This window comes from Lichenostomus cassidix, chromosome 1 (genome assembly GCF_008360975.1).
Source record: "Lichenostomus cassidix isolate B80296 chromosome 1, HeHo_3.0, whole genome shotgun sequence".
Lineage (NCBI taxonomy): Eukaryota > Metazoa > Chordata > Aves > Passeriformes > Meliphagidae > Lichenostomus > Lichenostomus cassidix.
In genome coordinates this window covers 108595993-108740171 of record NC_139479.1, presented here as the reverse complement: position 1 = coordinate 108740171, position 144179 = coordinate 108595993, and the positions used below count along the sequence as shown (strand labels likewise).

The 144179-nt window shown below is 36.7% G+C and overlaps 1 long non-coding RNA gene across 1 annotated transcript; it reads left to right on the top strand.

The window, feature by feature from the left end:
* Positions 1 to 74624: 74624 nt before the first annotated feature.
* On the top strand, positions 74625 to 131153 carry LOC146445516 (uncharacterized). Its single transcript, XR_014852537.1, has 4 exons — positions 74625 to 74921; positions 109367 to 109468; positions 118500 to 118606; positions 131065 to 131153. It is a non-coding gene; the product is annotated as an uncharacterized LOC146445516 (long non-coding RNA).
* Positions 131154 to 144179: the final 13026 nt, after the last annotated feature.

Below are 144179 nucleotides of genomic sequence, written 5' to 3'. Positions count from 1 at the left end.
CCTTGGCAGTGCTGGGGGAACAGCTGGACATGATGACCTCAGAGGGCTTTTCCAACAGAGAGGGTTGTGTGATTCCATGAATGTGTGAAGTCTGGGGCAGTGTTTGCAGTAGGCAAGGATGGGGACTTGGTGCTCCTGTGAGGACACAGGTGATGGAGATGCACAGCAGAGAAACCAGGTCTGTGCTCTCTGAGAGTTACGGGCTCTGGAAAATTCTGGATTTGCTTTTCCTTGTCCCAGTATATCAAAGTAACTAAATCCCTTTTAGTTGAGAAAAACTGATACATTTCAGTTTTGTTGTTTAATTTTGTCATAGATGTAAATATCCTGCAAGTCCAAAGCTGTTGGCAACTCCTCAGAGAGTGTCAGAACTGCGATGTGGATTTAAAAAACATTTAAGTTCTGATATTGATGAGGATGTCCATGGGAAATTCAGCCTGAAAAGGAAAATGCTACAGGTGTGGACTTGCTGTGGATTGTTTTAATTATTGATGTGTAAAACTTTTTTCCAGCTAGAAATCCAGTATGTAGCCTGTGTTAATCTGAAAGGAGGCTCTCAATAACCACTGGGACCGGTTGTGCAGAGAATCTGGCATAAATATTTACTGTGTCTCTCAGTCAACCAAAACTTCTAATTCAGAAAAATAAATTAGTCTGACAGGGAGACCACACTTCTAACTCCTTCAAACAAGGTTGTCACAAAGGGGAGTAGAGAGAAAAATTAGATAAAATAATAAATTCTCATTAATTTTTTTCCTACTTTCCCAACTACATATATGGAACACCCAAGAGAAATAGGGAAAAATACTTACCTTTTCCATATCAAATCACAAAAGTCAGATGACTTCGTCATTCAAGCACTTTGTGTGCTTTTTGGGATAGAAATTGATATGGAAAGATCAGATGCTTCAACTTTTTGCAGATTAAATTTTGCTCGAGTGGTACAGCTGCTGTTTAAATTCATACTGCCTAATACTTTCTTAGGGCTTGTCTCAAACAGAATTTTAATTCTGTAGAAAAAAAATGAAAGCAGCTGATGAGAAGTAGCTATATGAGTTTACCAAAAAGAAGCAATTTGAATTAATTTTGTCTTCTGTGGAAATAAAGATGGTTTGTAGTGCTGAGCTCCAAAGCAGAGGAATTTATGACCAAATTTTCCATTTGCATTGCATAACCAGAGGTCACTTAAAAAGGGAAAGCAAATAAATCCAGTTTGCATGTCCAGAGAGGAAGAAAACAAAGCCAGTCTAGGATTTTTTTGGGTTTTTCAAGATCTCATAGTCTATACAACACTACATAACATCCAGAGACAATCTGAAAATTTGGCTAATTACTAGACATAGTTACTGACTCATTCCATTTTAGAACAGATCAATGACTTCTATACATTGTACTGCTTTCTACTGATTTTGTCAGACAAGGCCCTAATGAGAGCTGTAAGTTATTTTGCTTTTTCCTTTTCCTGCCTGATTTTCCTAACACATCTGGTTTTAACCTGGTCATATCAGAACTGGAAACTTCATAGCAGAGTTCAGATGGCTCTGAGGTTCCTTAATAACATCTAACAGAATCATCCTGAGCAGCTTTAAGAATCACCCTCAGGAGAGTGACACTAAAAAAGTCTGGAAGTAGCTTGGGAATCAGGTAGGCAATAGGTTTGCTGTAACTGTTAGGGTCTATTTTAGCTTTGCCTCTTCTGATTATTTTGAAACAAAAAGGGTTTTGTAATGTCATTCCCCCATCTCATCCTCCATGAGCAAATCATAATCAGGTTTTCCTTCCAATTAGTCCTGGAGTATCCCATTTTCCAAGTCATTTTTTGTGCTACAACATTGTTTTTCAGGGAATTTTTTTCTGCCCTCTACTGTCATTTGTCTGATTTTTCATGGTATATTTGTGTGTATTCCTTACTGTAAACAATATTTTATTCATTTCAAAAAGTCCCCCAAACCAACACTTTTCCCAGGCCATATGTTCAATGTTCTGCTTAATATTGTGATAGCCCTTCTGAGATATTACAGTTTATGTCAGTTAAATGGCATATTCTTTGATCTCATGACACTTTCCTCACTTTTATTTTACTCCAGGCTCCGCAGGGAAGCCATCACAGCACTAAGCTGTCAGAGTTCAAGGACCATCTGGATGACACTCTTAGTTTATGATTTAATTTTAGGCAGTCCTGCAAGGAAAAGGGAGTTGCACTTCATGATACTTCCAGGTCCCTTCCAACTTGAGATATTCTATGATTCTATGTTTTATTTGACTGAAGTTTCATCTGCAAGGCAGTGAGAAGGTTTGGTTTGGTCTTCAGCAATGCTATTGAGAAACTCAACATTTAAATTAATTACCAGTATTTTGAAGGGGAACCTGTCCAATCAAGGGTCAATATTTTAAAAATGGGGAACTCCTACATACTGAGGCTTAATAAACTACTGAGATTCTCCACGTTTCTTTGCTTAGAAATGCTCTGTCATGTTTCAGTAACAAAGAAAAAAAGACTGTGATTTTTGCTTTGCTTCTATAATAGTAGTTTTAAGTACATAATATGCATTATATAATCTTCTATAATTACTTAGGGAGAAACAAAGAAAATATACTCTGTCTTGTGCAAGTATAAGAAGATATAACCTTAAAGAATGCTTTTATTTACATTAAGATATTGGAAATCGCCTTATTGTGTCGAGAATAAATTGTTGCTAGAACCTCTTTCCACTTTTGCTTATTTTTCTCTCCAGCTGTTTTGCATATTTATTAGCTTCTTATCAGAGATACTTTGAATATAATTTTAAAATGGGAAAATAAATATTTTCCTACTTTTTCTATCAGGATAGTTGTAAAGAAGTACATTTTCTGCATGGTGTGCAGGGAGTTAGGCATGCAATTTCCATTAATAATGAACCATGCAGAAAATTTGCCCTTGAGAGGTACATGTATAGGCATCACAAGCATTAATCATTAAAGTTGTCCAGCATTCCTGAACTACTTTCTCATCCAAAAATTATAGGGTACATAAGAATTTAATTTCATGTTGAAACAATTGCTATTCATCTGATTCATCTTTCATAAAGAAATATCTTTAGGAAAGCTGTGTCCTCTTCTGTATCTTCCATGGAATTCAGTGGACAGAGAGACAGACCCTACCAATCCCTCTGCTTAACCAATTTGTTCAATTCTAGTGCTTACTTTCAGATTCCACGCATGTCCTTTTCAAGCAAACATTAAACCTAATATTTGTGTTGTCAGAAAACAGTTCTGGTGGTTTTTAAGGGATTCTTTAAAACTTGGATGTGTCACTTTATATATAAACCGTATTTCTCAGGAATTTACTGGAATATGTCACCACAAGGGTGCTTGTTTCCTTCTCTCCTTATCTAACAAGTTATCCTCTGCAGAGTTAGTCAACAATCCTGTAAATATTCATGTATATACTTCCCACTTTAAAAACTGTTACTCACTTCAATGGGAGGCAAAACAGTAAAACTGAGACTGCATGTCAAAATTTGAGGGATTAGGGCCTTTGGTTTGTAGCAACTGGCAAGGTCTGCGAGGAAATCCTGTGACCTTGATGGAAAATGCTCTTTTCTTTTGGCAACTCACATTTGTGGGTCTCCCTTTACCACAGGGCTCAAATAGAAAGTAGATATAACCTGGTTTTTTGTTTTGTTTTTAGGGGAAGTGTGTTCAAACAGTTTGAAGAACTAATTTTAAAAAGCTATCTGCAGATTACATTTGAAGCTAAGCTGGTGTCTGCAGTGTCTGAAGAGGTAGCTGGAGCCACCTGAAATTAGCTAGAGAAGCCATGCTTTTATTTCATATTATTCTTGTTTTCTTCCCATAGTTAGAAGGAAGTTGAATGCAAGCAAACTTTTTTTTTAATGTGAATTAAAAACTGGGCTCTCGACACATTTTCTGCAGACTTGCATTAACCTTCAGTTCTGCATGACGTGAATCATGAGTTTTTGAAAAAAAAAAAGCTTGCTAGTAGTGTTGAAAGAGCTTACTTTAATAGTAACAGAAAATTTGGGGTTTGATACTTTACAGCCTGTCCTGGTGATGTAACATTTGATATCTTACCTACAAACCATGGATTCTGTGTTAGACCTCATAGTTTGGTCGGCTGCTATCTTGAAAGAGAAGGAGGTTTCAGATTTTTCAGTCTGTTTCAGGTACCTGGTAAAGGAATTCAGACAGAAACACAGGTATTTTAGAGTGATGACTTCTTGCACGTGTAATTTATTTGGGGAACGAATAAAACCCTCTCAAGTTTCTCAGGTGAAAAGGGTGCAACAATTTCCATAAGTGTCCTTGGTTTTTAGGGTTATCACTCAGTTTACTCTTAAAGCTGCCACTTTTCTCCGCAACTTTTATTCTCTTATTTTCAGGCATTTCCTTTAAGATATAAAGCACACTCATAAGCAGTATGCTGGTTTAGAACTGCCCTCTCTTCCTCTTGAAATTCTGCTTTCCTTCCAACTTGGTTTGGTTTTGTTGAGCTACCTTGATTAATTAGCAGAGGATCACCCAGCTCCTTGAAGAAGATGACATCAGCCTTTCTAGAGAGTTCCCTTTTGAATAAAATGTTGATGAGATGAGTGGAATTGATATCAAACATTTCAGACTTGTCCTTAAGCAGTACTTCTTTACTGATTAAACCCTCTCTTCACACCTCAGGAGCAAGCATGCATTTGGAATGAGAAATGCCAGGTAAATTCTTAAATCCTGAGCTGGCCATTGCTGGAGACTCAAGCATCATTCCAGGTAGCGTCATCCCAAAATTTTCTGAGACTTGTGGAAATTTTTCAGGAGAAATGACACAGTGATAGTGTTTCCCTGTTAGCAGAGTGCTCTGAATGCAGTACCTCCTATTTCAGGGAGTTACAGAACCTGCACATGCTCCAGCGAGTCTCGGTGAACAGAAGGGGACTAAAAAAGACGGACGAATAACATTTAGCACTTTAACTGCCTATAATCTTACCACAGTTTTAACAGATGGCTTTCATAGTGTTCCTGTGCATTGCTGAAAAGCTGGCATATAACCTCAGTTAAATTCCAGGATTGCATTAAATGCATGGTGTGCTCACTGTGTGGGAGTGTGTGTGCAAACACATCACCTGCCTGGAAGATACATCATACCAAAAGCCAATATTGACAATTCTCGTGGTAGAACCATCATTATCTTTGGTGTTCAATACCAGAGTACCTTGTTAAGATGCTGTAGAAGCCCAGAAGATAAGGGAATTTTGTGTGTGTCTCAAGCACCAATAGCTGGGTGGCTGTGAAGCCAAACAAGCATTGCTGGCAGTAACAGCCAAGGATTGTTGGTAACAACACACTGTGGGAGGGAGCAGGATGTGGCTGGAGAAGAGGGACATGTGGAGCTAGGGCAGCACCTTCGTGGGACAAACATCCTTGTTCTGGTTCCTAGAGATAAGCACAACACACGACAGCACAGGAAAGAGATTAAGAGGCAGGCATGAACTGTAGGGGGGGAACAAGACCACCAAAAACCCCTGAAGCCCTTTCTTTCTTACTTACTTACTTTCTTACTTTCTTACTTTCTTTTCTTACTTTCTTACTTTCTTCCCTTTTACTCTACCCCTTTATCCAAAGCCCTTATATAGCAAATCAGGGATTAACATACCAATTTCCATGCCAAGTGTGTAATTTGCTAATAAAACTCTGTGAGCTATTGAGAACCCTGTGACCTTTGTCATTCCCTTCAAACCTGAGCATCTATGAATCTTAGGGTGCCATTCTCCTTAAAGGTAGGACATCACAGATGCTAACAAGGTTGCCTTCTGGTTTCTTAACCACACACCAGCCTTCAGGCCTCTTGGCCATTATATCCCAAGACAGACTTGTTTCACTGAAAGAATAAGAAGAAATTTCTTGGGACCCATCTTTGTACAGGCTATAATGCTGTTTGAATTTGTGCCTCCTGCAAGAAGTGTAATTTAATACATAAATGCTTAAATAAGGGCTTCTTGTCAGCAGGATGTGTTTTGGGGTCACTTTCTGGAGGAGAGATGATAGTCTTGGACAAGATTTAGGGAATAACAGGGGCAGCCATGTTTGTCTTAGTGCAGTTATAGCAGTTACAGATCTTTAAATTTTCCCAAAGGTGGAAGCTTTAACTTCGGCTGTGGTTTCAAAAAGGGAACTAGAAGCAGTGGGTAAAAGTAGATCAAAAGGCAATAGCTACCTACCTATCCTGCAAGCAGAAAGGAAGAGTAACTCATACTGCAATACTGTGCCTAGGATGGAGAAAAAGGAGACTCAGAAAATTATGGTGGACGCAGGTAATTGGAAAACTGCTGGGATGGATATGGAGATTAGAAAGACACAATGAATTCTTGCTACACTTTTTTTTTTTAGTTAGCAATAAATATGCATTTTCTACTTTTTAAATATATGCATATGTTTGAGACAGACTGTAATTGGCTACATGGAGTTATTAGTGTATTTGCATATAGGACAGCTTAGGAAATGTAAGGGGGACTTCCAGCCCTTCTGTGCTCGTTTTAGGAGAGGGGTTCAGAGTTTCTAAAACTGAAGCAGAAGAAGCAAGGAAAAGCCTAAAGGATTCCCTTTTAAGAAATTGCAGTGGAAATGTCCCCTACACTTTTGACATCTGTGTGCTTCTTTCCACCAGCCCTACTGCAAGCCACCCCTGGCAACCTTTCCTACAAAGCTGGCAGGCACGTCGAGAGGCACAGTCACAGAGTGTTACCTCTTCTGTGAGCAGCTTTCAGGGGAGCCAAAGCCACCCTGACACTGTGCAGACAAATCCCAACTCTGCTTTCTTTTAAACAGGGGACTGAGGTTGTCTTAGGCAGGCAGCAATAATTTTCCATTGTTTCCTTTAAGACTGAAACTATGTCTCCAGTATCATATTGTTTCAAAAATCAGAGACTGAACCGACAAGATTAAAAATGTCATGGTCAGGGAGGGCTGGCACAAGAGGTGAAGTCAAAGAGGGATTATGTGGGAGTTTGGACATGCTGTGGAAACACCAAGAGAAAAACTGAAGGAGGAGGTTATGAATACTGCTGCTGCTCACACTGCATTCTATTCATTTGTTTTCCCTTCTCATTTTCTTCCCAGAATTTCTCCCTTGGTTTCTGAAGCACAGAAAACCATGCCTACTTCCCTAAATGCCATCTTGATTTCAATCCAGTGAATTTAATTGGAAGTAGTACACAATGATTTGAAGAACAAGTGCAGCCCCAAAGCCAGGGCTAATACCACTGGGACTTGGTATATGCAGAGAATTCATTGCGTGAAGCTCAGCAAAAGATCAAGACCAAAATCATTAGTTAGACTGACTTGAAGAATTTGGAAACTGATTCTGCACTGACCTAATTTGCATGAAGCCTGCCCTGTGGAATCACACATAGGAAGAAGTAAAATTATTTGTAAGACCAGACAATTTTCAAATTACTGGGTCACTTGAATAAAAAATATCGTCCTTGTGAGAGAGTTTGTAATCCAGTGAAATCACCAGAAAAGATAGACCAAAAGGACCAAACATCACCCTTCTCTTTTATGTTAAAATTTTTAATACATAAACCTCCCAGTAGATGAAAACCTAGATCTAAAATAGCCATTTTATTTCTGTAGCTAGAAATGTCCCTAAATAAAAATGACTGTAACTCGTTCTATTGTATTTTGCTCATGCAAAGAAGGTGCTGTCACTGTGGGAGAAAGGCTGGCAAGGATTCACAGGAGGAAAGAACGTAGGAATAAAGAAGAATAATGCATTCATCTATAGTTAAAAATCATGTTTGATTTTTTTTTGATAATTCAATTGTTCCAAACATGAATTCTCACCTTTTGTTGAGAGAGAAAATTAGAAGCATAACTTCAAATAGACAATAATGAAAAGAAAGCATTCATCATTCCACACTGACTAGAAAACAGCAAGAATAAATCAGACAAATCAAGCATTGTGGTAACTGTTATACAGTCTTATGCTTCTTTAGATCTATTATTAATTGAATGACAATTCCTATTTATGGTGGGATATCCAGGTCATTTGTATTCCAAATGAAAGATGCTCGAGGTGAGGCACTTCAGTATATACTGCTGAGATGTGTCTGCTGATTGAAGGAATAACTTATTGCTGGATGCACAAAGCCAGTTGCTCTTCCTTTCTGTCTGGCTGTCTTTTCTTCCTTCCTTTCTGTCCGTCTTTCTGAGTTATTAAAAACTGATAAATGAATGTTAACCTCCACCCAGGATTTTAGCTGCCGTGGTGGCTGAAATCCCAAACCACACCGACATCCTGATGGCAGCAGAAGTGTCACTGCAGGGGACCTTTGCTCAAAGGTTTGGAATTGCTAACACACATTCTGGTGAACAAATACCCCTGTGGTGACATTTATGAGTAGAATCTATTCAACATGAAAAATACCCAACTAAGTTAATAGTATGGCTGACAGAATGTGAATAGGAGTTTTAAGCCTATGTATCTTTGATTTCATTAGGCTTAAAGCTTGAAGGATTTGCCATTCTGTAACACATTGTTTGAAGTTATCATAATTTTAGGTATTACATGAAATGTTTCTTTTTATGTGCCCCTTCTTCTCCAAGCTAATTGCAACAGCGTTTGAGAATTTGGAAAATTTGAATATGCTTGGGCTGTTGAAAACAGCATGGCCCTATTGCTAGGAATCAGCAGGTTTTTGAATGTGGTTCAGATGTTGTTTAGGGTTTGGCAACTATTTGTGGCTACTGCAACCCCTGTGACAAGCACTGAAGCTGCTCCAACTCCAATACTGGTTGTACTTGCTATATATTCTACTGGTAAGAATCTTACACATTCACAGAACAATAAATTCAACTTTCAACATAATATACAGATAATTTAATCCTTCATTCAACTGCTTGATCATCATATTCCAGAGTACCTTCTATATGGGGAAGAATAAAACATTAAGTATGATTTGTAGCAAACCTACTATTAATCTATTTCTTTTCTTTCACAGTCTTGAAAAATAGCCTTGGCTCTGCAAACACTTTTGTTTCTTTTAACATTTTGTTTCTTTTGGATTTAGACTGTGTGTTGACTCTGCTGTTCACTCTGGGTAACAGCTGTTCTTGCTGAATTGGTTGTTTTGGTGTCATCCTCCTCTGCACAAGGATTTGTTTGCTCTCTGTTTTCTTCTGGAGGCAAGATCTTACTTATAGTTCTCCAAAAAAGTTTTTATTTTGTGGATATATCCTCCTCTCCAGGATTTTAATGTGAGATTGCTCTGTCTCTACTAGTTTTACATACAAAAAGAAAATAAAGAAGACAAAATTGCCCCAGTGAGTTTCTTTTCTGTGCCAGTTCTCTGCAAAGTCCAGTGGCATGTCGACAACAAAGAGCAGCAGTGGCAAGGCTTCATGACCAGGTATGCCTTTGTATCATTCAAATAAATTCATTAAAATAAATTCACATTCTGAACGAATGACTGGAATGCTGAAATTGAGAAGCACTCAAAGATGAATAGATATAATCTGTACACAGACTATGACACAGTTTAACAAAAGTGCAGCAGTAGATTAAGATTTGACTGACAATTAAATGAGTTTTACTCTCTTTCCCAGCAAACAAGTGATAACTTAAACTGTCAAAAATTAAAACCAGGAATTAAGGTGTGTGTTACTGATTTATGGAAAATATACTTAGGATGTAATAAATAATGCCTTTGGAAGTAAAAGGTCATAAGAAGTGGATCAATTTACAAACTTTGTTCTGAAATACAAGGCCTATTCGGAAAGAAATGTCACAAACCTAGAAGTAGCTTTAGTTATCAGTGATTTGACTGCAAAAAAACCTGAAAAGACACAAAATATGTATTTTTAATATAATCCCCATTTCAATATATAGCTGAAAAGGGGGGAAATTAATCAGAAGCAGAGAAAAATGCCCAAATATATAAAAAAAGAAATGCCTTATTTAGAGATTAATTATTAAATGAAAAGAAAATGTATCAAACCCTGAATTTCTTATGGGAATTGCAGTAACATAATATTCAAAATTGCTTCAAGAGATTATCTTAGTCTATTAAATGTTAAAAAATCATCTCACCTATCTCTGTGGGTTTTTTTTTCCAAGCTATGGACTTGCATTTGTATTTCAACGTATCTTGTTAGAAAATATTTCTTCTGATGTCCAATATATGTCTTTGCTTTAAATGAAAATTATTCCTCATTGATCTTCCCCATCTTCCTGGAAAATGTTGACTGTGAACCCATGCCTTTTCTTTAGTAAAATGCAAATTTTCCTCAAAATCTTCTTCCTTTTTTTTTAATGGATGGAACAACCACTATTTTTCTAGTTTTTATTCAAAACCATGTGTTTTTAAGCCTACCCTCAAAGATGGATTTGCTCAGTAGTGAAAAATTATGCTAATCTCCACAGCCTCCGAAATGATTTTATTAAATCTATTGCATAGCAACTAATATTTCTTTTTCTAGTTACTAATACTGTGATATACATTGGAAAAGATTGTTTAATTTAATGGGATTTTACAAGCTCGAAAATCTTCTTTAGGGCTGACATATTAATCTATTTTCTTTAATCTAGGAAGCACAGGGGTTAAGTTTAAAATACAGTAGAGCTGGAGACTGAAAAGTAATTATGCAGCATCAGAATTCCAATTCTGTAAATTTCCGGAATTCTGAAATGTTTTAAGCTTCTATACATTTGGAAAACAGAATTATAATAGTCTTTTCTGCAGGAGGAGCCTAACAAACCTATATTTTGCCCCAAAATATACCATGTGTTTTGAAGTCTCTGACATAGCAGTGCGCAGGTGAAAGTGTAATTTCTGCTTTCAGCACTTACTTTTTATACAATGCATAGAATAGCAGCGACAAAAAGTAAGGAGTTCATGCCTGCAGAGAGAATGATGTTCACCAAACCACAGTATGCACAAACTGCTTAAATTCTAGGCATTTTCATTAATTGAATATCGATGCTGTGGAAAATGTCAGATTTTACAGTACAGATCCATGTCACTGGGTGTTTTTTGCTCTCTCTCAAAATATTTGAAAAATTATAGATGTATTGGGAAATCTGCTGATTATTGTTCCTTTCATCTTGCTTCGTCTCTGATCTCTCTTTCCTAGAACATTTCTGAAGTGCGTGATTCCCTCTTGCTTTTTTATGAGTGCAGATTCAGTTGTATACAGCAAACACTGTATTTTTAGGCTTACTATGAATTTTTTTCGTTGTATTGCTGACTTGTGAATTCATACTTGGCAATTTGGTCAGTTATGACTTTTACCCTGCGCTATCCTTTAAGTGCCTCATGCGCTTTCTTCTGGGAAAGTAAGAAAAAAAAATCCTCTTCTTCTGCAGATGAGATGCAAAGGGCATATAGAAGAATCAGCAGCTGCCAGATGATGTGCTGCAGGTTAGCAGGTTGCATCTCTAATCCAGTTTCAATTGCCAGTGCATCACCTGTTCACCTTAAACAGTGAACAGCAACTTGAATGTCACATCACACAGACCTTAGCCGTGGCTTTAGCATTCCTGCAGCAGTTTATTATTAAGGCACTTGGACATACAAAAATAAGGTTTCTTTTCTGTATTTCTTAGCTATGGGTATCACTGAGATGATTGATTTTGTCCCACTCAGGTTTCTTCTCCTGCTACCTACTTTGCATAGGAAATATTTTTTGTTTGGTGCTTTTGGTCAGAAGGAGAGGGTGCAATGCAAGCTGGCTGCTGTTTCTCTGGCAGTGACTGCTGGTGTCCTCTGAGCCTTCATCACAGCTGCAAATTTCCCTGGTGTACCCCCTAGGGATTGTGTGCTTTCCCCAGAGCAATTGCAATTTTGGTCAGCTGCTGTCCCTTTCCGGCACTCAGTGTTTCCCCTGCCTGCTGGGAATATCCTTTCAGATCTTTGGCATGATGCACGTGTCCCCTGCATCCTGTGGCTGCTGTGTGCTCACAGCTGGCCTCGCCTGACCCCTGGCCTACCATGTCAGAGTTTTTGCCAAGCACCATCTGTATCACCTCAAAGGAAAGCTGTTGAATTGTGCACCTGCACCTATTCTGAATATCTGAAGCCACTTTGCTGCTTCAGCAAATATTATGGCATAATCTGAATACTTTTTATTTTTACTTTTTTTTTTAATAGAAATAATTCTGGAAATTGATCACTTTGTGCATTTTTTGAGAAATTAATCATATTCACTACTGTGCTGAACCTCTGAGCACACTGTTGGCATCCATTTGGGTGATGAAATTTGAGTTTTGCATTTAAGTGCACTTAGCTTTGGTTGATGTAAAGGTCTCCACTCTGCTGCTCTTACCTACCCCTCGATATAATTCCGTGCAATCTCAGCCCTGCCTGCTGTTCTGGCAGCTCTCTGCCATGCCCTCTCCATTCTGCAGCCCTCTGGAAGAATGTCAGCCTTCTCAGTTGCTTATGGATTGGGACTGAATTATATTTCTTGCCAAACACATCTTTGTACATTCAGTTGTTTCTGGAATGTTTGCTTATCTACATTCTTGTTTTCAGGCAGGAACTTGTTTTCTTTCAGTTCTATAGAGATCCATTGATTAATCACTTGTTAATTATCATTGATTAATCTATGATAATTAAGCAGGTAATAACATGTTTTTAAATATTAATCATTTGCATACATGAATATTTAGTCTTTTATTAATACCCAGAGTAAATTAATTATCTGTGGTCCTTCCTGTTAACTCATATAACTTGTACAGTGTTTCGCTAAAACATATTCATAATTTCTAATAATTTATCTGTCTCTTTTTAATTCATTTAGTGTAAATTCCTTTTTGGAACATTGAAACTTTTGAAGTGAAACTGCTTTCTTTTTTATTTTTTTTTTTTTCCTCCCCTGTGCTGTTTAACCCCTTGTGTGTGGGTTGGCTGCCCACAGCTCAGCCCTAGCTGTCCATCTTCCTGAGGCATTCCTTTTCCCCTTTCCAACTTCTAGGAAGGCCATGCTGAGCAGTAGATGTTTGGCTGTTGCTTTTGACACAATACAGTGTTAACATTTAGGCTGTAAATTTTTTTTTCCCAACAAACACACCTTCCTTCTATTTGCTGCCTTGGAGAGAACTTTTGCCACAGAGAATTTCTCAAGATAAATTTGCTGTTTGTTGGCTGGTGTTTTCACACTGAAAATTAATAGCAATCAATCCAGTGCTATTCCTTTCTCTCTGCAATCCTTGTGTTTCCTTTTCAGACCTCTTACCTGCAGTAATGTATGTTCTTTTTTTTTTTTTTAAATCTTTTGACCTTCATATTATAATATTGGGCCTCAGTGATTGAAAATCCCTTCTTATATTTAAAATGATAGACTGTATACTGTCATGCAATTTCTTGGAACTGCTGAAGCTCTTGGCACACAGCTAGGTCTAGGGAGGATACACTGACATTTCTGCTTTAGGGAAAAACATTTATTCTTCCAACACTTTGTTAAACTCTCTAGCTATCATGCTATACATAGAACAGTTTAATTTCTTCTTATAGCTTTTTTGTTTCTTGCTGCTTCTTGAAGCTTTTTCCTCCACTGATGGAACTTCTGGAGCGCCTTGTTTCTTGCCTTGTAACTTTTGCCCTTTCTGTTAATATCAGAACCAGTTCCAAGATCCTGGCTTTCATCCTTTCCATACTGGGACCACAGGAGAAGTCAGAGCACAGGATTTGCAGCAAATCCCTCTATAATTTGTTTTTTTTTCCTGCTAGTCTTGTGTGGTTTATGCACAATGCTGTTCTGTCCCTGCTCCTGCTGTCATCATCTGCCTTGATATCTTGGTTATGTCAATGGATGCTAATATTGGCCTCATGATGCTTGCAGAGTATGGAACCATTCTCTTCTCCCTGGATGAAAGGGAACTGAATGAATCAAACATATGGTTTTGGAGGAACAGCTCTAGGAGACACAGTGCTTTATTCTTCTGTCTTTAACCTCCTAGCCCCTTCCCTCCCTGCAGTGTAAACCATCTTACAAAATTTCTGTCCTGCTTTGCCTATTGAGTTCCATGATATGAAATTATTTTTTTAATAGTTCAAACTGCCTCTTCCAAGATTCTTTTTGTTAAAAATCAAACTCTAAATCTTAATCCATGTAAGTTACTGTTATCTAAAGATAACAGCTCCAAATAGTGTATCAATTCTGATGTGACTGGCTTATTGAGTGGCTTTTTATGTTGACTGATAAATTCCTTCAGAGTGAAGCTCCTCAGATGGATGACACAGTTTAATTCTAAAACTACATAAATATAAAATATATGTTATCTAAACATATATTGTATATAAAAATATACTGGGGGAGGAAAGTGCTCTTCCTAGGACTTAAAAACAGGAATATGTAATTTTATTAATAGTACCATAATTGCCATCATATAAGTGGTTTTTAACTTGTGCCCATTTAATGCTGCTTTTGTAAGATCCTATAGCAAAATAATGTAAGTGACAATATCCATTAAGGAATATATTATCAGTAGTTCTTTTACAGCTCCTGGACTTTCTCAGGTCCAGTGCTAAAGAAAATTTCCCTCAACTGTCAGTGTTAAACAAGATACCTAAAAATTCAATGAATCAAAACCCAAAAACCCCAAATATTTTGGAAGGCATTTGAAAAAAGACAACACATCTGGGAGATTGTATAGAGAATCAGAGTTTTGCAGAGATATTTCACACATGGCTTCCTTGTTCTGCACTTTTCTTTCTATGTGCTTTCTCACCTGTTTGTTATCAATTTTTGGGGGCCTTTTTGGTGTTCTGAGTGAAAATGCATGAGTTTCTTTTTCCACGAAATGACAAATGACTGATTTGCTGGGTGGGAAGCACCATTAGTGAAGTCAAGAACTTTCACCAGCAAAGCACAGCTGTCTAGCTGCCTACGTTTTGCTAGCTTATTTTTAAACCTCCTGAATTTGCTAACAGGGAGCTCCATGGTGTTACAGATTTGTCTTTTTCCTCTCAACACTTTCATTCTGCAGTGGAAGCAAAACCCTATTCTTCCCAAGGAACAACATGCACTCCTCCATCCCACTTGTCCATGCATATTTTCTGGCACCAGAAATCTGAAGCCTAGAACTTACTTTGATAATAATAAAACAATGTAACAGAACTAGAAAGTAAACATCGTTTTAAGTCCAACATCACTGCCTTTTCCCGAAATCGTCTTTGCCAATGTAACTAATGACTTGGCAAAATAAGGGAATTCCATGAGCCTGCACTTCATTATTGTGTATTGAACAGATGTAAAAAGTTCATGCTGACTTAGTTTGCTGTGGTTTATTTCAGAATAGGTAGGGTTTGGTTGGTTTTCTTTTGAATTTTTTTAAAAAGACTGTGTGTGTAGCTGAACCTGAGAAACAACAGATTGTTCCTGGCCCTGCAGAATACCCACAGGAATGAAGAAGGCAAAAAGGGATGTGTTGCCACCTGTGTGTGTGACACCACTGCAGGCTGTTCTTTGTTCTTGCCTCCCTTTGATGTTATGGTTGGTTTGACATACAGGGAAGAGCTGACTGAAACACCAGGGTGTGATGGGATAAGCACACCATCTAGTAAGAATGGGGAACTTCTGTGGAAATCAGGAAGGCTCAGAGTGTTTTCCCACAAACAAATAACATTCCCTACCCCCTCCAGTGCAGGCTAATATCACAACCTGCCCTTCTACTTCTAATTCTGAAGAAATTATTTTCTGTCCCTCCTGAGACTGATGCCTTGCATATGTGTATTCTGTGCACTGCTGGACTCAGATTTAGGCTCTGTGGGTGATCTTACGCCACCACAGGCCATTGTACACTCTGTAAAACACAATGAAACTGATAAAAGGGAAAAAGGGCATCCAGGTGAATTGCCAGAAGCAGCCCTCAGGTTTCCTGAGCCTCCTGAAAATAAGGTAGGGAAAGAATATTCTTTCAACCCTCGATGCTAGTGTATCATAATGTTCCTGTGCCTGAAACTCCTGAGGTTCCATATTTTCAATATTAGTATATTTTGTCTCACGCTAGCTCTTATTTAGGTGAGTATTGTGGGAATTCTATTAAATAAGAAACACCATTCTTGCCTAAATCCACAATTATATTCCTCCTTACCTAACTGAGCACAAACGGTTTTCATGTAGCATTAGAGACTCTTCAGCAGGTGAACATCTAAATGCTCAGATAAACTTGAAAATGTATATAAATGTTTATTCCAACCATGCTCCTAAATAGATTTTTCAAGGCAAGAAAACTAGATAGAATTGTATCCTAGACAGAATTCACCGTAGAGAAAAGTTTGTTTCAAACTCAGCTCTTTAATTAAATTGTCCAAACAAACAAACTACAACTCAGAAAACAGATATTACAATAACTACAGCAAGGCGAAAGTGTTCAGTTGCCTGGAGATTATTTCAAATGTTGATTCCTCAGGAGGATTGCTCTGTGATACATTTAATATACTGTCAAATATAAAATTTGGTTAAAATTTTGCTTATCTCATTGAAAGATTATTCATCTGTTTTCCCTTTGCTCAGAAGTAATACTTTACTGGGATGACTTCGATTCCATTTTTGCAAGTTGTTATGTGGGTGGGAAATACTTGCTCAGGTAAGCAATGCTTTTTGATTTAAATGGAAATAGCTTGCCTGGGTAAATGACTGCATGGTTAGACCAATTGTTTCTCCATTTCCTTAGTCTTTTATTCTGTCTGCAAATCATCAAACATGCATCTGTTCACCCTGAGATGATTATAGAAAGAAAAAAAGTTTCATTCTTCAAACTTGCTGACACAGATTTTATCTGATAGGCCATTCCCTGGTTCAGTGGGATTTCCAAATTTATGAAAATTCACTCTCAAGTGCTGAAGGTTGAAGTCTTTACTAAAAGGAAAAGAAAAACTTGTAACTCTGTAATAAGGGCTTAATCAATGTGTGAAGCACTTTCTTTTACCTAATCTATGCACCTTGAATTTAAAACATTTTCAGTTTTCTCCCATCCCCTTAGTCCTTCTGGATTGTCTTAGGTGATCAGATGTCTCTAGGGCTGCATAAGTCGTGATGACAGCAGAAAATGCTTCAAAGATAACCCTTAAGCCCTTAAGAACATGTCAATGTGAGCAGCAATAACGTGGCCTGGTTAAATGGGGAAAAATTACTGGGGAAAAGAAACTCCTGAAAAATAGTGCCAGAGGGAGGCCTCTCAGCTTGGAATAGCTCTGTGAATCACAAACTTCCTTGAAAAGTACATCTGGCAACTTGGAATGACAACTGTGGGAATCTAGATGCCAGCAGCATCCTGAGATGCCACCAAGAGGTACATAAACAAGGAACTGCAACAACAATTTATCATCTGAGGCAGTGCTAAATAGACTGGAAAAATCAAATTGCTCTGGAATAACAGGAAACATCATCTTCTGTTGTCTGTTACAGGTGAAAAATCAAAATTAGCAGCATCCACTGACTGCTCAAGGTGGTACATCCTATACATCCTCTTACATTATAAAAAAAACTTACTTTTTACCCCAAAGGGAGCCTCTTTCTCTGAGAACATCCCATGCTGCACATAACTGTTCCTAAACAGGGTGAATGCTCCTCAGGGGCTTTCTAGGAGAGTCTGGACTCTGTGCAAGGATGCCCAGATGACTCCAGGCTTTGTGATGTGGATCACCTCACAAGGGAGGTGGTGATCTCCATACACCCACAGATTGGGTAACATTTTAAATCCTGACAGCTGTGCATGATTCAAATTCATGATTGCTTTTTTTCCAAAAAACACCCCCAAAAATAACAAAACAATTATTTTAATAAATAAGAATTTGGGGGTGTGTGTGTAAAAAAATGCTTTAAATTTAATGAATTTATTTTCTCCCTTAACAAGTTGTTTCCTTTTGGTGCTTTTTGAAGTATATAAAAGGAGTTATAGTGAGTTTATAGGAGTGGTATAGTGAGTTTATTAGAAGCATTGTGTGTTAAACATGCAAAGGACATTTCTAAATATAATTTTGTAGTACTGGGAATGAAAACTAGTGGTGAAACATTTAGGCAGCACTACTTTTTAGAACTTGTATTCCAAAGTTCTTGGGAGATTACATTTTCTTTTCCATTTACACTTGAACTCTGTGCCTTTCACCATGGTATTTTCACATCTAATGATTTCTTTGACCTATGAGAGGAAACCAGCAGCAACTGTAAACCTTCTTTTGTGACTGTATCATCCCTTTATTTGATTTGTTCTAATCTCCACTGTTATGTGAAGAAAAAATGAAATTGCCTGTAAGTCTCTATCAATACCCATGTTAATATTAACACTTATTTTTCAGCCTAGAACTGTAAGACTCACTGTGACTGCGACCTGCTTACTCTACTTAATTTTGATTTGCTTCACTTTCTGCTTTTTCTTTTTTTTCTGGCTTCTGTGGGCACATCTTTAGCTATGACTTTCCTGTAATCATTTTCATACTTTTATTTAAGTTGTATTAATACAACTGGGGAACTACAAGTAATGTCAACTATGATGGTTCGATCTGATGTGGAGAGGCTATATTGCTAGAAACTTATGAATGATGTTTTCAAATAAGGATGAAATTCAGAACAAAGATGCCTCTTTCCCTGTATGTGATGAGGTAAGTGAAAATCTCCTGCAAAGCAGGTTTTCTGCAAAAGTAATGCAAGACTCCTGCAGGGTCAAACAAATAACTCAGTTTTTAGTCCACAATTCTCTTTTGTGTCCCAGAAAATATTCTTTTTGTAAAAGCCTTTGTAAAGAAACAAACAAAAAAAAAGAGTAGAAATTAAACCAGAAATGCTCTCAAGATGTATGCTCCTTTAAAAAATATTCCTGCTGGGTTGAAGAAAAATAGTTAATATTCTAAGATCTCTTATCCTGCTGTCATTCAGTGTGTTGAGAGTGTTATTATGCTGCCACATATTCTTTATCCCTGCATCTTCTCTGACTTGGATTTACAACATTCACATGGAAAGCATTTACAAACATGATCTCATGTCAGCTGAAAAGTTTGAAGAGAAGATGTGATCATATCACAGTCTAGCAAATAAGAAGGACAATGACTAAGCAAAAAACCCCATTTTCCAGTGACAATCATTCTTTTATTTTGAAACACTTTATACCTACTAACATTAATGAGCTAGGTGAAAGGCAAAATTTTAAATGCTACCTCATAGCTAAGAAATCAGATCTCAAATTAAAGGATGGGAAAATTGGAAATTTTATCTCATTACTGTTAAAAAAAAATCAAAGCTAGAGTCAAGCTTCTGCAGATAATCTTGGTTTATTGTCATTGAAGGGATGTGGTAATAATCATACTATTGGATATTTAATTTTTTTCCATGTATTTGAATCACTTTTTTTCTAAAATTAAGCACTACATTTTGTGAAGGTAGGCATTTCTCTCTACAAGACCTGAGCTGAAGGTTCTATTGAAAGCACTGGACTAACAGCTGTGGAAAGCATAATTCTCTATTTAATTAGTACACTGAACTGAAGTAATGACATTTTGGGGGTTTTTTGTACACTGTTCCACCAGTGAGTCTCAGGTCTGCTCTGGAGTAATTACCTATACCTCAAGAATTAAGGGGGCTTTTGTATAAATTTTAATCAACCTGTACTTTGCTTTTGAAGGCAAAGTACTGTGTGACTAAAGAAAAACTGCCTGACAGTCTTTTGCTTCATCACTGAAAATGCAAGTTGGGCACAGTTTTTGTCTTTCATACATTTTTTTTAGAGCAACAAAGATTTAACATGGGCCACAAAAGAGGCATTAGAAGACTGTCCTGGTTAATGTTGTTGTGGTTTAATTTTGAGTTAGTTTATCTGAAACACCATTACAGTGAGAATCAACAGGATCTAATGCTAAAATATATCTTCCCACAAAGCAGGGTGGGTTGACCAGTAAAGACTATTCTGTATGATTCAGATGCTTTGGATGCATGTGGTATACTGAGTAGTTATCAATGTGCATTTATGTCTTACATGCATAAGCTTTGATTGTTTTTTTTTCACCATTTAAATAAACAAATTCTCTCTCATAATATGCATAGTCGTCTTTCCACTTCCATGAATATGGATTCTATCTTTGTTTTACAAATAAATCATAACTTCTAAATTAAGAAAGGAGTAGTATAACATTGCTTGTTTATATGCAGGCAGAAATACTTTATCTGTGATTTTTTTTTCTAAATTATAATGTTGTTTGTAAGCTCTGGAGACTCTAATGCTAATTTTATTGTTGTTGTACTCCTGGATAATCTGTTCTGTGACTTTGTGCATTGCTGACATGCAATATTCAGAGGGTATTTTTTTTTGGTGAAGGCTGTTGTTTAGTCTTGCTCTCACTAAAGCTTGTTATCATTTATCCTGCTCATCCAGCTGCAAGCTTCGATCCCTGTCTGCTTGTTTTCCTTATTGCCCCATGTCTTTACTTGCCTGAAACTTCTATAATACAACTTTCTATTCTTATTTAGTAGCATCACCTGTTTTTAGCTTTGAGAGACACCAGATGATCATGTGTGTGTGAACATTTGTAGCTTATTTGTACTATGGTGTGGTGTTTAGTATTTAGGAAACTGAAAAGTAACAGCAGTACAAGGGTAAAGCAAAAGGGGAAAACTGTGGAAAATAATAGACAAAAATATGATACTTCTAGCCAAGGTTTCTAACAAATTTCCTTTTCCAGGAAGGTCAATAAAATGGATTTGTCTTGATCATCTGCACAAAGGGATATAGGAGAATACGAAACTTCTTCACCTGACTGTGCAGGGACTAGCTTATCACCAGCCCTGCCAGGCAGGTGTGAATACATCATGGCATCATTCTTTATTCCACCTCTAAGGGGATGGACAAGACAACTCCCTACCCCTTGAATCACATCAATCAGAACAGCTGAGCTGACCAGGAAGAGAGAGGCCAAGCAGCACTGGGATTGGTTATGGTGTGAACTGGAAATGGTCTGATTCTGGGATAAACCTATAGCTTGTGGGTAGTGTTTGCAGAGTCCTTCAAGTCCTCTGGCCTCTGGGTTGCTGACAGCTGCTTCCAGAAATCCATTCCACACTTTCTCAGAACAAGGCATTAGCTCATATTCGCAGGGATTCAAGTGGGAAAACTAGACATTAACCATGAAATTATCTCTATTCCTAAGAAAGAAATATACCTGAAATATACCTCAGCAAAGAGGCAGTTCTGTCACCACTGCACCTGTTCGACCAACAGTGGTCTAGAAAAACCACTTCTGAAATGAAGAACTGCATGGAAGAAATGGGAAAGTTTCAATCAGGTGCTTGACTTCCAATGCTGATTTTTTGAAAACAGAAGACTGATCTGAGCTTGCAGACATGCACACGGCTGCATCTGTGCACACAAATCTGGTATTTATATAAGAAATCATTCCATATGTGCATAACTTTAGGAGGCAGAAGTCAGTCTGCAAGAATATATTCCTTAAAACCATTTTCCAATATACAACTTCTTGGAAAGAATGGAGACTTCTAATATTTTTTCAAGCTAAACATTTGCTTAAGATCCTTTGCTAAAATGGACTTGAAAATTTTTTGGGTAAGAATGTCACTGTGTCTAGATTCTGGTTTAACTCCAAAACCAGACTGCAAAGTAGTAGTTTGAGAAGATGAACTTTGTAACCCGACAATGTGGAAAAGGAAAACTAATTTATACTGGCATTTCTAAAATGGAAAATTGTATTTTTTTCACTGTGTTTAGCACAAATATATATTTAATGGCATGCCTTGATTTATAACAATTTTTAGATAGCTTTGCTGTCAGGATGTTTTGCAATGGTCAGAATATTTCCTGCTATATTTCACCTTTAATTTGAATGGCAGTCAGTGCTGACTGTGCTTCCTTTCCTTTGCAGAAAATTTTGTCTGTAAAGTACTGAGAGTTTTATACTTGATTAAAAGGCAGGGGTTTTCTGTACTATCATCATGATTAGCCAGGTGGCCAGAAATGGCTGCCACAAGGGGTTGAAGAGTTGTCCCAGTTTAGTCCTCAGAGCTCTTAGGCTGAATTTAATGTAAGATAAAAAATAGTTTTTAGGTAGGAACTCTTCTTACTGGTGTGTCTTAACCGCTCTTCAGGAGGTTAGGCTGTGGCTTTTGAGCTCATGGTTAGCCTGTGTAGAGACATTTGTGTCCTTTTTGGGCCTCAGTCATGCATCCTACCTTGAAAAGCCAGTACTCAAAACCAAAAGATAATATTTCTATTTGAATCTCTTGTCTTAGGATAAAGCTTTTCTGTCTGTTATCAGTTCATGCTATCTTTATGTAATACTCTATTTATGAGAAATATGGTCTTTCTGAAAAATAGATTTACATATTCTGATTACTATACATTCTACCCATTCAAATTTCTCTTCCCATCATACCTAAGCTGATCTAGTTAAATAAAAAATCAGGAAGGTCCAATAGTCTGAACTTCTTTGTTGTCTACACATGCTAACAGCAGAAATTACTTCATTTTGTGTCGTAATGGCTCTTGTTGCTCCCTTTGTAAAGGACATGTATGACAATGGCCATGTAAATTAACTTATTATTTAACTCTTGAACTAAAATGTTATCAACAACTATAGAGGTTGAACACTAACCAGGTGAAACAGCAAAGCAGAGCACCAGGCAGGACATGATCCATGGGATTTTTCTTACATGACAACAGGGATTTACATTCAGGAGGCTTTTTGATAAAGCAAATTGCTGGTAGAATATCCTGCCTTGTGCTGTTGCCAAACCTCTCTTTCCCCGATAGTAATAAGTGCTTGGGGTATTTTCCAGGCAGAGCTGTGCTGGCTGAGCTCCTGTTAATGCTGCTCAGGGTGCTGCAGGCCTTTTTGGCTGCCAGGGCATGCTGCTGGCTCATGTTGAGCTTGCTGCCTACCAATGCCCTAAAGTGCCTTTTCCTATCCTTTTTTAGCTTTTTAGGTGCCATGATTTGGAGTAAATTCTGCCCAAAACAGTTAAAGGAGCATAAAGCTGCGCTGTGAAAAGGAATCCCTAAAAAAAAGTAACATTGAGATCAGCATTCCTGACCACCCCATGAGATTCCTTCCTGACACTGATTTTTTTGGAGTAATTTCATTATCTGGCACAGAAGACAAAAGACAGCTTTGTATTACCCTGGAAAATGATGATTTTCCTACCTGTTGGACTGAATGAATTGTTGGGCCACACTCACATAATTTGTGTGAGTTTTCCATTTATTAGGAAACCCCTTTTGTGCTGTCTTCTGGCTTAAGACAGGGAGAGGTCATTTAAGAGCAAAATGCCTGAAAGAACATGTACTGGCAGAAAGAAGGGGAGTTAAAAACAAGGGGAAGTTTCCATAACCCTTATGGATATGGCTGCTGATAGTTCAAAAATTTAAAGCATCTAATAAAAGGACAGTGCTCTGAGAAAAAGTCCTTAAAAAGCCCAAATCAAACAACCCCCTTCACATACAAATAATCAAAACACTACCTGCCCCAAATAACTATTAAATAAAACAAGTAAACAATTTGTGGTGCTAACACCAACTAACCTGATGGAAAACACAAAATTCTTGTGATGAGTGTGTTAAATTTTCAGCATTTTTGAAGGGCAGTAATACCTTCTAATTTCCCATTTTTTTTTCTCTATGGCTTTCATGTTGATGGGTAATAAATGCACAAGTCTGGCTTAGAAATCCATTGCTTCCTTTCCTCAAATCTCTCAGAAGCATGACAGCACATATCTATTTCACATCACAGGACTGAGAAAAAAAATGACACTCAACATCCTTCCCACAAGAGACAAATTGGAAATAGAATTGGAGCTTTCTCTGAACTGCTTGGAAGAGCAAAACTGGCGGTGAAGTGAGTATGAATTTGCACTACTTTGACCTTGAGGCATCACTCCTGAGAGGCATAAACAGTGAAATGTAGATGGCCAGAAAAAAAGTCTGGTGAGGTATTGAAGGAAGTTTAACATATTTTTTTATTAGATGTTTTAAACACTTTCTTTAAAAAGACCAAACAGTCTAGAAATGTCATTGTAGTCTTTCAATGGAATAATGCCCACTTGAAGTAGTTCTCTTATTTTATATTTAATTTCTAATTTATTTTTCTATTTCTCTATTATGAGTATTATGATATAAATTATATGTTGCCCTCAGTAAGTATTAATTGGGTCTCTTAAAACCACTTCATGGGTTCTACATAAAGAATCAAAATATGTAATAAGTGGTTTTCCCCATCCAGACAGGTAATTCAACATGAAAGGAACAAGGTTACATATCCCTTCTTGTGTTTCAGTTTTGGAACATTAAGATGCACAGAGCAACACAAGATATTTCTCATGCAAAATTACTTATCTAAAGCTGACCACCATCCTCAGTGAATAAAAATTTATAATTCTACTCTGTGGCTGCTCATTTGTTTACTCTCCCTGAAAACAAAAGCCAGCAGCTGATGAAGTGTGTACTGGATAGAAAGACTGAAGGCTGAAATCCCATTTGGTCTGAAAGTATGTACTTGATGTAGAAGGATACACATGAAGGACCAAAAGGAAGGATGTGTATCTGTTCATCCATCCATTTTTATGCTACTCCCTTTTCTGCACTTTTTTTGATATGCTCTAGGAGTTCAATCTTGGGTTTAAAGTTCAGCATTTCTGTCTGAAGGACATAATGAGATCTTTTAAAAACATGCTGCCAATGGGATGGCAGTTTCTCAGTTGTAACCCATGAAAACTATTATTGCAGATTGATTGTTAACTTTTTCCTGGCAAACAGTTTTATCTCACAGTGTGATCTTCTCCCCCCTTCACAGACTTGAAGTTAAAAATAAACTGAAGTTTGCACAGTTGTTATTATATTTTCTCTTAACACATGACTGACATTTGGACAAAATCCACTTTTCACTCCCGTTAACTTTTTTTCCCCAAATTGTATTTTTACTGCTGAATGTTTCTGAAGAATATACATTATTTGTTTGTTTCTTCTTCTACAAAATTCCTTTTCATCAATGCTTTTTTATTGGGTCTTTTGGAGATATCAAGAAAAAATGTTGCATACATGCCCACTGATATTTATTTTGCAATACTCAATTATTTAGAAATAAAAGTCAGCCTACTTGTGCTGACAGGTTTTGCTGGTCATTTGTTTAACGGAGCCTTGGGCTATTCAACCATTTACTATTCTAGCTGAAGGCAGCTTGTGGCATTTTCATCTGCCAGGCAATAATCAGTGTTACCTTATTTTGTGCTTCTTGTTATCCAGGCCAAATGGTGTTGAATTTGTTAATATGGAAACCCTCAAATGTTATTTAGCCTTTGAAACTGCAAGAAGAGTAAATACAAATAGTACAGTAGTCTAACTATCACACTGAAGATTTTTTAAAATTATTTTCAAAGGCTTTCACATTTTGGTGCAATAGATATGAACTGGAACAATAAAATCTGTGGACCCATCATGCCTAGAGAGGATTCTGCCAGCTAAAGGCACAAAACCTGCAATGATGAGGCCTTAGTCCCAAACCAGTAATGAAGGCAACTGATTTTCAGAACTTGGCAAGAGTACATTCAATACAGCAAAAACAGAAATACATATTCAATCTTTGGTACCTATAAACAAGTGTTCATTCCTTCCTTTATGTTATATTGATCTTTGTGTGAGGAGATGGGTTGTTTTGAAGCAAATGTCTCCGAGACACTTTGATTTTCTATGAGATTTCAGAGGAAATGTCTGGGAACAAAAAGGATAACTTCAGTTACAGTGATCTCAACGCTGCAGCTGGGCTGCCAACGATATTGGAATGGCCCATTTTTATTTTTGGGTACATTTTCACTCTGTTACAAGCTGTTGTGTATACATATGTCATTTTCAGATGTTTAGGACCATAAGTTCCTGGTTTTGGGAGAATATGGGCAGTTGAGTGTGATACAGAAGACTGTCACACTCCTTGTGCAACCACAGCACATCCAACGTGTGTTATTTACATGCATCAGGCCTGTGGCAGAGCATGGAACATGCCATGTCTCCAGCTATCCTGGAAGTACCAGCTCTTAGGAATTAATTAGAAACCTGGCAATTCCCTTCTGGATAGTTAATTTTTATGCCATTAATGGCTAAACTACATTTTGCCATTATTTTCATAGGTCAGGCTGTCTACAAATACAATACCAAGGAGAGATACATTCAATAAAATCTTGATCCAGCAACCAGACATTTTTTAGAAGCAGTGAATGTGGCTAAGAAACAAACCCTCCTGTTAATATATTTCTATAATTGTGCCTGCTGCTTCAGACCTTTGCTGGTGTTAAGAACAGTATGTACCCCTGAAAATGGACTGTTAGTGCTGAAAATGAAACAAAGAAACTTATTAACAAAACAGGGAGGGCCATCTTGTACCCACGTTGGGATCTGGTTGGGTATGTAAGATATATTTATGTAACTGAGTAGATAATGTTTTTTATCCTGCAGTGAGAGCATGGAAGAAGTGATTTCCCTGGCCATCCTGCAAGGCTGCATTTGTTTTAAATCCTGTAGATACATAATATCAGCACAGTAGCAAGCTTTCACATGGCTTAATCCTGAGAAACAAAAGCTATTGTAATGTACTTACTCCATATAATGTCATTTGTTTAGTGACAGAGCTGGAACAACACATTTTGGAGTTTCTCCACAGCCTTTTGTTTGTTTCCCTTTGGACACTGTTTTCATCCCATATTTAGAGCAGTTCTGGTCAATAAGGCACAGAAGAGTGGAAGTTGCTCTAGTGAGGAGACTGACATATTGCAGTTGTACAAAAGGTAGTGAACTGTGACGAGTCAAGACAGCCTAATTGCCATTATCATTGATTTACCAACAGTGCTTCTGGTGCTATTATGTCCCTAAATTAATCTCTCTGAAAATAGCTTTCCCTGATAGAGCTCTATGAAATTAGTTTGAGGTATTGGCTCCTGTATTTGAATTAATGCAGTTTAAGGAAAGAACTTCAAGTTTCCTGATTCCCTTCTGGACTCAATCTCTTTGGAAGATGCCAACCCCAAGGCTTCCAAATCATGACTTAATTTGGAGCTACTTAGATACCTCTTTCCAAAGATTTCCTGGAAATCTTTGTCCAATGCATTGCTTCCACATAGCTGCCTGTTCATTGTTCCCTTCAGGATCTAAATTAAAACCACCAAAATATTATTTTTTTTCCCCACAAGAAGCAAAATTGCACACTTTAAAATCCGATGATATTTTTATTTCATTTTAATGTATCAAGATGGAAACAATTTTGAACAGTTGTTTTGGAACACAGGAGAAAAGAAGAGGTTTAAAATTGCTTTCTCCCATGGAAAGTTTGAGTTTTGATAAAAATAAAATATAGGTTTTTCTGTGAGAATTCAGCTTTGAAAAAAATTACAACAGTTTCCCTAATATCATAAGCTTCGCAATTAATTAACAGAAATTAATAATCTCATCATTGTCTGGAGCATCTCTCTTATGAGGGATGAGATTATTAATTTCTCTTAATTAATTAAAAATTTCTTATTTCCTTTTTTTTTTTTTTTAATTCTAAGCACATGCCATACAGAGAAAAAAATAAAACTCCACATTGTGAAAATGCTCACATTTGTGTGGAGGAAAAATGTAAGTCATCCATCAGGCAAAAAAAAAGTTGCATTTTTCATCCTATTAACAGAAACCTTTTTCTTATTTAGTGTCTGGAAACCACAGAAGTGGTCAGGGTTGCTGGAGACAAACACTGGTTTGGTAAAACTTAATGCTGCCTGTTCTGGTAGTCAAATCTTTAAACTAATTATGGTAGTAATATCATTTACATGTAATCTCATCTTTCATTATCATCAAAGTAAACATCCAATTATTATTAATTCTAAGATCTACCTATCTATCTATCTAATTTTCTTTCTTACCAGGAGTCTGTTTTCTTCTACATGGATCTAGATGATTTGGATTTTTTTCAACACCATCAGACTTTCAGAATGACCAGAAACAGTGCCACAAAACACGTTTTTTATCTGCAAATATTTGCAAAGCATCCCAGCTCCTTTGCCATGAATAGCCGGAGTAGTAACAAAATAGAGTGGCTTGCTGTACTTTCAGGTTTGTTTCTAATCACATGTGCTGCCTGCAGATCCTTATCTGTGTCCTTAGACTCACTGATGATGAGAAAACTTTGATCTTAGATATCCTTTCTGCCAGAAACATCCTCTCTGGATCTTTCAAAGTGTGCTTCTTCTTGAAGAATTATGTTTTGAGATATAATTGAAGATCTGCAGGAATCAGCTTCTTCCTGTTGGGAAGATGCTCTTTCCTTATTTGCCAGATCTTTCTTACATTCTCTTGCAGCATCTTCTGTCAGTTTTATTTTAAGGAGGATTTCTCTTTGTGATCCTCTGTAACTTGGACATGGGGCATAAGATGTCAGTTTTCTTAATTACTGTGGTCAGCTTGCTTTACATCAAAAATAGTCTGTCTTCACATTTAATTTTTCTAATTAAAATTAATATAGTGAATTCAGACCTGCTGTGAGTAAATATTGTATATTAATTTCACCGGATGTGTTAGGCCTGATGGTGATGAACCAGAGCTGTTTTGACTTGACAGAGTGGTAACACAAAGAAAATTCAGAACTCTTTGCATTGCTGTTGCTGTTGTAAAACTGTTCAGTGCCAAATAAAGAAATGCTCTCATCTATTTGTGTGAAATTAAGGGTTAAAGAAGCCTGAATTATTATAATATGTATTATTTTTTACCACAGATCATATGTATCTCCAATTCTAACAGTTAGCTTCTTTGTTGTATACTCTTCATAAAAGCAGCTGAAAATAATTCTTACTGTAACTGATAAATCTGTTTCTGATCAGGCAAATTAAGCATTGCATTTTTCTTCTCTAGTGGCCAAAATCCACCCCAAGTAGTAATCCTTCCTTTATAAGAGGAGATATCAAATCCTCTCCAACTGTTTGCTATTGAGAAAGAGCTGCTGGCAACCTCCTGCGTCCCATAGATAATACAAGATCTCAAATTCTAACTTCTGAGAACCTTTGGAGGAAATGCTTTGTCTGTATTACTCTGTACCTGCTTTGAGTTGTTCTCTCCTCCCTCATTCCTTTTCCCACACAAATTACCTATATGTATTTTCTATAATCTAATTGGGAAAATTTTCTAAAACATTTTCTTCCTCCTTCTGGGAAATGTCATTAGCACCTATGGAAAGTGGGTTCAGCACAGGAGTTCTAGATTCTCAAATGGCAATATTTCTGCTGCTGAAAGGCTTTCTCACATAGCATGTTCTGGAAATACTTTAGAAGCGATTTAGAACAACAAAGCTTTTTACGTCCTTCGGATCTCATTAATTTTTAACAAAAGTGGAAGAAAACATAACTGCTGTTTAATGTCAGGCAGGCAAGCAGCCCTGACACTCTGCAGCCTGGGAAAGATCAACACTGCTTTTCAAAAGACCTGCATTTTGACTAGTCACTCCAGTGCTCAGAAATCAGAGCAGGGATTCTTGGCACAAATATTTAATATTAAGGTTAAGTTTATGGTCAGGTCCTTTATTCACCTGTGACAAGGAGGAGAAAGATGACACATCAAAAAGATGCATAGATGTGATGCATACAAAGCAGGTGTCAGTGAGACTGTGGAGAAAAACATCTTCTCTGCTTGCTACGAAAATAGAAAATGTAAGCCAACTAACCATGATTCCCAAAAATTAAGGTGTAATTATTTTTTGTGGGTGTTAAAATATAGCTCTTTTTGAATCACCGCATCAGTTCCTAAGATTATGTGGAAGTTAAGATTTTCTAGCATCAAAAGAAAGCACGTGTTTAGATAAAAGTAAAATCAATAAACCCACAAGTCAGAATAAAGAAAAAGTTTTTATCTGTCTTTCCCCTTGCCTATTTCTGCTCATATAAGACTTAGAAATTCAATAATATTTAAAAAAATAAATTCAAGTAGAATTATTGTTTTTAAGTAGCTGCCAAATACAAAAATCCTATCTTTTTTTTTCCTAAGAATCATTACAGCTGCAGCAAATCAAATGTCTCAGGGAATTTAAGTTTTCTTTACTTCTGCCATGCATAGAAGAAATTTTATTCTTATGCTGACTTTATTATAATTGCTCTGATAATGTAAGAGCTCACTGAGTTACATTCATTAATTTCAAGGCTCTTCATTTTTCAGAGACAGGTGAAGAAAGCTTGTAGCAGATACCTGCTAGGTGCTGAATGCTTTTTAGAAAATTAGAGAAATTAACAGAGAAGTTGCATTTGAACTAGACAAGAACCTACAGCTGTGGGGGTGTCAGTCCCAATTTAGGAAAAAGGCAAAAAAATAAAAACAATATTTTTAATGAGATTAAGCATTACACTAGGGTACCTTCAAGAACAGAATATTCCTAATAAACTGAGTTTTTCTGGGCATCAGTGATCTCTGGGAAGGGACTTCAATCCTCAGTTCCTTTTCTGCTGCTGATGGGTAAAGAACACCCTTTTGTAGCTGATTTCATCTGTCAGTTCAATCTCCTTCTACTCCTTTGAAGTCAGAATTATCTAATTCCTCAGTTAAATCAAATGTCAGTTTCTGTTTTTATATTAAAAGAATTGTATAAGACACACTGAACATTCAGTACTTCTGTGGAGTGTTTATCTTTTTGTCTCATTGATTTTGAGACACTTTTCCCTTCAATGTCCCTTTTCTCTCTGAGATGCCTACTGTGCTGCAGCGTTGGGTTTTTTTCACTATGCCAAATAGTATCTCAGCAAGCTTTAAGATGTGCACTTTATTATGAGAGGGAAATGTCTCTCTGTCATGTACGTGATTTTGAAGTGTTTTGTTTTGAGGAGGATAATGCTGCTTGGGGAATGGAGGTCAGATTAAATATATCACATCCAAACCTGCAGGTTCCAGAGACAATGCCTTGGCTTTGTGTGGCTTTCAGGGTAAAACAGCCTGTTAATTGAATGCAAAACTGAAATGCCAAAGAAGAAATGCTTCTTCGAGGAGCTATAGATTATGGAGCTGGATTTCGGCACTGAAGATGCAGTATCAACAGAAATATCACTACACAAACCCCCAAACTGCACTTTACTCTGCTTTTTATTGCACAATGAATACTCCCTCATCCTCTGGAACTGTCGTTTCTTAGGTGCTTATCTGCGGCATTCTGTGATTTAGAAATCACTGGGTGAATCATTAACTTCACAAAGGCCTTTTTCATGTCACCCTAGAACAAGAGTACTTAATCCATAAACAAAGCTATAATCCTTGGTTTCACAGTTTCCTGAACTAGCAGCAGAACCTACCCCTCTGAGTCAGGGTGCTAATGAGAAAATTGAATTGGAGCTTCAGCATTAGTGAATCAGGGTGAAAACATTATTTCAGTCACTTTAAAGAAAACCTTATTTCCCTTTCTTTTTGGATAAAAAGTGATACAGTAATCCAAGTATAACTTTGCTCAGACTTGTGGTTCACAGTATGGAGGACTCAGGGGTGGGTTTGGGACCTAGATGGGTTTGGACAAACTGTCCCTAATAACTTAATTTTAAAAGAATGGGGTGCGTTGACCTTGCCTGGACACCAGGTGCCTGCCAGAGTAATTTTACCACCCTCCCTCTTCATCTGGGGAGATATACTGGAGTGTTTTAGTTTTCAAATCATAACAAACAAAAACAGCTCACCCACCATTGGACATAAATTACCCCCTGAGGCTTAAGCATCAGGGACTGGGATTATGTTTTGTTTAAATCCAACTACAAATTTTGTCATATGAACATCATGAAAGATCTGTCAGTCTCTTGATATTTATCTCACATCTTCATTTTAAGTTAGCGACTTTACCAAAGACTGTTATTCAAGCCCACCAAGTCAGTGATAGTGAGCACATGATGTGGGTCTGTGACTGGATGTCAGTATGGTCTGAAGGTAGGTGGAAGAACTCGACAGGCTGAAAGACTTGGGGCTGTTTAGCCTGAAGAAGAGAAGGCTCTGGGGAGGCCTCATAGGAGCCTCCCAGTACCTAAAGGGCAGAGGAAAGAAAGTACAAGAAGAGTATAAGAAAAGAATGCAGGAGAGGAACTTTTTACAAAGGCATGGAGTGGTAGGATGGGAGGGGATGGTTTTAAGATGAAGGAGTAGGTTTAGATTAGATGGTGAGTCTGGAGCAAGTTTCCCAGAGAAGTTGTGGATGCTCCATCTCTGGAAGTGCTGGATGGAGCTCTGAACAACCTGGTCTGGTGGAAGGTGTCCCTGCCCATGGCATTGGGGTTTGGAACTGGATGATTTTTAAGGTCCCTTCCAACTCAAACATTCCATGACTCTGTCATAAATGCTGCCATTTAAATCCATGTAGTAGACACTATGCTAAGAGATTACTGCTATATAGAGATAAATTCCCTTTCTCTTTCTTAAAGTCTAAAAAGATTCTTTATGAAAGATGCAAATGATGAAAGTGAAGTGATATTTTTAACAGATCTAACAAGCCCCCAATTTATAACTTCAACTAAGAGTCCTTCAGAGAAGATGTCTTGATCTGGACTAATTTTAAAATTAATAATGGAATGTACTGAAGTGTCTTTCTCAGTGAGAAGCAAAATGGTACTTTGCCATTAAAACCTTACGACATGTCCACTGAACTTCTAGGACTGTGACTCCTGCTGCTAATTTCTTTTTGAATTTTCAAGCCAAGGCAATGTAAGAAAATGGCATTGCAAAGAACAGAGGATATATCTCAAGAGGATGCAACTGCTTTGGGTGCAAGTCCTTAGAACTGTGACCTGCAACATAAGAATTGCATTGTTACTTTAATGGATGTCTTTTTATATGGAAAGTCTCTTTGTTTTCAACAGGCTTGTGGAAGGTACTTTTCCCAGGAAACTTATCTAACACCCATTGAGCTAAATTGAAAAATTACTATTGATCTGGATGAGAATGAGATCAGCCCCACACTGGGAAAAATGACACACACATATATAGAATAGTTAATGTAGGAAAGTAATTAGTTCCTTGCTTGATATTTTGGAATAAATTGAGCAGTTAGTCACCAAAAATTAATGATAGTTTCTAGAATTCTATCTTACATTTCAAAGTGATTTCTTAGTTTGTCTATATGTATCACACACTATAATTTATTTTTTTCAAGAAAATGAAATTATTCTATAAAATGGCCTTTCTCCTTTAGGTCCTTTATAGATTTCAGGCATCACATTAAGAGTTAAAAAGAATTGCAAGCTTAATTAAAAAAAAACAAACAAAAACCATACTTGGAGCAAAGGGATAATGTACTATACACATAAGGATATGGTTTAACCAAATATTAGATGTTGCAAAGCTCACCAAAGGAAGCAACTGGCATGACTTGGAATGTCCAAGGAGTAATGGTTAGTCCAAAGCCAGCTGTATCTCTGAATCTGCCTGGCAAACAGTGAGCTTCAAGTGCAATAAACATTACTGTACTTGTTGAATAAGCATGCAATTTTTGTGGAGGTAATCACTTCTAAAGAACATAATCTTCCTGTGTCTGGCTTTCCAAAATGGAATAAAATTAATTACTGGGAGCAAAACTAAACCATAAAAAATACATTGAGGTAGAAATCGTCATTGAATGCATACAATCCTTTTTTTTTTTGCAAGGTGCCTCCTAAATTTGAGTGCAATTTATGCAGCGTGTTAGTCCTGGGAGAGAAAAGAGAAAGTCTGTATAACAGGAGGTGGATGTCTCCAAATCTGAGGGGCTTCTCATTCTGGTAGACTTCAGTGGGCATATGGGGAATGGTGCTTTGTGCCTTCTGTGTGTGCTGAGCAGACAAGGAGCAGATTGTGCTGACGGCAGTGTTATCTGCTTCATCATCTCCCATCTGAGCTGTGACCCATCCCCACCAGCACCAAGCTCCAGCAGCCAGCCAAGACAAAGGGGCTTGGGAAGGGCTGCATTGTGCCTGCTCATCACTCACAGGAGTGACTTTTGAATCTCTGCTGGGATTCAGCTGACTGCCACACAGGTCCTTGGTCTGCTCAAAACCAGCCACAGCAGTTGTACCAGGAAAAACATAAAGCGTGGGACATTTCAAGGAATTGCGTGCTCAAAACCATTCCAAGTTTTGTCTAAACTTTCCTTCATGATGCCAGTAATGAGGAAACTGGCAAATTTTATGTGATTATTTATGCACATTATTGACTTTTATCCAGGGGATGAAGAAAACTGATTTGATGTCAATGATGACACACTGCAATTCCAGCTGGAAGAGAAGCAGAGCACTGTGCAGGAATGAAGTCTTCCTCGTCTGGACTCTATTAGCAGCAAGCTGACTTACAGGAAGCTTTGACACACAGAGTCTAATCAGATTAACCCAGAGGAGAGATGAGTCCTGAAATGCTAACACTGACAAATTGCAGATATGAGCTGATGAAAGCCATGCACACTTGCTCTTTGCTGATCTTCTTGCTCAGTATGGTACATGACAATGAAGATCAGAACCAGAGACAAAACCAGACAGATCACAGACTGTGGAGGTATGAAAAGCTATTGTACCTTTCAGCATCTCCTCTTTGTCAACACATCCATCTCTTGAGGTGTGTGAGATATCTTGAGGTATCTATTTTCACCTCAGGTAAGCTGCCAAGTGTATGTGAAATGAACAGTGCAGTCGTGTCCATCTGGATGGCAAGGCACACGGTTTGGAAGGCATTTTTGAAAAAAAAGCCCTCAAGCAACAAAGTGCAAGAACTCCATCGAGTGATTACCTCATCTTTTTTTGCAGGTTTTTCTCTCCTGATTGTGTGCTGGAATTAATTCTGCTCAATAGATTAGGTCGGGGTTCTGTATACAGAAATTGTAGCAAATACCTAGACAATTCTGGTTTTAGCTGGCAAGCTGCATATTTTGTGATGCAGACTAAGCATGAGCTCTGTTGTACAAGACTTTCAGCAAACAATTACCAGAGGCTCTGTCTGTGCCAGTAAATAACATGAGACCAATTCCTGGACCAGAGGGGAAATGCCATGACCCAGCTTCCATCCCCACAGCCTTTTTCCCTCCCAAAATAGGGTTGTCTTGTCCACACTGCCTGTGAAGATCCTAAATACACCCCACAGGCTCTGCTGCCCCAGTCAAGGTCAAGCCTGCTCTCCTACAGCCTGCTCAAGGGCAGTTCTGGCACTCAGAAATTACAGCCCTTATTTACATATTCAAAACCTGTGGTTTTCTTAGTTTTGCTTTGCAATTTGCACACAAAAAGACCCCCCAAAAAACCAACCACCTAACTGGAATTTATTTTCCATATCTCATAAAAATAATGCCAGCAGGTTATTGTCTTAGCAACACACTATTAAAATAAATATCAGATTTCAGGATGGATTTTATGTTTTTCCTCTTTGCAAGTAATCTGAAAAATATCCTCAATTTATTCTGCATATGGAAATTAGGTTGAATACAAGATTGAACTTTCTCCTTTACTAACTATGTAAAATATAACCCACAATTTTCTTGTGAGCTTTCTAGCTGATATCAATACTATTGCTTCAAGATATAGAAATTGAAGATAGGGAGGCTTTACATATAATTTTTATACATATAACTGTTTTTACATATATTTTAATACATATAATTTTTCCATCTTGAACAAATAGTTTCTGTCACAAAGAAATAAACAGTTGTATCCAAGGACATGTGGTATCCAGAAAAGTTAAGTTATATCCCTGGGTTTTTAATATTTTTTTAAATTTTCCAGGCATATTTCTACTGAAGATCCAAAAGGGTGTGCTCATTGCTTTACACAATTTAAAATTTGAACAACTAATTAGAAGAAAATATCATTCTTGATAACATCTCTGGATTGGGCAAGGATCAGAGAAATCACATGCAGTAAGAACAAGTGTTTTCACTGTTAATAAAATGGTTGCAAAGAAATAATATTTTCTTAGCATGTTGAAGTACAAAACCATATTTTTCAAGAAAAAAAATTTCAACCATATTTGAAAGATGGAAACTCTGCAAAAGATTTGTGTAAATAAGCAGTGGAACTCAAGCTCTGAGTGCAATGCCATTATTAAGATTCATTCTGAAAAGAGAGACCAAGTTGCATGAAAGCTATCCTGACTGTCTCTGTTTGTTTGTGTTTGTTTGTTTGGAAATTTTTGTTTATTTGTCTTTGACACTAGAATTCCTCAGGAAAAATTTTTGATTTCTCATTGATTACAGCTAAAAAAAAATCAGAAGCCTGAGGAATTTAAAAGGAAAAAAAAGCTAAGACAGTGACTACAAAAGTGGAAAATGTATCTTGCAATGAAAGAACAAAGGAATATAATTTACATATTTTATGAAAGAGAAGTTAAATGGCAATTTTATTAAACAATTTATTCAGACATGGTCATATAAAATGTACCTTTGTTCTCTTCAAGGCTTTAAGTAAAGCTGTTGGCATAAGATTGTATTATTATATGAGCAATTTAAAAATTGCCAGGGAACCTTCTTGGCCATGGGAATCTCAGCTGTCAATGCAATTTGTAACCTCTTTCTACCATGGTTTTTGTCCAGTCCCTGGAGCAGCCTCCTGAGCAATCCCCAGGCACAGCTCAGGCATCAGCCTGGACCAGGGAATGTTCCCTAATGACACTTTGGATGCATCCAGACTGCTGTGGAGGGTGAGAATCTTTCAAATGTGCTGCAGTCTCCACTCCATCCCAGTTGGCCTTGATGCCAAAGAACAGTTTCAGACATTCATAAATTTGTAATGCACAAGTTTGCATTCTCGAGGGCTTAGAGCTGAAACATCTCCAGATAAGCTCTCTATGTTTGGCACTTTCCTGGTTTTGCCATATCATTGTACTGGTTGACATATCTAGTGACCAACTAAAAACTAAGTACCAGAGTTGGAAACCAGAATTTGTCTTCATTTTACACCATAAATATTGTACATACTATCTGTAAAACTGAAGGTGAAACATTTCATGCTCAAGGCATTTTAGTGACACAGACAATTTGGAATCTCAGAATATGTTTGATTTATATTTAATTTCATCTTTTATTTTAAGAGTACCTCTTATGGTGGTCCGAAGTTCCATCACATTTATCTCTGGATCAGAGTGAAGAGCCAACAGTCATAAAACAGAGATGTGGACTGGTCTCTGAAAAGATACAAAAATAAGCATATTTTAAAAATTTTTCAGACATTGAATACAATGTGGAAAAATGAGACTGACCCAAGCCTGCTCTGATTTTTGATTGAGCAAAGGAAATTCTGCTGTTCCCCTACCATGAATCTGATAATGTTAGAATACCACTGTTAAGGTGGGTAAATGTGGTTATTCTGGGATTTTGCCTAAATAGTCAAATAAGATTAAAACTTCATTCCTAGCATGTCTATGAGGCACACTGCTCAGCATTGCAAACTGCAGCCTTGTACCTCATGTCTTGATTTAATTAAACACTCACCTAGCCTTAGGAACACTGACTCCATTTAACTCCAGCATATTTTGCATGCTACAATGACAGAATTGCAGCCACCTGGAAAATGCTATTTTAAAAAAAAAAAAAAGTTAACTTTCAGTACGGACCACTAAAAGTACTAAATTTTTTTAATAAAAGATAGCTTTTGATTTATGAAAACGTTTTAAAATTATTGAACTGAGACCAACAGTTTTTAGATAGGAACTCTTCTCTTCCCAAACAACGTGCTGGAATATTTGTTTCTTGATTTGTGACTGCTTAAAAGAAGAGTGGTAAGATAACAGTATTTAATTATATGAAACCAAATTTTTCAGCTGCAATGCTTAAACACACCATGTTTAATTTGCAATATTGAAATGGTTGTGTAAAATCTGTGGAATGTGGCAAAAACACAGAAATTCACTGATGAGAGCTTCTCCTGAGCTCCTCTCTGCATGCCAGGCAGATTGTGGTGACACCATAGTGCATTGCAAGGGGAAAAAAAAAGAGTTTCAAAGAATGATTATGACAGGCAGTTTCAGAAGAAACAACATTTCTCTAGCGTTAGACTGACGTGGTATCATTATTTATTCTGTTTGAACAGGAAAAGTGATGGGATCCGTTCATTACTTTGCCAGACTTGATTTATCTGGGCTTTTATCTCTAAAGGGATTATAATGATGGCTAATATTAATATATGATAAATTATGTATGGTTACACCACACAAGTGGATTTGATAATCAAAATACATGTTGATATTTCACCAACACTTACAAGTACCATGCTTTTGAAAGTTGTGAGATTTGAAAGAAAAAAAAAAGTTTCACTGTGTGGAAGTTTCAAAATTCACTGTTTTCCTACAAGTTTGTGGTTGGCTTTAATAAACATTTAATAGCAACTTGTATTTGTAATAGAAAGCCTTTCATGGAATAAAATCCTTAATTACTGAGTTAGAATACTTGCATTTTTCCATTTAAAGCTGGATAGTCACTCAGCCATCCTTTGATATTGTTCTAGTGCACTTTTGACCAGAGACATTGTCTGGCTTTGAAATGTTTAAATGAGAAGCAAACACAAAAGGGGAATTTTGGCAAAATACATATTGTAACACACATATTCCCAGTGTCACTCTTAGTAGTGTGAAGAAATCAATTTCTCTCAATGAAAGCAATAATAGAATAGGTTATGAGAAAGGTAACAATGATCTCCCTGTTACACTGGGAAGCTACAACACAGTCCTGATATAAATAAAAAAGTCAGGAAATAACTTAGACCCATAAGAATCAAAAATCTTGCTTTTTATTTTAAAGTTAGCACCATCTTCTAACAACTGAAGTATTAATGGCAACCAAATGCACTTCACGTCACTCTGGTAATATAAAGAGGCATTACAATGGGAGTAATTTATATTTACATTATTTTTATGGCTCTGTTGCTATTAGAAGGGCGTAAAGTGGCATTAAGGGAAACCACTATCAGGCTACTTAGGGTCTTTACTTCCAGGGATTACAATGCAGAGCCTAAATACCTAGGGGCCTGTAAGTGAGCACATCTAAAAAAGGCATCTGTGTGATAAGATACATATTGGAAAGGCCAGGAAAAAGTACTAGTTTAAATCTACTAAACTCACTCATAAACCCCTGGGATGCAAGATCTGCTGGAGTAATGCCATAGAGTTATCTGGAAGCTGTTAACCTTTTTCACAGGACCATATTGAATAAAATGTTGCTATCATCAGAAAGCTGTTTGCCAGTCTCCATGTTGTACATAAATTTGAGATAAATATATTGCCTACTGGAAGTGTATTCATTCTATCACCACACCACAGAAAACTCAGAAAAGTTGTCAAGGATATATAATAGGCAAAAAATTGATGAACTTGGCTGCTGAACACTCTTCCTGCTGACCTGGGATGTACAGATGGAATAATGTTGGAAATGCCTAACCTCCTTGTATGTGTAATTTCTGAATATTTTTACAAATCCAGTATATTTCTGAAAGCTATTTATATCTAAAAAAAATAACACATTGATAAAAGTGGCCTAACTGTGCACTTTGGTTTTCTACAAATAATATTACAGGATTAAGAATAAATTTCTAGATCTCAACCAGCACTAAAATCTGTGAACTCTTCAGTTATTTCTGTATTTTTGGCAATTTCTCGCAGAAAGTAAAGAACAAAATTTTATGAACACCAACCATTTTTACCTGAGATTTATTGTGCTTGGTGACATGAAAAAGCATTACTAAAACAGAATCAAGGAAGGAAGGTAAAAGAAAATCCACATGTTCCTCCAGGTTATTCCTATCCTTTCATTCAGTGTCTCTGCTATTTATTTTCTCTCAGTGTGTTTTACACTTACTAAGGCCAAATTTTTCTTTGCTTGCAGATGGTCTTTCCCCACTCTGTTTTGGTCACTTTGCAATTTACTGTGTCTTTATCCTTGCCTTATGTTGTCCTTCCAGGTTCAACACCACCCATATGATTAAGAAAGAAAGAAATAGGAGGAAAACAACCAAAAGAAAAATGGTCAAAGTAGCAAGATGCACATAGGAGCTCAGTGTTCATAGTTTGGTTGAATAAAAATCCCCAAGCAAACGCACACAAAACCCTCTTCTGAAATCCTAAAAATAACTGGACTTTGATATAGCTCCATGAGCAGTCATCAAGTACTAATTAATCTCCTCTTTCATCAAAAGGCACGGCCATCTTTTGATGATATTGGTCCATGATTCATACCTATAATTTGTGAACAATAATTAAACCATGCAAAAAACCAAACAAAAAAAAGTCCCCCCACAAGCCTGTGCAATAGTTAATGCAGTCCAAGACTGACAGACTTTCTATAGGGGAAAATGTTAAAACCAAATAATTTATTTGTCAGGTGCTCACTCACATCTGATAGACACCAGCAACTCACCCACACACCTGCAAAACAGCAACTGGAGAAAGTATTGATGTTTTCAAAAAATTTCTAATGGTGTACATAGAGTTTGCAATCATATGGAAGTTAACATTTTTCTGCGTTCAAATTCCTTTCATGAACCATTGGAATTACTAATGAAGACTGCTGGGAGACTGTAAAGGGGATAAGCCAGGCTCTGCTGGTGCTAGAACTGTGAAAACTTGGCTCCTCACAGCTCCCTTCCAGGAGGGAGAGGCTGCATGGTTTCTGTGCATTTTGCAGCATGGCTGATGTGCAGCAGCTGGTGAATGCTGTGTGTAGGAATGCTGTTGGTGCCTCACCCGGGGGAGCCTTGGAGAGCTGTTCTCTCCTCAGAAAAAAGATAACGATGCTTTGGTCCTAAATGCAATTAGGATTTGGAATTTTTCAGATTCTCTAATGCTGCTGAGAGGAGCAAACTCCCTCAAGGCTTGGACAGGTGTTGCGGCGCATGCCTGCAAGTTCCAGTGCTCAAGAGACCAGCCGCAGGGGCCTGTGACAGCCTGGACTGTTTAGGCCATGGAGACCTCTGGAAACCAACCACGAGCCCCTGCGGTTGAAGAAATCATTTCTAGAGACTTCTCCTTTGTTCCCTCTTGAGTTGTGTACCATTGGTTCATTTGCATTTTGTATCCTCCCCCATCGCGAGACTATTGGCTTGTAGCCTTTCCCTCTTCCCTCGGCCTCCCCGGGCTGGCTCTCCGGAGCTAACCCTCCCCTCCTCCCTTCCCTCACAATCCCGGGAAACGGTTTGCTCGGGGCTCCCAGCCTCCGGGCTTCCAGCCCTCTGCCCGTCCCTGTCTGTTCGTCCCTGGACCCTCACCCGAACACCCTCCAATAAATCCCTGGAAGCCTGCAGACTGCGTGTCGTACATTCTTCTGTTCTTCACCTCATTTCCCGCCCGCCTCCGTTCCCCAGGGACTCCGCAGACCGGTCAGTGAGCCTCTCTACCAGGGCCCACCCGGCAGGTGCGCGGTGTGGCGGCTCGCCCTTTCTGTGTGGCTTCGGGGTGTGCCGCCTGAACTCGAAAGCGAGAAGCCTCAAGCCGGGGACTAATCCTCTGAGCCTTAGACCTCTAGCTGCCACGATTATGAGCCGTAAGAAAACACACAGAGGATGCTGCTGTACTTCAACTTCATGACGAATTCTTTGATTTTAAACTACTGCAGGAGGTGTTGTCCATCTCCTGTAAACATCTGTCACTTTTCTACTCATTGGAAACTCTTCATGTAAGAAAACAGTTACAACAAAAACTACACCAGCTCGGCTGAACAATTAATAAACTTGCTGCACTTTTTTTTTTTCTTTCAATCATTATCCTCCAGGGCATTCTTGGACTATACCACTATCTAAGATTAAAAATTTAGGACAATAAAGAACCGCAAGTAAAGTTTATTTGCCTCTTGGGAGCAAGTAGCCAGAGATTGTTGTGTCCATCAAATCGCTGCTCACATCAGTAGACAGCTGAATGGTCCTAAAGTAGCAGAAATTGCATTAGCTTTGCTCATATCAGTGTTTCTTGCAGCTTCCCAGTCCAAGGCCAACAGCCAACTCTCACTTGAGCATTCATCATCCCTCGTGGCTCTTATTGAGTATAATCTTGACTTCAGCGCAGAGAGCTTTCATTTGAGGCTGCAGAGGCTGGTAAGTTCCCAGCACAATGCCTGCTACTTTTGGTTCAGGCTGACAAACTTAGGATTGTTTGGATCCATTGGCAGATATTGACATCAAATTCAAATCCTTCAGACTCATCACTGCAAATAAAGCTCCTGAAGTTAAGACCTACTGAAGTAAAAAGCCTTGTCCCACTTCAGTTTGTGGAAATTTAGCTACAGGAATGTGAGAAATATAAAAAAGTTTTTAGGAGCTATAATTTAGCATAATCTGTAACTTGTGTGTTTTAAATAGATGTGAAAGCATTTTCTGGCAAAGTGTGAAAATAACTACTTGCTTCATGTTCTTCTGGGAAATATTTTTCTTGCGAAACATAACTCTGTTTTTACCTGGAATTTCATATTTTATTGTACGAATTTACTTATCTGTAAATGAATGTATGTAATTTAGCCAGTTCAGAAAAAAATGCAAAAACCTGAATTTACATGCTCAGCAGTTCTGATGGTTTATTTTATATACTAAATGAGTAGAAACCCACCTTTTTTCACCACCCATAATGCGTTTTTTTTAATACCACAGGGAGGTGAATGGAGTAGTGGAGCAACCTGGCAAATCCCAAAGCTGGAGTAAGGTAAACAACAGGAATGTGAGAGTTTAGGAGCAGGGAAAGGATTTCAACTTTATAGAAGTTTTGGGACATGGTATTTTACAGTGCCTGGTGAAATTATGTACCCAGGCATTAGTATGGTGTCAGGAAAGTAAATTGTGAGCTTCCTTGCTAACTGAATTACTAAGGAAAAAAGAGTTGAGGTGGAATTTAAGTTTTTTTCCCTTTTAAAAATTAATTTTTTTTTTAAATTTTGTCTGAACTGATTTTAAATAACATTAAGAATGAAATTTTTTTTTGTATTATTCAATATTCTTTAACCTATTTGTGAAATTTGATGTTAAACATAAACCATATTTTAAACATTCCAAAAATAAAAATGGAAAGCAATCATTAGAATGGAAAAGGATATACTAAAAAAATTTCTGAAGTTTAATTTTTGCCCTACCCTATTCTTTGTTTGGAGGATGTGAACACAAAATTGCAGTTAGTTTTTCTCCTTAATAGTTCCAATTTTCAGTGACTCATTACTGATGTAATAATGAGTGCCCACCTTGTGTCATTATAGTTTACAATTATACTATGCCCACTAGCTTAAACCAAATAGACCCTTTTGCCACTATCAGATTTTTGTAAAATCATTTCTTTGAAGCGTGGTCCTTTGGCTTTGCAGTAGGTACCCAAAATTTGGCAGGAGAATAGTCAGTGGGTCAAAGGGACTTTTGCTATCTCTGAGAAAATTCCTCTCTGTTTGGCTGGGGTATAAACCTCTGAAAATCAGAATTTACATGTTCTCAGTAGAGCATGGTCAGGGGCTGATCAGATCTTTTTGAGCATTGTAGCATCGCTGAAGCTGCTCCAGTACCAAAGGCTTTGGCACATGCCAGGTTCAGAGAAAATGCTGCCAAACTCTGCTAGGTTTCCTATGTAGTCTGTGCACAGCTAAACATTCAGAAAGGGCATGCTGTCCCTCTAGCTGTTATCCAGACATCCTCTTGGCTAAGAAAATGGACTTGTGCTAGTCTTAAAATTCCATTTAAGGAATTGGGAAGGTCCAGCCTACTGCTGCCCTTTTTCACTGATAATTAAAGTTAAAATGTGATGAAATTATCCATGACAAAGGCAGGAAAAGGAGCAGGATTCTGGCGTGGCAGGACTTCTCCAAGTAAATCCACTGCCTTTCAGCACAAAAATGCTGGATGTTGGTCCTTGCCTGTGTTGACTCTAACTGTGATGTGACTCACAATGTGACTTGGTAAACAGTGTTTTGTCTTTGCAAAGCAGGGCAAGGGAAGGCTGCATCACTGTATTTAATTCTAGTATTTGTTAGGCCATTTATATTAGACTCTTATGCATCTTTATTTAAATAATTTGTAAAAGAGGATTTCTTTATCTGCAAATTTTGTGAAGGTGGTGAGGTAGCAATATATCCGCTTATAACAATAATGCAAATTTCAGCCTGGCAGTGATAATCAGCCACAATATGTTCAATTCAGAGAGGAATATCAATTTTATGTCCTTCTCTGTTAGGAACAATGGAGTTGGGTGACTTATTATTTCATTAGCTATTCCTTGAAAACAGAATAATGCATTAAAACAAACAAATGAAAACAGACCATTAGAGGTAGCCTTTCTAGCATTTCCATCTCCTATAAACAGCATTTCCCCTCCCCAAATAAATAGGTCTGTTTTAAATGACACCTAGCTCTGTAGGTACATTTCTCTGGATACATTTCAGCTGAAGAAATTCTGCAGAGTTCCTCAGTCACAGACTTTCCAAGTTTATGAACGCTGACATTTAAGACAAGCTCCTTGTTCTGGATAATTAGGCTTCCTTTGCAGGAATTCAAACACCTGGCTCTCTTCTCTCTCCGGACCGTGATTTGCCCTTCTGTCCTTTGCAAATTTATTCTCCTAAAAGTTGTAACATTTAAAGTACCTTAATGTTGTATTCCTGGGGTTGGATTCTCATGTGGAGGAAAAAAGTCCCATTTGATAGATTGCTGGGAGCCACTTCAGTTTCCAGCAGAATTAATCTGCTTGAAAATGTTTTTTTTTTCTATTCTCCTGCTTAGCTCATCTTTGTAGAGAAATTGAGAGTATGTTTTGTATGCTGGCTGCTCACCTGAAGCCAAATCCATGTTTTGGAATTCTGACTAATTCACTTAAGAGTGTGTTCTTCATTTAAAGCCTGCTAGTGTATGAGAGCATTGATGGTGGCAGTAGTGCTGCAGAGAGATACTGTGAGTCTCAGCAAGTTATCTTGTCACTGTCTAGGACCAGGTTTAAAAGTACCAAATACCTGTTTGTGAGGAGGAGAAATTCAGTCAGAAGGTGAAAAGACAGGGATGCTTTGGAAGGCAGGAGGAGGCTCTGCTGGCAGTGCTTAAGATGAATAGTATAATGTGCTCTAATGAATGTCAAAAAGCAAAATTACACTTGATTCATGCTCAGTTTAAAATATTCCTGTAAAATAATTATTTTAACCAAAGACATGTCAAGAACCATGTTATTTCTCTGACAGTGACAGCAAAAGAAAGTCTCAGGGAAAAATGCCAAAAATAGGTGAATCCTTGTTCTTTATAGTAGGTTATTTGGCCATTTACTCCAGAGATTTGTGAGTTGGGTACTGTATCTGGAATGCAGCAATATTGCCTACATTTCCTATTCTGGTAAACTTTATAGTACAGCATTATTTCTAAGTTGTACCTTTTCAACACTTATTTGTTTATTTTAAAATCTGTTTTGCAAGGAAGTACTCCTGAACTGCTCCTGGGATTTCTCCTTTTTAAAATGTTTCTGTTAGAATCAGAAACTACATTTGGCTTAGGGTATAGTCTTGCTTTTATTTTTATTCCTCGATATGACCCCCATAAATAACAGTCAAGATATCAGTAGATTTTTTTCTGTTTCTTCAAATAAGTAGCTGAAACATAGCTTTTATATGCCTATGAACTAGTTTTAAGTTAGTATGGAAACCTGTCCTTCTCAAAAATATTTAAAACTGTTTAAGAAAATACCTTGAAAAAATGAAAAAGCTTCCTGCTCTCTGTGCAGGTGTCCTTGCACCTTCTGGAAGTATAAAGAAAAATGTCTACCGGGTTTAAAATGAGCATATAGTAAATGACTAGTTCTTTTTTCTCTTTTCTTTATTTGAAGCTGTTGTTTGAATCAAAATCCACTTAAGGCAGCAAATACCATTATCACACTGTGCGACAATACACCTTAGTACCATAATTGAGATTAACTTTCAATCACTACAATTTGTGAATCAGCGATTTTGAGAGGCTTCACTAGTTTTTCCATGTGGAAGCAATCTACCCCCTGCTCACAAAGTGATGCTTTTCTTAGGGAACATGGAAGACAGTGGAGTGGTTCTTTAAAAAACTGTTGAGACAGAATGCATGATGCCAAATATAAATGAATTTGTAGCTCAGATAAATGTGATTCTCATCCTTGAGGCTTCATAACTAAGGCCTTTTTTGGATTTCAGAATACAAGGTAAAATATGTATCTAAATAATCTTTATGCTTAGATAAAAGAACTCTTTTAGTAAAGTATGAATTCTTGATAATGTAGGATCAGAAAATCAGGTGTAAATTGCTGTGTCTTCTATTGGCATAGTTGAATTTTAGCAAGTTAATAGTACAGCCTATGGATTTTAGTACTGACTTCAAAGCAAGTAAAGCCACGGCCTAATAATGTGAAGGCACAGATTAAAAATGGGGAGGTAAGATGGACAGATAAATAATCTACTTGTTTTACATAAAATGGGATTTAGGCAGAGTTTAATTTCAGACTGAAAACTCATCCAGTCTTATTAATGATGAGCTAGATGGTGGTTAAATCTGCTCTTTTAAAGAGAGCCTCTCTGTTTGCCTCTCTGCATCCTGCAAGAGATCTCACCTAATAGATATACTCAGAAGAAACATTAACAGTGTCTAAAAGTTTAGTCTCTCAAAAGTTGTGGTGTTCAAACTCACATTTTTTCCTTCCAGGCAGTGATTTCAGTACCAGCTTACATTTTGTTTTGTGTGTGCACGTGAGAGAGGAAGAGGATGCTTTCTATTCTCACCTGCCAGGTCAGTTTTGTTAGCAGAAAAAACAGGAAAGATTTTTAGATCAAAAGACATGCAATAAAAAGTTATAAAGTTCTTTTGTGGTGGTGAAGGATGAAGATCTGGACTGAAATATATTTTATTATTTTGTAGTGTCTTCCATATCTTGAATGTTTTCTAAATATTGCCAGTATGGAATAGGCTGGGAATGCTACCACTTCCTCCTCCCATGTAATGCTGGAAAAAGCAGTAAATTCACAATTTTTATACAAATTTCTTGTAAATTCATATTGCACCAATTGAATTATGGACCTAAATCAGAGACCAGCTTCTCCTTCCAGCTTGAAATTAGATGCTTGTATGATGTGATTGATGAGGACTGGAGGTAGGAGTGTAAAACTTCATTTTTATTTTCCCTTTTGTTTTTTTCTAGAGTAAATTACAAAGTCCTTCTAATAACTGTTTAAATTTCATCAAAATCCAAATAAATTGGCTTACATAAATTTCATTTAAAGAATCATCTGTGAAATAATATGAATAATTTTTAAAACTACTTTTGAAAAATTAGTTAAATTATTCATTAATGTACGATTATTTAAAGAGTATATAGAGAGCCAAGAAAGATTATCCTGACACATAAAATAATGAGAACATAATTTATGAGGTCTGTAAACAAAAAAAAAAAGTGGCTAGATTATAGTAAATGTAAACAAAATAAAGAGTGGCCAAATTACAATTAATGTTAGGCAGAATGGTTTGATATTTTCCATGTTCTGAACCCTTCTACCTTTAAGTGGGGAATGTGAGGTAGTTTTAATATTAAGTTTGATTATAATTAGCTTTTGAGAGTGTGTAAATAAAGGACACTCAATGAAATTTTATCTCCTGTAGTTCTCCAAATGGTTACAGTTACATTGTTGTTGTGTTAAATGGATAATCATAATGGAAACAATAGAGATATGGATTTTGCAATATTTTACTGACGAATTTATGGTAGAAGTTAATCTTTGGTATTATCAAGGTCATGTTGCTGGGTAATACAGGTAGCCATAATATGCAAATTATTTCAGACACCTTACTTAAAAAAAAAAAAAAAAAAACACAATGAAATTCCTGTATTCACAAAAAAGACCAAATATCACAAATTAACAAATACTCCTTCATTGTAAGATATGTTTAACTGTGATCCAGGTTTTAGCTGCATAAATGCAAATTTTTACACTAGGGCTTCTGGTTCATAAATCGTTGGTTCATGCAAGCTTAATGACATCCAGTCTTGCCAAAGCTTGCATTTATTATCCTTTCTGAAAAATTGGTCATGACAAATGCTAGTTTTCTCTGAGACACCAAGTTTCCCATCCTTCATTGTCTATTCTTCTGATTGCAGAAATGGTAGTTTTCAGTACAGAATAAAGCTTTAATAATTCAATGTTGTTTAAGTAAGAGCTGTTTTTTGATATACTCTTACTGAGAGTGACCTTGTATCAGAGAGGTCCTGTGAATTCAAAGTGTTACTTCCAGAACATAATGCTAATATAAAGGGTATCAGACCTAAATAATTAACTCAGTTAAGAATGGAAAATAACTGTGTTATGCCCTTGCTACTTGTCTGTCTTTAAACGATGGTAAAGATGCAGGAGAACATCCAAATCTTGAATGACTTTTTAAAATCCCCTTCTTTAGCTTTTCTGGTCATCATCTCCTGTAGTTAAGGTATTTAAAATGCTGGTTGCTTTCTATTTGTACCCTTCTTTCTGCTCAGGCTTTCTGCATAATTTCTTCCAATAAATTTAAAAGGCCTTGCTAGGCATGTAGGAGTTTCTCCATCAGGATATTACACCTCTGTTTGGCAAAGCAAAAGCACCTCTAACTACACAGAGTCAGATGGTGTCAACAAGCTCCACAGCTAGCTGGAAATTAGGGATTAATTTGACTGGTGTTTAAAAGAGTGTCAACACATGAAAGCAGTTTCTGTATTTGTGATCCTCTAATTTTTGTGCCCATATAATTACATTCTGTGGGTTATCTTGTTAACATCCTTCTTTCCCTGGCTTTACTGTTTGTTCTGAGTGACTTTTTTCATCATGACGCTCTTTAAACATCCCTCTGTAATGAGTCTGTACATCCAGCTGCAATCAATCTTCTGTTAGATATTCACAGACTGAGGAGCCTTGATGCTATAGGCTGACAAATAAATCCCTTTTCCACTGAATGTAGAGCACTTGAAGGAAAAAAACCACCCAAACAGGAATGGTACAAACACTAATTCCTACCGATTTCTAAGATGTCTAATTCCCTTTAATTTGTTTGGCTCAAATGATTACTTCCCCATGTGTCTTTAAAGGACTGTTCTATCAGGCAGTATTGACTGGAGTAGCTCTGCTTCTAACTAGGTTGTTTACAGAAAGTGCTCTTTAACATGATTATTGTTAAGAGGCAAATTTAGATTAGGATTTGTGTGTGTGTTATCAGCATCTTAGGTATCTCTTTTGGAAGCTGAGTATGGTCCATGAGGTTCCCCAGACAGATCAGCTTGCTAAGATATCCCTCTAGACTCGAGAGGAGATGTCTGCTTATTACTTTAAGCATTGAGCAGGTTTAGTACAATCAACTCACTTTTAGCAGCAATAATTTGTAGGTGCTGTATTTTATTATAGATGTAGACTAAATCCTGGTCTGTCTATCTGTCATACTGCTCACATTAAGGGTGGGAAGAGGAGGAGGACAAACATCACTTTTCTGTGGATAATAAATATGGTGGGAAAAGGGTCCCATCCAATTAAAGTAGGTTATGAAAGAAAAGCAGGTGTTTCAACACAAATGAGTGCTTACCTTCTGAAAAGAAAAGCCTTGACAGACAGGGCAGAGCAAGTTTTTAGCTGATTGCATTTAATGTGTATCCTTGATGTGATCCATGAGTTGATCACCTGATTCAATGATTTATTATATAAGTACTCTTGCAATGAAGAGAAGATGGAAAACTTGGAAAAATGCCAGTGTAGGACTTCTTTGAAACCAGACCTGTTCTTTTTCAAACAGTAGGTCAGCTTCTGCATTGCACAGATCATAGCTGTTAGATATCACAGAGATAAGTAAGATTGATAGGGGTAATATCCAAATTGTACTACATATCAAATTATTGAAGAGCTATTTTAATGAAGGATGAGCAATCTGAGACATGGTTGGCTACATTCACATATAATCTGCAATAGGTTACTGCAGGAATTGTTATAAGCTGTCTATCAGCTCTCTTTCAATGCACATTACAGTTGTACTGTGTATCTCCCTTCTTGGTAAGTCTTTTGCTTGTGAGAAAAACATAATTTTATGACTCCAAAGCAGGATCGTCCTTGCCCTCTCACCTTCCTGCCTGCTGTAATTACTTTCCCTTCCTGGCCCTAGGTGGCAGATGGCTTAGGTGGGAGCCAGCCTGGCACAGGGGGCAGCTTGGACTTTTCATAGTATTTATCAAAAAGGGAAGAAGAACCATTGATCTGCTCATATCAGGCTCATTAGGTGACTTTTTTTAAACAAAGCTGGTAAATTCATGCCCATTTGTATGGACCTTTGCCAAAACAGACATTCACTGTTGTAAAGTTGGCAAATTCCCTCTTCTATAAACGTGTTTGACATTCTTCAAACTGTCCTACCACTAACTGGTGGTAAGAGAGAATGCAGTTCTGCTGAGATACTAAATATGCACACAACAAAGCCATTTTCAGCAAAACCTTAGGCCTAACCTAAGTTCAGAAGGATTTTTTTTGATAGAAAGCATGTATTCAATACAAAAATTTCCATGAGAACTTTTAACAAAATCTTGGTTTAAAAGTCCTTGATTAAAAAAACCGAAAAACCTCTAATTGATGGAATTTCTTGCTTTTCTTTGTAGAAATTTCAGTGCAGAACTCCAAGATATTCAGAAAACTATATTCCCGAGTATAAAGCAGACTAGGTTTTTTTTAATTCGCACTTAAAGATGAGTCAATCTCCATGTGTCCCTCAGGTCTGTCTTCTACTCTTTTCAAAAGCAGAGCTGTTTTAGATTAGCTAGATATTACTGCAAGGGCCTAGCTCATGTTGGGTTTGACAAACCACAAGCTGTTTTCTCAGAAATGGAGATGTTTAGGAACTTTTAATTCCTGAGTCATCAGCAGATTCAAGGAAAGACTGTCTGGAAAAAGAAGAACGTTGTTGACAAAGTTGCCCAGTGGATTTTTTTTGTAAAAATCTGCCTCAGGATTTCTGAGAGGTACCCCTTCCTTAGCAAGGACCCTGCAAAGAAGAGAGTTGAAAACTGAGAAAATTTAAGGGAATAAAAGAGAAGGTTGAAGATATGACCATCCAATAAAATCATGTTAGGATCTTTGTGGACATGAATGAAGGATATAAAATTTTCTGAGAAGACAGGATTATCCTCCATCTATTAACCTTCCCAGAGTTCCTGTTCATAGCTCCACTGCCATGACAACCCAGGTCACAAAACTAAACCATAATCTAGACATAATATAGTATGAAGAAATGCTGGAAACTCAGGAAAAAAGGAAAGACACTTGCTATGCTAAAGTAAATTTTTGCTTTCTGAAGGAGGAAAGCAAAAAAAGTTGTCTTTAACAGCATTCCCAGCTCAACAGTGATACCTGGAAAAAGACTGTGATACCTCCAGAAACTGACAGTCAATCTTTTCCTTTCACCAAAGTATGAACCTGGAGTTCATAAACAAGCAAAACGCATCTCAGAAATGGGTAGTTTCTTATATTGGTTGATGACCTAACCTAAGCAATAAGAAGGAGGAATTAAAACATATGAGACATTGACAGTGGAAGGAAAAACACTGACCAGCAAGAAAATACAGTAGCAATTGTTTTTTTTTTTTTCATTTTGGGTGAGTAAAACCCCTCACAGTCTCTAAAGGCAGCTGATTATGATGATAATGCAAGACCACAAGCTTATGTTTTTAAATTATATTGCATCTGCTTTTATTGGACACACAAGAATAAGGTTCACTTTGAAGCCATCTCTGAAGTGAAGGTTTTCTTCCTTTTATGTTTCAGAATGTGTATTGTTATAGAAACATCCTACTAATAATCAAATGGGTGATTTTACTTCACCTCCTCCCTTCTGATCAAGGATCCACAAACCCATGGCTATGAGAAGTTACTATAGTTTTTAATATTTATCATACCCTTATTTCACTGACTCAGGCAAGTGTGTATATTTTTCATCTGTCAGTTTGCTACCATAAGTCAGTGCTATAGTGACAACGAGATGTTAAAAAATCATTTGGCTTTCATGTTCTGAAATTTAAAGCTGTAGATGAATTGAGTAAATCATGTATATCTCCTTTAAAATACTTACACTAATCTGTTCTTAAAATCCAAACCAAACTCTTATGCTAAGAGAGAGGTGCATGAGCACCCAATATTTTGGCTGCATCAGCAAATTTAGACATGCATTTTGTAACTTCTATCATCTAAAGGTATATTCTCTAACTTATTGCAATGTGTATTTCTCTCTGCCTAAACTAGGGGACAAGGGAGGAAAAAAAAGTCATAATTAAAGTACAATGATCAGTTGATCGTGTATCCTTGTGTTACTGCATCTTTTTCCTCATTTTAGTAATAGTGTCAAGACTTTAGAAAAAATCTTAATTTTTCAATGCTGGCTTCATCCCGGTGATGGCAGAACTTTTGTTTTCTTCATATAAGGATTTTGTTATTACCTTTTACCTTACAAATAGCCCCTTCTGTTGTTTGGACATACTCCAATTCTTCCCCTATTATTTTCAAAAGTCTCTCTGGCCTATACACTTGGAGGAACCTATTCCATGCTTTGAAAAAGCATCTGTTATGTATCATTTGTTTCCTGAATATGGCAGGTGGGGTGACTACCAGGTTCTAGAAGATAATCCACCTGAGTAAAATGTCTGTATTAGAGGATTTTCTGTAGTTTGGATTGGATCAACAATCCGTTGTTGTTGGTATTCTTTCCCAGATGCAGTAAAAAATTGTAAAAAAATTGAGGGGTGCATAGTGTATCAACTGCATGGTAACCATGACACTGATTTGTTCACAACAGAAACCACAAATACAGAAATAAGTTATCAATTAAATAATTAATGAGGGAGAGTAAACGAGTCAGGTATTCAGTCTTTGCTCCTGAGCTCTCTTCATCTTCTGTGTGTTGCATTTGCACATCGGATCAATCTGGTGCTTCTGGGAAGGGGAGTAGGATGATAGGAAGGAAGACATTGGATGTGGAGCAAAAGAGAGAAATCTCTGTCTTATGGGTCATTTTCCACAACAATGAAAGCTTCAGAATCAAGAAAGATACAATACAACAGCTTGTTGTGCACGTGAAATCAATGACAGCTTCTGGACAGGGTAATTCATACCACTGTTCCATGTGAATTCTGCCTGTTAATAATTTAACAGCTGGATTTGCAGCAAAAACTTTTAATTGCCTAGTTCATTCCATTGGGATGTCATTAAAATAGGCGTTTTTCAATGCTGAAGACTAAAATTAGGTTCTAAAAAAACTTGTCCTCTGCCACAGTAGGAATGGACAGTATCTAACCCCATTCAAATCAACAAGGACCAAAAGTTAAGGCTGCTTATGACGAGAAGGTGTCAGAACAATAGATAAAAGTATCCACTTCCTAAGTGCTACTGAATTATTTCTATTTGATGCCACAAAATACCAGACCTTAGCTTGGATTCCAGAGGATAAAAGGACCCTGAGTTCTTCCTGTGTCCTTTGACAGCACATTGTGAGGAGCAGTTGCATGTGATGTAACTCCCCTGCATCCCCCCTCCAAAACCTCCTCTGAAGTTTTCTTTTAGGCGCCTTCAGTTTCTTGGAGTTGTTGGAAGTCACTGTAATGTCATTTTTCTGTGATTATATGAAACTACTCATACCAGAGTCCATTTTCTCTTCCTTCACCAGGGCTCTAGAACATAAACAGTTCCCTTTCTGGCAGGCGAGCCAATACTCTCCATTTCTTAAAACTGTAGTCTTTCCTTCCTGCCTTCCTTATTTATCCTCACACTCCTTCTGTTCCATAGTGCTTTTTCTGTCTTTCCATGTTTCATCTTTCCTTTTTTTTTTCCCCCCACAAATGTCTTGTTATAAAACATATGCAGTCAGTGATTTATGGTCTAATGTGAGGAAGTATCTAATTGAACTCTTCCACCCTCACCTTCAACCTCAGCTCTTTGAAGGTGTCCTTACCAAGTATTCTCCTACTTTCAAGAAATGACAGTTTTGTTGAACCTCTGAGAACAAACAAATGTTCCTCTTCATGTGGCATTCATTTCAATCATTAAGATTTTTACACTGTTGCTTTAGGTTATGACCAATGAACTGCAAAGAAAATAAACACCAAGGAGTCTGCATTATATAAAATCAAGAGTCAACCAGATTTTCCAAGGGTGAAAATGCAATGCCACAGAATGCTGGTGTTGATGAATGTGACACTTTGGCAGCACAAGACATGTAGACAAACTTTATATATTTTAAGCTGTTTGTGAAGCTTACCACTGCTCCATGTGCAGCTAAGTGCACCTTCAAGTAAGGACACTGAGCCTATATTTAATTCCTGTTTTTTTAAAGTAGTCTTGTGGTGGGGTTTTTTTGGGTTTCTTTTTTCATGTCGATCTTCAAGCTGCTCCTCAGTTACAGTACAAATGGTAATGACACATGGGTTTCACTTAGAAGTCCTAAAGGGAAAAAAGGGTAAACATTAATGAATATTTTGAGATAGACCACATAAAATGTTTGCATGTTTTATGGAAAAGTAGCTAAGGTGAAGGGACTGGTTCTATTATGTTATCTTAGAAATAGAACAAAAAAATGAAAAGGACTTTTTTTTTTTAATTTTAAGTGGTTGCCATTGATGTCTTGAAATATGTGGTATTTGAAGATCAAATACCCCACCTGCTTTTAGATGCAAGATCACTTGAAAAATCTACAAAGCACGTTCTGGTCATCATCACATTTATCCTTGACTTTTGCACTGGTAAGATGTTAAAAAGAAATTGATTCCTGTATTGCATACAGTCTTGCAAGATACATATTTTCAATAAATATCAATACAAAAATTTGTATATTGTCTGTTAAGTGGGTTCAGATTAATTCTTCCCTATTACTGCTTTGTGAAAAGCCTAGTCACTGTGAAAGGAGACACGGAATTTCTGGAAATAAGGAGCAGAGTCTGTATCACTCCTTTGCCAGGTGGTACAGCAGCTTGTTGCAGCAGTTAAAAGTCAGAGCCATATGGCTCTGATCCACTGCAACTGCTACAATGGAATGAAGAGTCTGGAACACAGAAAAAGATGAATGAAAGAGTGAAGAAGAAATCAGTTACTTTGACGAGTGTGACAAGGGCTGCTCTGAAAAACAAAATAGTCTCAATCTGTGGAGTTTGATAAGTATTGACTTTGAACAGAATAAACATACAATCTCTCCAAGCTCCAGAAGGACATTTGGGCACATGGACCTCTATGCCTGTGTGACTTCTCATCAAAATTAATGGGTATATCAGCTTAGAGGTTTCCATGGACAGTCTGGGAGAACAGGGAATACTCCAGCATGGAATGTGTGGAGGCTGTGGTTGGAGTCTGTCCTTGGCAGATGCAATCATGGACAGAGAACTGATGAACAAGTTAATCAACTTGTACTTGCTGGATGGATTTGTGGGAAGTCAGAAGAATTATGCTGATTACACCAAAAAAAGGCCTAGCCCAAATTCAACATTTGTATTTAAATTTCATAGAGGGAGAGAATTTAATGTTAGTACTTCCTTCTTCCCACCTCCCCAAAGCTTTTGCGGTCACTAATTAACAGAAGAGTAACTCTGTGCCATCTTGAACCATTAGGAGAGTTTCTTGAAAGTCTTGGCAAATAGCTTAAGAGCATTTTGCTTCTTGGATTTATATAATGAAGGATATAGTCTCCTTCAAAAAATGGAAAGCAAGGCTAAAATATTATAGAAAGGAAACTCCCAAAATTGTCAAACATGCAGCCTGATGAGATGGGAAATTTGTCCCTGTTTTGAGATGAACAGAACTAGACTCCCTGGATCCCCAAGGAAGAGCAAAGAGATTTCAAATCAGGAAGTTAGGTATTCCTATAATTAAAAAAAAAAGTAGGATGCCTATCCTTCAAATTTAAAATTGTCCAGATCAGATTAAAACACGCTCCCACACACCTCTCCTTGTACCCACGGTGTCATCTTGTGGGTCCTGGCCCTCATTTTAGTCCTTCAGTGCTGTTGTTTTCTGCACTGTAGCAAACTGCCCTGTGTCCCTGAGTCCTCCTGAAGGCCAATCCTCCCTGGGTACCACTGCTGGGGTTGGGCTCCTCTCCTCAATCTCCACATCAAGTGCTGTCTTTGTCCTCTGACCCTCGAGTTCTCCACACCGTAACCTCCTAAAACCCTCAGAAATTCCTATAGGTGACAGAATGTTTGCTGTATTCCAGCTTTTTCCAGAAATGATCAGACAAGGGGAATGGAATATGACTCGACGGCCTTGAAGATAAGAATCACAGCACATATTCTTCATTTTTATGGCTTTATCCATGGGTCTTTCAAGCCCTCAGTACCCTTTCCAGTGCCTGTGGAAGAATTTTAATTAAGATGGTCCTGGGTACAGATATTTTTTGCTTAGTGAATGTGATTTGGTCATCTTAAGGCTATCAGAATTCTTTTCTTCAGAACTCAAATTCATGGAAATAAATTATGTAGCACTGACTGTGGATGTTTGTGGTATTGCAGTTGTTTGAAGCAACTGACAGATCTTGAGACTGAAAATATTGAGCACTGTTGCCCTAAGAATTTACAGGAAGAGGGATTTTCTATTTTATACAAATATATTTTGCAAAGACCCAGCAACAATGTCAAACATCCAAAGTTCATAGCTAACAAAAGTATTGGTCTCTATTGGATTTTATCATAGTTCACAGTCATGCCAAATTTGTAATTTTACATCAGTAAAGTTCCCCAACTCTTGAAGAATTTTCCCTCACAGAAAAAAAAAGTAAACAAAAAACAAAATGAAGGAGTATATAAAATAAAATTGTTAGCAGGTAAAAAAAGACCAGCATTCCCATATGTACTGTTCCTCGTCTGCTATGAACCACAAGTGGTAGATTTTGAAAGTTTTAATCTAGAATTTTGAATGAATAATGAAAAAAAAGTTCAGAAATACACCAGTTGTGAATTTACAAGGTTGTCACCTTGTCAGTATTCTCTCAAATTGTTCATTTGACAATTTTAACGAAATTTATGGTTTCTACTTTGGTTCAAAGCTTATGCTGCATTAAGTAGGCTAAGATTACAGCTTTTTAATTAGAGGAAATTTGAATCAAACCTCTTCTATCCAATTGTAAAAATTCTGATTCAACAGATTTCTCACTTTTAGTTTTCTATTTGCATAATGTGATTGCAGGAAAAAGGTGCTTTTCCTTTATCACAAAAACACCAGAATCAATTTTTTCAACAATGTGTCTGTAGCTATTGGCCAACTTGAGAATATTTTGATTTTTAGGTAGAAAGGTGTTGGAAAAAAAATGCAATAATAGGCCAATGATATAATCATTACATGGACCCTGCTGAAAATCTCAGACATAGGAGTAATTTTTGCTCAAATAAGAACTTCATTACAATTCAAAGGCCTGGGGTTTTTTTGAGAAAGGGTAACCACACTAAAGTGTTTTGTTATAACAGGTTATTTAGGACATAAAGGTTGCTGAATATCTAAACCTCTGACTTTGCTAGTGCTTATTTCTAGGGAGTGACCACTGATTAAAAAGTTTGCAATAAATACTTAGTATCAATCTTTAATATCAAATCAGGTACTATTTTAAAATTATACATGGTGCTCAAAGAGAGAAAATAATTCCTTTTGTTAATACTTCTTTTTTCTTCAACCATCATTTTTAGGCTTCTTGCACACCCAGAATTAGCAGATAATAATGCAAATACTATGTTTATATTTTCTATTAAGTATGCCAAAAAGCTTCCCCAGTTTTGTCTGTGTTATAAGAGCTGAGCTCTGATTCTCTGTGCAAAGATTAAATGAGAAAGTGTGTCTTGAAACGGCCTTAATGTGCTTTGCCTTAGTAACATTTATCTTGATATTGCAATTATTATGCAATGGTTAATCCTTTCAGTGCAGAGCAACAATTCAGTAGCCAAATGAAAGGGAAGTGGGATGTGTTATCCTGTTGCTATTATCAGAGAAGTAACATTCTCTTCAACTGTTATACAGATGATGATTGTTGAAATAAATGACCTGTGCCTAATGTTTTACCATTCAACATAGCATAAACTGAGGGAATGTGAAGGGCACCACAATGACATTAGTGTGCTATCCAAAATATAATTTGAGGGTGAGTTCATCCACTTAATATTTCATTAAAAATATTTTATGGAATATAAGAGACGGAATGTTTGCCTCGTTCTTGGATTTTTACAAGCCTTTTCTCTTTCTCCTGAGGTCAGCTGCCTGACTAAATGGATGTACTTTTATAAAGCAAGGTGGCAGCAAGAAACTTCTGACAGAAAAAAAATGGTCTAGTATGCTCATTTTTCATGAGTGCAGGGAAAAAATGAGGTGCTAAGCCATGATCAAACTCTGCCTTGGTTCCTTCTTCCTACACACTGTTTGTACCAATCCCTTCCTTACCCAACAGCACTGATTGTCTCAGTTTGTATTCAAATTAACAGGTTTTGTGAAACTCATCAGTGCTTTGTGCAGGAGAGTTTTAGCTCAGGTGTTGCAGAAAACCTCATGGTTAATATAACATTCAATAACTCCTTCATCCTCTGTAAGATTTAAATCAAGTGTGTCTGGGGATGCATTTGTAGAGGGGAGATTGAATCATCTTCTATGTCCATCTAATGTGAGGAGTCTCTTTTTAAATAAAGTAATTTTTATCTCTCCTGGTTTGGCCAGAAATAGAAGTCTCTGATGGGGTAATATACTTTAGCAAGAATGTAGATTTTCTTTTAAGTGTGGACATCAACCTATAGGAATTGCTTTCCTTGATATATTTGCCTTTTTAAAAAACAGTGTAGAAGCAAAAAAGCATCAAGGAAACACCCTGAGAATAAGATCTCTCTACCTGTGACTGCTAGAGGGGAACTAAGCAGTTTCTAAAATAAAAATCAATAGGAAAGCTGTCAGGCACTGGCAACTTATTTACAGGAAAAAAAATCTTTCATATTTTCTTTAGCCTTAACTTGCTTTAAACAGGTGGATTTTTGCTTTAATCTATTTTAGGAAGATTTTTTTTGTTTGCTTTTTTGTTAATTAATGTCTTCAATGAAAGTACAAGTTTTTACGCATATAAAGGATTTTCTAAAAATCCAATTTTCTAATATATTTATTAGAATATATATCTTATATAATAATTTATATGATATATAATGTATATGATATTTACAATGTATTATATATCTTAATCTTAAATATATTATTATAAAATATTTAAATCTTTCAGGGCTTTGTAGGGGCTTGGTTTGTTTGGTGGTTTGGGTTTTTTGGCATTTTTGTGTTCAGCAGATGAAGCTAAAAGCATATTTTCCACTTTGTCTGTTCTGTAAGTGACCTCTAAACTGTTATGTTTCTCTCTTACCTGAAACTGATGCATCTGGGATCCCATCTTGAGACCTAGAGGACTAATAGCTCTTAGATGATTCTGAAAATCTTCTTTTAAATTATAAGACCTTGTCTAGACTAGGATTACTGTTATAAATGTGTTTGTTGGCTAATTCTGATGAGTCCCTTCATATCAGTTTGGATAGGGGAATTGTGTCCTTGGTAATATTTTCTTGCATTTTTGTAATTGTTGTGGGTTTGATCCTTTTTTTAATGTGTGTGCATCTATTTGTGTGAAAAGCAGGATATGACAATTCTACTCCTTCATATGTGTCACTTATTCTTATTTTGCACGAATATGTAAACTAGCTGCAAGGGAGTGAGTGATTAAATCCCTTGTGTGTTTGTGTGTAAGTGTAGAACATAATGATTTGACCTCTGAATAAAAGACCAATAGAGGAGGCATTTTGAGGGAAATTTGGCACTTCAATCCTGTTTCCATAGAAAAAACCCCCTGTTTCCATAGAGAAGAAATGATCTGAAGAGCAAAAGATTTCAGAATGTTTGGAAATTGTATGTAAGCAGAAATTGTAATATTACATAAATATAAATGAAAATATTACATAAGTAGAAATTGTGTTACCAGAAATATTTTGATGGAGCACAATATGGAATTAACTAAGAGTCCTACTATTACTAACACTGGAAATTGTATTTCAAGGATACAAAAGTCGTTTTCATGTTATGATAGCAATAACCCATATTTTCAAAATCCTGACTGGGGACTTGTATTCTTAAAGAATTATCAAATTCCAGTTAATTTGACAAAGAAGGAAAGACAGGCAGAAGAACTGTTGCATATCAGGACAGAAGTCTCTGCACCTTAACACAAGATTAGCCACTGCTGCAAGAGCATTTTATGCTACACTTTTACAAATAAGCGTAAAAATATTTGAACATTGGGAACAGTGTCATGAGATAATTTCTTGTCTGGGGAGAGCCAGTGTGTGTGCAAGAAGCTGGCTGTAACACCTTCATATCCATTGCATTTTCATACAGAATAGATGAAATAATAGCTTTTATTAATAATAGCTATTTATTATAATTATACTATTATTATTAATAATAGATGTTTATGTTGTTGGCACTCCAGGCCTCTGAGACCCTGAGTGGACATGGTTCACACCCCACCAGGGCTGCCTTGGCAGAGCAGAGCTTTGTGCTCTCCTGGCTCCTGAGCCCCAAAATGCACAGTCCAGGGCAAGGAGCCATCCAGCCCTGCCAGCTCTGTGCTGCTGGGGGAAATATCAAACTCCTGCAACAAAAGGTCTGGAACAAGGCAAGGAATTTGTCTCTAGGGGACATCAGAATCCATTCATTATTACCTGGAGCTTGAACCAGAAAAAAATTCTACAGATCTTTTAAAAATGACTGGATAGACTATTTTATTTATCCCGACTAAAGAGTACACCTAATGATGACATGTGCAGAGGTGGAAATCAAACTCATACAACAAAGGAAATTTAGTTTAACACTGATTAGAAATTTAAAAGTATAAAGGCTTTCACTGCACTTGCTTTTCTTTATTTATTTTGCAGTCAAAGAGAAGTTGCCAGGAAACACACTCTGCCAGGACCCTACATGAATCCACTCTGACTGCTTTTGGGAGCAAACACAAAACCTTCTATAAGGCCTTGCTGCTGAAGCACTGTCACTCACTTCAACCTGCAAATTTCAAGCAATTTTTCCCCTCTTTCTCCACCAAATATTTTAACTAAATAATAAAAAAAGAAGTCTCGAACAAAAGCTTGCTTGAAGTAAAGCTCTTATGTTTAAATTGTGAAAAGCCAGACTGAAGCCAGTCTGTGTTTCAGTCGTTCTTTTTACATGGAAGTTGTCTGGCTGCTACTGGGATTGTGACACTGGGAATTTTTCTTTGATGTTAGCATTCTTTTTGAGCCATTCTTTCCTACTGACTAAATTTGTATATGGAGAAATTGTTCATAATAAGAATTATGAAAATTTCCACTGCGGTTACATGCAAACCACCAAATTTTCCAAAGTCTGATATAGGAGTTGGATATCAGTGCTTTTGTCTGACAAATCATAATTAATTTGTGTTAGTGCTGGATGATAACATAATGAAGATAATGACAATGGGGATGATACTCCAGTGACCAAATTACTTTCAGAATTTTGTCTTCTATCAACTGCTTGAATTCTGGTCCTTGGAGGTAGGATGTTCTTACAAAGAAAATCACATATTTTTGCATGTGTCTAACAATGCTAATTACACCACAGTGTCACAACAGCTTCTCAGTGCTCTACAAAGAGGCAGAATTGACAAAGGAAAAAGTAAAGTTAGGTCATCCAGGAAATGGACTAATTCAGTATTACTTTTATCAGTTTATTTTTGACAGAGATCCTTTAAAAAGTACTTGAATTCCTCTCTGTTGGATATCTGTCAGAAAAGAAAGGAAGTTATTATAAAACAAATCCCTCAAGCTGAGATGAATCTTCCCTGCTTTTTGATACAGCTGTAATCCTATAATTCTGCCCAGACTGGTATTATGATCGTAATAATGCAAAATACTCACAATACATCACAGCTGATTTCTTGGAATTTGATAAAGTCTGATGGTTTCAGATGAATGATTCTATCTGAAGGAACATCTAAGCCTGTTGCAAGATTAACCCAGGAAACAGTGACAAGTCCTACCCAGATGGTGTTGGCTCACCATGTCACAGAATGTGATCATCACCCTTTGCATGAGCCCAAGGCCAAAGACAATGAGCAGAGCTCCTGGCAGTGGCCATTGATGGTCTTCAGGGGGCATTGAATCAAACAAGATCAGTAGTTATAGGGTTGTTCAGTAGTTATAGGGTCATTCAGTAGTTATAGGGTCATTCCTGCTGTGCAGGGCATAGTACATGACCCTTTTGTGCCTTGAGATTCAATTTGATCACTGCTTCACTGATAATTTTTTTAATAGTAATATTCTCTTCTTTGAATGGGTGTAGTGTCTCTTCCAGAAGAGCTTGAAGCTACAAACTCACCCAAATTATTTTAATCAAGGACTCTCCCAACCCCGCCTATGGCTGGATGCTTTAATGAGGAAGAGAAGGCTGAGAATTGGAGATAAGACTGGATACTGGATGAGATTAATCTGATGGGAGTCAGAAGGATTTCATAACCAAACTCTTTAGCATGTCTTTGCTGCAGTGATGGCTACTTACAGAGCAAAAATTAGTGAAGTTTTGAGGATTGCCAAAAAGGAACTTCAAGCCACCAGAGCTAATTGAGTACCAGTGTTACCTGGAAGGTTTTGGAGCAGACTGGGAACAGATACAGCCTGAAACTGGAAGCTTTGATTGGACATCTGTGTCACAAGAGTTGAATTTACATCATTTCCTCTATTTCTCCACTCTGCTCCCTAATAGGTATCTACTGGAAAGAAACCCCAGGGGCAAGAACAGGTCATCCAGACCAAGGTGCCAGCCAGGATGGTAACCCTCAGCCCACACCTCACCAAATCTGTAGTTTGGGAGCAGCTGATAAACTTTGTGAAGATACTCTGGATTTAATCAAGCCTGTGTTTTGATGGAGTACTTACAAAGGTATTTGTTGGTCGTGCTTGGATTTTCCTACTTAAATGTTATGTGTACCTAAAAAAGGTGTAAACAAGGAAACATCTTGATGAAAAAGGGCAAGTTCTGCTGGCAATGACCATAAACAAATGTTTGCTTTCTTGCTTTGTTTGTTTGTTTGAATACACTGTATCTTCCCACTGCTGCCACAACCAATTTTCAATTCTTTCTTTAAATATTCCTCACTTTTTCATTTGCATTTATTATTCACACTTTCCCAGTACCTGCATGGTCTGAAATGCCTGCCTTTGTGCAAGAATGTAGCTGAAAATTGGAGCATTGCTGCATTTTTATATCTAATTGAAAATAAATACATAAAGCTGCCAGTTGTGCTATGTCTTTTGCCTGATGAAAGGTCATTCTTAATCTTTTTCATAGTTAATGGAATGCACTATTGTGATTATACCGAAATCTGAATGCCTTTGGAAAGTTTGAAAACTAAACAATTGTGTGTGAGATAACAGAGAAAAATAATTTCCTTTGAAGAATGACCTTTCAAAAGTGACTAGTCCCTATCTTTTCAGCGATGCCAACATGTCAGCTTCACATTGTGTACAAACCTCCCTGTCTCTGCCATATGCAAATATCCCCACTAAAATGGTAAAATAATGCTACATATCATAATATTTATTTTCTCACAAATGTTCATCAGATAATAGCTTTTAAGCATCTTTGAATACAGAACACTGTAGGGGCTGTCAGCTTAGCCAGTTGATTTTGTTTACAAAATGTCAGCATTTCCTTTTTTGTGAAAAGGACAGATGATAGTGTCTCCTCAAGAAGGGAAGCTCAGGAAGCTCTCAACTCACTCCATCAGCAGTGACCTCTATTGTCTTACTCACAGCAATGGCTGTAACAAAAGGTAATTGTCACATACATGAATAGAAAAAAGGTACAAGAATGTCAAGATAAGTGAGATAAGATTATACTACATCCATTACCATTTTCCAATAAAAGATTGTGCTATATTTTTTCCATTAAATTGCTTCAGAAATCCTCAAATTCGATTTTGTTAGAACTGTAAGCCAGAGTAAAACCGAGGGTATGCAACCTTAAGGCCTTCCTTTTAGATGAATGGTTTATGGTCACTAAAGCTCACAGTTAGCAATGAGAAAGAAAAGTACTTAAGAAAATACTCATAAATCCTCTTAAGATTAATCAGACTCTTCCTTCCTTTTCTATATAGAGAACTTTTACAAGGTACTAAATAAATTTTATTTTCAGAATGCAGCCTGCTTCTCAGAACTATTTGCATATGAAAAAAGATAATAGGAAAAAATTCATCGTTTCCTATTCAGAAATGCATTTATGTGCCTATTGAGTAACACAGTTAAAACCAGATGCTGTTACTGGATCATTTATGCCATTGGAATGCATGTTCAAATTGTTGATAGGAATTACATGGCTAGGTCCAATAAACTCATGCCATATTCTGACTATATCTCCATTTTTCTAGCTTTCATTTTCTATTTTACCTTAGAGATAGTGTATTTCTTGTTGTCCATGATAGAGTGGTGGATAGAAATCTCTGCTTTTTTGACTCGTATGCCCATAAAATGTCATCTGAATAGAAATAATGCAGCCACTAAGGAAGAAAAATGCATATTGAGCCATTGAAACACAAGCACTGGCAAGGTCTATGTACTAAAATTATTTCATTAATTTAAAAAATGCGTGAATGCAAACACTGCATGAAAATAGAGTCCTGTGAGTAGTGTTTTGTATATTGCTTTGCATGAAGTGATCATGGTGTTACAGACTGAACGTGCCTTCTGGAACCACATTGGTTTGTGATTCCACACACTTAAAATTTACATGTAGAGAAGTAATTTTATCTTAGTGAAATGTTAGCCAGTTACAAGGTGACAGGTGAGCTGTGGGATTGGTTCTGACTTTAATTATGACATGTAATAACCTATAACATGTTTTATTTGATGCATTATGATAATACAGAGCATGAGCTTCTTTCATCTCAGCAATATCTCTTCAGTCTTTGAAATCCTTTCTAAGATTTTGAAGTATAAGCCAAAGAATTCTGTATCACATTCCTCATCCCTATTATGCTACTTAGCCATAAACTGATAGAAGAATCCAGCTGCATGCATTCTTGTTTGAGATTATCTATTTATTTGGGTTGCCTTTGTATACTGATTCTTTTTGTCAACTGCTCCTACTAGCAGCAGCAGTCCTTTTCCTTTGTTGGTAGCTCGGAAGTATGAGTCATATTTTGGGAACTTCTGCATTATTTTAATGCATTTAATTATATTATATGCATGTCTAGCCATTGATATTTTATTTCAATAGCTTTCAAGCTCCTATCCAAGCCCAAAAGAATAGTTGTCATAATATTTGACTTCCTGTGATTCTAGTCTCAACATCTTCAGGGACAGAGGTTCATCCTAATAATCTATTATAATTGGTCCCTTTGCACAATTAATAAGTCAAGTCTTATCAATCAGTAACTTTCAGTTTGTGTAACAAGAGCTGCAGATCCTATGCAGAGAAAAACTTTCACTGTCAGAGAAACTCTAAAGCCAAGTAAGAGAGATTTTGCTGCGTGACTTTTGAAGTAAGATCTCATTCACAGAGCTGTATTTGACAGGGAATTGATTAGGTGAGCCATCAGCTGCTGTACATAAAGAAAACAATGGTTAGGGCTTATCAGAAGCAAAAGAGTAGTTTTGGAGGGCTATGCTACCCAACTGCTTTGCATGGAAAGCAGTCAGGGAAATTAACAGCCATGAACATGTTGGAAAGCCTCTCACTATCATAGATCCAGGATAAGATCCAGGATCTTCCAAGGTAAGTGCAGCAGTGGCTGCAGTGTTTCTTGCTAAAATCCATTCTGAGGGAAGCCACTGCAACGGGATGTAACACTCAGCCTTCCTGAGGTACTTTGAGGTGGTCTAGGCTTCAGTTCACCATGAGGCAAGTGGAGGAGAGGTGGGCAGCTGTCTTATTCCCCTTGCCATCTGCAGTGCAGCACTGAGATGCTCCTCAGCTGGGCAAAGCAAGTGGGGGAACCACTGAACTTTGCAGGAGGGACAGTTTTCCTTTCCCACCTTTCCCACCACTGAGGATGGATGGGCAGAAGTGGTTTCTCCCCACCAATTAAAGCCATTATTCTTCCCTTCTAATCTGCTTCCAGGATAACTCGTTCAGGAGCCAGATAGGCCCATCTCATTTGTTCTCTGTTGCTGAACAGCTGGTTGTCACATGCAGAAGCTGACCTTTCTTAGGCAGTCCCTGAGAAAAAACCCCACGAAGGTAATAAGTCATGGTAGGTTTGGAATGACTATAAATTAGGTGAGGAGAATCTTCCATGATGATTGAAGGAATGGCAGAACTGCAACTGCTCCTATGGCTCCTGCCCTTCAGGCTTCATCTGAAGATGATATAATTCTGAAAATCATCACTGCTGAGGGTTTTTCTGAAGAGACTTTTTAATGAGATTGGAAGAAATGTGACCAGTTATTCTGTCCCTCTACTCTGCTCTCATGACTGGTCCAGCTGGAGTACTGTGTCCAGCTCTGAGGTCCTTGGCACAGGAAGGGTGGGAACCTCAGAGAAAGACCACAAAGATGATCAGAGGGCAGGAGCACCTCTCCTGTGAGGAAATGCTGAGAGGGTTGGGGCTGCTCAGCCTGGAGAAGAGAAGGCTCTGGGGAGACCTGATGGCAGCATTCCAGTATCTGAAGAGGAAGCTGGAGAGGGACTTTTTATCAGGTCCTGTAGTGATGATAGGACAAAAGGGGAATGGCCTTAAACAGAAAGAAAATAGGTTTAGATTAATTATTAGAAAAAAGTATTTCCTGTGAGGGCAGTGAGGCACTGGAACAGGCTGTCCAGGGAATCTGTGGCTGCCTCAGCCCTGGAAGAGTTGAAGTCCAGGTTGGATGGAGCTCTGAGCAACCTGGGATAGTGGAAGGTGTCCCTGCAAGGGGACTGGGACTGGATGATCTTTAAGATCCTCTGCAACCCAAACCATTCTATGTTCCTATGACTCTGCAGGCAGGCTGGAACAGGATTGTAGCATTTTTAAGTGTTAAATAGTTGAGGATAGCTTTAGGAAAAGAGGGAGAACACAAGTGAATCCAAAAACATTGTGTGAAAACCAGCAAATCCCATATAAAAATTTTCTGGTTTGTAATTTGTCCTTTTTATTGCCAAGGACATTAAGCAGGACAGACACTTAGGAGTTTTTATCCTGCTGTTTTGTTCTGGAATTCATGATCTTTCCTTGGAGCATCCTAGCAATTATCACAGCATCTATTTGTTCATATGCCAGGTTAGTAAATGAAAGAAACATCAGTTCAGGAGACTGAACTTAGTGAAAGAAAGAAGCAGGTCTCCCAAGTGGTGGTAAATAAAATTCAATTTAGAAAAGGCTAGTGAGCTAATATTTCACTTAGAAGAACACACTGATTTATGTATCTTTTTAATTATTTATTGCTTTCTGGGTCATGAAAGAAAGGTAAATATGACAATATCAAATAAAATGTGATTTCTGAACAGATACCTCATTTTGATTTAGATTTGCAGTATCTCTTTTTGGAATGTTTTTGTGTCTGTTTATTTTTTTCATATCTGGGATGCTTGTGTAACACCTGGATATGGAACCCATTTTGGAATCAACAACTCCCAGTCTAGTACATCAGAAATTTTCCATCCAAATATTTAATACTCCATGCGCTAGATTTAGAGTAACTTGTGGGCCAAACATCTGGAACAATTTATGTTTCAGATTGAGTTTACTGACATTGCAAAGCAATTGCATATTGGCAATGAATTCTTACCTTGTTTTTAAGGGACAAAATAAGGTGATTGTAATTCTATAACATACCATATAACATTAAGCAGGACCAATCATTCAGTTCAGAAGGATACAGATTTTTCCAGAGCATTAGAATTAATTTGATCACACAAATAGATCTGCTACATACAGCAGCTAATAATGTGTTTGCTAAAATATTTATGGAGTTAAATTATTCCATAAATTGAACTGTAGTTCACTGAGATTGTTTCATTTTAATATTAATATGGACAAACTGTGTCAGAGATGCTAAAAACATTGAACTTCAAACACATTTCTTGATTATTCTGATTTATATAAGTTCCTTTTGGTTTAGGGCATGTTCAGTGAAAGATAAAAGGAAAAATTCTTGATATATCTTAAGGTGATAGGTGAACAAAGGGAAGACCTACATAGAAATAGGTCGCAAACTATCACTTGCATATAATAAATATTTTAGTTTAGGGTACTGTAAAATGCTGTTTGCAGTAACTTTGCAGAGAAGTAGTTCGGAGTAAAATAACTTTAGAATGTGGAAATCGAAGTGGTATTTTCTGCCAAAGTTTTCTTTGAAAGAAGTGTTTATCCCTTAAATCAAAATTAATTCATTTCTTAAAAATCATATCGTGGATGTAAAACCTTTCCTCTAACATGTGATCAACCCACACATACTTTAGTTTGTCATTCTTCTCTTTCTCTCTGCAGGTGTTGTTAAAAAAATGCAAAAACCTCCACTTGCCAAGATGCATGTGTACTTTGCTATTTACAGCTCTAAATGAGAAAATAAGCCTTCGTAGAATTCTGAAAATGTGGAAAATGTTTTCCCCAGCTGGGGAGTGGGGTTTGCTTCATTTTTACAAATATGTCTGTGTTAGAACTTTCTCGAGCTTTATACCAGGAAACTGTGCTGCACGTTATGGAGTTCAGTGGAGGGAAAGAGGAGTGACTCTGCCTTTGGCAACTGCGGCATCCACCTGATGATTAAAACAGACGTGGTGATTTTCAGATATGATTGTTCCTGTGAAGCAAAATGGTTGATTAGGCAGTGGATTTTGAGATTTCTTCTGGTCTTTTTTCATGTGTATCTCCAAGAGTTGCGTATGAAAGGTGACCTTCCCTCTGAAATATTTCTGTACTGTACTCCAGTAGTTGTTATTTGGATTTATATGGGATCAAGACCATTATGCATAGAAAAAATGAGAATTTTTTCTATAAAAAATTAAGTATTTGGGCTATTGGTTTCTTTTTAGAATGTCATGTATGTATCCCAATAGAAACAAGGTTCAGAAAATGAGGATGATGTCGCTGTTGAGCAGCTAGCAGAGTAAAGAAAGCACCAGTTCTCAGTGGCAAGAAGGAATGACCTTTATTGTTTTGATTTCATCACATATATAGAGTTCTCAAAAGTCACCCAGATTGGTCAGTCAGAAGCCTTCCCCCAGGCCTGATTGGCCAGGCCTGCACCGTCCAAATTCTGGGACACTGTTCCAATAACATCCAAACTTTATCTTTATTTATAAAACACAAGAAGAATTCTCATGGGAAAAGCCTGTGCTAGCCGCAGGATGAGTTAAAGAATCTGACTGTCCTTCAGTGTCCATTTTTATTCCCATTACTTTGTTTTCAGTATGCAAATATCTTAACAGGGAGCCATTGAGAAAGTGAAAAAATGCACAGTTACAATTACTTTTCCCATCATCATTTACTAGCCTTCTTTATCCCAGTCTGTGCCCAGACATATTCACATTACTTTATTTTGCATTTTTGAAAAGATCAGTCCTCTGGTCTGTGAGAGAGGCTTTGCTCTTGAGATATGCATGATCTGACATAATCTAAAGAGGTATACCCTCAGCTGTGCTGATATGAGGTAAATAAATTAATAAGGGAACCTGTGATTTAATCTCTTCAGTGAAATCCATTTCGGTATAATCTATCTTTGTTGCTACTTTTCTATAATATAAGAATATTTTAAAATTCTGAAGCTAAACTCCTCTGAAATCCATCATGCATCTTTTAAGCGATTTTAAATAATGTCACATGAATTTAGTGAGCTCACCTTCTCTGTACCAATGGAACTTTAATAACACTGTGATTTTACTAATAATAAATACAACATTTGCAGAACATCTTATAAATTATTTTAATTTTCACTTCCAAAAAATCTATATAATCTTTAAAAAAATAATGTTGGCAATTTAGCAATTAAAGACATATCTAGACATAAATATATACATATATTCCTGATAGATATTCCTTTCGTCAATATTTTTTTCCTTCTGCTACCACATTTTTTTAATTTAATTTCTCCTGTGATTGCCCCATTGCTGTGCCTCTGTATAGAGCTGTAGGAAGACAACAGAGGATGTACATTGTGGCATTGCAAGAATGCAGATCAATTTTTGGTGCACCTGAGACAGCCTGATGTTTACAAAACAGAGGAAGCTCTTGCCATTGGAGAGCTGCAGATGGAAGAGGAAGCACAACTTCTGCTATGCTCATAATAATTAACTTTCCACACTTCTGAGGTCATAGACGTTCCATACTTCTGACCGACAGCAGTCTTCAGGGGTTCTTGAAATTTTTACAATAAAACCCAATGGTCTTTCTGTACAATTTAGTCACCAGAATAAACATTATATCCATTGTATTTATATCATTACATCTTCATTTATACCAACATCACACCTATTTAGGTCTCTCTCAAGCTTCTAAACCCTGATCATTAAAATAGTCAATACCATTCTTGTCACCTCATTCCTTTCCAGCTGGAATTATGTGAGACCCCAAGTCAGTCCCACAGCTCACCCCTGACAGATGGGGAGGTTTCCTCTTTGGCTGCAGGAGCAGCTCCTTTTCCCCTCTTCACATGGTGTCATTCTGCTTCTTTTTAGGCTCCACTCAAGATCATGGCTCGAAAGACTGATTGCACTAACCCAGCAGAAAACCATCTGAAATTGTCTCATGGAGAGGACTGATACATGTTACAAATAAAGCAAGGTAAACAGAGACAGCATGCAGTAGGGAGCAGTGACAAGGTGTTAGATTGGCTCAAGCTGTCTTGTGTAATTTTGTTTGTGAAAGTGAAGTGACACAGCTTTTGTAGCTTGGGTATGAAAAGTAGTGTTAGCTCTGTTTGGTCTTTTTTTTTTGTTTGTTTGTTTGAGTTTTGGTGGATTTTTTTTTAAACTGCATGCTAGTTCTACTACTTATAATCTGTGCTGACTTTGCTGGGATAGAGTTGATTTTCTTCACAGTAGCTAGTATGGGGCTGGGCTTTGGATTTCTAATGGAAACAGCATGGATAATTTGGGTATATTTTTGTTTCTGCTGAGCTGCACTTCCAGAGCCAAGGCTTTTTCTGCCTTTCACTCCACTACACCAGGGAGTGGCTGGTGGGGCACAAGGAGCTGGGAGGGGACACAGTCAGGACAGGTGACCCCGAGTGACCACAGGGATATCCCAGACCATCTGGCATTGTGCTCAGGGCATAAAGCTGGGGGAACAAGAGGAAAGCAGGAGAGAGGCTCAGACTGATGCCAAGTGATGGGGATGGCTGAACACCTTCCCTCCCATGGGAAGTGGTGACTGAATTTCTTGTTTTCCTTTGCTTGCATGCATGGATTTTTCTTGCCTTATTGAGCTGTCTTTATCTCAACACATAATTTTCTTCTTTTAACTCTTCTGATTCTCTTCCCCATCCCACCAGGCAGCAGCTAGGTGGGGCTTACTTGCAGGCTGGGGCTAAACCATGACATCACACATTTGGAAGGCATACTTTAGTTTTGAGAACATCCTGGGAACTTGGAATTAGTTTGGAAAGAGCTACTAAAATGTTAATGAAATTTTTTTTAGTGTGATTTTGTCACTCCTGTTAATACCTAAGTTGGTCAAAGATTTGAGAAAGATACGTCTAGTTCTTTCTCCAGTCCCCTGTAAAATGAATTACCAGTGATCAAAGGCTTGCTAAATATATTTTTTTAAATTTTTACTAGAAAATTAAGTTGACTGTTTAACCTTTTTGAACAGAGAACGTTCATCTATTAGGGAAGACAAAGCTGGAGTAATAACGGGTTATATACAGTTTTCCTCTGCCCAATGTATCCTTGCTCTCATGAAATCAATGATTTTCAAGCTCCAGCAAAATGTTCCCAATTCCCTTTCATTCCTAAGAAGCTCTTCATGTCCCATTCGAGGCCCTGGAGGTACAAACACCTTGATGTGAGCCTGCTCAGCATTTTGGTCCCTGAAATATTCTCCCCTTCTGCATCTCTCTCCTGTTCATCTCACTGTTTATTTCGAATAATATAAGAATACATAAGGAGTAGGGGTAGCTGTGCACAAAATTAAACTCCCAAATACAGTATCCATCACATATACATCACACATGCAATAGACATCACACATACAAATACACATCACATCATTAAAATAGTTTCAGCTGTAGACATAATTGCCACTTGTTACCAACAGTCATCACTATGTGCACTGAAAAGTTGTATGCATTAAAGTTAATTTCTATGTCTAAAAACTACCTTATTTGTCTAATTTTATGTTTCTGTTGAACTGGAAACATGACAAATTTATTTTGGAGGTGAAGAAAAAATTTCAAATCAAATCTTCCATAGGTAGAGATTTCCTTCTTCCTTCTCTCCTTTTCCCCCCAGATAACTGCATTTTATTTTAAACAGCTTTGAAACTTACTTTGGATGATTCTTTATGACCTTCTTTTAATGAAATCAATAAAAAGTTTCACTAAAAAAATCATGCCATGCTTCAGTAATGAATATGGCAAACACTTTTATTAAAACGAACATCTAGATCTGGACTTAGATATTGACCTATTTAACATGTAATATCAGCCCGTGAGCATTCATAAAGTGGTTAAGTCCAGACACACACAGGGGTATAACAGCAAACACTTGTTTACTTCAAAATCAAAAACTGCTGTACAACCTGTCTAATTCAAAATTGTAACAACATAATAATTAAAAAGCCTACAACAGAATAAAATATTAAATATAAAATATTGGCAGGAAAGATGAGTGTTTTATAACTGTTCAGAGGAGACTTATTGTTATGATCCTGCAAATACTTATTTCAACATCAGAAAAAAACAAGGAAAACAATACCCCAAAACCCACAATAAAACCAGCAAATTAAACAGTTTTTCTTCCTCCTCATTTTATCTGTGATGGCAGACATTATTTGGTCAGTTAGAATAAAGATCTCTACAAGAGTTATTGCTAAGAATTAGGGCTTAGTTATCCTAAATTATCTGAGATTATTGACTTTAATCAAGTTAGTTTCAGCAATGAATGCATAATTTCTCTGCTTCCTGCTGAGCCCTTAAAATTTATTTTTTTAATGTTAAAAATCAGCTAGAATCCCTTTCTGTAGCCATAGTATTTGATGCTAGGAAGGATTTTGAGAAAATAGGATAATGTTATTCACATAGAGTCTTTGAACTATTTTTTGTAGGGAGCAGACTATTGATTGTGTCAGCATCTCTCACACTTTGTGCAAAGACTCAGCATGAAAGAACAACTCATTCTACAGTGAAACATAAGACATGATTGCCTGGAATCGATCTTATTAGCCCCAAAAGCCCTACAACACTTTCCTCAACTGGTTTGACATAAAATTCACCTTAATTGATTTCTAAAAATATAAATATACATTGCTGCCATTTTATTTTATTCTGTTCTAGACACAAAACTCTTCTAACATATTGAGCTTTGGAAACAAATACCTTCATAAAAGGTTAATTGGAAGAAAAACAAAATGCCTGTGCTGTTTCTGAACCCAATCTTACTGAAGCTTATAGAGCATGTGTTTTAAATGGAATATTAGCACCAAAATCCTGTCTGTATGGAATTACCTTTAACTAGCACGTCAAATCTGCCCACAATTTCTTTCTATGAATTAAATTGTAAGTCTATTTTAAAACATTTAATCATTAAAATATGGACTTTTAGATACTATTTTTTATTTCTTTGATGTGCTACAATGAATTGTTTCATCAAGTTAATGGGAACAAATGCTACAATACAATAACTCCTGGTGATGCTTGTCATGTAAGTCTTATTATCTATGAAAGTTGCAGACCAAATTCTTCTTTCAGATAAATTTCTGTAAGACCAGCATCACTCAGTTTCTCAGGAGTTACAAGCAATGTCTTTCAGCAAATGCAAGTCATCTCTTGAATAATTTTCCAAATAGGACAGACAAATTCAAACCTGGTGAGAGCTGAATGGCCTCTAGTTTACACCACAATGAAATGAACCATTTCAGCCCATTTTTGAAGACCGTCCTTGGGAACTCTTTCATAATATCCTGGCTACAAAGACTACCTTTGTTGACATTTCTATTCAATCCTGCAGCCTACATTTGCCTTACTCCACTGTGATTCTGGAGGAAATCTCTTGAAACCAATGGAGGTACACAAGTTTCAATAGCTGCACAAGGAGAAATGCATCATGTGAGCTAGAGCAGACAAGGATGAATCTGCTGTCCTCATTTAACTTGCAGCTTCAGCTTGTGGCATTCCCTGAAGTTCCTGGAGGTAAGGAGCAAGGTGCACTAACTCACTCTCATCCTGTCAAGTACATCTCTGGGACTTTTATTGGGTCTGCAATTTAGGTACAGTATAAAATAAAATACAAAAATCAGCTGCTGAATGAGGCAGATATACATCCATTGAGATTTAAGGGGCAGTACTTTTGGGACATTAGACCTTTCCTCATAGTGAGGAATAAATCTCAAATCTTTGCAAGATTCTTATTTTCAATTTGTAGGGTGTCATTCAGATGGCATTTCAGACCATTGACATGACAGAAGTCTGATGGATGGAGAAATGATGCATGGATGGGGAAATGATGGGGTAAATCTGCAACACAGATGTAATGTATTATCTACAGCTGAAGCCAATATTGAGCACCTCAGATAAAAGCAGACCCCACAGCAAGGGTGTGGACTTTGTTAATGTTCAGCTGCCTTTCATTTGTGCTGTTTTTCAATTAGTCCTGAGCTGAGGTAGCCAAAACCTTAGAAGAGGGGAGGATGCAGTAAAAGCCTTTAGCCTGTGCATTTATGTTATATCTGTGTACAAGAAGATGGAAAAGGTCATAGTTAGAGTGAATTGACTGCTGTTGTGAGCTGCTGTAGCTGGGCTTTTTGAACCTCTTGTGGTTAGGTGTTTACAAGAGTAACTTGGACTGCTGCTGGAGATTCTTTCTTGATGGAAGCTGCTGTGGACTCTTCACTTGGCAGTAAGTCAAGCTGGTGATAACAAAACGAAAAACTCCTATGAGTCACATACTTCTATTTACAGAAATAATTTAAATGTGTGCTGGTGTCTTCTTGTGATTGCTGGGTTTTTTAATGAACTCTTAAAATTTAGGAATTCTGATGTGAATAAGTTCAGGATTATTGTTTAAATATCTGTCCCCTATTAGAAGAAATGCATCATTTAGAAGAAGTGCATTTTCCTCACTATAGTTTTTGAAGGGGTTTTTGTTTCTTGTGTTTTTGTTCCTCCTTACCCATGCATTGTATGATAGTGAGAAGGAGTTTAGTATTTCTGCTGGTGGTTCCTTTAGAATTGGCGCTGAGTTTTGTGTCTGAGGTTTTCAAAATGATCCCCATAGCTCTAGCGATAGTTTTCGTCCCTGAAAATAAGACTGATTTCACAGCATTAGTGTATGAATGTCTGGTTGGGGAGACCTTACTTTCCTTGCAACTAGATAAGGGGTACAAAAACCTCTTCCCCTCTACAGCCATTCACACTTTTTGATTAGCTCCAGCTGACCCCATCACCTCAGAACTGGGATTTCTTCCAAATGTGAAGTTAACACAATAGTGTTGTTAACTTATAGTGCTGCAGCTCTGCCTAGTGATGGTGACTTGCCTGAAAAACTCTGCCATAGTAGTTTAACCCTGCTCTGTGAGTAGCAGACAGTTTTGTGCCATGTTTTTATTACCTGACTTGGGTGGTTTGGTGTCTTAAAAGTTTATCAAGCATCTACCTTTAACTTTCCCTCTGATATCTAATAAAAAAGAACAAAAACCAAGCTAATGCCCTCCAGTTGTTGACTTGACACTACAGGAATGCTTTAGGATTGGATCACAGTGGGGCCTTCAGGATATGTATTATGAAGTCTAACATTGCATTTTGCCTCAGTTTTTCTGTATAGGTCCTTTTCTCCTTTTTATCACCATTTTCAGCCTCTTTTATCCCAATGCATTTATCATCCTACAGGGCATAAAAAGCTCAGCTGTTACTGAACACCTCCTTTTAAATGCTCAGTGAACAGATTTTTTTCATAATGTGATAAGCAGCTTTTTGCACATGAAGATTGCACCAGTAGAAGTGGAGCTGGGCTGTCCTTTCTGCTCAAGACACTGACAAAGCAGGTTCTGGGAACTCCAACTAAACCTAAATGCTGTAGTTTGTAATGCACCAGTTTTGTATGTCAGTGTCTATTCTTACTTTTATCAGCCTGGGAAAGTGTCTGTGGACCCACAGCTCCTCTATTTTTGATCCTGTGAAAGAGAATAATAGGTGTGTCAAGTCTCTCTAACCACTTGCACAGGTATTCATAACACAATGCAGAACATTCTTATCTGTGAGCACAGCTTGATTTCACTATCAAATGAAGACTTCAGGTTCTTTAAAAAAAAGTGAGGCAAATATTTAAATCTCTGCCTGCTACTTTTTGACAAATGATGCAGGCAGCCAGGTAATTTGTTAAGGTTTCTTTATTAGTTATACAGTGTGAAATCCAGATTTTAATCTGTAGTGAAGTACAAGGACAGGAGGTGCTTGAAGATCCCAACTGTATGTTGATAGCAAGGTGAAGAACTGGCAGGTCAAGGTCTCCCTTTCCAGCAGGGCCAGAACTGCTGTCATTTGTCACATGGATCAAAAACAAGAAAAAAACCCCTTGTTAACCATTGGTGTGGTCAGGCTGTCTGTGCTATTTCTAATTTTGTTTGGCTGTGTGGTGATCAAGTGAGCTGCCATGGTGGAGCAAGCCTGAGTGAGAATGTTCCTAGCAAAAGCAATGTCCTTGGCAAGCAATGTCTGTGTTCTTTTCACTCCTGCTGAAGGTTTGTGCTTTAATCCAGCAGAAGAGCTCACAGCCTATCCTCACAGCTTATTTTCTGCCTGATCCTTCTGTTAAGTCGTAATCCTGTGTGTGGTGTTGCAGTCATGAAGTTATGTCACAAATCCAGCATAATGTTTTTTTCTGTAGGATGAAGCAGTAAAAGGAAAGGAGCTGAGAGAGGGCAAAATGGGGTTGATTATAGAAATCTTTGAGAAATAGAGCAGTATTTCTTAATTTCTTTGAATTTAAGAACTCTTCAGTATGCAGTGTACAGACCCTAGGACTGCTACAGCAAAAGAGGCTTTAGCTTGTGTTTTCTTCTTCCCTAAGTTCTCAGTATCAATCTCATTTCCTTTTGTTTGGGAAGGGAACATAATTGGGAGTATTTTTTGTGAGTGTATATATATTTGTGAGTAATAACTTTATAATTAGAGCTGTCAGTCTAGGGGGAAAAAGCAAATTTTTTGCTGGAGGACTGAGCTGGGACTTGAGAATCAGTGGATAATAAGTTTTCAACCTTGGCTTGCAATATGTGAGGTTATTTTGGAGTGAGTTCTGTCTTTCCACATGTATCCACAGCACATCATCTCCATTATCAAAAGCACAAGTAAGTGCTACTATAACACAATAAAATATCACTGCATTATATTTACGACACTGCAAATAAGAGGCAGGGCTGAACACATCTGTGTGCTCAGATCTGCCTATTTTAGGAGAGTAGTGATACTCTTCCCTGTTTAAAATGTTCTTTTTATTTAATGCTTTTTTTATAGACACTTATAAGATGTTTATCACCAGGTTGTCTGTAATATTTAAGTGCTACATGTTTTGATAAACATCAACACAGCTGCAGCGAAGGACAGGGATTCATTTATAAAATTCTGCAATTTTTTTAGCACAAATATTGTACATATTAACTTAATTACATGGGAGTACTTTAAAATTGCATTTGTTTGAAATCAAAGCACGGTCTGGCGTACACTGGTTCTGCACTAAGTCACTTTTTACAATGTAAGAAATTGTCAGATGACAGCAGTGAAAACACCACTAGCAGGTTTTGTAGTTTTCCAGCCTTCAATTAAAAAAAGTGAACCAACTTGAATTCATTGTTTAATTTTCCAAGGAATGATTCTTCCAGTCTGATGTTTTAGCTGCAGTGTGGAACTGAGATGAAATTTTTCAATAGAAAGCATGTCTTGTCTTCTCCTTTGGCAATCAGGATTATCACTGGCTGTAATAAAGTGATTTCCAAAAGAAGTAGGTCTATGTACTCTATTTTGATGTACTGTGGACTTTATCTTTTATGATATTCATTTCTGACTTCAATAGCATATTATCATAATTGGAGACAGGCATGTGTAGCTCAGTTATAACCAAATGAAAATCCAAAGTCTCTTATTAAGCAAATTTTGCTTCTAATATTTAAGTATTTCTCCTTCAAAATGCTGCCCTCAGACCCTGTACATCTGGGGATTTATTCAGTGGCAGAAACAATTTATTTTTTATTTTTAATAAATGGCCCTTTAGGCACTTTGGACAGTTATAGCAGAATTAGCAGTTTGGTCACATTTGAAGTGTTCCCTGTGAGCAGCTCTAACACAACCTTGTTATTTCATTATGAAATGAGATCTAAGCTTCATGTATGTCCTGTTAGGCTGCAGTTCAAAAAAAGATACTAATCTCATGGGGCTGATCTTTGTTAATATATTGTGACCCCTGCTATTTTCAAATTGGCTCTGAAGTACTCCCTCAGTGCAGCCATAGTAAAGTAGTCCAAAGAACTTTTTGTAATGAAAACAGATTTCTGTGATACCTATAGATGTTTGTGTGACATACCTGTAGTGTAAATGTTGGGGTATTTGTGTGTAGATTGTTTGGTGATCTCAGGCATTCATCTGTGAAACTGCTTATTCTTTTTAAGGTCTGAGCATAAGATGGTCTACAAGGCTGTTCATGAATTAATAACAAATCTCATCTAGCCATATTATGAAATTGACAAAAATAGCCATTTTTTTCTTTTTCTGGACTTATGGTGATTGCAAACAAAGAGAGGATTTCATCACTTTAGCCAATGCACCAACAGTAGAAACAAAATTATGTGTTTCAAGTTTTGCATTTTCCACTGCAATCTGAAACATGCTTGACTTAAATCCTTCCAGTTCAAAACTGTTGCCCCTTACCTTAATCCCATGGTACAATTTAAAGTGGAGAAAGTAAGGGGAGGAGGATAATAAATTTTAATTCTACACTTGAGCTTTTCATTTTGAAAATACTGGTTAATATTTATAGGGAACTTGTGGAAACCTCAAAAAACGTTGCTAATGTCACTTTATCATCAGTCACAGGAAGGTCAGACTAAAAACAAATTGTCCATATTTCTCTTATCAAGTGGTATAAGACGAAAACAACTGCTTAAGTTGTATAGCATTGTGAAGAAATGCTCATGGATGTTCAAACAGCACTAATCTGTAGCAGTTGAGATGGCCACAATATAATTAAGTTTATCTAACTGGTGGATAAATGGTGTATGTATAAAAACAACCCAGAAATACATTGGATTTTCAAGAAGAAAAAAAATCAATGAATCTCAGTAACTTTAACAGGTTCAGCCTAAACTTTAGTAAATAGGCTTCAAAACAAAGAGTAAAGCTAGAAATCCCTAGATTTGGGAAGGTTAAGTCTATCATCAGTAAGAGAAAGTGTACAGATTTGATTAAAGCTTGAGAAAGAATAAATATATCATGTGGTCAAATGACAAGTTTCAAAAGAGAATTTCTTTGAGAAGTACTGTGTAAATAAAATCTAGCAAAAAGTTGGTCAGGAATTGAAGTTCCTCAAGATACCTTGAGTAGGAACTATTCAGACATATCAAAATGGTGGCATGCTATGGCACACTGGATGAAGGGAAAGTCAAGAAAATTGAGACTGAATAGAAGAAAAAGTAAAAAAAAAAAAAAACTTTAATCACTTGGTGTTTGAGTGAGACCTGGGTTTGGTTTTTTATTGTTGGACAGGCATATTTGAGTCCATATCAATATGGCTAAGTGAAATATTACATTGCTTTGGAGATGGTCAGGGATTCCCATTGAGTAGTATGATTTTGGCTTTTCTTAAATTTGGGAGGGGATGGGACTTGCCCGATTCATCTCACAAGCAGAAAGATACTGTGTGAGCTTGATCTGAAGTATAAAAAGCTGAATTTTGGATTGTATGTACCCAGGAATGGTGAGCAGCTTCCAAGGAAGAAGAGCTAAATCTACCATTTTTTGAAATGGAACAAATACACTCTCTAAAACTCTATCGGTACAATCATGTGTTTTGTCTTAAAAATCAAATAATTTATTATTTGGCTGCTTCAGAGCTAATACTTTGCATGGATTTATTTGGGGAAGATTGTCACATAGTGGGAAGTAAATTAATGGAAATGATTAAAAATGAGAAATGGAAAACAGAAGCTTGAAAATGTGTGTGTAAATCACATCTTTACTTTGTCTAAAGGTGGACAGTTGTTTGGATCTTTCCCATGTCAAATTTTCTCCAGATAATTATATGGCATGTGAAAATTGAAGAAAGGACTTCAGAGAAGCAAAATTTAGAGTTGACACTAAATTATTGAGGCTAGTCAAGTATAATGAAGCCTGAAAACATTCTGAAGTAATAATAAGGTTAGATGAATAGGCAGTAGGACAGGTAATGTAATTCACTCCTAACAGAGGTAAGAAAATCCTAACTGGAAGGAGGGAAGAAGTGATTGGAGTTTTTCATACCTCTGGCATCAAAAAGTAATTGTAACCAGTGAGGAAATAAATCCTACTGGCTCTCAAGTTTAAACAACTGAATGAAAACAAAAAACTGCACAAACAAAATCTTCTCTTATCAAGTATTTGGAGCTTGAGGTGTGTGGTGTCAGCCACAGTCAGAGACGGGAAAGTAAAACCCAATTCTTCAATTGCCTACTTCAAATAAAACTTTTGCCACTGATTTTTATGGCCAAAAATTTCATTTTTAGCAGGACGTGAAAATTTGGCAGTCTCTGCTTTAAAAAAGAGATTTTTCTGCAGATCAAATGTGTAAATCTCTAGCCTATTGCAATGGTAACTTCTACTAACTCACTAAATCTTGGAATAGACATTCAGCTATCTTGGATTAGAATATAAAAGTTGGAACCTTGCATTAGTGCTGATTTCCTGGGAATCTAGGCGGAATCTAGCTCCTCAGTTACTGACATCATAGCTGGTTTTCAAGCTAAATTAACTTTTTTGTTTCAGTTCTTAAGAGTTAGTGAAATTGTCCTGCAATGGATTAACTCTACAGTTTTGACAGAAACTATTAATTCTTACATCTTTGCGTGGGAAATGTGCAAATTCATGCCATTGAAACAATAAATAAATTTAATAAGAAAACTGAGTGTTTCACTTCAGGTTGGATTTCATGGTCCAAAATGGACAAAGATGATAGGAAATCAGGTAACAGGCTGTTAATGTTCAATACTCAACCTGGAGACACAGAAGACTGAAAACCTTTCGTCTTAGAAGATGGAAAAAGTCAATCCCAAGTAGTATTGGATAATCAGTGTTGATTATCTTGGGCCAGATTGTTCTATATTCAACAGAGCTAATATTTATTTATATAAACAATATTTTTCTAATAGCAATAAGATTTAGGCACATTAATCTTTTAGGGGGAAAACTCTGTAGACCCAAAGATGTTTTATAATGAGGAAATTGCGGACTGTTTCTAGACCCATTTTTTAACTCCTCAAACTCATACTAGCAAGTACTTTTTTTTTTTTTTTGAGGAATTAATAATCCCCCCCGCCCCAATGTTTTAGCATTTATGTCAGGGAAGTAGATGATTGTCTTGTTGACTTCAACTTTGTTACAAGTATTTTGAGTATCGAGTTTTTGGATAAATTCGTTGTTCAAATTCGTACAGATACAACAGTGACTAAGAATTTTAAAATACAGAGTTGTGTGGTTTGTTTTTGCATTTCTTCTCCTATTCTACTTTACGTATTTCACAACATGAATTGGATGAGAGCAGAGTAAGAAATTTGCCAAAAGGGATTTTTTCCAGACAGATTTGAATAGTTCATCTTGTATCTAGTGACAGAAATAAAATTACTGTAGCTGCATTGCAGATTAACCTCCTTCCAAAGTAAGTGCTCTATTATTGCAGAATATAATTAAAATCTACGTAAAATAATTTCATAAAACCCCATTTTTAATTGTAAAACGGTAAAAATATTTGTAGTCTGGAAGTACAACAATTGGTCTTACTTTAATGAGATAATTAGGACACTATATATTTATGTAGTCATGTAATATACATATAATGGTATGATATAGTAGAATTATAGCTATTTTCTCTAGACATATACTCTAGACATTGCATATGCCACTCTTCACCTGGAAACCTGCAGTATCATTGGGTGTTATGGCTCCAGTTATATTTTACAGCTTTTTCACTTTAGAGTGGGAAACTGGAATAGTAAATTATTACTTACCTTTGAAAGAGAACATCATCTGTTCTAAATCTTAAATGCACAGAAGCTGCAACTCTAAATGACACATGTGTTTAAAATCTGACCTGATAAAGCAAAGAATTGCAGGTCAACTTGGTACATCATGAGTGTGATGCCTGTGTGAGTCCCTGAGATGAGAATGCCCATGCATAAACACATAAATTTGGATGAAATCAGGTTTCATTAATTCTCTAAATTGTGAAATAATTTATTATATTTGCAGCCACTTCCTGCAATCCAACTGCAAATCTGATTTATGGCACTTCCTCACAGTAAGGTTTGAGACATTGCAACTCCTTGCATGGTAGAGTGAAAAAGGTGACAGGAAGGATGGAAAAATAAATCCACCTCTTGAAAGTTATGTTGGGCCAAATCTGCAGATAAATGGATGTTATTTTACATCCATTTACATCCATTATGGATGTTCCTTCCTGTGCAGTCCATTTCATTGCAGAAACTGCCTGTTTAGTAACAAAGCATTTAATAAAACGTTTAAGCTGCAATGTGCTGATTTTCATTTGGTTCCAATTAGATTAATGGTGTGCTTAAAACGAAGTGCTTAGGTAAGGTGCTGCTCTTGAAGTTGTATCACTCTGCAAAGAGCTAAATAACCATGCTGCTTCATGAAGGGAAATGATAAAGCAGCGTAGTTTGTGCACTCTGTACCAAAAGGAAAGCATGAAAATAGATCTGGTTGATCTCTGGCTTGAGATCCCAAATTTGTCCTGGTGTTCTACCAAGCTGTGCTGGGTCCAAGCTCATATTCAGGTCTGAAGTAATTGATCTGCCCATGTGCAAAACTTTGGTGTGTGTCCCATCTATCATAACGTAGCTTTTATATAACTTACCAATTTTTCCTCAATAGGATTTTTTTTTCCTAATAGTTTCTTCTTTTCCACACAAAACATTTACTAGTGAGTGCAAACACAGATAAAAATCTATGTAAGTGTAAATAATTTTCTTGTGTTTTATTTTGTAATCAATACAATGGTGCACTTGCAATGTTAACAGTGTGTGATGAGGCCTGGAGGTGATTATTAAAGCTAAACATTTAAATTTGTTTTCTTTGTGCTGAATTTTACTTGCTGTATTTCTAGCAGACAACTGAACCCTGATAAAGGAGACTAAATTACCTCCTAATGACTTTGAGGATTTTCCAATGATTAATATTCATTTTTCCTTCAAAAATTTCCAATCACAAGTGAGAATATATTTTAAGTAGTGTTAAAATGCATTGCAATAATAGTGCTATAGTGGCTAAGGAAGGCAATTTGCAAAGAACAATAAATACCAAAGATAGAAGTTAAGTGCTCTGGTTATCAACAAAACAAAACACTAACTTAGCAAAGAGTTCATTTAGCATCCTTCCAGATGGCTGGAATTAAAAAAAAAAAACCCACATTGATTGCAGTCACTATTGCAAACATATATATTTTTCCCCTCTAATGAAGATATGTCTTAAATTATTCTTACACCAACATGCACATCTAAACCCTGATCCTACATATTTTAGCAAGAATATTCCTTGAGTGTAGATAGATTGAAATCAAAATGTGATATCAAAGTAATTGCATATCATGATTTGTCACCAAATTGAAAAGGAGTTGTTGAACACAACTTGATCCTCTAGTGTTTTGTGCAATCACTCTGCAAAGCAGCTAATTTGTTAATACGCTATTTTTCTGGTTTTTTTGTCTTTGTATTGAATCCTCTGCATGAAAGTGAAACCCAAATTTTCTTGCAATAGGGATTCTGTTTCAATGCTTCTCAAATAAAATGAAAAAATTATTGAAGCGATCACAACATTTTATGAAGCATGATGTGACTCAATTATAGTAGCAAGTGAATTTGAACATCTTTTTGTGTGGAAGAACACAGGTATATATAATTTTTAAGTACTGGATTTCAGAGGTATTTGAGGGGGTTTTAATTTTTATTTCAATAGATTAAAAAAAAATCTAAAAGCTTAATAATATCACCCAAAGAAAGACATTATTCAGCAAAAACTGAATAATTTGTCTTTATTGCTACTGAATATTTTCTATTTTAATGTGTCTTTTAAATAACTACATAAATTGCTGAAAGCTTCAAATTTAGTGTAAACTGTACTGAAAGGTTCAGTAAGTCCTTTGCTTTGACAGTTTTCCCACAGCAGTTGTGATCATTATTCCATGGCACGTGACACTGTTTGTGTTTTATCTTGCCTGTAACTTAAGAAGTTGCACTTTTTTTTTGGCCCTCATAGCAGCAACCTTTTTTGGTATTCAGTGGCACAAATGGCCTCTGGGAAGTTGCTGGCTCACGTGCAAGAGCAGAGTGTCAAGGAAAGCATGCGCTGAGAGCACTGCATTCTGTGATTTGCAGTTAGAAAATGTGCAATGGGCACAGCTGGGTCACATGGGGAGCTGCAGTAACCCTGGAGGGAAGAAATCAAGCTTAATGTCAAGTGAGAAGTTATGCTAAAGCTTTCAATAGCAAAGCTAAAAACAAATATGAAAGAAGGAATATGTTCAGAATAAATTAATCTTTAATAGTAGTGCCTTGCTTTGTATCAGCTGGGATTATAAAGTGGAACAATGACAGAAAGGAAGAGTGCCTTGCTACTCTCCAATGGATGGCTTTATTGCAAAGAATTCATCTCTTAGATCTGTTCTACTTTTAGACATTTTGCTCTTTGTGCCAATTTCCTTCATTCTGATCAGCCAAATTCAGACATCTGTCCCTCAGCACCTCTAGCCAGGGAATTGATCTGAACTGCACTGTCTGTTTATATTGACTTCAGCATGTTTTGATTTTTCTCCTCTGTTTTCATGCTATCATTCTCCCTGTTTCTTTCTGTTTTGATACTAAAGCCACTTTAAGGCAGCCTCTGTCAGCCTTATCCAATTGTGATAACCAGGAAAATTCAGTTATTTTCTAGACTAGACAATGATGCAAAGACAGCAGAGTACTATCTCCATTGTTACATTAACCTTTGCCATGAGGATTCTTACTAATCAATAACAGTGAAGGTATGGACAGTGCAAGGGAGTCAGAAAACTGCTTTCTGCATTTTGGTGAGAGATAGGAGTGAAATTTCAATCCCCCTGAAGCCATCTGGCCATCCAAAAGATCACCTGGATTTTAGGACAGAAGAAATTTTTTTGTGTGTGATGGGAATAATGAAAGGACAGACACTGAAAGTATTATGGGGGGGGAAGCCATGAATATAATGAGAAGAAAAAAGGCTGAAATTTTTAGTCCCTCACATATTATGAACATGTTGCAGTCACAGTAGCACTGAAGTTTCCAATAGTGGAGAAGTTAGAGCATTTCCAAATAACTTCCCCTCTGCCAGTGAAAATAAGGACTTGGTAAAACAGCACTTTTCCCCCTGAGCTGCCATAAACACCTGAGTGCATTACCCAGCAGCTTGGGGACACTTTTGGTAGCAATGAGCCACTTGTGTCTGCTCAGCCCAGCCAGCGCAGATTGCAGCTTGTTAAAGAGGTTTCAAGAAAAAACAAGAGCCAAGTGTTGCTAGCCCTTAGTGTCAAATCCCTCCTAACCTTCAATACCTAGAGCTTAGTCATAGTGTGTCTTTTCTTTGATTCAGATATTATTAAAGAGTGGGAAAATGCAATTTCCTTACCAGTATTTAATACTTTTCAGCAAATGTTTTCTGTGTAAACATGTGTTTATTGCTTGAATATATTTTTATACAATTTATTATTTATAAATGAGCCCGTATATCATTGGCCTGTGGAAGTTGTAGTAGATCTGTATCAAGATATCAGCAGAGGTGAGTTAGTGGCAAATTGTTCTGGATTACACAACCCCATCTTTCAATGAAGCAGAAACCAAAGGATGCATTTTATTCCCCTGCCCACTGTTTCATGCTTTGAGTTGTAACCCTGGTTTGGATTCCAGTAGCTGCACTGATCAGAGTAATCTGAGAACTAATCAGTGTACCAGGAACCTTTTATCATAAGTTCTGAAATACTGGGACTGTGGAATTCAGTTTTCCAGTCTGTACCTTCCTGTTTTATTATCGAAATAGGAAAGGTAAATGAAATTCCTGAAAGAAGGTGTTTCTGGAAATGACAGTAGAAGTCCATAGTGGTAAATCATATTCTATTTTTGCTACTTGCTCCTCTTTCTATTTATTTCTATCAGTTAATCAGGACAGAGATAATCTGGAACATGAATATGAAACTTAATTTTTGCATGATTTTTATATGATGATGAATCTGAACTGAGAGGTCCTGTGTTTTGGGCAAATGATTTCAAATAAAAATCAAAAAGCATCAAGGGAAACCCTGTTTAATATAATTTTATGTCCAGGTGTTTTCATAGATGCGTGAAAGGTTGAAATACTTTGTTCAATTAATAATGTAATCCTGAAGTGTATTTACCGCATCAAATATCTGCATCACAACATTCTGATAGAATTCTGCATATTTTCAAGTATGTTTTTCTCTGAATTTTGGGATTTATTGCTTTCTTCCACTCCTGAGAATTGTTGGTCAATGTTTGGCAAACGTCAATGCTTAAAACTCAAGTTCATTGAAATCAAGAAGAATCAGTCTCTCCCCAGCCCAATACAAAAGCGTGTTGTGCACTTAACATTACAAATGTATTCAAAAATTTGGCTCATAAAAATGCTTCAAATTGGAAAGAAGCACTTTATAAGAGTGTGTAAATAGTAACTCTGCAAGCCAGATATTTCTTTGCAAGTAAAAATAATAGTATGCTCCTGGTTTGTAATCCATGGACTCTGGAGTAGTGTAGTAACTTACATGTTATTTTGCTGAAAATATTTTAATATTATCTACATAGTAAATTATGTTGTGACTAAATACTTGAGCTCCAAAAGACAATGAAAAGTAACTTTCAGCTGTGTCTGTGAGGCATTTCAATTTGCTCTTTATTTTCCATCCCCTAAAACGGGAAGATCTGCAGTGCATTTCTCAGCTGGGTAGGTTAAGACCAGAAATGCTGAGCTCTGCATCATGATGCAGATTTATGCTGTCATTGAGCAGAAATATTTCCTTCCTTTTTGACTAATATTGCTGTTCCAAATAGGATTATTTTGCATTTAGTGTCTGTGCCTTAGACTGCTGCTCCAGTGCAAATGAGCATCTCTGATGTCAGCATCCTTGCATGTGGTGATTGCTGTAGAAAAAATCCTTTAAGAAGAGTACAGTAGGTGTCACATGATGATTGCTGTTTTCCTGGAGCAATTCAGAGTGTTATCTCTTCTTCTTGCTCATAATCTGCAAGTACGAAAAGATCTAAATTTTTGAGCTTTAGTAAAAAAAAAAAAATCTGTTTAATGTTTTGTGTGGACTTACACATTACTGTTAGCTATATGTATTTTTATCACTGAAGAAATCAAGGGGAAATAAAGCTCTTAAACAGTCTTCATACTGTCCATGAAAGAACTTCGAGCAGGGGTTGTTGACTAAGTGCAAAGTAACATGAGGAAAGGTAACTGCATTTCTTGTCAGAAAGACTTTCTTTAGGAGTGCAAATTGCTTGAAATGAGCATTTTTACCTTCATTTTTTGAGACAGCTAAATAGAATTTATTAGTGAGATGTTGCAATGAGGAACAGGGGGAGGTTTTGGATTTTTTAGCATTTTTCAAGTGATAGAGATAGAAATCAGATATCTGAATAAACACTTCTAGATCAACTGGCCTAATTCTGCAGAAACAGAGAAAAGAAGTTTGGTGATCTTTGTGGTGTTCTTTCTGAATGTATTAGAAGTTTTTCTATGAAACCTCTGGACACTTTAACTTTTATAAAGCTCCTTTACTTCCTTCCTAAGTATCTTTACGATGGATAACTGCTGGTCTGGTGCTGTGTCGCTCTCAGTTCAGAATTTTATTTTCATTTAAAACTCTTAGAAAGCAGGCTGATGTTCTCTATCCCATTACCTATTCACATGCCCAGTCAGGCAAAGAATGTATTGATGCCATTTTGCAATGAGTTACCCATCTTTGGATGAGTACATTCACAGAAATAAAAATCTGACAGGCAAAACATGAGTATGTTGTCAGGACCCTCAGAAAACAGAAGAGTCTCTTGTGTCCCAGCCCAGATATTGTGTAAGATCAGATGTGTCTCATGTTTTACAGAAATACAGATTCTGACCCACCTACTCTTCCAGTAAACCTCTTGAAAGTTGGGCTGCTGTGCCAGAAATAGAAGTGCTTGCAGCAGCTGTTGAATTGAGAGTTGGAGTGTCTGCTGGGGAAAGCATGCAACAGTCAGAGAGACAAAAATCACAGCAGCTGAGACGGACAGCTAGAACAGTCTGAGAGCCCTGGGGTGTGTGGAGAGGCAAAAGTGTTGGATGCATCACAAAGGAGAGATTATGAGACATCAGTGAATAGAAATCTATCCTATTAAAATTATTAGGACGGATTGCAGAGTAAAGTGCTGTTTAACATGCACCTGCTGCTGCTCTTATCACATTACATGGCACATCCTGGGACTGTCAAATTTTCTCCCAGTCATGTATTCTCATCAATATCTCCATTCTGCTGGACTGCTCTGGGATTTATCTTTTCTTTTCCTAACCTTTCTGAGACCTCTCCTTTGATTTCCCTGGTTGTGTCTTTTTCTGTAGCTTCTTCTTTTCTTCCATTCTTTGTAGGAGTCAACTCTACAGTCATTATTCACCTTATCAGCTACCATGGGTGATTTAGGGTGTAGAATTAATTTTAAGCAGTGAGCTAGCTCTCAGAAAAAGCCTAAACATATTTATTTAGTAATACATTTTAATCCATCAGCTGCAGTTTAGAGGCCTTACATGTAGAAAAATTTATGTGGTAGATACAACATGAGAAAACCAGATGGCAAAGAAGAAAGTGGAAATACAGCAGATGGACAATGAACAATATGCAAATTAAATAAGGTTTGAAGGATCTCGGGGTCTAACTGTAAATTTAAAGAGGGAAACACCTCTCAAGTTAATGTTATCCTTTTCATACTATATGATCTCATTTTATTACTTTATTTTTATTTATTTCAGTTTTGCTCTTTCAAATAAGGTTTTCATGGCCTGTAGTTTGAAAATATTAAGAAGTTTTCTATTGAAACAGTATCACAAAATATCCATCTTTTGTTATGATGCAGTTTCATGAAGGACAGGGTAGAAGTTTAGAGTCTTCAGCACAAGACTTATTGCTGTTTAAACAGCAATATCAAGTATTACTCCTTATTGATGTTTATCAATGAACACAAGGCATCAGGAAGATACTCCTCTCTTGGAAATTTGTTTATTTTAACATCTGTACCTGGGATTTCTCCAGAGAAATATGGTTACTACCAAACTTTTCCCACATAGCTTGCATTTACTGTACATTGACTTGTATAATGCATTATAGCAGCTGATAGGTTTGTCATGGAGCTTTGTTTACACTGCATTTGGAGCCATTCAGCTGTAAAATCAGTTTAAGAAAGAGTGAAGTTGATTTCTTTACATGATTTACTTGGCTTTTCTTTTTCTAACAACAAGGTCCATATTGCAGCAAATATATTACCTTCTATTTCTGGGGAGAGAAATGGATTAGCCACCAAATGAAAATGGACAGCTTTGAATTCTTAATAAAAGCCCAAACCCCAGAAAACTACACCAAAACCCACAAAACTTAACAATAACCCTGTGACTTGAATCCCAGTGTTGAAGCTCTTATCCAAGAAATGGAATTCTGGGAAAATAAATAAATTTTGGAATGTATTTAGGGTAAAAAAACACCCTAGTAGCAGTAATAAAACAATCCCATGTCTCTGCTCATACTGGTGCTAGTTTTGAAACTGTCCAAAAGATGTGGCCAAAAATATTTCTCTCCTAGACTAATTTCTCTACGGCCTGTTCTTAGAAAGGACCAAAACTTGATTTTTTTATTTTGAGATTTGTGTACAACAGCACATGCCAAATATGTGAAAAGCTGATATAAGCACTAGTACATTTGTTTTCAGGTGGCCTGAATTAACCCACCAAGAGAACCCAAAATCTAAATCAGCCTCCAAGAACATCATGTGTTACGTTATGGTCACAATTTTTAGCACCCTTGCAAGGCAGCAAGCTGTAAATGCAGATAGAGCTGTAGTTGGGAGCTATGGTCCCCTGCAGCAAATCAACATAGGGGGAAAGCCAACAGTTCCAATGATTGTTACAACAGAGGTGTCGAAATTCTTCATGAGCAGCATGTTTTTTGTCACTTGAGCATAACTAGGTCACATAACCCTGAAAGTGGTGAGCTTGGAAAAATCTGAATTTCTTCAAAGTCTGGTGAGATTAAATCCAAAGCCTTGGATCTGAAATCTGTTCATAGACATGACAACATGAGTGTCTGTGAACCTTACAAGAGCAGGAACAGCTATTTGTTCACAAGCATCAGCTCTGATGGGTAGCTAGCTTTGATTGGTTTTGATTTTTAGTAATTTATTCTGTTCACTGTTTAGAGTGTGGATTGGTTTTATTGTCTTGAAGGATTACAGATTACCTTTTTCAGATTAGTGAGGGTTTTAGAAACTTTTTTTTTAAAACCTCTTAATTGTCAACCTGATAATGTTTTACTGTATTATCAAAGTTGAGCCTGTCTGTAATTTGTTACTATGATATTACAGGTCATGCTTATGTTTCTATCTATGTATATATATCATGTGCTAAATTAATATGCAGCTACTGTAACCTCAGAGTTGAAATAACTCTTTGCAAAATCAGAGGTATTTTATATGGGTACACTCAAAGAAAAGGAATTCTTAATTTTTTTTTTATTGTTTTAAGGCAAAAAAAAAACCCATTTGTCAAAAATGTCCATCACAGCAAAGGATATACATAACTGTAGATTGGTCTACCAGAATCATAGTCCAGAGATAAACTAGAAATAGTTTATTGGTTGGTATTTGTAGCTGAATGGTCTTGACAAGTTCTGGTAGCTAATTTTGAACTATTCCATTATATACTACACTCTCTGCTTTGACATTCACACTTGAATGTGAGTCTTGAGAAAAGACAATTCTTGGCAATTTCTATAATTTTATTAAAACAGAATTGAGATAAATTTTTTCGCATAATGTAAGAATTAATCCCAGAACTCTTTGCCCCACAGTGCCATATAGGTCAAGGTGCACTCCAAAAATGATGAAATTAAGTAATGGAATAAAATACTTTTTGAAAATTCAAACACGTGGTGAAGATATTCTTCTAGCTCAGAAAAATCCTCACCTCACGTAGCTGGGGTGAGAGGCTGCCAGTATGGGAAATGTCACTGTATCCTGTCTTTATTTTCTATTTAAATAATCTTTCAGTAATCTATTTAAATCATCTTTATTGTTTAAATCATTATTAGTCATTTCCAGAGACAGTACCCTGCACTAAATTGACCTTTCACCTGACCAAGTTCAGCCACAAATGTCCTTTCTTGGTAGCTCTGTCTCAATATCTCAGCTTGCAATATGGCAATGATTCATTTACCTCCACGTAAGGACAAGACAGTTCAGATCCCATGGATATTTTATTGAAGGTCTATTTCCTCATTTCAACCCTTAGCAGGTGCTAAGAGGCATTTTCCATTTTCAGTTAGAAAACAGCAGTTAGATTGGCTTTTGCTGCTTTTCATGCCCCAGATTGTCCACATGCAAGCTCCTACTTGAAGCCCAGTGTGCTTTGTGTTCTCATAGGCAGAGCTGAGACCCCAAATGACTCTGTAGGATGATGATGTGTTGTATGTGCTTTCTCAGCTTATTCCAACAGTGAATTTTGCATCTGTGTGTTTCAGGCCTAAATATTATGCTGTTGTTTGGCTCCTAAGTAAGTTTTTATAGTTCTGTCACGATCTTTGGACAGGAGCAAAAAATGAAGGCTTGATCAGGCAGGAGGCAATCCTACTGTAAAACCCTGGCACAGTGACATTGTGATGATCACAGTCCCCAGGGCAGAGAGTGTGTGGGAAGCCTGCTAGTGAGGATTATCCTTGACTAGCCTGCTGGTAAACCTGACCAGCTACTCGTTTAAAAAAAACAACAAAAATATCTCAAAATGTTTGGTTTACCCTAGTTATTAAATAGTAGTTAAACTGTCATGGTTCATATAAGATGAGGTTAAGCTATTTCATATATAGTGAAAGGCAATGAGGTAAATTTAAAAAAATAATTTGGAGAACTTGCTAGATGCATCTGTTATTCATTTGGGGGAGGAAATGTCAGGTAGGCTGTAACAATCACTTCATCTAGGTACAGTGGGTACTGAACATTTTGATGGACATAACTGTGCTAGATTCTCCCACAATAAATTGATATATATTCATATGTATGTTGATTTTTGATTAACTAGCCCAGTAACAGACCTCTGCAGAGAAGAGCTATTTTTGTGGCATTTTTTAGAAAATGAATAATCCTTTTCCTGAAACACTAATTTATGATTGCTAGAAAATCATGTGCATGAGTTATGAAGTTATGTTATGCTAGCCAATTGGAAAGGCTTGATTGTTTGATAACTTTATCAAATAGTATTAAAATTTGAGAGAGCAAAGGCATTATATTGGGAGCAAAACAGTGATATTTAAGGGGATTGGATTTATACATAAGAGGTTTCCCTGGCCTTAGTGATAGATATGAAGCAGCTTTTATTCACACTGCTCAGCACAAATCCTGTGGCCTCTCCTCCTCTCCTTAATGCTGCCTGGCTCAGCCCCTGCTCCACAGCCCTGTGCATCCTAGGGATGTTCCTGTGTGGGATAACAGCCCCACCATGCTGGACATGCTCTTCCTCCTCCCACTCTGCCTTGTCAGGATCTGTCAGAGAATCTGGTGTGTGCTGCTCCCTCCTCTGCTCTGGAGACCTTCCAAAATGCAGGGAATCCTGCTCACAAGACCTTGGGGCATAAACCCTAGGCAGAATGAGGCTGTGTGTGCATTTTTAAGTGCTGAGGATCACATTTGAGACTCTGTGTCAGGATCAGCATCACAATCAAGGCTGAGTGTCTCCTCTTAGGCTCTGGTGACAGCTAGACAAAGGGTCACTGCTGGACAAAGGGTCACTGCTGAACCTCTGATTCTGGTCAGCCACAGCTTTTGCTGGCTGCTGTGAAGTCATTTCTCCACAGGTGTGATCAGAGCAGAGGTCAGAAAGGCTCCACCAGACTGCCTGACCTATGAGTTGACTTCATCAGCAATTTCTCCAGATGCCTTTCAGGGCTTTGGGGAACTGTGGTCATCCGTGGGATTTACATTCCCACTGGCATCCCCTATATAGAGCTCAAATATCCCAGCTAACAGGTCTCCCTTGATATCAAGTAAGAAGTCAGAGACTGCTGTGGAGGAGTCATGGATGGAGTAACTGTCTGTCCTGGCTCTGTGTTTGACACTTGGGTGCTTCAAATCCTGTTTTTCCCGCCAATTTGGAAAATGAGACATTCTTCCATGACTGTGCTTCAACTATTCTCAACTCTGAGAGGAAAAACCCACAGAGTGGGATAGCCACAGAGCTGTACCTGAACCTCAGTGAGTTGTTTACAAGGAATAGAAGAGATGCCAGAAAGTGATACCTTGGTCAGCCTGTAGTGGATTATGCATGATCCAGGAGGAAATAGAGAGAGTGAAGGACATGTGAGGCAGATGTTAGGGTTGTGATTGTTTTTTTTTAACAGAATGGTGCTCTGTAAAACCAAACAGCACAGTCTCAGGCAGCTGTAGTCCTTCATTTCAAAATTCAGTGAAGGCTTTTTTGTTTTATCTGAGTAGCAGAGTGTCACTGCGCAAGTAGCCCTTGTTCTCTGACCTATGCAGAGGGCATGCCTGGCAGCTTATGTTCTTGCCCTGTTTGTAGGTTTTTGTCTGTTCTCCATGTCCATAAAAGTGTGTGGCTGTGATTTATCAGTCTCCCTTTCTGTTTCTGCTCCTGGCCAAGGAGCAGTTTTTGTCACGCAGACCTGTCTGGCTGCAGTCAGGTGAGTGGTGATGGGAGGCTGCCAAGCACAGAAGCTGTCCCTTTGTGTCACCTGTGCCCTGCTTGTTTCACCCTGCTCCCTGTCACACCTTGTCTGCCCCTAATCACACTCAGTGCCCCCTGTCCCTTTCCTCCTTGCTCTCTGGCCTCAGTCAGATGTGAGGGAAGCTGAGAATTGGCCACAAAAGCTTTCCTGTGGTTGTCCCCAAGGCCCTGCTCTGGCTGTGTATGCCAAGCTGCTCCAGACCCCTGGCTGGCAGTTGTCACGAATGAGTTTTTCATCAGGGATTTCTGAGGTTGGAGTTGACATGGCTGGCAGTGTTTCAGGGAATGTCCCCTCTGGGTGTCTGTGACAACACTCAATTTCAGGCAATGTCCCAAAGGGTAATGGTCATAGACACATTGGCTGCATGGAGCAAACCCTGAGTTAACCTCCATCTTGGCAATGTTTCTTTTCAGAAGACTTTTTTTTTTTTTTCACAAGGCTTGCTTCAAGCACCAGCCCAGGAGCCAACTATGATGCCTGAGAGTATCAGAGAAGTGGGACCAAAGATTAAAATGAGACATCAGCCAAATTGACAGCTTAGACATGGCTATAATTTAGGGAATTTTGAAACCAATATTTTCTATCTTCTATGAAAAGCACTTGTTGTAATCTTGTGCCTTCTCACACAGTGCATTTCGCATAACAATAATAGAGATAATTATGGTAATTACAATAAAAATTAATAATACTTGCCCTTTTTTCCCTAGATTTTCAAGTGCTTTTCAACACTGACTAATTAATCTAACAATATCTTGCGAGGTGGGTAGCAGGTGTTTGCTCATCTCTCTGGATCCTGTCACCCACCGTAGTAGTACAGCTGCTTCTCCTCAAGTCTCATTGACTTCTAAATTATCATCATGGTTTTCAGCAGATAATTTTCCCACATCCTCTCCATGGTGTGTAGAGAAGTGGAAGCCCTTTCTTACATGACTTTGGTTTTGAGAACACTGGAAATTTGTGCTGAGAGGATTCATGGAAACATCCAGCAGGATAGGAACAGGAGGCTGTGCAGCTATGCGAACCCAGGCATTCTTGCCATGTGAAAAAGTGGGGAATATCTTGGAAGGGAGGCATGAGAAGCCTCTAGATTATGCAAGAAAATAACTTCACATGACTCATCTAGATCATGTTTTGTCATATGATTTAGCAAACCCAGATTTACCAACTAGGGAAAAAAATTTAATCCAGCTTCTGATGATGCTCATTACATACACAGGTAAAAAGCATAATGAGTTGTAGAAAAAAGGTTTTTATTTTTTTTTAATCTCTTCTCTCCTTTTCACCTACCCCCTTAAGCATATATGTGCAAAATGCAATACATTTATTGTATTTTCAGATTTTTGGTAAGAGATTATTCATGTTGAGGCAAACTAATCTGAGATGCAACTTGTTCCTCCTAATAATCATGCAATAATCTGGACTCTTTGCAGCAAAATAGAGGGTTTTGAGAAGGATATGAAATGACAGATGCTTGATTAAATCTTTAAAGGGTAAAGTGGAGGATGTAGGGTAAATTTTCTGAACAGTGTGCCGAAGAAAACACAAATCCTGTTATTAGTTTACAAGTTATGTGGGTGTTAAGTAATAACAGGATTCCTACACAGACATTTCTAATATAAATGCTGCACAAACTTACACCCATGCATCCAATGACTTCAGACACTGAAAACTGGAATTGGTCTTTCTGTTCTTGTACATTATCAAAATTATTCTCCATTTTCTTGAGTTAGGTGATTTAAGAATAGCACCACATGAAAAGTCTGATTCTAAGTCTGGCCCTCAGGAAATTAATGATGACAGATAATCCATCATGAGCTTTGGATACGGACAGCATGTCAGTCCCATATAATGCCAGATCAGACAAGTCTCTTTGACCAGGAGAGCACTTGTGTATCTATTGAGTCAGATAACGCTGAAATTAGATAGTTTGTGAAAGATCACTGCCCTGAACAGGGGAATTTGAGCATGCATGTGAGATTTCTTCTGAATTGGGTGTTTACACAGCCAAAAGATTTTCCCCTCCCCCCCCCCCTCCTCTGATGAGAACTATAGGAAGAGCAAGGCCCAAACCCTCCCAGCAAAAGAGCAATGGAGCAATGGTGCTACTGGAAAACCTGAATAATTTTGAATCACCGTCATTTTAGAGGTTATAGAAGACCAGACAGATACCTGGCATTCAAAATGGAGAACAAGTAATGTATAACTGGGATGGAGATGCAAGAGCTTGTCTATTAATTAAAAAGTAAAAGCATCTCTGACTAGTATTAACAAATTTATTTGTAAGCATTAGGTATTAATAAATGCAATATAGATGAACTCCAGACCTTTAGGTAACTTTTTAAAAAACCTTTATATCTTTCCCAAAACCTGAGAAAAGGTTGAGAGTCCCAGTGAATGTAATCTTGATAAATATTGAAGAATAGAGTTTTCAAGTATCTTTACTGGATTGTAGACACATAACAAATAATTTAGTCTACTTAAAGGATTATTCAGTTTTTAAAAAGATTAAATAGATCTAGCTCTAAAATTGTATATCTTCTTGCTATATGAAGAATACCATTGAAGCTCAGTGCCTAATAGAACAACATAGTAAAGGTGAAATTCAGCCTGCTTTAGTAATTATCCATTATTTATTGTAAGAAAATTGACAAGTGTTTTTTCTGCTGGTTGCAGAACAAAGAATTGATTCTAGGCTTTAATAACTGTAGTAATATTGTGTATTAATTAGTAAAATTTCCTCAGTAAATAGTGTCTGAAAACCAACTCCTTTCATGCAGTGTGACCCTAGTGTGGGATGTCATACAAGTCTGCTCCCATGAAACTGTGAGCACACAGAAGTAGTATTTTTATTCGAAAAAACCAAAATATTCAGTAGGGTTGGAAATTATATCCCAGTAATCAGGGGAGTTTCTTGATTTAGCCTTAATTCATCTTGTTGGAATTGACTTTTGGCAAAATAGCCAACCTAAGAGAGAAAGGCTGTGGTTATGTATTTTGCTAGTCCTTTAACTAGAACAGTTCAATTTGAAATCCAGTTAGATAATCAAATTTTAAAAAATCCTACTTATACACATTCAAACAAACTGGTAGCATGGGAACTTTCTAAAAACATCAGTAAAAATATCCCATTTGAGGTTCTTTACTTTTTAGGAGCTCCACACCATTCAGCTGTTGCTTGTAGAGCACACGGAGTCTTCTTTCCAGTCATACTGTATTTCTGAGTTAACATGACATGTCTAAGGTTTTCCCTTGTGGATAACACCCTTCCCTGTGCAGTAAATGGCCTGAGCACTGACATGTGGAAACATCCCCAGTCAGAACAACTCTTAAGGCATTTGCTTAATGTTCTGCACAGGAGGGGATTCAAGCATGGGCTTATGAGCTTTCAGGACTCAGGCTCTGTACCTGGCCCAGTACCTGAGACAATAAAACTCCATGTGTCATTAACCTTCCTATCCTGCTGCCATTAAAAAAAAAAAAAATCTTCTGGCTGATCAATTTAAATTGTGGTGACTGGCAGAAGATATAGGAAGAAATGAAAGCCAAAGGCAGGTTTAGTGACAAACTGTGTGTAAATCATGCAGGGTTTTAGCAGAATTATGATACATGCTGTCAGAGGAGATTGGAGCAATCATCCTTTTAATTGAGGACTGAAATATTCTTTTTTGGTAGTCATTAAATCCCCTTTATTCAGAGAAGCAATATTTGCGATCTCTAATTTTTTTGAAAGTATTAGAATGCAGAAAGAGAAATATTGTTTTAGAAGGTGGAAATTTTAACAACATCAGTTATTTTGGTCTGTGAAAAGTACGTAGTCTGCCTGAAACATCTACATAGAGCTGGATTAGACCTGTTGTGGCAAGCTGCTATAAAATATGATTTCAGATGAAATACAGAGCTAAGGAGACAGCAGCTCTAGTTTTAATCTCTTTTATTTGCGTTAGCTTGTCCAAAGCAAATGAAAATAAATTTAAACTAGGAAATGTAACTGAACAGTTGCACTTAGTGTGTCTTACTGTGTCTTTTACTCTAATAGGAAGAGCAATTAGTCAAAGAAGGAATTTTAATGATATTAATTAACCAGATACCACTGTTTTATCAATATCAGTGAAAGTATTCCCTCATAATTTTGTTCTTTCTGTTTTGAATTCATAAAAAATAAGGGGTATGTATAGGTTTATGAGATAATTAGGGTGACTGCAGGATAAAGCCATCTGTTTTTTATGTAATTGCCACAATATTAGATTTACTATCTTGTACACAGCACACCCAGCTTTTCTAGAAGGACTTCTTTACTTGATTGGAAGTCATCACAACAGGGAAAATCTGTAATATTGCGTAGCAGCTTTTTCTGATGAATAACTATTTCAACGTAAGTTATATGTGCCTAATCCTAATATCTGCAGATTCTTGGCATGACTCTTTACTGGAGTAAAAAGCTCATGGTCATCCACTATTTTTCCTCAGCAAGTATTTATGACCATTCCCAAGCCTTTCAAAGTGCTAATCACTTTATACTTTTTGTGGAAGAAAACAGCTTTGGAGTGTATGCAAGGCGTTTTTTTCATGAGTCACCAGTGTGACACACACTCCATGTTTTAAATGTCCATTTAAATATCTAAGCTGGATGTAATCTTTTCTTGTCACCTTCACCACCACTATTTATGAAGACAAAATTGCTGGATTGATTCTACTCATTATTGAACTGTTTATGCATTTAAAGAATGTATTATAACTTTTGCCAACCATTTTTTTGGTTGTGATTTTTTTCAAGGTTTTTAAATTGCGTTAAGGTAGTTATCCCCTTTTAAATTTAACCCATTTTCAAAATATTTGGTTTGCAGAATATGGTTTCCCAGACGTTCAACAGCCTATGTTTTTTTCATGTATTAAAACTAATAGACTTTCTTGAATAGGTTCACCATACAAACTAATTCACAGTCCAAAATAAGTGCTGTTGGGTACAATAAATCTGCCATAAAATGTTGTAGTCCATAAGACTTTAGAAATGTATCATGTTCTTTCACACATTTCATATGGATGTTCTGGAAAATCATTTCTCCTAACAGTTATTATAAAAAGATAACTGAGGATTGACTCAATCTCTTTTCCTGTTCTTTTTTTGGAGTTTATTTCCATTCTCAGATGTGTCTGTGTCTTTAGACAATGTTACAGAAGTAGAAATGCATTTTACATTTCAGGGGCTGTACTAAGATTAGATCTAATTCCTACTGCTGTTTCCATTTCCTGCATGCAATGAACTTCCACACAATTGCATGTGGGAAAAGCTACAGTAATATATCCAAGAAGAATCAGGGCATCTGGTCTGGAATCAGCCACAGATGGGTATGCATGAACCTTGAGTGTGTTTTGTGCAATGCTGGAGAGAAGTGTAGTATCCAGACTTGTATTTCAGCCTTGTTATGACAGATAACAGCTCAACTACCAGAGAGGAAAGTCTCTTCTGAGAAACATCCTTTATGCTACATGGAACATGAAAATCAACAAACTTTGTACCAGTGTTTGACAATATCCTGAAAATAGCATTGTGTTGCTTGGGGAGTCTCTGAAAACAAGGGCTAAATGTGTCCTTGGAGTAAATTTGTTGTGTGCTGCATCTCTGCCTTGTAGATCTAAATATCTAAATGGGGTTGGTGGTTGTGGCTGTGCAGGGGGAGCATCACTGCCAGAGCAGCTTCTCTCTTGTGAAGGGAAGGGGTGGCAGAAGAGGGCTGTGACAGGATTTGCTGATAGTTCTCACAGAACAGGATTTAACAGCTCTCATAGCTCAACCTCTGTGCTTGTATGAAGCAGTTTCCTCTCACTCCCTATATTTAATCCAAGATGCCTGTTCATGTGTATAATTCCCGGAATTTCCATGCTTTCTAAGCCCACAAGTTCCCCTTCATCACTCTGTCCATCATCTTTATGATGGTACATATGATAAATATGATGTACCATATGATGGTATAACTCCATCCCATAGCCCAGCATGTTTGTATGGAACTTAGAAACAAGACTCACATTGCAGAACAACAGACCCTGAAGTGAACACAGTATAGAATTGACTTTTTATTACAGACCAATGAAGTACAATCTATTTTGAATGCTAAATTACAGTCAGAGCTGACAATGTATACGAATTTGTATTTCACAACATCCACATCATATTTAATTTTCAAATTACCAATAATCAAAAGAGTCATTTTCTTTTTCAAATATACTTGTTATTCACAGCGTTGCACTGAATAATGTGTGTAGGGTCTTGTTTGTTTTGCCCTGGGTTCTTTTTTTGTTTGGTTGTTTCTTTCTTTTCTCTTAAAATATTCTTTTAATTTTAGCAATGTCTATCAGCCACATTGCCTGTACAATATTTTGTTTGGAATGGGAGGTAACACTTAAATATGGGACTTCAGGTATAAATTAGAACAGTCTTTAATATATATTTCACTATTTCCTTTCCATGTTGTGTTGCTGCACATATTTTTGGTATCTTAGTTCAAAAATATACTCAAGTCAAGTAAAGAAAATAAACCAAACAGGAACATAGCAAAACATATTATTTGGAAAAATGTATTAGAGCGTCATAGGCTCAACAGTGTATCCTAACTGAGTTCTGGTGTCATCAAAGCAAGAACCTCAAGTTCTTTGGCTGTAAATGCAGGACTTGCCCATTATATAAGCTCCAGCAGTGAATTGTCAGCTCAGTGAATGAAGAAAAATTGAGTTTTAAAGCAAAATGGCCATTTAACCAGAAAATATCAACAGAAAACATACTTTTTTTTCTGAGCCTTCATTGAGCTATTCCTTTCTAGCTTTTAATTCATCACTTTTTTTTACTCATTTTTATTTCATTCCTCTGATATGGAATATAAGTGTTGGAGAAAATATGAGGCAAAAAAAATTTGCAATTGGGTGTAACAAATGAGGTCACAGTGTTAATGATAAAGTTAGTGCAGTAGTTTTTAGTCTCAGCAAGAAAGCAATGTGTGTCTGTTTTTGTCAAACAATGGACAAGTCCAGTTCAATGCCTTCTGTCTAAACAATCCTTAAAAAATTGTCATCCTCAATAATTGCAACAAGGCAGGACTGAAGCAATAATCATTATCAAGAGTCAGTTAACAGTAGGTCAAGACTGGGCTCCTACATATGACAGCATATTGCAGTAAATATTTAAGAACTGCTTGCATTTTTTGAGGAGAGCTTTATTTTACAAGATGTTGACAGGAGTGAAAAAAAATATTAACTTTGGCACATTTGAAAGAGTTTGGTGTTTTGTAGAGATGAGCTGCAGACACGAATGCAGGATATGTTCTGTTCACATACATTTCATTTAAATGAATTTAAATCTCCACTTCCTTGTGTCCTGTGTAGGTGCTCATTTCATTTCATAGTGAGTGTAACAGCACAAGTATGATTACATTTGGTGGAGTTTAACACCTGTTTTGCATAAAATAAAGGGTTTTCCAGATGGAAGCGATGGAAAATCAATCTGAAAGGCAAAATGATTCATTATTGGAATTAATTTGTGGTGCTGTTGGATGTCACCAGCTAAGCTGGTGGCTAACAGCTGCTGCAAGGAAGGATTCTGCTCCTCACTTCTCCCCTCTGGCCATGCAGTTGTGGTGTTATGAGAGCATCAGGCTTGAGCCTTCTGTCAACATACTAAAGCAGGAGGAAATAACTTTTAAGTTTGGGGTTTTTTTTTTCCCAAATATCTTGCTGTAGATTTTTGGATGACTCCTATTCTAGCACTGGCAGCTGTTTGCAAAATTGGCAAGCAAAGCATCCCTGGTCTGGGTCAGGAATTGTCTGTCTGATGGTATCCAAGTAAAAACCAATTGGAACAATTAGACAAAACCATTAGAGCAATTAAAATACTTTCATTTTCTGAAATATAGGGCACAGAACTCACACATCTGAGTCTTGACCATGCAAGACATGATGTTTCAACCTACCTTTTCAAGAGACTTCTCAAAACTTTGTACCAGAATAAAAGATTTCCCTCATATCTAAAGAGATTGGCTATATAATCAATATTTCTAATTAATTGCCATGCTTTGTGCTTGGGTAACTTCAGGCTATTTAGCCCTAATCGAGGCATTGAATTACTTACTAGCAAAAGGAAACTTGGTTTAGTTTTATCCAAGGCAATTTTATTTCTATCTAATCACTATTTCTATCTAAAAGTGTAGAGGTACCCTCATCATACCTCAATATTGTGGTTATGTCAACAAAGAAGTAATTTGTGCATTCAAAAGTATTAACAGTAATTGGCATGGATGAAAGGCCCTGGAAAAATCCTCCCCAAAACAATCTATCACAGGAACTTAAATTTTTTTCCTCCAAAGGCAGTTTTCAATGTGCTGTATTGTGACTATATCACTGTGACATTAATAGGTGATAAAATATGTAGGTGTGAAATGTGGCCTGTATTTTTGAAATAAGAGTTAACAGATGCTTAAGACCAGAGAAACTACTGCAATATATAAAGTGAAGTAATAAAAAAGTGGGTTGGTTTTGTTGGGGCAAGTTTTTGTGTGTGGTTTTGTTTTTTTTTAAATATGGCATGATGATGGAAAATTGCCCAATATTTAAAACTTGATGTCATTTAATATATTTTAGATGTTCTATAATACAATGGCTAGAAAATGTGATAAAATTTTAGCTAAGTGAAATTAGAAGAAATTTTGTATACTGAAGAATCACTGACAAACATGACTGAAATATTCACTAAAAATAATTTTCAATTGGATTTTGATACAAGCATGAAAATACCCAACAGCAGTACTAATTTCATCTCATCATACAAGTTTTTGTATTATAAAAATAGCTTAAGGACACTGAGGGTTCAAAACCAATAAACAGCAAACAGATAAGCTAATTATTGCATTTACTTTGGTTAAAAGCTCTCCTTTATATATGGTGATGCTATCACATAAATCAGAAAAAATATACATTAACATCAGAATGTTTAAACAAATAGCACAGAAAATAACAGTATTATAATTCTATCATAGAGCCTTGGCATGGAGACATGATGTCATATTAGTTTCCATTTTTTCTGCTTCAAAAATAAAGATAGTTTTGGGACCGATCATTAGAAATCTGGGAACACTTCTTGGCAAGCAGGGGATGAAAAGATTTCTTCACAGGGATGATTAAGACAAGAATTGGCATAAAATCACGAATGACTGCAAAAAGATGGTTTTTCTCTAGGTTGTGTTATTTCAACATGCTTTTTTAAAAGAAAGCAGTTCAACATTTGTTACTGGAAAAGTACTGATTTTTTTTACATTATTTGTTATGTTTTCTAACAGCTTTTTTGCTCAAAAAAGTTTTGAGCTTATTTCCCTCTTTACCTTTTCCCAACATAAGGTTTTCTATTTACCACTAGTTTTATTTTTGAGTCTTTACCACAAAACTAAGCTGATTTTATTTATTCATTTACCTTATTTACCATGGGATTTGAATTTTGGGGTTTCTTTTTTTTTTTTCATGGGAGATTTTTCAAGCAGTAAACACTAAATTTAGTGACCTCTGACAAACAGGAAATTAAACTTGGTTTTCAATAAATTTATAGTATCACTAAGAGTAATTCCTGGGATTTTTCTACGGAGTGGCAAGCAAGCATTGAGAACTGAGTTTGGTGTGGGGTTTTTTTTTTGGGTGGTTTTTTTTGTTTGTTTGTTGGGTTGTTTTTTTGTGTTTTTTATTTTTTGCTTTTTTTGTTTAGTTAATTGGTTAAGGGCTTTTTTTGTGGTATATGCTTTTGGTAATATATATCTAGTATATGTTGTATTTGTGTATTATAGTTTGACCTCTGTAAAAATTTAAGATGAAGAAAAGTTGGGTATTGGACCAGGTAGGAGAAATATTTTGGAACAGATAGGAGAAATATTTTGGAACAGAGCCACAGGATGGGGTGACCCAGATCTGGTGCAAATGACATTTTCCAAGTTAATTTTACCATTTTAGAATCAGCAAGCCTTGCTCTTTTACACTAATGAAGGAGCTGAAGACCTCATTCTTTTCTCAAGACCAAGTCCTTGAGCCTTGTTCAGCATTAGCTATATTGGGACTTTATAAAATAAGTAAAGTAAAATTCCAACAATGCAGTTTACTGAGGTACGAAAGTAATCTTTTCTCAGAAATACTAATCCAGTCAACCACCACACTACCTAACTTGTTGAGAACAAATATTATTGAGATTTTACATGTTCTTATCAGGAAAAGGCTAGTGAAGGTTTGGTGAAAGTTTTGCTACCAAAAATCAGCATCCCTGTGAAAAACTGCCTCCTATAGGATCATCCTGGGTGAACTATGGCAGTAGAGCACAGTACAATCTTTTCTTCTTAGGGTGTTGATTTGACTCCTCTTTTATCTGAAAAGACCGAATAGAACTTTTCCGTGAATGTTTTCTACAGTAGTAGCAAACACATTGCGTTTTTCCATCATCAACTCTGCCTCCTGCAAGTGACATGAAATTCACTGAACCTGATGGGAAGATTCTTCTTTGAGAACTTAATAAAACATTGGCTTACTCATGTTTTGCATTGCAGCAGGGAAAAAATAAGGAGGTTATGGATACATTGTGAAATCTATCACAGGCAGGTTTTTTCCCCAAAGTTTTCCAAAGGATTCCAAAACTTTCCAAGTTTTTTGAAATTTCCTCTGACAATGCTAATCTGCATGGTCCTAAAGAACCAGGAAATACACATGGCCAACTTCTACAACAATGTCCTTTAGTCCCACCAAGGATGCCTCTCAGTATTTTATTCACATCAAAGTAATGTTTGCTGTCTTAGGGAACAATCTGATTGAAGGCAAGGGAAATAGTTGTAATGACTTCCAAAAAAAGAGGGAAAAGTGAGAGCAATGGGGAGCACAAGGAATAAATGCTGGTTGCTTTACCTAACTGTATTTGTCTTTATCAACATGGATATATCATCTTTAAGGGCAGGAATACAGTGAGTCAAGTATCTCCTCTGTAAGTAAATTAAATGTAAAGAAAATTTTTCTCTGAAATCAATGCATCCTGTCTTCTTATGCCTCAGACAATTTAGTACAAGTTATTCATGGGCAAAAGAGCTTTGTTTAATGGTTGGAGAATTCTCTCCAATTTATAATGAAAAGCCCAGGAAATGTATAGGTAGACTAGTGAGCCATCTTATCAAGTCCATGTAACCAAATAAAGTATTTAGACCAGTTAATTAAAAGAAGTCATTAAAGGTGTATTCTTGCAACAAGCAATTATGGAGTAGAAAATAGCCTTGAAATGTAATTAAGTTCAACTATTTCTCTCTGTTTACCAAAATTAATTCCTACCTCCCTGCCAGCATAACCTAACTGGAAGGTTTGTAATTTGACACTGTACTGTAAAACAAAATTATCGTCTTAAATTTCTAATCACAACAGAATTTAAATTTTCTATTCAATTTCTTTCTATTATGAGAATGAAAGACATTCCTTTCCTTTAGCTATGCTTTAGTAATTTTTGTTTCACTGGTAGATTCTGTAGCCCAGGTGATTTTGTTACTGGTAAGGAGTGAAATCTGAAACTTATTTCTTCAGAGCTAATCCTGAACATTAGAGACATTTTAATTCTGTGAATATTGACCTCGTGTGATGACTTAGAATAAGTTGTGCTTTTCTGCAGCATTTTTAATTTGCAGTTGCATAACTCTGGTATGGTTTTTAAGAAAATTCTTAGAAACGTTTGGATCAGATTTGGAGGTTATTGCCATTGAGCCCTTGAGATTCCCTTATTGTGTACAATGTTAAGGTTATTGGGTGGGAAGGACATTGGTTTTACATAAAATGGCACTGGTTTAGTCCAGAAAACCAGTTATACTCCTCTCTCCTTACTGAACTAAAGAAAGCAGACCAAGAAAAATGAAATAATTGAAACCAGAATCACTTATTTAATACATACTTGCAAAGGGTCACCAAGAAAATGTTTCTCATTAGGTTTGAAAGGAGAAAACTATTGAAAAAAAAAAAAGGAAAGGGACAATGCAATAAACTGTAAGTGTGGGATATGGTATTAGAAGCATCCTTAGTTCATGAAGAGGCAAAACATTAGTATTCCTTTTCTTTTTGGGGAGGGAACTGTAGAAACATCTCTAATATTTAGTTTGTTTTATAGCCTTGTTAGATACATTTGCTGAGGAGAGCTTTTAGTATTTGTCAAAACTCAAGTAAATTTCTGTTAATTAAAAAAGTTTACCTGATCTGAAAACAGCCTTTTTGAACTTAATTTATAAAGTGAGTTATAAACTTCATGTAGTCATTCAGGAAGCCCTTTTGTTCCTTCATAATTTTTCGATCATTGTCTTCTGTTCTTTTTGCTTTTGCACTAAGCTACTTACACATTTCTAAATACCTAATGAACTTCATAATTAAGATAAATACTTTATACTTAAATGGTTTTTTTTAAATGCATAACCAGTTGTAATGCAGCCCCGGTCCTACATACTGGAATATAAAATATTTTGTTTTCATAGCACCAGTATTAAGATGTTATTGCCAGTTATCTGAATTTACATACAAAATGTTTCTAAGTGTACCACTTGAGAGGTTTATGCTTTGAACAGTTAAGTATTTGCAATTTTTTTCAAATTGAATCCTTGGACCATTAAGAAAGAATGAGTTTGCAATAACCTAAGTATTTTCCAAAGATAAAATAAACATTTAGTGTTAAAGAAGTGTGTGCTTTACAATGCCTTTATAAAAGATATTCTCTGGAATATAATGATTCAAATAAGTGTTTAAAAATAATTTTGTGTTTTTACTTGAAATATAGGGTGCAAACTCCCTGCTTTTAGGGTAATGTTTATGGCTTTTGTTAACGTAGTCCCTGAATATTGTTTTTCTTTAAGTTATCTGTAGTCAAATCTGGTTGAATTTGAACAAGTACTTTTACTTGAACTAGAACTACTGAATAAATGTAATTAGAAAAAAAATTTAATAGTTTTGCAAAAGATAATCTCAGTGGGGCCTCTCTTTCTCATTTGATCAAAGGTTTTTAGGATTGCATGCTATCATTTATACCATTTCCATTTTCATTTAAATATTCCTTTTCAAATATTCATAAAAATTAACATGATCTGTACTTTTTCATGTCTTTAAAAACACAACACAAAAAGCATTATATTATGTGAAAGTAAAATAGAGGCTAGAAAATGTATTTTATTTCCTTTGTAAAAAAATTGCATCAAAGCAAATAGAGTTTAACACCCAATGGGCTTTATTTCCCTTTAAAATAATGGAAATCATCCAGGATAAAAGAAAGAATGCCCCAAATCTTACTGTAATTAGCTCAATGGTTCCAGTTAATGAAATAGCCCTGTCAAAAAATCAGGCTGTGTTTTTTCCTTAATACCCATCTCAGGTAGAAACTTGACTGCGATAATTTCTAAAAGGAAAAACCACAAACAAATTGTTAATAACTTTATGTTAAAATCTTATTAGGGCTTCTTCATGTTAGTTATTAAAGTAATTCTGGGCCCCTTTGGAGGGTACAGTAAGAGAAAATAATATTTGAAATAGTTTTAATTGGTATACTGATCCTAAGGCTAAGGATATTAAGACCAAAATTAATTAAAATATTCTTCCTGCTTGGTCATATGTATAAATTTTTCTTCATGGGTAAGGTCTGTTTGTTGAGCAGACAGACAAAGCTTGGGTCATCAATGGAGTAATTTTTTGAATCATGAAAATATGGAAAAAATCTTTGTCTTTACGTAAATAAAAAAAAATCTGCCTATATAAAGTATAATTAATGTATAATATATTATATATAGTGTGTAATTAATGTATAATATATGCCTGTAATTGTCACGTGTAATAATACCTACATTATGGTTGGATATTTCAGCAGAATTCCTCAATCCAGGATCTAGGCAGTAAATCTGCTATAAAATGGTTTTGAACACCCAGGTGGTGATGCATTATTTCATCATTGCATTTATTGATTTTGCTGTGGTATAGTACAAATCCACCAGCAATAAAATAGAACGTGATGACACCAAAATGTATGGAGAGACTTTTCACTTCATGCATAATGAAGGAAGTTGTTGCACTGATATGTTAGCAGTGGATGACACACAGAAAAGGAATGAATTGCTATTTCATACTTGGCCTGTGTGGCTTCAGCTGAAGAAAAACCCCAAGTATTTTAAGTACCATCATTCAGGTCAGCTTTAGCAGCAGGAGTTTCTGCTACAGCAGGCTTTCTTGTGTGAAATAATTTTTGTGGCTAGTGAATAGAGAGCCTCAGGGTTTTATTTCCTACACTGTAAATATTCCAACTCAAATGTTAAATCAACAATGTACAGTCACTGAAACACCTCAATCTATGGTGACTTTGCATGTTTCTAATGCCTGTTCCTCAAGGAACTCATCCAGCTGGTAGAAAATGTGGGAGAGATTCCTGATGTGGGAGCTGCTAAACCTCCAGGCTGCTTCACCAGCTGAACAAGGAAATTGGAGATGATACAGCTAGGGAATGGTTTCTATTGCTCATTTCAAATGAGAGAAGTACTTTGTGGATATCTGTGACACTGACCAAGGCAGGAGAAATATTACCCCTAAGAAAAAAACTCTGTGATGAGTTGGCTGCTGTCAAGGGCATAGATTTTTTTTTTTTTTTTTAATGCTTGACCATAGAGTAAGATTTCCGAAGTTCCATGTTGTGTCTTAATGACAAACTCTTGATGTAATTAGCCCTCAAGATAAAAACAAAATTTTGGCTGTGAAATGCTTTCTCTTCCAGCAGCACAATCAAATCTCAGTTCCAGCCTTTTCACATGGTTTGTTTAGCTCTGACAAATGGCTGAGTATCTGGTGTAAAAGTCAATTTTTCCTGGAAGGTTTATATTTTAAAAGAGAAGTGGAGAAAAATGTAATGATTCCAGGGTAAGAAGGCAACTTTTTGTTCCAAATTCAAAAAGTGCACCAGCAGTCTGGGATTTCTGTTTACAGGACAGGTGTATGTTATGTGAAAATAGTGAAAACAATTTGCAGTGTGTTTTATCATTGAAACACAGACCACTGAAATCCCTGGAATTTCAAAAAGGACATTTCTCCTTCAGCAAACATTATTGCATGATGACAGCCGTGATACAAAGGTGGCACTGTGCAGCTACACTCCTGTGAAACTTGAAATAAAGAGAAGAAATGGAGACAAGAAAAATGTAAGTTTCTTTCATACCCTTCCCCATTCCTCCTCCTTCTCCCAGAGGGTGCAGCTCTGGAGATTACAGTCCCTGACTTGCTCTATTCCATCCTCAACCTCTCCCACATTTCCCTGGAGGAGTCAGCATGGAGCAGTGCTTTAAACAAGCATCCCTTACAGATCTCCTAATTTCTTTTTGCCTTCCAAGCAAGCTGTCATTTACCCTCTGTAGCACAGTTATTACTTGTATTAAATGCATGTTCTTAGTAGCTGCATTTAGCTTCTCAAGGCCCCCATCTGGATTGATGGGGGAAGTTAAGTGCAAAGTTAAGTATTTTGGCTTTAATCTGTAAGGCAGCACAAACTCACACTTTTTTTCTCCCTGCACAAGATGTAAAGCTAGTATCTCAGAAATATCTGAGCCTGGGGAATCCAATGCCCAGCTGAGACCCTGCTGTCTCCCACTCGAGCATCACTAGAATCAACAATCCTGCATGTCCTGCACGGGCTTCCCCCGAGGGATGGGATCCTGGAGGTGCAGTCAGAGCATGTAGAACACACCACGACAGGGGCACAGCTCTTCACAAACACAGCATGGCAGCTGTCATGTTTGCTGCAGAACACGGCCAGAACAGGATGTGATACTTGTCTCCGACCCTTTCCCTTCATCCGTAATACCAGTGGGATGTCTGGATGCTTTTCCAATTTTTTCCTGAATGTTAGCTCACTTCAATCTCCTGTCATAGTGCTAATGGCCAGGTTATGACAAGCCTTGCACGTGGGAATAAACTTTCAGAGCATTTCCTTGAAGCTACTTCTCTTTACGTAAATCATTTAAAGATTCAGAAATGAAATGACAGAGGTAAGAAGAGAGGCTTGGCAGGGAACACTGGCATGGGGGTGATAAGATCAAGTAGTGTTCTTGATTTTATGGTGTTGTGGTTTTGATAACAGAGATAGTAGCTGCTCCTTACATCTTTAGTGGTTCCTCTAGTATGTGAAACATGTAATTTGGTACTATGCATTAAAAGTTTTGTGGATTTCATGCTAGTAAATAGGACAAAATAATCACTATCTCAAGAGTTAGATCTGGCTTAAAACCACCTTTTGTATATTCTTGGCTCTTTTATAGTTATTCTACATAAAGAACAAATGACTTTTTCCACAATTTCTTTTCTTAATATAGGCAAATTTTATTTAATGAATGCAAAGATTCTTCTGTGGAAAACTATTAGTATATATCAAATAGCAATAGTGAAAGTTTCTCACATTCAAGATGGAGTTTCTGCTCATAATGGCAGAGAAGCAGAGACAGATGTGTTGCAGAACTGAGCAAGTTTGGGATAATGACTTAGTCTTTGAAAGTTCAGGTGGACGTTGTACTGCACAGGCTAAGAGGTTTCTAGAACAGAACAACTTGAATTCTTTTTCTGTGGCCTGTACACCTTAGTAAGTAAATGTCATTGATCTGAACTAATTTCAAAGAGTAATTTATATGCACTGTTACAAGATTTGGCAGAAAAAGAGACAAATTTCATCATTCTAATTCAAAACTGGAACTGAACCTCGACTTCATACATGCCAGGTGGTTTTCATAACATGTGTAAGATTGTTGTGAAAACTTTTTCCTCTCTGCTAATTCAGCATTTTGGGTTGGTATCTGTAAGGCAACATTTTTTCGTAAATTTAGTGTTGGCATTTTTATGAAGGTTAAGCATTTATTTTGCTCCTAGTGAGTCAGGTAATGGACTGAAGAATGATTTTCCAACTCGCCAATAAATATTTTATAGTCCTTGGTTATTGTAGAGTGGGAAATACACCTCTCACATCCCCTCAAGGTTTAAGAAAAAGTGTTAGAAGTTTTCAACATTTGAGTCACAGGAAAAAAAAAAAGAAATTTTGAATAAGCAGTGCTGTTGTCCTCCTGCATCCATTTATTGTCTTTCTTTATACACACAAATTTATTTCAGATGTACCCTGCTTTCAGATATTCCAAATCTAGCAATACTTGCGGTGCTTCAAGTGGGGAGTGACAACCATCGAGTTAACTTTTTTAGCTCAGCATATGTGGCTAAGTACAAAACTCATGCATAAACATAAACCAAACCACCCTGTGGGAAAAAAAAAGGCAAATACCTTTTTTAGAGCACATGTGAAAAATAGCAGCCAATGAAAACCGAAGGCTGCACCATCCTAATTGCTGAGGGAGCGGCATGTTTCTCCGTGCCACCCAAGAAGGCAGAAAGCTGGGGAGTGGGAAGCTGTCTGAGGAACAAAAGAGAACTTTGCAATGCATCACTCTGAGCGTTGAATGTGCTGGAATTAAAGCACGAGAGTGTGGAGGTGAGTGAGGTGACAGGCAGAGCTGTGTCTGTTCTGCAGGAGGAGCCAAGCCAGGCACACAAGTTGGGGATTATTTCCTTTTCTGCTATTGGCTTCAAACCCTCAGTTTACACCCTCTCGTGAAAGTGAATTTTCAATTCAGCTAACAACTGCTGTTTACACAGTAACAGAAGCATCCACTAAAGGAATGTTAATTACTTTAGTAATCGTGTCTTTTTTGACCTTTTAGAGGAGACTTTTGCCTCACTCGTCTTCATCCTGATCTCCACAGCAAGGATCTCTTTCCTACATTTTGATTACTTGTGAGGACTTTTACATCTCTTCCACTAAGTCCCCTTTTTAACAGGTCAGACACTGTGTTTTGGTTCTACTTTCAAGACTCTTTAAGACTCCTTCTTCTCTTCCTATGAACTTGTTTTCCAGTGGTGAGAAATTACTTTTGGTCCCCAGCTGGTAACTAATACTATTTGCCATTGCTTCCCTGCTAAGCCTTTGGGCAAACACTTTCCTAGCATTTCTCATGTGCCCCACAATTGTGGCAGACTATCTTATAAACAGCAAACTCTCTAGAAGTCTCCTTTGCCTGGCTAGCTGTGAAAAGCTCTATGTTTATTAAGACCACTGTGAGCATCTATTTAAATGTATCCTTCACTCAGCTCCATTTTACTGATGAAAGGCTCTGTTAGAGACCTGTGTTGTGGTTGGATTTGACTTTAATTAGATGTCACCTGCCTTCCTGAGTCTTTTCCACTGTAGCTTTGACACATTGCTGCTTTTTGACTCTTTAGGTTGAGTGAAAAGTCTGTCTTCCCCTTTTTGTTGCTTATTAGAAAAATAGGATTAAATCAAGCAACCAAACATCAGTTTGTAATACCTGTCCTTGCAACGTGCTAAAGCCTGTTTTTGTCAGAAGTGATGAAAAATATTCACTACTTCAAGGTCAACTGTTGCAAAAGAAATGTCAAAGACTCTTGAAAAGGTTTGAAAGAGCTGCAATTCATTAAGTTTCTCAAAGAAAAGATTACAGAGGAGAGAATAAGCCTGCCTGACTACTAAATGGAAATAGAATTAGGCTAACTGGAGCTAGGTGCAACAGGAACATAGTAAAAATGACAATGTCTAATATCTTAGACAATGTATTCTTCTAAAATAGATCAAAACCCAGGGTGAAAACAGCTGCTCTGAGAATGAAGCGTTGAGGAGCAATTAATTGTTCCTACAACTGTAATGCAGCAGGTATTTCTCATTTCTCTGCACCTCAATAGTGTCAGCAGCAGGAATAACACCTTCAGGAACTTAACATCTCCCAGTGAAGAAATTATTTCACTTCTTGTCTTCTGTGTTTGGGATTTAATTGGTATCATTGATCACTTCAAAGAATGGACAGTATTGATATTTTCTCCAGAGGTGGTTTAAAACAGGCCTCTTGGGTTACTATGAAGTCTTTCAATCATGAGAAAAGTTGAGGTTGTAGTATTGGTGCTACAAATACACTACAAGCAGCCCAAGAAATCAAAGGTAAAAGGAAAATCAACAGCTCTATTAGGAGCATTCTTAACAGGAAAAAATAGGAGGTAGGAGAAAGGAAGGACTAAGTCTGTACATGAGTTTTATTTTTTCAATTTCCTTGCAGTGTGCAAGACTAGAGACCTGTTTTCAGCCCTGAAAAAAATAAACCACTAAAAACCCAACCAAACCAATGTCATATTTAACAGTCTCAGCTCTTAATAAGAGTTTAGGAATCCTGAAGATGAAAATCTTCTATCAGTTTTTCCCAAAGTGATAAAAATCTTGCTCAAGTAACATAACAAATATAAGTTTAGAATAACTCCTTGTAATTTGTTCTTATTTTGAAGTTTCTACTTTATATGTTGGCCTTGGAAAAGAGTAAAGAAAATACTACAACTACAAATTTGAGGGGTTTTTTAATATAAATATCTTTTAAGAAACATCATGTGACCATGTAAATCTTTCCTTGTGCTAATATTAAACCAAAAGAGGTACAAGAACTGCTAAGATAAAACCTCTTAAATGTGTTAAGACATCACAAAAGCCTATATGCCTGTTTTTTCCCCAAACCAACAGTTTTTATTTATTATATACTTGATGTATTTACACATAATATACATATTTTATATTAAATGTTCAAATACAATGCATCTAAAATATATTTATGAATATAAATGTGTACTTAAACTTCAGATAAAAAACTTTAATCTCAGCTGTACCAAGTATAAAACACAAAAATCCACGACAGTCTTTTGTAAAGTTAAGAAGAGAAATAAAAAGGCAGTGTGATGGGAAGGAAGCTGACACATGGCACTCTGTGTTTTGGAGTCTGAGGTTCCCTTTGTCCTGGGGTTAGTTTTTCCACACCTGTGTGTGATGGATTCAGAGAATGAGATGCTGCAATTTCGAAGTTGCTCAGAGATGACAACTTGCAGCTGTTCTTTTGCCTAGGCAGTGACACGAAAAGCAGAGAACTCGGAAACGTGGAGAAGTTGAATGCTTCTTGATTTTAAACCGGTAGGTGTTCAGAACTGCTGTAATTAATTTGGGTGATAAAGCCTTAGAACATGAACGTGATGAAATAGGAAATTACATTTTACTTCCAATCAGAGGTAAATTTGTTTTATCTGTAGTACTTAAATAGACTTGTTTTGATGAGGATTTCTGTAATTGTTTCTGGAAAGGATTACTAATTACTTTGTGCTTTTGTTTTCTCCTTTTGTTTTCCAGTTTAAGTAATAATTTACCTTTTTCATTTTTTTCTAAATTTCCAATTTTGTGTGAATTTTTTTCTAACTGATATGTTTATTTTTGTTAATACTCTTCCCACTTCTTAAAGTTTTTATCTCCTCATAGTTGTTAAAGCCTGTCAGAAAACAGCTTATATGGTTTTTTTCCCCCCTTCTTTTCTTATTTTTGGGTGATAAAACTGTTTTTTCTATTCCTAATTAGCAAATGTGTTACAAGTCCTGTCAGCTTTTCTGACAGATGTGAAAATTTGAATGATTCCTGGCATGGATGTATTTTTCCCAACTGAAGGGTTTTAATTTACTCATTTATTTCCCCTTCCTCAGGGAGCAAGATGATATGAGAGACAGGAGGAGTAGAAAACCTACCACAGATTAAGAAATGTGTAAATATACACTATCCTTCACTGAAGTGTTAAAAGAAAAAAAAAATGAAGAAAAAATAGATTACTTGCTGACATTGCGAATCTAAGCTGAGCAGTTATGAAAATCATTGATTTTTGCTGTGGTTCAGAAGTAGAGAAAAAGACTTTAGTAAAGTTAAGTGTCGGGTAACAGGTTCAGCTGGTCTCAGTAGAGGCTCTGCACTGAGAAATGTTGAATATTGCAAAGATCTTTAGCAGTGCAAAATAAAAAGCATTACTACGAAATACCTGGCCTATCAATATTTTAAACACACTTTCAAAGAAGGTGTAACAAAGGCTCCAAAATCTCTATGTATGGGATTCTAAAATCATAGAGATCTAAAATCTCTATGAAAGGGCTTCTTTACCAGTTCATCAAGTAAAGGGAAAAAAATCATCCAGAACCTCTCTTGAGATGTGATGAAGGGGTTTTCCATGAACAGGCTTCTCTACAAGTCTCTTACTGGCTCCTGTTACCTTCAGACTCTGTTCTTAGCCAGCTCGTGTTGATAACTTAGAAAAAAGTCTGTGAACACTGAAAGCAAATATTTGATTCCAGGTAGCACAGAGCAGGATGGCAGATTTGCTGGAGAGCTGCACTCAATGACAATTCCACACACATTTCAGGAGTTCTACTTCAAACCATGTGCAGTCAGAATTGTAGACTGAGAGGCTATTAGCATTTGGAGCATATCTGATGTATTCCTGGAACACATCTTCAAGTTTATTTTTGTCTGAAAGGAATCCAGTTTGTTTACTCCTAGGCCTCTCCACAGAGTGACACGAGGCACAGTCCGTGGGTGAATGGGAGAGATGCTCCAGAGATCCTGTCTTGTTCTGGTAAAATATTTAAGTGGAGGGATGGAGTGCAAACCACAGCCTTCCCTTCTATTGCTTTAAACTGTAGTGTCTATTTCTCCAGTATGGAAACACTTCCCACCAAGTTTATGGGGAAAATGAGCAGACAGTGAATTATTTAACACATGCAGAAGGACTTGGTGTCTCTTTTGAGAAACTGCCAAGCCAGTCTGAATTATATTTTCTAAAAATCCACAGTCTGAGGCTGACAGTGGCATAAGCAGTTTCAGTCCATATGGTGGAGTTTGGTGGAATTAATGACAGATGAACTGACGGAAGGCTGAGCTGTCTTACAGACACTTTTCTGTGTATCTGCTGGCTGAAATTGCAAGGAAAGGTCATTTTTTGGAGCTGGGTGGTCTCTAAGTGGTGAATATATGTAGAGTCAATATAATGTGATCAGTACTGGGGTTTCTTCAGGTCTGAGTGACCACAAAACAGTAACAAGGACCTATCAGAAATAATTTATTAGAATCACACAATCATTAAAGCTGGGAAAGACCTCTGTGATCTTCCAGTCCAACCCAAGTACCACGTTCAGATGCTTTTTGAACATTTACTGTTCATTCTTGAAAACAAAGTAGCCTCACTTTATGCAATGTCAGTGCATACATCTTTCAACAGCACAAAGGGCAATGTGCAGGACCAGAGATTACAACATCAGGCAAAACAGCTGAGCAGATTTTGGAGATAAAACTCATTCCTGAGGCCACCTGGACTGATGTACAATAACAGGTTAGGGGAGGCAGTAGTGCCCCAATTGAAACTTTATGGTTCCATAAATAAAATGGACCTCGTCCAGCAGACCTACATCATTCAGAAATACTACATGCATAAAACATTTAGGAAAAAGGTTCTAAAAAGGAAAAGATGTAGTGACATACAGTGCTTTGCCTCTCAGCAATGTGAATTTCTTTACACTTCAGTACAATAGAAAAGGGACTAGCTGGCTATCAAGCATATGAAGCATTTAGCACTTCAACTGGAATACCCAGAGGTTGCATCTGTGTGGGAACAAGAACTTTAAAGGTATTTGTTAGTTTAGCCTATGCTCATTTTGCAACGCTGATTAGTAAAATTAATCTGCCTTTGTGTTTGGAGGGTACAGGGAATTGTTGTTTTGATAGCCAAAGGTCTAACAATATGAAAATAAAAGTACCAAAGGCCTTGTAGAACACATTTGTAGGAAGAGAAAATGTTTTAATTAACAGTGAAATTATTGTCTTTGAAATAGATACATCTATTCAGTGTTTATCTAAGTATATAAATGCAGATATACTTACTCATTTGCATTTTTGGAGTATCTTCCATGTGGGGATTTCAGTTCTTCACTATAGTTTAACAATAAATAACACTAACGTGAGTAACAGCACATTATTTATGTGTTTATTTTAACAATGCCTGGAGATATCTTGCTATCAATCAAGACACACCCTTGCTCCTTCAGAGGAAGCAATCTGGTTCAGTTCTCTGTCATCCACAACACCATTTGCTTAAGTTATGTCGAATGCTTGATCAAACTCAGCACCTGTGCATCACTGCTTGAGGTGCTTCACATAAAAACCATCAGGGGAGAAAGCAGGAGAATTCTTGTGGCAGAAAAAGAATGCTTTCTTTACCTTCCTCTTCTAAAACATAAAGGTTCACAACCCATTTCTTCCAATAAATAAAGTAGACCCTGAAGCATGGAAATTGAACCACAAATAGCTGATGCCTGTGGTATTTAATATTATTCAAAAAGGAAACCTTACTCATCCTGGATAATATGGAGCAGTTTTTTCTTTAAGGAATCGTTTTCAGGTAGCTCTGTCAATAGTAGTATAGAAAGTTTAAAGTTCGGCCAGTTTAAAAATGCAAAGGCAGAACCTTCCCTAAGCAAAGTGTTGTAATCTCTTCAGCTTGACTTCTTCCAGCAGTGTTTCCAATGGATTTTTTCTGCATTTAATTTTTGCCTGAGTGTACATTTACTCTTCAGAAGCATGGCAAGACAAAGAAATGCAAATGTGTTATGTTTTTATTTGTAAAGTCAGAAAAGGATAAGAGACACATGAAGGCCATCTCTGATGCTCAGGTTTTCTGTTCAAGGTTATTTTTCTTTAGTGCAACTCTGAAACTAAACAAAGGAACAGACTGTGCATTCTGAACAAAATTAATTTGCATTTAAATACTCCATTTATCAAAATATTTTTGCTTGTAAAAATTCACATTTTTACCAAGTACTACCAACTGTAGATCTCAGACAATATATGATTATTTATTATAGAAGAAACTTAACTACAGTTTGAGTTTTGAAAATCTATTGCAGTTACTCCCTTTTGCAAGAAGAAAAAAACATCTGTGTATTGTTACTGCACATCCTGCATATGTCCACAATATTACAGAAAAGAGAGGATCTTTGGCTACAAATAAACACTTCAACATCTCACAAATGTGCATGTTAATCACCTGAAATACGTATTTCTTTTAATTTAATCAGAGCCTTCATACCATGAGTCACACCTTCGTTAGTAGCTGTAGCCTTTTCTTGGTAGTCTGAATGTTCTGCTTAATATATTTCAGCAAAATGTAGATTTCTAATTTTTAGTCTTTATATTTCATTCAAGACTCTGTAAATAACTTGGGAAAAAATGCTGGTTTTGAAAAACTGGAGCTTGGCACAGATTCCTCATGATTTCTTGTTGTCTTTCAGTGAAGCTGCATCTGAGAGGGTGAATGTCTTCCCTGAGCTCCAGCAGTGCTGTTCTCTAATCACTCACATGGACCTGGAGCCCTCAGCAAACTAGGGCCATGGAAGAGGTGAGGCATTATGAGTAAAGAGTGATTTCTGGAATAAAATCTTTAAAAAATGTTTTAAAAATAAACCCACGTATTGCAAGGCTCGCAACTCATCAGACTTTACTTCTTTGCTCTTAGCTTCATTGGCTTTGGCTCAAGAAAAACTGAAGAAGCTTGAAATGGGAAATGTGGCCTGTGCTCCCATGATTTTTTGTTTAATTTGTAAGTTCAAGTTTGCTCGATATATTAATGCTGTGGACAAACTCAAAGGAATGAGTGACCTAAAGCCTGTTTTCCCTTACAATTGGAGTTCTGTGATTTTCTGTCATCTACTGCAACTGCTGTGTGGAAGAATAGTAGATGGGTTTGCAGTGGGGTTTAAACATGACAGATCTAACCATTCCAAGGAAACTAAAAATTTTTACAACCTAAGAATCTGCACTGGTGGGGTGAGATATAGAGCTGTTACCTAACTCTTAAATCTGTCATGCTGAGGGTCATATGGTGGGCTCTGCACAGAACCAATGGCTCTCCAACTAATTTATGGCTTTTAAACATCAGAACGTCCTTAAATTCACTTTGCTTCTGTCTTTTCTCTCTCTTTTTGTCTCACTTCCTTTCATTTTGTGAAATATGTAATGTATTAGTATCATTCATAAATATAGTGGGAAGAATGAAGGAGAATTCCCTCCAACCTCCCCGAAGTTTTTTCTTTTTTGTGAAAGTTAGGCTTTTGATTTTCTGTTTTTTTCTTCTAAGTTCATCTACCAAAGTGTTCAGAAATGGCTGAACTTCTGTCAACTTACATGTCCCAGTTGTCCCCACCCATCTGTTTCTTTTGTTATTACCCCTCAAAACATATTTTGTTGGCTTACAGTGACAAAATGTTCAGAAATAAGTTTTTTTTTTTTTATAAAAAGGTTAAGATAACAGTTTCAATACTTATTCTGGTAGTAATAGCAAAGGAATTTATAAATATGGTAATTTCTGTTTCACAGTTCCTGTATTTATCCTTAGCACAGATATGTGGCAAGTTGCCAGAATTTTTTTTCTTTATTAAAGGAAAGTTTTAGACTGCTTTGGCTTAAAAATCTGTATATGATACTAGTGATTGTTTCTTTACCTCGTCAGTAAGGAGTAGAATCTGAAATGGTTCAAAGGTGAGACAAGTGAGCAAATACTTGAACCATGAACTTATTTTCTAGTTAGTACTTCCACACAGGGATTTAGCAGGCCAAAGTTATGCATTTTGTCCTAGCAGAATTGATGGATTTATCTCAACTTTTTTGAATACAGAAAAATCCCCTGATTACAAATATCCTAGAATAGTAGATTATTAGTCATTAAAACATCCTAGAGATTTGTTTGAAACAAATCTGGACAAGGTACTCATAGATGTAAATACTGTCCTAAAGCACTTACGAAAGCTTTTTCCAAGTCTGTTTCTAATGCATTCAAGGTTGTCTTGTACTGATAACTTCCCAACAAATGTTAATTTTGGGTTTGTTTCGGAGTTCATGGTTTAGTTGTGTGTTTTAGATACGCTGTGGAATATAGATGTCTCCTTAATAATTTTATATTTATTTTTGTTTCTGTTTATTTCTAAATACTTACCATTCAATTTCTTTTAAGGCAGAAGTATTTACATATTTATAAATGGTAGCAGAAAAAGAAATCACCACTATTTATGCATGGTACTCATGTCCCCAGTGTCCAGTTTTGGAGCTGATATGCAGTGGTAAGAACATGACATGTGTTCTATACATGAAATTCAATGTCTGCCACGTCCCAATCCTCATTTTCACAAACCTTCATATGTTACTGAGCTCTGCAAGTCCTTGACTTATTGAAAACTAAGTTAATAGTGAATGCCCTTTCCTCTGATCAGTACTCTTCTGCTAGGACTAAACTTTGACCTGGCATGTTTAATAAAGACTGGCTGAGGATTGGTGGTTTCCTGACAGCAGTTGATACTTGTTCTCCTGATTACTCATTTTTGACATGCATTTGAGTGGCCATTCCCCCAGGAAGATGAGCTCTATCAGTTTATAGGCTGTCCCTGCTCTGCCTGGCCATTGAAAAGTCCATTGTCACCAGATCAACCTCTGTGAGAAATATATTTTGCCATCGCAGATCAGATTTCTTCAAAGTGAAACAGAATAGTAAGAATCAATATTATTAGGAGGTAATCAAGTTGTCATTCCCTAATAGTTACCAGACAGCTTGTGCAAGACTAACCTGTGCATTATTTAAAATAGGGAATCTATTGGCAATATAAGGATGTCATTAGTCTTTTGTACCATTTGTTGGATACTGTTGGCATTTTTAAGAGCATTTGCTATAAAATGTTCTAGGCTTGGTTGCAAATACAGATTTTTGGAATCCACTGTGTAGGTGTGGAGTTTCTCCTAAATATATCCCAAATACTTAATATGGCCATTTTGGTCAAATGACTTAGCTTGCAGTTAGCTCATTGTATTTTTTGTTTTCCTTCCCTTAACTTTTGATACTGCACATACTTTTTTTTTTTCCAGCTGTCAGATAAAGGTCAAGTTGTGTAACATTGCTCTAGCAGATGCTGAAGGTTCTAAAGGCTCAAGTAAAGTCATGGATAGGAGATGATATTATAAAATCATTATTTAAATATTGGTTAGTTATACATTAAGAAAGAAACAAAGTTTGTTCTTTCTGTGTCACAGGCCAAATGTAACTCCCTTCACCTCCTCCTATCTGTGCTTCTCAGATTTCTCTCATTTCTGAAATTTTTATAAATATCCTTGTAAATCTAGAAGTGTCAAACATCTTTTTTTTTAAGTGTCTACATAATTTAAGAATTCAAACTTCATTCTGAACTTCATGAAGTACCCACAAGCATACACAATTTATGCAGATATTATAAATAAATATAGAAGAATTTCCTTGGATTCTGAAAGAACTTAATAAATATGTGCCTACCAGATTCGCTGAATTAGGGCTGTTTGTTCTAAGTTCTTTTTATCGAATCTCAACCAAAATATCACCCACGCCTATTGTACTTATCCTCTCTTCACCTTGATTATGAATAATTTAAGTGTTGAAATATCATTCTTCTTTAATTCGTGGCTTTGTATTTGAGGGAAAAATATGGAACAGAAGATATAAACTGATACTATAAAATGTCCTCAAGAAATGAGAGGAGAAAAGACCATACTGTTTCTTTCTTTTCACAACTTGTTTTTCTTTCTCATCAAGGATTTCCATATTCTTTTTGTCACCTCTTCCTGCATGTTATTTACTTATTGTGAAAACAACCTCTTCAGCTTTCTTCCAACAAAAGAATAATGTTCTATTCACCTCTATGTTTTCTATATCCCAATTCTCTAGTCTTTCACTTCACCCTTGCCCACTTCCTTTATTTTTTTCTCCTCTCAACACAGCATTCTTTGACACATAAAATTCCAAGCTCACTCTGGATCTTTCCAATGTTAGTGTAGATACTCTTCCATAACCAGTTTTCCTTACTGACCACTGAAATAGCCCACATTTTCCCAAGAGGGCTCAGCCACCACAACTTTAGTTGGAGTTTTCTGCCAACATTGAACAAAATTATTTAGAGAGCACTAGACACTCCTCTATTTCGTATGAGAAAGGGATAAATACTTTCCAGCATACCTGAACAGCTGAACATTGCATCCTTGTTTTTTTAAGAGAGTTTGTGAATTAATGGCTCCTGTGATAAACATTCTTGATTTGGTAAATACTGGATGTGTTGCAGAGGGAGAGTCTTGGGGTAACAATGAAAGTGATGAGTTTGTTTTAAATCAGCATTCAGCAACTTTTGTTTTCGTGCCTTTATTCCCCACAATTTTTTTTGCTATCCCCACAAAACCTTTTGTCTCTCATAGCACCAGTCCAGCTGCCAGTTTTTCACTATTACAGAAAGCTTCAGCCCTTCAGAGACATTCTCTGTTCATGACTATGACCTTCTCTAAGATTTTCTCATCTATTTCATGTCCCTACCACAGATATGGATGAAAATCTAGTCTGTTTCTATTAGCAGGATGAATGGAATTGTTCTTCAGTTGTACCCAAGCACTTCTATATTAGATCAAATTGCTTCATGGTTAGACAGAATGTCTTTCAATTTTTTTTCCTCTAACAGTAGGATTGCAGAGAGCTCACATACTGACAGAAGTTCTACTGAATCTGATAATTTTTTTCCTAAAATTATTGCTTGTTGATACCTAGGCTAATGAATAACACATTAATTTTTTTAGGTGAATTTGTGGCATTCAATTTAAAAAATGTCAGCATGGATTTAGATGGGAATTTATTATAGGAGCTATCCTTCAGCAGTTTGATAGCAGTCTGACTTAAAAACAGGTCTTCATGTTTTAAGCTTTTTCTATGCTAGTTTTTCTAGAAAAGGGTATTTTTTTGAGGACTTCCCAATGGAACTGCAATTCTGATATCAAATCTACATTAAGCATATTATTTCACTGATAATATTAAGTTTTATAATTGTTTACAAGAGGTTGAGCATTAACAGGACTGGTAATCTAAAGTCAGGCAACTTTGTCAGCCCCAATATTATAGCAAGATTACAGTAAAAATGAATGACCCGTGTTGGAAGCTCATTTTTAATGACAATTTTATTCATTTAATTTCCAAGGTCAGAGTATGGCTATGATAGCAGCTTTTAAGAAAGGAAATTCACTAATTTGGTGTGCATGACAAGAGACAGCAAAGGGCTTCAGTACTCTAGCATTTTAAAAGATTTAGTGCAGAGAGCCCAACAAAAAATAATTTATCACTGCAGTTACTGCAGTTTGCCTTTCCACTCAGTGGAAAGAAGAGGGAGAAGAGAGGCATGAAACTGCTTCTAGCTTTGAGGAGTGGAATTAATGGAGAGTTTATGCCTAGTCTGCTCCTGTGTGGTCAGTTTTTCACAGCAGCTAAAGTGAGGATATAAGAACAGGGTAGCAGTTGCTGTGAGAGGATCATGGTCCTTGCTGAGCCTGAAAGTTCTTATAAGGATCTTTTAAGAGCAGCATAGCTAAGTGCAAAACTTCTGCATTTATATTAACTAAAATGCCCACACCTTTTATTTACATAAAGTGTATTTTTAACTGTGTGCTAAATGAATTCTGTCTCTGGGGATTTTTTTTTTCCCTCTGTGGAGATACCCTCAGGTTTCTACTGTGCTAGGACTTGTAAAAAGTTATATATTTGTATATACAAGTATACAGTCTAGGAGCTCATGTCAGTTCCTACAGGCTTGTTGCTTCTAAAGTATTTGTTCCACTTTCTTCTCCATGGCAAGCATTAGAAAAAAGAAAGATTTCAAAGTTTTCCAATGTGTAACCCTGATAGTAAAATTCTTTTAATAGTCTTTAAATATCATGAATTTTCTCCTGTTTTGGTGAAACTCTTGTGACAGTTTAGGGGAGAAAAACTGTCTTTTGAGCCTCACTCTTATAATGGGTTTTTTTAATTGTATAATTGAAATCATACTTTCAGCTGCAGAGAATTCTGATTATACAAGGAGTTTCACTCATGTTATTTTTTGTAGTTGAGTGCTGCACTCCAGCTTTCTGTTTCTTAAAATTCTCATAACTGAACACACCTCCTCTAACGTTAATACCAAGGCTAAAATGAGCCAGAGATCATTTCAACCGCTCCTGAGAAGTTCTCATTGCTTTATAAACTTGAAGTGTCTCTGGCATTTTCTCCCTGCTTTAGGCAGGGAATGTCACTCAGTGTGTTCCCACAGAGCCAGCAAGTTATTCCCTTCAGCATGAGGAAACTGTAAATCCATAATGGATCAGATAATGAAAGGAAAAGTAGCCTTAGCAAGGTGTACATCTCTATATCAAACTTATCTAGGTTGCGTAATAAGTGACTAATTATGCTATCACAATTTCTTCCCTTTATTTAATGGAATATTAAATAAATAACACATCAATTCCTTATTTCCAAGAAGGTATGCATCCTGATTTCCAGGTCCATGTTTAATGTCCAATTCTCTTTTTCCTGGAGTAGTGTGAGAGTATTTAAGTATGGAAAACAGGTTCATTGAAAACAGGTTCAGTCATGAAAAACAGATGTGGTTGTGTTGTTAGAGAATTTCTAAGCTGAAGTACAGCAAAACAATATTTCTATATATAGTGTCCATTCCTCTGAGTGATCCTGAATTCGGAGAATTACAGCCTGTTTTCTACACCAGCCTTGTCTTCTTTGAAACTGAGCTCAAATCTTCAAACAAAGAGAAATGTTTTCCTTAAAATTAAAAAACAAACCAAAATTGGCTTGAAATTAGAATGTATTTTGATGATTTTGACAGGAAAAAGTGGACACCTCTTGAGATTTACATAGGTTTGTTTGACAAATTGGTAGTTGTAGAAGACATTGCTATTGCTTTTTGGTTTTCTCATAACTATTTCCTTTTTACCACAAAATAAAATTTTGGAAACCAATTATAAAATCTAGCTAGAAAAGGAAGCAATGAAATGATTATGACTTCTTTCATAAGTAGCTAGATAAGAACAAAGACTGGATTAACATGAATAGCTATGTTTTTTTATCATAACTCAGTAGAGGAAATAAATATTTATCTTTTAAATTTTTAAGTGAGAAAACCTGACAAGCAGTATTACTTATGTGAAATCACATGTGACCTAGCATGGGATACTAAAGTGCATGTCATTTATATTTTTTATTTTAAAAATATGCAGGTTTAATATTTAGACAGCTTAAGATTTCTGTAACCCTTTTATTTCTTTTCTATTACTCATAATTGATTGTCAGATGTAAATTTCATGGCATAGAACTGCAGCCTTTTAGCATAGCATTTCTAGTGGATTTTTCAAATCACTTTTGTGGGGTTTTGCAGAATTGTATATGGATATGTGACTGGTGTTTGGGTAGGAGATTTGTCTTTTGAGATGAAGGAAATGAAATCCTCAAAATTAGTAGTATTTTTGTTACTGTCCTTGTAGGATTTGCCTTTCATGGAAGGTGTGAAAACACCCCTTAGGCTAATCACATAAAAGTGCTAAAAAAAAAAGCATACTTGGAACAAAATTACAGTATCATGATTTCTTTCATAGTATCCCTTCTGGGGAAGGAGAGAGAGGGGAAGATAGGGCAATTGGCCCATAGAGGGAAAAAGATCACTGTTATGAAAAAGGCTGACATGTTCCTTGGTTTTGTTTGCTTTTTCATTTTAATGTACTACAGACCTGTAATAATGTTATTGAATAACCCCAAGGACATGTTATCATCCACCTTCTACTTTTTATTCAACTGAACACATGTTTGAAGGCAAATAATATCTGTTGGCTGAAAGTCTTGTTCACAGAAGTGCTGTCCCTTCACATTTATTCCAGGCCAAGTAAATCTGCCCTACAATGTTGTTCATGGTCATCTTTTTAAAAACAAATAACCTCCCCTCCCCCAAAAAATACTGCCACCACTGCCTCCCCTCCCCTTCCCAAACCCTATTGGTATTCAATCAAACACACAGAGAAAAAAATCAAGTTCACTGTCTCCCCTGAAAAATCCTCTATCAGAATCCTTAGGTGGAAATAGTTCAAAGTTGCTTCAGAGGAAGCTTGGGCTGGACAAGAGGAAATATTTCTTTAGAGAGAAAATAGTCAAACACTGGAACAGACTTCCAGGAAAGAGAGGTGGCCAATGCCCCGAACACGTCAAGTTTTGAGAGTGTGTTTTTCCTGATATGACAATTATACCAGTGAATCTGTTAAACTGAAAAGCTGAATATTTTTAAATGAAGCAAAACTGTGTCTAAAGCTTCTCCTACTCAATATTTCTTGTATATGAGGTATTTTCTGGTCACACTACAAAGTTGTGTCTACTGACATAGAGGAAGAAATGGTCAACTAAGAACAAATAATAAGCCTTAGTTAAAAGGGTTATAGCTATAATAAAAAACCATAAAGGCTGTACCAGTTTATTTCTAATGCTTACTTGGAAGAAAAGTGGTTTATTGATTGGAAATTTGTTGTAGGATTATTATTGTAGTTTCACTTTTATCTTTTTTTCAAACATGGCTTTGTGCACCCATGGTCATTTCATCGTCAGTTAATGTAGGAAAAAGAGAAATGTTTGAGACAATGTTCAAGAAAAGAATTTCTATAGTGGTTCAGGTTTCCAGAAAATGTTATAAATAGTAGATAAGCAGTAATACCTGGAAACTGAAAAAAAACCTAAACTGGAATGCAGGGATGGTCTCAAGGAATGGGCAGATTTAATTCTCCAAACTTCTATATAGTATCAGTCAATGATTGCACTTTCTGAGAGTTCAAAGCAATACATGAAAATTAACATAATTTTCTGGCTAACATGACGAATCTTGGCTCAATTAATAGAAACATGGAGAGGGAGAATTGAAGATGTGTATAAAAATGAGGATTCAGTAGCACAGTCCATACTTACAGTGAGAATCACTGATTTCTCTGGCTTATCTGAGAGGTCCAGAAACAATTTTTTCAGAGATATTACTTTTAATGACCTATAAAACCAAGCTTACAATAATTAAAATTTAAGGAATGTCTCTGAAATTCATGATGAGGAAAGATGTAAATAAGAAATCTTAAGAAGTAAAATTTATGAAGAAGTAAAATGGCTTAATTTGAGTTTCTTTATTAATCAGAGGAGAGAGTAGTTCTGAAGGGTGGGGAGAATTGTGCAAACATAGTCTTTCTGCTAAAAACCTGAAGTCTGGCCAAGTAGCTTAAATTGCACATTTTATATTGATTGTTAAAGTTGGGGTAAATGAACATCACTGTTTCGTTCCATACATTTTTGGTGGTATGCTAAATTTGAAGTTAATTTAGGATGGGATTCTCTGCAAATTTTCTTTGGGAAAATCCCTTGACTTTATCCTGGTGAGGAATAAGATTAATTTCTTCAACTGTGAAAATATGTGAAGAAGTAAAACATTATTAGACCAATTTATAATAAACTTGAACATTATAAATTTAGACATATTGTGTATATAGCCAGATTACACACAATTTACATGTAAACTTCTAACTATTTTATCAGTCATTTTTTTGGTTTTGCAACAGCAGGTTACAAGTCACATTAGTTTTCTGTTTATTCTCCTCACTTAGTGTAATTTCACTGTTTCCCATTTAGAGTAATTCATTAGAAGAGTTGCTTTTGAGTTGGACCGTCAGATGCACTGTCTCTGTGCTCACAGCAGAGTAGCTGGCTGTCCTTCCTGTGAGTGGCCTTTCTGGAAAGCAGAGTGCTTCAACACTGGCTGATAGCCCTGCAGAAATGCCTCATGTCAAATGCAACTCACTGTGATTTTACTACCCTTTAGCCACGTAGCAGTCAAACTCCACTTTTAATTATATTACTTTTTTTAAATTATTTTTTTATTATATAATTACTTTATAGTAGAGAGTACATAACCTTTATACAATTGTATAGAAAAAGAATGTGTGTGTATAAATAAATACACTTCAACATGAAAGTGCAAATAAGACTGTAATAATTTCATCTATTCACAATTTTTTGTTTGTACTGTTGCATATTTATAAAAGGAGCATTAATATATTTTTTATTTTTTTATGCTGTTTGAGGGACTTCAGCTATACATCTAAATGGAAGTAAATATGAGTGAATCTGCTCAACAACTAGGAAAATCTTAGTCATGGCTGATAAAGTGTGTATTAGCTAATTCCAGAATCAGCAAAAGTATGAGAAGCTCAACTGCAGAGGGTCAATATAGTAGAAGTAAATACTATACTGTAAGAATCTAATTGCCCAACTGAATTATTTTTTTAACTTTTATGAAGTTACACACCTCTACTAGGTTTAAATTTTATGGGCTAAAAAACCGAACTTAGTTTGAAAATACAACCTGTCATTACAGCATTGTTGAGTGTGTCTTTGACACACTGGAGGGTTTACGTTTTCATCCTTTGATTCCTTAAGAGCTTCAGCAAGGCAATTTTCAAGTGTGACTGTAAATACAGAATTGTTTGGCAGAACATTTTACGTCTTCAGAGGTTAAACTGCATCCAGCTTCCCTTTTTGCTAATTTCCTGCTATTAAATGACAGAAACTCTTTGCAAACAAGTTTACACTTTGTTTTGAAATAAAATATGTCCATTAGTGGCTACTTTACCAGACAATGAATTGTTGCTTAATTAGTTTTAATTTTCTTCCTTTCTTTTTACCTTGGCATTGTCTGATTTAATCTGTCTCCTGTACTAAATTGAAAAAGTGAAAATGTTGAACTAGAGAGGAAAGTAATGGAAAGACTGTGCATGTGCACCTAAAATTCAGGTTCCAAGTTTTATATCAACTGTGTCTAAAGCCATAACCAACAAAAGAAATAAAGTTTATATATGCTTTCAATAAAATGCCTCCGCTGCATAGATAAAATACAATGTACTGCTAAAATACATTTATATTTTGTGACTCAATATATGGGAAATGAACATCAGACTAACAAAACAATATAAAACAAACCATATTTTTGTGCAATGATACACAGAAATAATAAATAATATTAATGTGTTAACGAAGGGTTATAATGGCTGTGTATTGTGCTTACAGCTGCAGGAAGGATAAGCCTAGTTGCTTCATACATTTCAATTTCTGACTGTTTTTCACCTTCCTGTACATAGAAGCAGAATACACTGAGTTGAGCTTTGTGCAGGTCATTTAGTAAAGAATTTTAACCTAAATTTATTGTGACTGTGGTGCCTAAATACAGGGATAGGAGCCATATCCATAACTTTTCTCATTAAGTTTTATGTATTACTAGCAGGCTTTCTCCAAGATCTACCCCTTGGTAACTGCTGGAGATATCATTCACTCAGGAGAGATTGAAATGCCATTGGTTACCAACTTATTCATCATAACTTCCAGTTTGCAAAGCTTTTCCTTTGCCATAACTGAGGGCAAAACTGTCTTGGTCACATAAAGCACATAGTTGTTTCTAATGAATTTTTAGATATTCAAACACCCAAATAGCAACCACAAAAACCCCCTCAAAACTGGAAATTACACTTTTAGCTCCTTTCACACAGTATGTTCTCTTATAACTAATATTTTCCTCAGTGTTTTGAACTCCATGAGTGAAACCCAGTGGATATTAATTAGGTGTTTTGGAGTAATTGAAAAAAAAAAAAAAACTAAATTGTTTTACATACTTGAATTTAAGAAACTCAAATGTATGCTATTTGATGTTTCCTCACAACCATTGCATCTGATTTAGGACTTGTAATTGGGTCCTTTGCAAGCAATTATTCCACTGTGATGGTCTTGCAAAGGTGTGCAAAAGAAGCAAACCAGAGTTTTATCAATATTTAATACTTTAGCTACTAATGATAGATATTAAAAATAGTTGTTTATGAATGACATATTAATTTAACAGCAATTAATGGTCAATAGAGAAACTATAACTTTATTAATTATAACACACACTTTAGAAATACAGGAGCTCTTAATGTAAGGAGGATTTTGTTACCTTTTGAAATATGATGTGGCTCCATATTTTTATTGTGGCATAGTACTTGGATTGAGATAAAATTATTTAATTTTGTGTCTATGTTCTCATGAGAAATGAATTTAAGTTTGTGTTTAATATATCTGTCTTACAGAAATGTCTGTCAACTTAGACTCCAAGTTAGTTACACAGTATTTGTTGCCTCTGGTATTTCACTGTTTACTAGTCAAGGTCTGTTTGTACAAAATTTGAGCTTTTAAAGCATGATTATATTTTGTAAAACTGATGCTAAATATAAGCCTGTGTTTGTGATTCAGAAGATAATTATGATCAAAGGATATTTTTATGGGCACAAAACTTTGATACATTTTTTTTCACTCACTTCTTCAATTTTGTAACCCTGTAGTTATTTATGTATTATTTTTAACATTCGTTCTGTTTTCAAGAGGGTCAGAAATGTTTTGTTTTGACAAAATTTATAAAAACAAATTACCAGAGAGTAGTTAGCTCTTGCCTTTGGGATATTCTCACTACAAAAGGGTTAAGGCTTCCAGATTTCCTCCTCATCTTTGCCTATTTGATCTGTGTCTGCTTCTCCCACACTGCAGTATATTTCTTCCTAGGACATCTCTTTTTCTTGGAGATCTGGCACATTGCCCCAAAAGGGCTGGAGAGCTTTTAGAAGTAAAACTATTTGCCCCCAGTGCTGTGGAACAAGCTGTGCTGCAAGCACCCAGCACAAGCTGTACTGCTCCGAAATACTATTGTCTGTCTCTCCCCATCTGCTGCTAAAGGCATCATCACTTCCCTTCAGCCAGATTAGAAAGAATTACTATTTAAAGTAAAAAAAAAAAAAAAAAAAAAAAAAGAACTATGTCTGGAAGTGTTCTTATATCTATAGCATCTTCATTTTTTTATAGCTCCTTCTGTTTGAAAATTTTGGATTACCATAAACATGAGTTAATTCTGGTGTTATCCCTAATAAGTAATTTTGGTTTTTTTCCCCCAGGTAAGCAGCTCAAAGTTCCTGTCCCTAAAACCTAGACAGCTATCAGAGGAAAAGTGAAGGATTCTTACTAAGAAAATCTTACTCTGAGGTAAGCACAAGAGCTTGCTTCTTTCATAGCCTAATTACAGTTTACACATGAATTAATTTTTGGGCAATCTCTTAATGACAGGAGATGTCTAGTTCAATAATTGCCTTCCAGTCAAACTCAAGCTGATGAGCTGAAGTGTCAAAGTTTAACAGATCATTTTTGGTTTATTAGTTATGTCATTGTTTAAAAACAAACAAATAAACAATAACCTTCCCACTCCCAAACCCCAGAAGTTTTACTATCATAAGGAAATATAATTACTTTAGTGTATCATGTGTACATATAATGCTGGTTCTGACATAAGATAATTCACAGTGTAGGTTAAATCAAATAAGAAAATGACTCAATGGTATTGAAAATATCTCACTTTGAAAGTTATACAACTGGAAGAATATTTCCATTCCTGAACGTTACGGATGATTCTGGATTAAGTATTTTTCATGCAGTCTTTTTGCACCATATGCAGATTCCTCAAACTTATTTGACTAGAGAGTCAAATAGTAGCAAGCTGAGAGGAAGAGCAAATCTGCAAGGAGAGCTGTGCTCAAAGAGGTTTAGCATTTAAAGGAAAAATATATATTAATGCAAGTGGAAGGTCACAGGTGTAGTTATCTTACTACAGAGAAATGTGAAGCTGGAAATGGAGTATCTGAACTAGAATTCTACCAGAAGACAAATGTATTTTCCATGTGATGCTAATTAGCTATTATGATATTAAAGTAAGTAAACAAAACACATTAGAAAAAAAATTTAAAAGTCAGATGAAGTTGGCAACTGCTATTTTAATTTTTAAACAAAAATACCCTTAGGTCAATGCCATAAAATTTCTAGTGCATAGTAATTTTTTATTTTGTGAATATGCACTTGAAATCACAACAGTTTTGGTTGCAGACTTGCATTTTACAGAAATCCCAACAACAACAACATGGTCCAATATTGAGTACTGCTTTGTCTTCTTGTTGGATAGTGCTGTGGCTGATGTTATTTATTCTAGACTTTTTGTGTGAATAGGTGTGTGTTGTCAGAATCCAGGAGATTTATGAAGTGTCTATATAGTCATCTAAAACACTCACTGAATACTTCAGTGAAAATTAAAGAATGCGGAGAACAGTAAAAGTGAATGCAGGATCCTAAAACTAAAGGGAATTTTGAGAACAAGTAGGATAAAGAGGACAAGTAGGATGAACTTCCTCTGTTTGTTCCACGTGTATGAAAAAAGTTTGTCTTTGTTTAATACAGCGAGTACATGATAGAAATATTTTCCTTCTATTTTTCTGACTTTGTTGGGAAGTTTGACTTTCTGTGAAATCTGAAGGTCTAAAGAAAACCTTAATGAAGGAAACTTCTGCTTTAGCTTAGTATCACCCTTCTTTGACTGCTGTTTTTTTGGCACAAGTCACATTCTGGGACCAAGAACATCGTGGCTGAGCTGAAACCACTCCATCAGTCTTCAATTCCAACCTGTTAAAATCCTCTGCAAGCCTCAGGCAATTTTTAAGGAATTAATCCCTTGTCAGCCTCGTGGTTTAACAGCTTGGGTTTCTGTAATGATACTCTCTATCCCCATGATTCGTCGTAGGCAGATTGTGTACTAAACAGATTAAAAACCAAGACAGAGAAAATTGAGCCAAACCTCTAGTCCTTGTGATGACACATAATTTTCTAAAAAGTCATGCTAGATGTTTTCATGGATTCAAAAAGAACCTGGTGAAAAAAATCAAATGCTAAGTATTAGGGGACCACGCTTATGTTAATGCTAAGTGCAAAAGGGACCACCTTAGCATTGGAAATCCTTTGTGGTGTAGGAGGCTGTAAGAGTATCCTGGTTTTGGCCTTTTGTTCTGGAGAAATCCTCTGCTGTAAAGAAATCTGGGCAGAGTGGTCTGTTTCCTTTTATTCCTATGATTTCTCTTAGAGTTTTATATTTTCTCACACAAATTTTAACCTGAGCCAAAGTAATCTCACCAATTCCACACCAACTTCAGGTCAGAAGCTTTATGTCAATACATAGATTTTTAGTTGCTTTAATGTTGTGAGAATTTTGAACATTCTACCTTCCAGTACTAATGTTGTTCGTAAAAAATAATGACATTGATCATTTGAATTGAATTGAAATATCCAATTCTTAAAAAAATCCAAATGAGCTCATTAGTAGGCTTATATTTTCAAATAGTCAGAATAGCAGTAAAAAACAAAGAATGATGCTGTAAAGTGGTGTGAAGACAAAGAGATCTCCTGTGTTAATATCGTTAAATGTATTCCATTGGTCTATGATACCAGACAAAAATAATGTGAGAAAAACTGAGAATATAATAATCTGTTACACTGTTGCTGTTCTTAGCAAATTCTAGAAAGAAGTTCAGGGATAGGCAAAGAGTTATTGCCCATCTGAAAATAAACCCCATTTGGTGGCTGAAGAAAGAATGAATCATTCAATACATCCTGAAAAATCACTAAGATGAACTTTCAAATCCAGTGTTGAATACATATATATATATAGAGATGACTTCACAAAAGGTGTGGTACTGGGAACATCTTTGGTGAAGAACAGCTTTGAGATTCAGAGACTCTTAAGTTTGTATAACTCTAAAAGCCATTTGAAAAATTCAGAAAAGTAAAGAAAATATTTAAAAGTAAAGAAAATATTTAATATATGAATGCCACCATGCCACTGTGCGTGGTGGCATTCATATATTGAGCCAAACAAATAATCTGTTATGGTTTTTTTTTACATAATCTGAGTAAAACACCTGTAAATGACATTATGCCGAGTTCTAGTTTTGCACTTACATTGAAAACAGTTTTACGTTGCAAAGCATGTTGTCAAACTGTATCAAAATCAATAATGTGAACAGGTATGTCTGGGCACTTCTCTTTAAAAGTCTCTGATCTAGAATTCCCATCTGTACTTCACTGCACCCCATGCTCAGCCATTACATCACCAAATTGCAGATGGGGCGTGTTGAGCATTGGTGAACAGCTGAAAAAAAAAAAAAAAAGTGAGTAGCTCAGAACAAGGTTGCTCAGCACAGGTGTTTGTGTAATTATGATGTATTAGAAAACCTCTTTGTTCAACAGCCTTCGAGCTGCCTGGAGAGTGAATTCCAGGACTAGCAGCATGTTTAGCAGAGATGAATACCTCTGAACAAAGTGCAGCAATCACCTTTTAGAGGGAATATGGACATCTTACTTTCACAGGTCAAGGCACCACTCCCCTGAAAGCAGTTCTTGCATGCCAAGTTACAGACACTGTGGCTTCTTTCTCCACCTCCTTCATTAGCAGGGAAGTTAGAAAAGATCCCACCAGGCAGATATTTGAGCAATTGTTGCAAAAAGAGGCAGTGGAATATGCTGCAGTTGTTCCAGCAGCAAGGAGTGTGTCATCAGGATCCATTACCTCTGTTCTAAGGACAGGGGAAACAGGAGTCTGAAAAAGGCTTGAGTTAAAGTGTCCTGGGAATAGCAGAATGGTTGCCATTTATTTGTACCAAAATGCAGTTTAATTGTGATTCTATAGATTTCTGCATATGCAGGCAGAGGCTGGCCCAAAGAGAGCTTTACCAGCCCTCACCTCAATAAACACAAATGATGGAGTGTAGAATGAGCATGCCAATACAATTTCTGCTCAAAGTCATTTCTCCTTACTATTCGCTGTAAGTGGATGAAGCTGTCTCCAAGCTATTTAGAAGGTGTTTAAAATCATTTAATCATAAGCAAATGTCAGAGTATTTTTGCAATCAAACAAAACCTGCCACTTCTGTACCTTACACACCTGTAAGGACATTACAGAAAATCTCTAATTTTAACATGCTTCCAAAATAAGAGTAGTAGGTATTTTTAGCCCCATTTCACAGATGAGAAGCAGAAGTGCTGGAACTAGAAATAACATACAAGATTAAAAAACCCCTTCGACTGAAACTTTCACCAAGACAATCTTTTTGCTTCTGATACATGAGAAAGGACAGAATGGAACCTCTGCAGTTATTCCTTCTGGCTTTCCTCCACGTGCATTTGGGCTAGAATTTAGGCTGTAATTTAGCCTTGAAAGAGTAGCCTATCAGGACCCCTTTTCCATCATGCAGGCTAGTCAGATTTCAAACCCATTACAGATCCAAAGTATTAAATGGCAACAAACTTCACAATTTCACTGAAAAGAATATGTGTTTTGGTATTAATGTTTCTGTCTACTAACTTCAGGTTTCTTAATTCTGGTGTGAAAAAATATAAGTAATCATTCTTTGGTCCCTGTTCATGATTTTAAATACCTAAGAGTTCACTTTGCCAAGCCAGTACGTCAGGATTTGTTTAGTACTGAGAGCAATCCATACCTTTGGGGTTTTTTTAGCCCTGCCTTTGTGACAGTCCAGGCTTTTAGCTGAGGAGACTGAAATAAATCTGTAATTCAGGATATGACTGTGCCATGACTGTACATGATGCCATAATGATGGTCTCTTTTCCTCTCTGTTCTTTCTCTTAGCTGCTTTTTTCTTGTTTTGCTTAGCCTTTGCCTGTCACTGAGTGCTGGGCTATTAATGTTTTCCTAGGATTATGGGCAATGACAATTAAATATCTCTTCTGAATGATAACAGCTTGGTTAGTGACCATCACTCTGTATTTGTGGTGAAGAGTTTTTCCCTCCTTCCAGGTAAATTATCTTACTCCTGTCAACAGTGATGTTCATTTGCTTCTTGTCCTGTGGTTGATTGATACCTTGAAATCCACCACAACTCCTAGCAGCCAGTTTTATTCGCCATTATTTTAAAGAATTTTCTATCGTCAGAACACTTGGTCACCTCATTATTCGCTTCTTTTTCTAGATCATTTATGTTGAGCAGTAGATATCCCAGCAGAGCTCCCCGAGGGACTCTGCTGTTAAACCTCTACTTTTGTTGAAGCTGATCACTTAATCCTACTCTTTAAGCTATTTATTAATTCATGAGAAGACCTCCCCTCTTGTCCCATGACAGCTGAATTTCCCATGAGTTGGGATATTATCCCAGGCCATAGTGTTTTTAAATTCTTTACAGCAACTCTAACTCAACAATTTAGCACTTAATAGAAAAAATATAAAAAGTCTAGATCTATATATTACAATATTAATCTAAAAATAAAATACAGCCCACTCCCTCCTCAAAACTCCAGCTGATAACACCAGAATCACATTTACAATGCAGACTTTGGAAGATTTAGCATTTTAAATTATGTGTGCAAGGGTTCAAAATGGAATTTAAGTTACTTACTTATACTATGAATTGTCTTCTTGGATGTATTCCTTGACTATTCCTGGTTTACCAGTGGGATATTTTTCTGCAAATTAGAGGTGAATTAAAATAAGACAGGAAGCTACCAGGCTGCAATGTTAATGTTTTTTTCTGTGGAACTGAGTTCGCTTTTGAAAACACAGTTTAAGGTTCTTAAAAGCTAGTTAGTAATAAGATAATTGATGCAGTGCTGTAATACCATTTGGACCCACTTGAGAGAGAAAACTTTAATATTAAAGTATTTTTGACTGACAACATTGCCATTTATCTTCCTAGTAGGAATCAAGTGAGAACAATCAAGTGAGAAAATCTCTCTGTGCTCCGTCCCCATCAGCTGCCCTCATACTTTAAACAAATGATGAGAACAACCCCAATAAGACTGTGTTCTCTCAGATTTTTTGGACTTCAATACCCTTAGTGGAACTTCAATACACTGATAGGATTTCAGAAGTTCTCTGGGTATGGCACTTTGTGGACTAGAGAGGAAAAAACCAAAAGCTTAGACATCCCAGGTGTCATCAATTCAATCACCAAAATTAGATGGCTGTTATGTAAATTATGCAAATATGCAACTCAACCTCTTCGTTCATATTTGAGAAATGAAATATTTAATGATGTTGACATTTTTAATTATCATCAGGCCTCTGAGTTAACTCCTAAGTGGGATCAATGTTATTACAGGGTCTCTGAAGAGTCTGGTGGACTTTTCCGCATCACACCAGACTTTATTGAACATGTATGTGTTAGCTGTGTTTGACAATATGAGAAAATGGATAATAAAGAAAGAAATTTTCAAAATCATCAAACAGATAAATTAATAGGGTCCTTAGAAACTGATCTGTTCTCTGAAATTGGTCAGAAACTCACCATATTATGATGAACATTTTTCCCATATCTTTTCCCATACCCCAACATGACTTTGTAACTTTAAAAAAAAAATCACAGAACTCCACTATTGGGATGGAAATGTTATGAGAAAAGAAATATCATAACTGTGAACTTTTTAATTTAAATTTATTTATCTGCCTCACATCACTAAACCACATTGTTCCTTAGGTTTACTTAGAAGGCAGAAAATAAGAGTCAAAAGATAGGCCATTCCAAAAATTTAATTTCAGCTCTCATTGACATGCCTCACATAAATTTCCTGATAGCTAAACCTCAGCTTTTCCATCAGCAAAAGAGGGATAACGGCGCTTAACTAAATCACAAAGCCAGTGATATTATTGCTGTTGTTTGTCCTATTTTGTAAGTAGATGTAATCATCTGTGTTACACAGAACTTTCTGAGAGGAATCTACCTATCTAAATAGAGATCTTAAAATCCTGAGGATTAATTAATTTATGTTTGCATAGTTCTTTGAAGCTGGGTAACACTGTATAAATGTTAAATATTATCTACTCCTAGCCATTGACTATGACTTTCAGTAGGTACTGCATATCACAGTGCACACTATGACTTCAGCCCAAGTTTTTCTGTAAAACTCATAAAATTATTAGTTTTTCCATTAATGTACTTTTTGTCCTCTTTTCTAACCTTCATACTCTTTGCCTAGCCTACTAAAAGAAAAGCTGCCAGGTAAGTACTCATAAAACCATTTCAGCCATTTTATTCTGTTACTTTTACTGCAAAGAAACTCTCCATCTTACCATTTTACTTCAAAGTAAAAAAAAATAAAAATAAAAACACCACCACAGAATGGTGCATAAAAGCTGCTGAAAGTCTATTATAAAAGTCCTCTCTTTCTGTCCTTGAAGCAAAGCTCCTCAAATCCTTTTGCTCCTGCATGTGGCTCCTTGTGATGATCAGGACTTTCAGTGTCTTGCTGTTGGAGCATGGGAGTGACAATCTGCAAGCCTTTGGGGCCACTGGGGCAAGTCCAGGGGTTGGGAGCTACCACTGAGCATGTTCTCCACTTGGATTTCTCCTACAGGTGCAGCTGGGATCTGTCAGTGAAAGGGCTCTGGGTTGACTTGAGTTTCAGGTGGGCAATGCAGACCTCATTAGAGATCCACCAAAAATCACAGCTGGACTCTCTAAGGACTGCAATTCCTGCATGCTGATGGGTGGGGAAGGGACACAGAATGTGGCAGTGAGCTCCTGGGGACAGCATTGAGGAGAACAGCATGGAGAACTGACAGAAAGGGTGTTTACGGTCCATTAATATAGTAGACAATGAAAACATCACTTTTTTGTCCTATTTTTAAGAGTTCAGTAATTGACAATGCTAAGGTCACTACCCTCCAGCCTGTAGGACTTTATCTAAACTGTCTACCTCTGCGTTTCTGAGCCTTCAGGCCCAACCTCACACCCTAACTACATCCTGACTCCTCCTTGAAGTGAGATCTGGGAATGCACCAGCTCTTTCCTCTCCTGACCAGCAGCTCCTTTCCTGGAAGGGAGTTTGGTACAGCTGATACTTGAGGGCTCAGTTCCAGCAGTGCCAGTCTGGCTGGTGAGGAACAAGGGGCTTGGTGTGACACATGCCTAGAACTGAGTATGGATTTGGCCTTCTGTGGTGTTATCTGCTTAACAATAAGGTCTAAGAATGATGGTCAACTGCAGATCAGTGACAGAAGAAGCCAAGTCATCACTTAGTAGCCTCGAAACAAGGTCTATCTAGAAATGATTCTGTCACACACAGAAGGCTCAGCATGGGATTGAAATATTTGTTTGCAGGATTTCCAAGGAAAGTAGAACAAAAGAGCCATTTTTATTTCCAATGGAAGGATGGTGCACCCAAGTGTAATTCCCTTCGCTGCAGCTTGAGCAATTCACAGAATCTTTACTGCTAATTGTGACATGAGTTTTCCACTCAAGTTTCTTCACAGGGCCATGAAATTCTCCTCCAGCAATGCTACTTGTATATATCTAAGAAACTCAGGCAAAGATCCTTTTCCTACTAATACTTCTTTCCCGTGGGATCAACTTCTGACACACTGCAGAGACAGATTTCTTGGTTCATCATTTTCTTCCTCTGACAGGGAAAAAATGTCACTTTAGAGATTTACTCTATATAAGTCTAAAATACCAGTGCCTCCTATCCTGGCTGTACAGTGTTTCTATCACATCCTTTCAGAAATGTACTAAAGTGTGGTTTAATCTTCTGAAAACAGGTAATTTGGCCATGGGTGATACAGTGTGAAGGGTATCCTGAAAATTTTGATTGCTCCCCATTTTATTTATCTTGGTGGGGCAGATTAGAGGTTTTGTAGATGGCAATCATTCTTCACATTAGCTGTCCAGCAGTGAAGGAATGAAATCTGCTCTGTAAACTTGAAGGCCTCCTTATCTGTTGCTGTAACTCAACTTTCTTCTTCCTCTGCAGAGTTAAGGGCACCCTGCTGAAATTCCTGGAAGCCAAGTAAAAGAGGAAGGATCTCCTTGTGTTCTGTAATAATTCATAGGATAATTCTTGTCACTCAGATTATGCAACTCTGTTAATGTTTTCAGCACTAGGATTCAGTTTAACAACAGAAAACTCTTGAATGAAAATATTTAGGCAACAACTGATAAGCACAGACTTGGGCTGGAAATATGTATTCATATTCTAAAATATATTGCTCTTATTAAAAGTAGGATTTTATTTTTAATTAGAGATTGCATTACCTGCTAAATTTAGTTCAGGAATACATAGAGAAGTATTAAAGAACAATAAATAGAAAAAAAAATTTTCCTCTTTCTAATAAACTGGAGAGAGAGTGACAAACAGACAACTACTTGCCAGTGAAAGGCAAGTAGATGTCTTTTCCTTCAGTGGTACTTGTCCTCATATAGCCATAACTAGATAAACTATCCAGTTATTTCTTAAAATTAATGACAGCTTTTTATACAATTGGAATTTCCATCTTGGTGGTTTGTGGTTTTGTTTTTTTTTTTTTTCTCTACCTATCCTTATTTGGATACCTTTTTCAAAATAACCTTCACCTGCATTTACCAGATCTGCTGTCACTTTATACAAATCCAGCTAGTGAATCCTAGTGGTAATATCAGTGACGTGAATTGAATAAAAAATGGGGTCCATAGATTTCTTCTCTATTTAATTATCTTTAACACTCTTCTGTTATCTGATTTTGCAAGTGAATGCTTTTTCCACCTTTCTTGTTTTCCTAATATCAATTATTGTGAAAGTGAAATTTGCAAATTCCAGTTTTGAACTGCAATTTTAACGCAGCTTTTATCTGTCCTTCTGAATTTTTTCCCTTTCATTTCTTTTTGAATCTGTATTGCACTGTTAAAAAAATCACTTTGTTCAGAAAGAACGGTACTGAGTTGATATATCTGCGTTCCTTTAACATTCATAGCTTATAAAATACTGGCCTTGTGATTACTAACTCTTTGAATAACCCCATTCAAGTCCAAGGCATTGGAAAGAAACATGAATCATACATCTGATTACAGCATTTCAGTGAGTCAGTGAAAGGCTGTCTGGTTTATGCCCTGAAGCCCATGGATTCAATAGATGTCTTTCATTTAAATGAGTTTTAGGTCAGATCTACTAGAGCTGCACAAACACTGAAAAATCAACAACATTCTTTAACCAGAGTGAGTAGCCTGCTTAAGATGACAAAGTATATATTATGTAAGTAAATCTGTAAGAAATGCCTGAGTTCTGTTGCCTGTTTAAACAAAACCAAAGGTACCTTGAAGAAAGTCAAATGGACAGAAAGCTGTCTGAAACTGAGTATGTTAACAGGAAAACTGAAAACATCAGTGTCACTTTATCACAGAAGCAGAAATTACGGGGTTTGGGAAGAGATTTTTAACACTTTATCTATACCTCAAGAACATAAACCTTATTGAATGACTTTCCTTCTTGGTCACAGATATTTTTTTATTAAAGATTTGTGTGTATTTTGTTAATACATTCTATTTTGCAGCATTAAGGAAAAGCATGTGTGGGAGGTGGGGGGATGACATCTTTCCAAAATGATCCCTTCTTTAACTTCACTCCCTGCTTTATCTGCAGACCTTGACTCTTTAGGACATAATTTTTTTCCCAGCAATCCCTTTCTCCTTGTTTCTTAGCAATGCCTCTGTCCTTGACTGCATTTCTGTCTTGGGATCTGTACTTTTTTATTTTCTGTGGACTAAATGTCTGCTTTGTTCATATTACTTGCAGTTTTAGAATTTTTCTGGGTCAGCAAACCTAGAAGAAATGATAAAACTTTGTCTTTGGGGAAAGCTCTGAGTTCTTAGAGCTGACCCTACAATGAGAATATCAAAGTCAGTGACACACCAAAGGAGTAAAGAAGATATTGTGAAATTGACTTGCTTTGATGGTATAATATAAAAAAGAAAATAGAAGTTGAACCAAGCACAAAACACTTGCCAAAAACTTAGGAAAATCCAAAACTCAATTTTTTGGAACATTACTGAAGTTGTCTTTCATATTACTTTATAGTTTTGTAAAACTTTCCATTGATTCTATTTTTGCTGCTAATCTTCAAGAATGAGGTAGTCTGGAATATTCCTCTGTGCTGCCTAACATTGTTCAATCAGCTGAATTTCAAGACTGCTGGTGGCAATTTTTACATTTAAAATTTTCAAGTCTAAGGACAATATTGAACAAAATCTGGGGATAAAGGGACTCTACAATCAAGCTTTTGAGTGTTCTAGAAAGTTGATGGCAGAACAGCTGAGTAGCTCAAAGAGAAATACCTCACTATTCTTCTGCAAAAATTCCCATGAAAAGCCCATATCTGCAAGGCAGGAAAGATGGGATAAATGTATTTATGATGAAAGGGAGGGCTAAAGGATAATCTGTCAGGAAGAGAAACCTGTTTTCCTTACAGAGTTGCTGTCCTCACCAATTCCATTCAGAAGCAGCAGGGCCATCTCTCTCTCAGCCAGCAGCAGAGAGACTCCAGTCCAGTTTGCAAAGGCAGGAATGAGAGCAAACAATGGTCAGATCATTAAAGAAATGAACTTGGCAGCACAGGGGTGAGACAGTGGGGCTGTTTTCCTTCAGGAATAGATTCCAGCTCTCCAAGACTGAGTAACAACCTCAGATGTCAACATGACCCATGGCAAGTGGGGATGGAACAAGCTCAGTGCAAAAGCAGAGCACTCACCAGCAAAAGGGAAACACCAGAGAAAAGATGTTCAGATCAAACATAAGCTTCTGCTGGAGCAAAGGCAACCAGGACTGATGTGATTTCCCTATCAGTGATGCTTGACTGGCTGAGAAAGGAGCACCTCCAAGCCCTGCTGAGAGGGAAAAGGAGCTCACAAAGTCCTGCAGGCAGAGCTGCCAGCCAGATCAGGTGTATTGCTCTTAAATTGTTGAGTTAGGGTAGGGAATAACAGACTGAGGAATTGTGTAAACATTGTAATTGCTAACAGGAAAACAGTGCAGCTCGGTGTTTCAACTCATGGCATGAGAGGTGGGAAAACTTCTCCACTTAGACTTCAGCATCTTCTACAAATTTCTTGTATGCCTTCCTTTAATCCTCCTTGCTATCTAGGAAATGGGGATGAATAATAACTTGCCATGTGAGTAAATATGTCCTTTAGGTACTATAAATTCTTCAGAAAATAGGGCACTGGTAAAAGTCATGAACTACATTCCATGAGTTTTTTGTAATGTGGTATAAGAAATATTCATATCCAAATTCTAAAGACTAAGCATCATGTTTTTTTCTGAAAACAAAAGCAGTTTTTTTCTTGTCCCCAGAATTTAAAATTTTCCCTCCAGTGTGTCTGGGATCATGCACCTTTAGGGAATGAACATCTGATAATGGGTATAAAAAAGCCCAAAACGTTATCCTGAGTCAACTGTCTATATTTTTTTTCTCTTAAAGCTCTGAAAGGGAGATATACTTAGGACTGCCTTTTACATCCCATCTATATTTTTCCACTTAAAGAAAAGCAAATCTGCTTTTTAAACTATCACAGGGAAAATAATTTCCCTCCACAAGATGGCTCCCACAGTGAGAAACACCAGGCTCTGAAGATTGCTTGGTTTTAATTCTTCAGAAAGTAATCCCAAATCATATGGTTTAATCTGCCTACTTTTAGGTCCTGAGGATTGATGTTTATTAAAAAAAAATAAAAGAAAAAAAAGGGTTTTTTATGCTGCAATTATTCTGTGGTGCAGGATAGATAACTTTGTTATTGCAACTGCTCAAAATATGGGGCAAATTTCTTGATGCCTGTTTTGATTACTTTTGTCAACTGTGTATTTTTTTTCCAAAAAATCTAATACAAGTGACCATTTCATGCCGGGGATGCCTAATAAGAACTCCCCACTGAAATCAATGAAGAACTATGACTAAAAATCAATGGTTACATATGATGCAAGTTGTTTTATTCTAGAATATTCTATGACAGTCTTTGGGGATGCAATAGCAAAAAACCATTCTGGGTATTAGCTTCTCAGACACACAGTTTTTATGATTTATCAGTGACAAGAGTATCATGGAGCTCACCAGATTAAATGGAAAAGAAAAACCTAAGATAATATATAAAACCAGATGCGTAGAATTAAAGAGTCTTTTGACTGTAAGAGTGTTTACAAGTTGCGTTGTTCCTGATGCTCCAAAATGGTTTTGTGCATTTTCACTTTAAAATTTGACATACAAGCTTTAAACTGCAGGAGAACATTGAGCCACGTTGTTTTGTCTTGTTTTGCTGTTGAAAACACAAAGGAGACAGAAGTGTACCTTGATCATATAAGTGAGCCCTAACATTCTGGTTTGGAGCCTGGAGCAGCTCAAAGAGATACAACCAAGTTTTGTGTACTTGTGGCTAATTAGTTTTTTTTT